General features: G+C 36.8%; 1 protein-coding gene across 1 annotated transcript; it reads right to left on the reverse strand.

The window, feature by feature from the left end:
- Positions 1–42,627: 42,627 nt before the first annotated feature.
- Positions 42,628–115,039, reverse strand: CENPC (centromere protein C). The gene is made up of 19 exons (XM_058547174.1): positions 114,855–115,039; positions 109,183–109,229; positions 106,263–106,333; positions 105,460–105,554; positions 99,671–99,776; positions 91,994–92,279; positions 90,806–91,015; positions 86,850–87,463; positions 81,761–81,952; positions 76,503–76,794; positions 64,813–64,959; positions 63,300–63,382; positions 57,658–57,717; positions 53,633–53,737; positions 52,719–52,847; positions 52,002–52,097; positions 50,145–50,299; positions 44,444–44,534; positions 42,628–42,826 (listed from the first exon to the last, which is right to left on the reverse strand). Exons 1-19 carry the CDS (start codon positions 114,870–114,872, stop codon positions 42,756–42,758), a joined length of 2,868 nt encoding a protein of 955 aa, XP_058403157.1. The 5' UTR covers positions 114,873–115,039; the 3' UTR covers positions 42,628–42,755.
- Between the last annotated feature and the right edge of the window lie 6,594 nt (positions 115,040–121,633).

A 121,633-nucleotide genomic window follows, 5' to 3' on the forward strand; every position in this document is an offset into this window, starting at 1 on the left:
CTATCTTCACAACTTTCCTGTAAATCAAAAACTGTTCTAAAATTTTAAGTTTATTGAAAAACAGTTAATAGAAGATATTTCAAATTCCATCAGGCTATAATACAAAGGGCTCTTATTCTTCTCATATGAAAGTTTAATTCCTTAAACAAAGAATTCTGAACTTCTGAGAGACTGAAGGCAAAGAGAATATAGAACAGCTAGTGGAGGAGGAAAGTCAAAAACTCAGTCATATCCTAATCTCCACTTGCAAAAGCAACAACAGTAGAAGATTTCTTCCTTAATGTATCATTCATGAATTTCATTTTAACTGACATCCCCTCTCTTTGCACTCTTTACCTTCACAGTACATATATTTGGTGCCCTATTGGTAGTTAACATTACCATTTAATCCTTGAATCGCAGAATACTGAGATACGGTCATTAGAGCACTGAAGGAAGAAAACTAGATTGTGTTCCTTTGGATAGTGTTATGAGAGGTTCGGGGATTCGATCGGAGACGTGAAAGACACTTTCCACTCCAAACAAATGGACTGAAGGTATATTTTATTATATAGAGGATAGTAAAGGCGATAGTCTGCAAACAGATCCAAATAGGTCAAATATTAAGAGGGAAAAAAACATCAGCCCGACTGGAAAGGGAAAACACCCACATCGGCTGAAGAGAAATGACACAAATCAACCAGAAAGAGAAACACCAGGTTGACCGAAAAGAGAACACATCAAATCAATTACTTCATATCAAATCAATTACTTCACATCAAATCAGTTACTCACAACATCCACGCCCCACTGCCGGGAGAGCCCTGTCAATCGACGCGGCTGGGCAAGGATCACACGTCCTGGGCAAGGTGTCCCTTCCACAGGTGGAACTCTCTCTGGGTCTCAGTTTCCAGCAGTTTTTATACCATCAGTAATTTTCAGAGTAAGCAATTACAGAGTTTGCAGAGCAAGCATTTAGTGTTCCCATGTACAAAATGGTTATCAGTGGCGTACGTGCACTGAGCCCCCTGGCTAACGTCCCAGCCCAGTAGTTGTGTACGTGCATTGTTCTCTTTGGTTATCGTCCCAGCCCGGCATAGATGGCCAGTCCATCCCGTGCTACGACGCTCCAAGAGCCTTGAAATGTTACAACCTGCAACTCCCTCCGTGAGAGAAGGGCCAGTTCCCACCACGCAGAAAGCAGCTTTTATATTTCTTTTTGTGCTGGTGGCTGTAGGTCAATGGAGCGGCCAAACATGGCTGCACTCATGTCAAGACATATTCGGCCGTGGCCGTCTCCATTAACCATAAGACACCATACGCACAGACAATGAACTTCGTACACAAGTACATAAGGCACATCCAATAATCCAAAATCCAATGACTACAATAATTATAAAACTATCTCGCAATAAAGGACCCAAACCCCAAGGTAACCAATCAAATAACCCCTTAGAATATGAAATGTTATTAACTTGATCTTGCAAATCATGTACAGCATCAAAGATAACATTAGATAAGGTAAGACTTAGGCCTAACAAACTAGCTGGTAGAAGTCCAGATCAGCCCCCATTACAGAGGGTAGCAGAAGGCAGGGTAATAAAGAAATTATCTGATATTGTGAAGTTTCGTGCTGTTTCTGAGACCAAATTTCTCGGCCATTCATAGTCCAGGTTATAGGTCCCACTGGTGTAGAGCAGTTGGTCTAACAGTGCAGGGTCAAAGGTTGTCCTACAGAGGCAACTAATGCCTCTGTGTGTAGGTCTGCAGCAGACATGGAGGTGCAGCACAGCATAGCGAATACAGCAGGAGTATCTATTCACGCAAAGAAACAGAATTTTTAGGAACATGATATAACTGTTTATTTCCTGGATACATAACTATGAGTGTTGCAGTGGGCCCTTGGGCCACTACTTCTGCGGCACGGGGAGCTGCATTGGATGGATGTGTCACCCACACTTTTGCTCCAGGTTTCCATCCATCTGTAGACCCAAATCCTTGCATTCCTCTTTTAGTTAATTTACTTGGAGGTTGTCCTTGTGACACATTTGGAGTCAAGAGGGGAAGCACCAATAATTGTCCCACTCGTTCTCCAGACTCTACAGTTAGTACTGTGTCACTACCATTATATAATATAAATTTTATTTTTCCTTGGTAATCTGGATCAATGACTCCTCCCAGTACATCAATACCTTTTGCTGCCAGTCCAGAGCGTCCTTTTAACAAACCAAAGGTATTTTTGGGAAATTGTACCCCTATCCCAGTAGGGACTATAGACTGCTTCCTAGGGGGAAATTGAATAGAATGAACAGTAGATAAATCCAATCCAGCCGCTTCGGCCGTGGCACGAAAAGGCGGTTTAGCAGACTGAGTCAGGGGCCAATAGGTTAAGGTCATAAGCTCATGGGTGGCAGCTGCCACTTCTGTAATCTTTGCTGGTAACAACCTTGACAGAGGAGTCTCATTAGGGCCTAGTGGCCTGTTATTTAACATATTTAGAGCAGTACTTAGATGGTTGTGCCACCCCTTTAATGAGCCATGACCAAGTTTCCTCAATTGTTGTTTAAGCAATCCATTCATTCGTTCTATGAGGCCTGCAGCTTGGGGTAATAAGGTATATGATAAATCCATTCTATATAATTTTCCTTGGTATAGGTTTGAATCAACTTACCTGTAAAGTGGGAACCGTTGTCACTCTGAATTTGCCTTGGTGTTCCATAATATAACTTAATTATATCTAATAATTTTATGGCACTCTGTTGGGTGGCCACTTTAGCTGGCATAGCCAATAAATAACCAGAATATGTATCAACAGCAGTGCAGGCATAAGTATATCCACAAGAATTTGGCAATGGTCCAATAAAATCTATTTGCCAGGTATGAGTGGGAAATAATCCCTTTTGGATATGACCTTGGTAGGGGTGTGGAACTCCCCGTTTATTTAACTGTTGGCATAACTGACATTGTTGTACTGCAGTGGCAATATCATCGTGAGTGACAAGGATTCCCCTTTGTTGTGCCCACCTGTATGAAGCTTGTTCTTCCAAGTGTCCACTCTTTTTGTGGACCCATTGTGCTAAGCCTGGGTTGTGCGTTGCACGAATCTGCACCAGCTGATTAGCATGAGAATTATGCTTTCATTCTGCAGAAATTAAAGAACTGTGAGCATCAACATGAAATACAGTAACAATTGTGTTTTGACACCATAACCATATGTCTTCCCATAATTTCCTTTCCCATATTTTTTTATCATTAATTTTCCAATCATGTTTTTTCCATTGTGGCATCCACGTTGCCAAACCTTGTGCCACTGCCAATGAATCAGTATATATATGACGTTGTTGCCCCTGTTCTTGTTGAAGTGCCTGATACACCGCATAAAGTTCAGCATATTGGCTACTCATCTCCAGTGGTGACAATTGTTTGTTGGGTGGATGGGTTATAGGCAACTGCTTTCCATTTCTGTGAGCCTGATATCATTTTGGCAGAATCATCCGTAAACCAGGTATGTTTTTGTTGTTCTTCAGTCAATTGGTCATATGAGATACCCCATTTAACAGGAGATTCTGTTATATCAGTAATCAAATCAGGGACGGCCGCTTGAATTGCCAGAGTCACTTTGTTTAGCTCTCTGTAATCTGCAGTCATTCTCCATGTCCCATCACCTTTTTTAACAGGCCAGATAGGATTATTCCAGGCTGTAGTTACTCTGCGAAGGACTTTTACAGCCAAATAATCTTCTATGGTCTCAGATATTTCTTGTTGTCCTCCAGGGATGCGATATTGTCTTTGATTGACCACTTGCGTGGCAGGTGGAATTTCTACTTCATGATGCAAACATCCCACAATTACGGCATTAATATGGAAAGACAATGCTCTAATAGCAAATTGGTATCGTCTATCAGCCAAATTTAATGTCAATCCTTTTAGAATATCAATCCCAATTATATATTCTGGTATTGGCACAATCATAACTAGATATGTGCGCCGGGGTAGTTGCCCAATTTGCATAGAAAGATTAGTGGTAACTGCCTGGATTTCTTTTCCTCCCAATCCAGTTATCAAAATTGATGTACCTTGAAACTTAGTTGGATTCCCATAGATAAGGGTGGCCTCCGCCCCTGTATCTACAAGTGCCTTCACACTAGTTGTAGATCCATTCTTCCAAAATATTTTAATTGGTACATGTGGTCTAATATCTTTTCTTATAGTGGCACTAATCGATACAGAGGTTTGGCCTTCCCCTCAATCACATAAGTCAGCAAGAAGAGGATCCAAGGGAGGAGGTGGTGCACTAGGTGCAGTAGGCACTGGGTTGGAAGCATCCTCTATACTGTCCCTTCTATTCACTTGTTTTACATTCAGCCCTTTTTCTTTATATAATTTCCATAATTCTCTAGTGTCAACTCCATCAATCTGGTCTTTAGGTACTCCTGCCTGGAGTAGAGCCAAAAACATATCACCTCGAGTCATTCTATCTTTTTTAAAGAATGTTTCTCTTTTTTCCCTTCTTGGAGAGTTTTCAGTTGTCTGCCAGTCTCCCAAGTCTGCTAGCTGCATAATCTTATCTGCAAGTGTTGATATAGGGCTTTCAGTTTCATTCATCAGAAGGGTTGTAATTATTTGTTTGTATGCTGGAGGTGCAGTTTTTATCAACTTGTTTCGCACCTGGACACTTAAAGTCATTTCATTTAAAGCTTCACCACACCCCAGAAACACAGCCCGTTTCATGGTTTCTTCTCTCATCTATTGGACACAATCTTTTAAAGTATACCATGGTCTATTAGTGTCTGGCCACATATCATCCGTGGGGTATTTATCTTGAGCTCCTTTTACTGCAAGAGCCAATAAAGTTGTACCATCAGTGTCTTGTCCACGATCATTTGGGGGGTGAGCATTCATGCTCCAGTCTCTGAAAGCTCCCCGTATTACTGGATCATTGGACAAAACTACAAATTTAAAAGCATCTCCTGCATCCAGATTAATTCCTGTAGCGCCCATATCATATAGGCGAACAAGCCAGGTTATAATGGCTTCTCCAGGCTTTTGTGTAGCCCGGGCTAAAATATCAGAAATTTCTTGTTGGTTAAAATCCTCAATCACATCTTTCCTTACAGGATGATTACCATCCATTTCCATCCGCCGTCGGCGAAGAGGATGTGCCTCTGTGCGTTTGGGCGGTTTTTCCTCTTCCTCATAATCAGTTTCAGAATCATCATCCCAGATATCACCATCCCATGTGTCCGGGTCCCACTTAGGACCGGCCGATGCTATGGCCATATGAACTTTTCGTTCGTTTACCTTTCCTCTTCTCTTTCTATATTTATATTTGGCAACTCTTACAGCAGCCTTTTCTGCTATAGTTTGGTAGTTACGAGCCTGATCTCCCAGTGCAAGATATTGACATTGAATCATAGCCAAGCGAGACTGCAAATCTAAATTTTCTTTTTCCGAGAGTGCCTTCTCTGTCTGTATCTTATCCCTATCTTCTATAGCCCGGCGATAAGCAGTCAACAAACACCAACCTCGCCGTGCCAAAAAAGAAACATCATCTTTCGCTTTCCTTTCCACCGTCTGCAAAGCTTTGGTCACATCCAACGGTTCAAATCGTCGCAGACGAGCATCCCAAGCTTCACATAACCCTGACCTGCGAGCCCACTCCCCAGCCAGAGTGCAAAAGGGAGGGTCCTCCCATCCTGGAATTTCTTCCACCTTGGCTTCAGGCAACTGTAAATCTGAATATTCTTTTTCCAAGAGTGCCTTCTCTATCTGTATCTTATCCCTATCTTCTATAGCCCGGCGATACTCCGTTTCCAAGAGTGCCTTCTCTGTCTGTATCTTATCCCTATCTTCTATAGCCCGGCGACATTCCGTTTCCAAGAGTGCCTTCTCTGTCTGTATCTTATCCCTATCTTCTATAGCCCGGCGACATTCCGTTTCCAAGAGTGCCTTTTCTGTCTGTATCATATCCCTATCTTTTTCCAAGAGTGCCTTCTCTGTCTGTATCTTATCCCTATCTTCTATAGCCCGGCGATAAGCAGTCAACAAACACCAACCTCGCCGTGCCAAAAAAGAAACATCATCTTTCTCTTTCCTTTCCACCGTCTGCAAAGCTTTGGTCACATCCAACGGTTCAAATCGTCGCAGACGAGCATCCCAAGCTTCACATAACCCTGACCTATGAGCCCACTCCCCAGCCAGAGTGCAAAAGGGAGGGTCCTCCCATCCTGGAATTTCTTCCACCTTGGCTTCAGTTACCTTTCGTTTGAATAGGAAAGGCATCTCCTTAATCGAATCCTGCTCACAGCGCCAATTATGTTATGAGAGGTTCGGGGATTCGATCGGAGACGTGAAAGACACTTTCCACTCCAAACAAATGGACTGAAGGTATATTTTATTATATAGAGGATAGTAAAGGCGATAGTCTGCAAACAGATCCAAATAGGTCAAATATTAAGAGGGAAAAAAACATCAGCCCGACTGGAAAGGGAAAACACCCACATCGGCTGAAGAGAAATGACACAAATCAACCAGAAAGAGAAACACCAGGTTGACCGAAAAGAGAACACATCAAATCAATTACTTCATATCAAATCAATTACTTCACATCAAATCAGTTACTCACAACATCCACGCCCCACTGCCGGGAGAGCCCTGTCAATCGACGCGGCTGGGCAAGGATCACACGTCCTGGGCAAGGTGTCCCTTCCACAGGTGGAACTCTCTCTGGGTCTCAGTTTCCAGCAGTTTTTATACCATCAGTAATTTTCAGAGTAAGCAATTACAGAGTTTGCAGAGCAAGCATTTAGTGTTCCCATGTACAAAATGGTTATCAGTGGCGAACGTGCACTGAGCCCCCTGGCTAACGTCCCAGCCCAGTAGTTGTGTACGTGCATTGTTCTCTTTGGTTATCGTCCCAGCCCGGCATAGATGGCCAGTCCATCCCGTGCTACGACGCTCCAAGAGCCTTGAAATGTTACAACCTGCAACTCCCTCCGTGAGAGAAGGGCCAGTTCCCACCACGCAGAAAGCAGCTTTTATATTTCTTTTTGTGCTGGTGGCTGTAGGTCAATGGAGCGGCCAAACATGGCTGCACTCATGTCAAGACAGATAGGAAGAGTGTATTTATAATATTATGAATAATTACATTAACTGGAATAATTTTGGAAGTTTACATCTGGGAAGATGGATGAATGTGCCTATCAGGCAGCCAAAATTTTGGTTGTAGTGCACATATATTTGAGTTTTAGCAGGCTGACTATTTCCTTGATTCCCAAAAGCCCAAATAATTGTGATCCCTCTGCCACTGGGTGTGGTCTTGGCAGTTTGGAGCATTCAATGCAAGGTTATGAGAGAGTGGAAGGCAAGATCAAGGGAGCAGCAGCCGTGGAGGCAGTGGTGATGGCAGTAGTAGAAGCTCAGCAGTGGCAGAGATTTTACTGTTTAGCTTCATATCTAGATCAGGTATTATCCTTTGCTGAGCCTAGTTCACCAACTCTCTATTATTTCAAGCACTATCTTCTATCCACTACTCTTCTAATCAATTCCTCTTCTGCTTTATGAGAGTTTCTGCTTAGCAAAAAAAATTTACTCTGTTGTAAAATAAATGAAGATAGATGATACAGATGTATATTACATGTATCATATATACATACATGGAATATATATAGATGGAAAACTAATGCATGCCATGCACAACAAACATCAAGGAAAGTTGTTTAGCTACAATATGAGTTTCACATGCGAGTATCTTGTATTTTTTTCTAAACTCTAAATATATGTGCTTGTCACATAGCACATCTCTTTTTCTCTTTATCCATCCAGTCTCACTTGTCTATATGGATTGTGTGCCAGTGCTCCACAGCCCATCCCTGCCAGAAAGACATTTGCAGAGATACAAGCTGTCAACTCTGGGTGCCCCTGAGTATGTGGCTTTACTTTAAAAATTCTATTTTCAGTTGACAGTATAGCACTTTCATCTTGTTTCCTTTTTAAATTAAAGGGAAAAAAGACCTAGATAATCTCAGTTTACATAACCTGTGCTGTTTGACAAATTAGCTCTCAGGAAAATTAATGATCCCTCCAGCCATAGGCAAGCTATATGATTCCCCTTCTTCTACAATGATAAAATAAATGAACAATGGATGTTTTCTAAGCAGTAGTTGACAAATTTGTGTTTGCAGAACACAGACTTTAAAACACTTACTCATGAGGTCCCATTTCCAATGTTAGTACCCATATCAATGTAGATTGATCCAGGTTCAAGTAAATTTTAATATTCATGGAGGAGACAGCTCATTCACATACACTCATGATAGCTGTTAACACCAAGGAATTAGTTACAATCTCTTACGTCTAAAACTAGCATCATATCCTCTCAAGTGAAGCACAGCACTGGTGGTAGTGTCTTTTACAGACCAATCCAATAAAAATAGAAAAAAACTGAAAGTGAAAATTAAGAATCAATATCTTTCTTTCTAATTTCTTTCCTTTCCTTTCTTCTTTATATTAGAGTTAAGGTATTATATTGTTTTTAAATTTATTCATATTATAGACTATATTATGAATTTTATTTCAGGGTACTAAAGGAACATAACAAAATATTTGTCATAAAAAGGGGGCCTTGGATATTCTATAGCTTTTTTCTGCTTTACTGAGATATAATTGACAAATAAAAATTGTATATAAAGTGTACAACTGGATGTTTTGTTATATGTAATACATTGTGAAATGATTACCACAATCAACTAATATATCCATCATCTCATACAGTTACTATTTTTTGTGTGTGTGAGAACATTTAAGATCTACTCTCTCAGCAAATTTCAAGTATACAATACAGTATTGTTAACTATAGTCACCATACTGTACATTAGATCTCCAGAAAGAAAAAAGAGGAAGAAGGGAAGGAGGGAGGAGGAAGGGGTGGAGAGAGGAAGGCAGAGAGAAGAAGCAATAGAGACTGTGTGTGTCCCACAAAGCCTAAAATATGTACCATCTGGCCCTTTACAGAAAAAGATTGCCTACCCTGTCCTTGTTACAAAGTTTTCTGATTTCCGTTAATAAAGCTGTTTCTAGACTACTTCTGCTTTCACTCCTACTTAGAAGCTTCAATTTACAATCTTGGAATTTCTTGAAGCTATTTATTTTAATTTATTCTAGTGCATACCATGAAAGTTATGAGTAAGAATTGGTAGAACATATTCTGTCATCAAAGAGATAAGATTCTTTTATTATTGTAAAATCTTAAAGAGAAGGAAAAGCTAAATGTTGAAAAAATAAATCACAGAACATATAATGTACATAAAAAATACAACACCATTAACAGTTGTTCAAAAAATGAAATACTTAGATGAAAATCTAACAAAACACGTACATGACTTATATACTGAAAATACACAATGCTGATGAAAGAAATCAAAGAATATCTAAATAGGTAGAGATACAGTATTCATGGACTGGAAGACTCAATATAGTAAAGATGTTAATTTTCCCCAAAATGATATAAATCTTAACACAATTCTCATCAAAATCCCAGATAGATTCTTTGTATATATAGACAAGATTATTCTAAATTTATACAAAAAGGCAAAGGAAGTAGAATAGCTAAAATAATTCTGAAAAAGAACAAAATGGGAAGAACCACTCTAGCTGATCTCAAGACTTATTATATAGATACATTAATCAAGACTGTATGGTATTAGCAGAGGAGTGGACACATGGATCAATGCAACAGAATAGATCCATACAAATATGCTAAACTGATTTTTGACAAAGGTGCAAAAGCAATTCAACAGAAGAAAGCCCTTTCAAAAATAACACGGGAGCAACTGGACGCCCACAATCAAAATATGAATTTTGACCTAAGCCTTAAATATAAAATGTAAAACTATAAAACTTTTAGAAGATAACATAGGAGAGAAATCTTTGGGACCTAGGGATTGGTCAAGAGTTTGCATGAGGAGCGATAAAAGCAAGATGGTGGAATAGGAGGTCCCTGCCCATAGTTCCCCTCAGCAACAATAATTTGGCAGCCATCCACAGGAAAAAGTGCCTTTGTGAGAGTTTTGTGGTCCAGGTAAGAGATTATGAAACCCCACTGGAACCCAAGACTAAGAAGGGCCATTTTGAGAAGGCAGACCCCTGTCCGGGTAGTAGACTCACCCGCCATGGTTCTGGCTACAGATCCAAACAGCCCTGTCCCCCTGTAGACCCAGCTATAGCTCTGTCTGGCCTTGGACCTGACACCATCACCATCTGCCAAGGGACCCAGCAGGAGTCATGCCCACCCATGCCCTGGGTATCAGGACCACTGATCTCGGTCCCGGTTGTGGACCCTTTAGTGAGTGGACACTAAAAAGGCCAGGGGCTGGGCTCCAGCCCCTCTTAGCCATGGTCTTGCCCAGGGACCAGGTGGGAGTCAAGCCTATCCGGGCCCCAAGGCAGGCCCTCCAACCTTGGTCCAACTGCAGATCCTGAAACAGTGCTGTAACCCAGCTCCAGCCCCTCTCAGCCACAGGATGAAAGAAATTGAGGAAGACACAAATAAATGGAAAAACATCTCCTGTTCATGGATTGAAAGAATTAATATTGTTACAATGTCCATACTACCCAAAGCAATCTAGAGTTTCAATGCAATCCCTATCAATGAAAAATTCCAATGGCAGTTTTCACAGAAAAAGAAAAAAAATCCTAAAATTCATATGGAATCACAAAAGACCCCAAATAGCCAAAACAATGTTGCAAAAGGAGAACAAAGCCAGAGGCATCACACTTTCTGATTTCAAACTGTCTTACAAAGCAATATTAATCAACAGTATCATATTGGCTTAAAAAGGAACAGAATAATCCAATGGAACAGAATACAGAGCCAAGAAACAAACACATGCGTATACACTCAACTAATCTTTAACAAGAGCACCAAGAATACACAATGGAGAAAAAGTAGTCTCTTCAATAAATGGTGTTAGGAAAATTGTATATCCATATGGAAAAGAATGAAATTGGAAGCTTATCTTACACCATACACAAAAATTAACTCAAAATGAATTAAAGCCTTAAATGTAAGACCTGAAACTCTATAGCTTTTAGAAGAAAACATAGAGAAAAAGCTCCTTGACATTGGTCTTGGCAATAATTTTTTGGGTTTGACACCAAAAGCACATGCAACAAAAGCAAAAATAAACAAATGGGACATCAACCTGACAAGCTTCTGTACAGCAGGGGAAAAATTGAACAAAATAAAAAGGCACTCTACAGAAAGGGAAAAAAATATTTGCAAACCATATATCTTAAAAGGGGTTAATATCCAAAATATATAAAGAACTCATACAACTCACTAGCAAAATAAATAAATCAAATTTAGATAAAAAAAATAACCCAATAGGCAAAGGATCTGAATAGACATTTTTCTAAAGACATACAAATGGCCAACAGGCATAGGAAAATGTTCTCAATATTACTCATCATCAGGGAAATGCAAATCAACACCACAATATCACTTCACATCTGTTAGGAAGGCTCTTATCAAAGAGACAGAAGATAAGTGTTGGTGAGGGTGTGGAGAAAAGGAAATCCTTGTACGCTGTTGGTGGGAATGTAAAGTAGTATAGCCTTTATGGAAACAGTATGGAGGCTCCTCAAGAAATTAAAAATAGGGGTCAGCCCGATGGCCAAGTGGTTAGAGGTTCAGTGTGCTCTGCTTCAGCAGCCTGAGTTCACAGGTTCAGATCCCAGGTGCGGACCTACACCACTCGTCAGCCATGCTGTGGCAGCATCCCACATACAAAGTAGAGGAAGATTGGCACAGATGTTAGCTCAGGGCTAATCTTCCCCAAGCAAAAAAAAAAAAAAAAAAAAGAGGAAGATTGGCAACAGATGTTAGCTCAGGGTGAATCTTCCTCAGCGAAAAAAAAAGGAAAAGAAAAGAAATTAAAAATAGAACTACTGTACAATTCAGTAATCCTTTTTCTGGGTATATATTCATAGGAAATGAAATCAGGATCTCAAAGTAACATCTGCACTCCCATGTTCCCTGAAGCATAATTCACAATAGCCAATATACTGAAACAACCGAAGTGTCCATTGATGGATGAATGGACAAAGAAACTGGTATATAGAGACAACAGAATATTATTCAGCCATAAAAAAAGAGATCTTGCCATCTGCCATGACATGAATGAACCTGAAGGACTTTATGCTAAGGGAAATAAACTAGACAGAAAGACAAATACTGTATGATCTCACTCATATGTGGAATCTAAAAAATTGAACTCATAGAACTAGAGAGTAGAATGGTGGTTGCCAGAGGTTGGGGAGTGGGGGAAACAGAGAGATGATGGTCAATGAGTAAAAATTGTGTTATAAGATGAATAAGTTCTGGGGATCCCATGTACAGCATGGTGATTATAGTTAATAACATCGTATTGTATACTTCAAATTTGCTACAAGAGTAGATTTTTAGTGTTCTAACCACACACACAAAAAAATGGTAACTATGTGAGGTAATGGATGTGTTAATTAACTTGATTGTGGTAATAATTTTACAATGTATACATATATTAAATTATCATATTGTATACCTTAAAAAATAAAAGTTTTCTTGACATCAAAATCATGATCTATAAAAGAAAAAATCCATAAATTAGACTTCATCAAAATTTAAAACTTTGCTCTCCAAAAGACCCTGTTAAGATGATGAAAAGGCATGCCACAGACTAGGAGAAAATATTTGCAAACCACATATCCAACATATGACTCATATCTAAAATACATTATTTTTTCCAGTTTTATTGAGACATAATTGACATATTGTATTAGTTTTAGGTGTGTATATTTTTCAAATGATCAAAATTCAACATTAAAAAAATCCAAATATGTTAGCTCAGGGCTGATCTTCCTCACAAAAATAAATAAATAAAAATAAAAAATCCAAATAAAAAATGGTCAAAAGACATGAAGAGATATTTCATTGAAGAGGATATATGAATGGCAAATAAGCATATGAAAAGATACCAACATCACTAGAGAAATGCAAATAAATATTATGATGAGATATCACTACTTACCTATTACAACAGCTAAAAAGAAAGTGACAATAGCAAATGCTGGTAAGTATGCAAAGAAACTGAGTATCTCATATATTGATTCCAGTCACTCTGGAAAACAGCAGTTTCTTAAAAAACTAAACACACACTTACCATATGTATTTCTGCAACTTTATCCCAAAGAAATGAAAACTTACACAAAAACCTGTATACAATGTTCATACCATCTTTCTTCGTGGTACATCCGTCCCAAGAAATACTACTCAGCAATAAAAAGTAATGAACTATTGATATATACAACAACTTGGATTGATTGCAAGGGCCAAGTGAAAAAAAGTCAAAGGTCATATACTATGATTCCATTGATATAACAATCTCTAAGTGACAATATTATAGAGATGGAGGATAAATTAATAGTTGCCAGAGGTTAAGATGGGGGGAAGTCAATGTGACTATTAAGAGGCAGCAGGAAGGAGAGCTTTGTAGTGACAGTTCTGTATCTTGATAGCATTGGTGGTTACACAAATTTACACACCATAAAATGACATGGAACCATACATGCACATTGTATCCATGCAAATTTCCCATTTGGGGCATTGTACTATAGTTACATAATATGTAACCATTGAGGGAAATTTGATGAAAGGTACATGCATTCAGCAAGTGAATGGCTAACAAAACTGTGGAATACTGCTAAACAATAAAAAAAAAATGATTCCGAGCATCATGAAACTTCATTGAGTGAGGGCCATGATGGATTAATGGATATTGAATTCGTTCTCTCTCAACTATAAACTAGTAAAATATAAAGAGTAACTATGTGTGGGCATTAGACAACAGTGCAGTGCTGCAATCCTTGAAAGGCACATGGTTAGCTCGCCAGTCACCTGATTTTACGCCTAGGGGTACTTTCCAAAACTGGGCACAGGGAGTGGAGTTCAAACAGGGCAGTGGTCTCACTGGGCAGAGAAAATAGATTATAATTTGGGGCTGTTGAGAGGGCTGAAATTGTCAAACAAGATATCACAAAATAGGAAACTACATTGAAAATAGAGCTCCAGCAACCTGCATGGGGTGCCCAAGAGCAGTGCTGTGCAATAGAACTTTCTGCAATAATGGAAATATTTATATCTGTCCTGTTCAACATGGTAACCACCAGCACCATGTGCCTATTGAGCACTTGAAATAGGGCAAGTGCAACTAGGGAACTAGATATTTTATTTTAAAGGGCTACAACATGTGGTTTGTGGCTATTGTATTAGCCATCACAGCCCTACAGTTCAGGTTGCAAACATACAGAGCAAAATTCCATGAGGCCTTTCTGAAATCTAGCTTATTTCACTTACCATAATATAGCCCAAGTTCATCCATATTTTCACAAATGGCAGAATCTCCTTCTCTTTAAGACTGAACAATATTCCATTGTATGTAAATGCCACAATTTCTTTATCCATTCATCTGTTGACACTTAGGTTGTTCCCAAATCTTGGCTATTGTGAATTATGCTGCAATGAACATGGGAGTGAAGACATCTCTTCCAGGTACTGATTTGATTTCCTTTGGATATGAACCCAAAGAGGGATTACTGAATTATACGGTAGTTCTATTTTTAGTTTTTGGAGGAACTTCCACACTGTTTTCCATAAAGGCTGTACCACTTTACATTCCCACCAACACTGTACAGATTTCCCTTTTCTCCACATCCTCACCAACACTTGTTATCGTTTATCTTTTTCTTTTTGGTGAGGAAGATCAGCCCCGAGTTAACATCCATGCTAATCCTCCTCTTTTTCTGAGGAAGACCGGCTCTGAGCTAACATCTATTGCCAATCCTCCTCCTTTTTTTTCCCCCCAAAGCCCCAGTAGATAGTTGTATGTCATAGTTGCACATCCTTCTAGCTGCTGTACGTGGGACACGGACTCAACGTGGCCGGAGAAGTGGGACGTCTTTTATCTTTTTGATAATAGCCATCCCAACAGATGTGAGGTGATAACTGACTGTGGTTTTCATTTGCATTTCCCCGATGATGAGTGACAAGTGTATACCTGTTGGCCATTTGTATGTCTTCTCTAGAAAAGGACCTCACTTACATGTGGAATCTTTAAAAAAATCAACTTCATAGAAGCAGAGGGTAGAACAGTGGTTACCAGGGGTGAGGAGGTGGAGGAAATGGGGAGATGTTTGTTCAAAGGGTACAAAGTTGCAGTTACGTAGGATGAAAAAGTTCTAGACATCTAATGTATAGCATGATAACTATACAGTATTAACTATATAATACTGTATTTATAACTTAGATTTAAGGTGCTCTCATCACACACACAAAATGGGAACTATGTGAAGAAATGGATATGCTAATTAGCTTGACTGTAGTAATCATTTCACTATGTATATTAAAACATCATGCCGTACACGTTAAATATATAGAATTTTTATTTAAAAACAAAAAACAATCCTGTGAGACGTGACAGAGAATTACGAGGAGCTGTGAGCTGACAGAGAATACAGAAGAGGCAAAATGTGGGAGGTGTAGATCTGACCAACCAGAGTAAAGAGCTCTTAGTGTAGAGCTTTTAGTGTAGACACAGAAAGGCCACACTTTAGAAATCAGGCTTCTCTAGCTCCAGAGCAGTTTCTCAACCTCAGCATTATTGACATTTTTTATCAGGTAACTATTTGTTGTGTGTGTGTGTGTATGGGGACATGGGGTTATGTACACTGCAGGATGTTTAGCAGCCTCCCTGGCCTCTACACACTGGGTACCAGTAGCACCAACACAGATACCTGTTGTAACAATCAAAAATGTCTCCTGACATTGCCAGGTGTCTATTCAGTATTAAAATCACCCCTGGTTGAGAATCACTGCTCTAGAGTGATTGATCTAAAACTATCCTAACAAAGGCTAAAACAAATTATCAACAAGATCAAGCTAATCACTAATAAACTAACCTTATAAAGAATGAAATTCTTTAAAAGAAGAAAAAAACCTCAATAAAACAAATGAAAGGTTTTTTCCAGTAATAGAAGTATGAAGAAGTCAGCAGTTCTCCTATTTCAAAAAAAAAATCATAAATCTAGACAAAATAGTCAAAAACTACTATTTTAAGGCACTGGAAATCAACTAAAGGCAAATAGTAAGCTGAGAACTATTTATTCTTGAAAAATTGCTAGAGCTTTAGAAAAGAATCATTGGATCCTGTCATATTCTTGAGTGAGGTTCCCACCTTTTCCTAAGTTAGTAAAGAACATGGCTCTATAAGGCTGTGGCTGACTGCAAAAAACAGCAACCGTGCCCTCGGAGGAGATGGATTTGAATCACAGTAGGTGTGTAAACCTACAGTTTTGTCAGTTAAAAGTGGAGGAAATCAGTTAGGAATGGAGAGGGAAAACCTGTAGTTGCTAGCCAAAAGCGACAGTCCCAGCAGCAGAGCAGCCAGAAATTTAACGAGATGATCCTGGAAAGAGGACAGCCATAGAAGGGCTAAGATGAGTTCTCCAAACACCCCTGTCTAATTCAGAAATGATGCATGCACAGGGGAGACCCAAGAGAGCATGGCAAAAAGTAAAAACCAAGGGAAACTTGAGAACTGGCTGTAAGGTTGAATGTATCCCCTATCCCACACAGGGAACAATTAGCAGAGGGTAGAAGGCTTACAGACTCAAAATGTTTGATGTTAACCTCTGTCCAAATCATTGGCTGATTACTAAGCTATGCAGAGACAGATGCTAACTCTAGGGAATGAGGATAAAAACTAAAAGAGTTTAAAAAACCAAGCAGAAGGGAGTGATGTCAGCAACATGGCAGAGTGAGCTGTTCCCTTTGTCTCTCCCCCTTCAAACTACAACTAAATGGACATTCATTGATCAGCAGAGGATACCCACATAACACATCAGGACACCTGAGAGACCCATGTAGTTATACATCTGAAGGTGGATGGACTACCCCCCAAGGAGGTGGTGGAGATAGGTGAGCACCATCTGGCCCTCAGGCTGCCCAGCACACACGTGTGACTACTTTCCCAGCTGGAGCACTCACAGCACTGCTGCAGCCCAGAGTGGGGGAGCATGCCTTGGCACAACTGTAGAAACAGGTGACGGCAAGCCTGAACCCCCATGTGATCACTTCCGTGTCTGGTGGGAGAGTCCTCAGGGCTGAGCAGCCCACAGAGAGCCACTCAGGCTCAGACTCAGTGGGGAAGCCCTGCCCACCAAGCAACAAAGCCTGGTGTGATCCAGCAGTAGAGGGCGGCTGAGGTGCAGCCCAGGCAAACAAGCTCTCAGCTGCTATGAACACCCATAATACTGTTGCCACCCTGAAGGGGGTAAATGAGACTCAGTGGGACTGTGGGAGCAGGCGGCAGCAGCCCTGAACCGCCATGTGATCACTCTCTTGTCCAGTGGGAGAACCCACAGTCCCACCTGGGTCCCAGGGAGTGGCTGTGGCTCATTCCCAGACGGGAGGTCCCACCCACCAAGCACAATGGCTGGTGCAACCTAGAAGCAGATGGTGACCTAGGAGCAGATGGCATCTGAGTTCCAAGTCCAGGCAAACCAAACAAGCTCTCGGCTGCTGTGAAGACCCATAAAACTGCTGTGGCCCCAAAGCGGGAAGCACAACTTGGTGGGACTGTGGGAGCAGGCAGCAGCAGCCCTGAGCCCCCATGTGATTGCTTTCCCCTTCAGTGGGAGACCCCACAGGGCCGCTGCGATCCCAAGAAGTGGCCCAAGCTCGAACAGGCACCGCTGAGAGGGATCACAGCGACAGGCTCAGATTACACAGCTCCTGCCCCACCCAGTGGCAGCAGTTGGAACCTGTGACCAGATTCTATCACTATGCTCCAGCACAAATCTGCTCCATCAAATGGTATAAAGAAATATATTAACACTCTAAACCAAAAGGAAAAAGACAAACATGCGGAAATCAATACTGAAGGAAGAGAAATCTACAATCTAAATGATGGAGAATTCAAAACAGCCATCATAAAAAAATTCAACAAGTTAGAAAAGAATTCTGAAAGACACTTCAATTAAATCAGGAACCAAATTAATGAACAGAGGGAATTCTTCACAAAAGAGATTGAAACTATAAAGAAAAACCAATCAGAATCATTGGAGATGAAAAACACAATGGATGAGATAAAGAAAAATCTGGAGTCCTTAAATAACAGAGCTGACAATATAGAGGATAGCAATACAGAAATGCTTCAGATGGAGGAGGAGAGAGAACTTAGACTAAAAAGAAATGAAGAAATTCTCTGAGAAATATCCAATTCAATTAGGAAACGCAACATAAGGATTATAGGTATTCCAGAGGGAGAAGAGGGAGAAAAAGGAGCAGAGAGCTTGTTCAAAGAAATAATAGCAGAGAACTTCCCAATCCTGGAGAAGGAACAGGAATTGCATGTAAAAGAAGCCAACAGAACTCCTGATTACATCAATATAAAAAGACCTTCTCCAAGGCATATATTAGTAAAGCTGGCAAAAGTCAATGACAATGAAAAACTGTTAAGGGTAGCAAGGCAGAAGAAAATAACTTACAAAGGAACTGCAATCGGGCTTTCAGCGGATTTCTCAGCCGAAACTTTACAGGCTAGGAGAGAGTGGAAGGATATATTCAAAATTCTGAAAGACAAAAACTTTCAGCCAAGAACACTGTATCCATTGAAAATGTCTTTCAGATATGATGGAGAAATAAAAACTTTCCCAGATAAACAAAAGCTGAGGGAGTTCATTGCCACAAGACACCCCCTACAAGATTTTATCAAGAAGGCCCTCATACCTGGAAAAAAAAAAAGAAGAAAAGGTTTACAAAGCAGTGAGCAAGGAGAAAAACAGGCAGACAAAATCAGAAAATTGCAACTCTCTATCAGAATAGATTAGCAAACACTTAATTATAACTCCAAAGATGAAGGGAAGGAAAACATCAAAAATAAACATAATCACTTCATTTAAACTACAAATTCACAACACATAACGGAATAAGTTGCGACAACAACTTAGAAGAGGAAGAGGAAAGGGATGAAACCTGCTTCGACTAAGGGAATAAGAGGCTATCAGGGAATGGACTATCTCATCTACGAGACCTTTTATATAAACCTCAAGATAACCACTAAACAAAAAATAAGAACACAGACACAAATGAGAAAACCATCATAGAGAGTTACCAAACGGAATTGGCAGTCCAAAGTACACAAAATGAGAAACAAGGGAAATACCTAAGAACTGAAAAACAAGCAATAAAATGGCAGCATTAAACCCTCATATAACAATAATCACTCTAAATGTAAATGGATTGAATTCTCCAATCAAAAGACACAAAGTGGCTGGATGGATTAAAAAACAAGATCCAACAATTTCCTGCCTCCAGGAAACACATCTCAGCTCTAAAGACAAACACAGGCTTAGAGTGAAGGGATGGAAGACGATACTCCAAGCTAATGGCAAACAAAAGAAAGCAGAAGTTGCCATACTTATATCAGACAAAGTAGACTTCAAGATTAAAAAAACAATGAGAGACAAAGAGGGGCAGTGTATAATGATAAAAGGGACACTCCAACAAGAGGACATAACACTTATAAATATATATGCACCTAACACAGGAGCATTAAAGTACATAAAACAAATATTAATTGACCTAAAATGAGAAATTAACAGCAACACAATAATTGTAGGGGATCTTAACACCCCACTGTCATCAATGGGTAGATCAACCAGACAGAAAGTCAACAAGGAAATAATGGAACTAAATGAAAAACTAGAGCAGATGGACTTAATAGATATATATAGAACACTCCATCCAAAGTCAGCAGAATACACACTCTTCTCAAGTGAACATGGAATATTGTCAACGATAGACCATATGTTGGGAAACAAGGCAAGCCTTAATAAATTTAAGAAAATCGAAATCATAACAAGCATATTTTCTGATCATAATGCTATGAAACTAGAAATCAACTACAAGAAAAAAGCTAGGAAAGTGACAAACATGTGGAGACTAAATAGCATGCTACTGAACAACCAGTGGATCATTGAAGAAATTAAAGGAGAAACCAAAATATATCTGGAGACAAATGAAAATGAAAATATACCATACCAACTCATAGGGGATGCAGCAAAGAGGTCCTAAGAGGGAAATTCATAGCAATACAAGCCCACCTTAACAAACAAGAAAAACCTCAAATAAGCAATCTTAAACTGCAACTAAAAGAACTAGAAAAAGAGGGACAAACCAAGCCCAAAGTCAGTAGAAGAAGGGAAATAACAAAAATTAGAGCAGAAATAAATGAAATTGAAACCAAAAAAACAGTAGAAAGAATCAATGAAACAAAGAGCTGGTTCTTTGAGAAGATAAACAAAAGTGACACCCATAGCCAGACTCACCAAGAAAAAAAGAGAGAAGCCTCAAATAAATAAAATTAGAAATGAAAGAGGAGAAATTACAACAGATACCACAGAAGAACAAAGGATTATAAGAGAATATTATGAAAAACTATATGCAAACAAATTGGACAATCTAGAAGAAATGGATAAATTCTTTGACTCATACAACCTTCCAAAACTGAACCAAGAAGAAATAGAGAATCTAAATAAACCAATCACAAGTAAAGAGATTGAAACAGTAATCAAAAATCTCCCAAGAAATAAAAGTCCAGGACCAGATGGCTTCTCTGGAGAATTCTACCAAACATTCAAAGATTTAGTACCTATCTTCCTCAAACTATTGCGAAAAATTGAAGAAGATAGAATACTTCCTAACATTTTGCATGAGGCCAACATCACCTTGATCCCAAAGCCAGACAAAGACAACACAAACAAGGAAAGCTATAAGCCAATATCGCTAATGAACATAGATGCAAAAATCCTCAACAAAATATTGGCAAACTGAACACAGAAATGCATTGAGAGAATCAGACACCATGATCAAGTGGGATTTATACCAGGGACACAGGAATGGTTCAACATCTGCAAATCAATCAATGTGATACACCACATTAACAAAATGGGAATAAAAACCACATGATCATCTCAATAGATGCTGAGAAAGCATTTGATAAGATCCAACATCCATTTATGATAAAAACTCTCAATAAAACAGGTATAGAAGGAAAGTACCTCAACATAATAAAGGCCACATATGAAAAATCCACAGCCAAGATCATACTCAGTGGGGAAAAACAAAGCCATCCCTCTGAGTTTAGGAACAAGACAAGGGTACCCATTCTCACCACTCTTATTCAATGTAGTACTGGAGGTTTTGGCCAGAGCAATTAGGTAAGAAAAAGAAATAAGAGGTATCAAAATAGGCAAGGAAGAAGTGAAACTCTTGCTGTTTGCAGACAATATAATTTTATATATAGAAAACCCTGAAAAATCCACTGGAAAACTATTAGAAATAATCAACAGCTACAGCAAAAGTTGCAGGGTAAAAAATAAACTTACAAAATCAGTTGCATATCTATACTTGAATAATGAACTCACAGAAAGAAAACTCAAGAATACAATCCCAGGGCCGGCCCCGTGGCTTAGTGGTTGGGTGCGCGCGCTCCGCTGCTGGCGGCCCAGGTTCGGATCCCGGGCGCGCGCCGACGCGCCACTTCTCCCACCGTGCTGGGGCCGGGTCCCACATGCAGCAGCTGGAGGGATGTGCAACTATGACATACGTCTGTCTACTGGGGCTTTGGGGGAATAAATAAATAAATAAATAAAATTATAAAAAAAAAAAAGAATACAATCCCATTTACAATCACAACAAAAAGCATAACATATCTAGGAATAAATTTAACCAAGGAGGTGAAAGACCTATACAATGAAAACTAGAAGACATTATTGAAAGAAATCAATGATGACATAAAGAAATGGAAAGATATTCCATGCACGTGGATTGGAAGAATAAACACAGTTAAAATGTCCATACTACCTAAAGCAATCTACAGATTCAACGCAATCCCAATCAGAATCCCAATGACATTCTTCATGGAAATAGAACAAAAAAATCCTAAAATACGTATGGGGCAACAAAAGACCCCAAATAGCTAAAGCAATCCTGAAAAAAAGAACAAAGCTGGAGGCATCACAGTCCCTGACCTCAAACTATACTACAAATCTATAGTAATCAAAACAGCATGGTACTGGTACAAAAACAGACACATAGATCAATGGAACAGAATTGAAAGCCTGGAAATAAAACTACACATATACAGACAGCTAATCTTTGACAAAAGAGCTAAGAACATACAAGGGAGAAAGGAAAGTCTCTTCAATAAATGGCGTTAGGAAAACTGGACAGCCGCATGCAACAGAATGAAGGTAGACCATTATCTTTCACCAAACACAAAAATTAACTCAAAATGGATGAAAGATTTGAAGGTAAGACATGAAACCATAAAACTCCTAGAAGAAAATATAGGCAGTACACTCATTGACATTGGTCTTAGAAGGATCTTTTTCAATGCCATATCTACTCGGGCAAGGAAAACAAAAGAAAAAATAAACAAGTGGGACTTCACCAGACTAAAGAGCTTCTGCAAGGCAAAAGAAACTATGAACAAAACGAAGGACAACCTACCAACTGGGAGAAAATATTTGCAAATCATATATCCAACAAGCAGTTAATCTCCAAAATATATAAAGAACCCATACAACTCAACAAGAAAAAAACAAACAACCCAATCAAAAAATGGGCAGAGGATATGAACAGTTTTCCAAAGAAGATATATGGATGGACAACAGCCACATGAAAAGATGTTCAACATCACTAATCATCAGGGAAATTCAAATCAAAACTACAATGAGATATCACCTTACACCTGTTAGAATGGCTACAATTACCAAGACAAAAAACAACAAATTTTGGAGAGGATGTGGAGAAAAGGAAACCCTCATCCACTGGTGGTGGGAATGCAAACTGGTGCAGCCACTATGGAAAAGAGTATGGAGATTTCTCAAAAAATTAAAAATCAAAATACCATATGACCCAGCTATTCCACTACTGGGAATCTATCCAAAGAACTTGAAATAATTCAAAGAGACTTATGCACTCCTATGTTCACTGCAGCGTTACTCACAATAGCCAAGACATGGAAGCAACCCAGTGCCCAACAACTGATGTATGGATAAAGAAGATGTGGTATATATATATATAATGGAATACTACTCAGTCATAAAAAAGACAAAATCGTCCCATTTGCAACAACATGGATGGAACTTGAGGGTATTATGTTAAGTGAGATAAGCCAGACAGAAAAAGACAAACACCGTATGACTTCACTCATATGTGGAAGATAAACAAATACACGGACAGAGAGAATAGATTAGTGGTTACCAGAGGGGAAGGGGTTTGGGGTTGGGCGTAAGGAGTAAAGGGGCACATATATATTGTGACTAACAAATAATAATGTTCAACTGAAATTTCACAATGTTATAAACTATTATGACACCAATAAAAAAAATACAAAAAAGCAAGCAGAGATAGCAATAGCTCCACACCACAGGGGCACCAGATTCCACAGTTTGAGTCCAGCCAAGATGATAAATTAAAAAAAAAAAAAAAAAAACCTTAGATATGCACATAATCTAGAGTTGCTACAATATATTACACATATGTTCAATTTTAAACCAAAAATTATTAGACATGCAAAGAAACAGGAAAGTGTGAAACATACAGTAGCCCCCGCCCCCCCCCCCTTATCTTCAGGAAATATGTTCCAAGACCCTCAGGGGATGTCTGAAACCATGGATAGTACCAAATCCTATAAATACTGTTTTTTCCCATACATACATACCTATTATAAAATTTAATTTATAAAATAGGTACAGTAAGAGATTAACAACCACTACTAATAACAAAATAGAACAATCATAACAATATACTCTAATAAAAATTACCAAAGATCTTAGCAACTTCAGTATAAAATTATTTTTCTCTCTTTGGTAAGTTGAGAACTTTCATCCTTTCACTTAAAGGAAGCAGTTTATGGCCTCTCTTTGGCATATCCTAATGGCCAGCATCACTACTCTTGTGATTTGGGACCATTATTAAGTAAAATAAGGGTTACTGATGCCTGAGATGGCTACTAAGTGACTAATAGGCGGGTAGTGTATACAATGTGGATACATTGCACTGGACAAAGCGATGACTCACACCCTGGGTAGGATGACATGAGATTTCATCACACTATCCAGAAGGGCGCATAATTTAAAATCTATGAATTGTTTATTTCTGGAATTTTCCATTTAATATTTCAGACCACAGTTGACCACAGGTAACTGAAACCACAGAAAGCAGAATTGCAGATAAAGGGGATCACTGTACTAAGGGAAAAAAGCAGCAGTTAATGGAAACTAAGTCTGTATAGGTTTAGATGTTAGATTAGCAAAGACTTCAATAACGTATTAATAAACATATTCAAAGAATTAAAGGTAAATATGTTAAAAATGAGTCAACACAAAAGGAATCTCTATAGAAAAATATAAATGACAAAGAAGACTAAATTTAAATTCTAGAGTTAACAGGCATAATAAGTGAAAATAAAAATAAAAATCATCAGACAGGCTCAATAGCAAAATTGAGATGGCAGAGAATCATTGATTTGAAGATATATCAATAGAAAGTACCCAAAGAATTGAAAGAAAAAAGATTGAAAAAAACTGAACAGAACCTCAAAGACCTGTGAGACAATGACAAGCATTCTAACATATGTGTAATGAGAGTCAGAGAAGAGGAAAGAAAGAAAAAGAAGAGGAGAAAAAAAATTTTAATAATAGCCCCAAATTTTCCAAATCTGATTAAAAACATTAACATTCAGACGCAAACAGGTGACCAAATCCCTAGATAAATACAAAGAGAATTACATCTAGAAACATCATTGTCAAAATGATAAAAGACAAAAAACTCTTCAAAGGAGCCAGAGAAAAATGACTCATCATATAGAGGGAACACCAAAATTATCAACAATAGATTTTTTATCAGGAATGATGGAGGAGATAAAGCAATGGAGTGACATAGTCAAAGTGCTGGAACAAAACAAATTGTAAAACTAGAACTATATATCAAGTGAAACTATCATTCAGAGATGAAGTCAAAATAAAAAGATTCCCAGATACTAAAAATTGAGAGAATTTTTTGCTAACAGATCTACCCATAAGAAATATTAAAGTTCTTTAGGCTGAAAGGGAAAATGCCACATGGTAAGTTAGATACAAGGGAAGGAATGAAGAGTACCAGAGATAGCAAATATAAAAGATTGTATATATATTTTCTCTTAATTAAAAAAAAAGATAATTCAAAGCAATGATTATAACAAATTGTGGAATGTATGAATACACATAATCAAATATGTGTATATTATAATGTAATGTATACAATGATAGCACAAATTAAAAGGGGAAGAACATGAAGCTACACAGATGCAAAGTTGCTGTATTTTACAAAAATTGGGTCAGTAGTAACCTGACAGAGACTGAGATAAACTTAAGATGAATATACAAATCTCTACAGAAACCTCTAAAATAATAACTCAAAAAGTATAAATTCAGAAGATTTAAAATGGCACACTAAAAAGATTGTCTAAACCAACTTAAAGCAGGAAGGAACAAAGGAATAATAACAACAACAAAACCCCATGAGACATATAGAAAACAAACAGGAAAATGGCAGACATGAATCCAGTCTTACTAATATTTACACTAAATGTGAATAGATTAAACATTTCAATAAAAAGGCAAAGATTGTTAGAGTTGATTTTAAAAATTCAAGATCCAATTATGTGCTTTCTATAAGAGACACATTTTAAATTCAAAGACATAATTGGTTGAATGTAAAAGGACAGAAAAAGATATATCAGACAAACAGTAAATACAAGGCAGCTGGAGTGGTTATATTAATATCAGACAAAATAGACATTAAGATGAAAAATATTACTGAGGGATATTTCATAATGATAAAGGGGTCAATACAGCAATAAGGTTAACAACAATAAATGAATATGAACCTAATAAGAATGTCTTAAAATATGTGAAGAAAAACTGAAGATCTGAAAAAGAAATAATCAACAGTTAGAACGAGAGGTATCAATACTCCCATATCAGTAATGAAAAATACTCAGAAAATCAGTCAGGATACAGAAAACTTAATGCTATCAACCAAGTTGTCCTAACAGACATAGAAAACTCCAAGAACCAACAGAACATACATTTGTTTTTAATAGACATAGAACATTCTCCAAGATAGACCACTTTGGGGATCATAAAACAATCTCAATAGATGTTAAAGGACTGAAAGTATACAAAGTATGTTTTCTGTCCACATCAGGGCCTGGCAAATCACACTCACAGGCTGAATCTAGCTCATTGCATTTTGTATACAAACTTTTATTGAAACATAACCACATCTACTCATTTACCTATTGTCTATGGATGGTTTCGTATTTCAACAGCAAAACTGAGTAGCTGCAATAGAAACCATATGGCTGGCAAAGGCTAAAATTGTGGGAAAACTTAGGAAATCTCTGAATTAGTAATTAACACAGAAAAACAAATCCGAGACACTCTCAAATATTTGAAATTTATGAGACACTTCGAAATAACCCATTGGTCAACGAGGACATCACAAGAAAAATTAGAAAATGTCCTGAATTAAATGAAAACGAAAATGACACATCAAAGTACAGCTTTAAATGGTTGATAAAAGGAAGAAACCCTAAAATAAATAATCTAAGCATCTACCTTAAGAAGCTAGAGGGAGCTGGCATGGTGGCATAGCAGATAAGTTCACGTGTTCTCCATCGGCGGCCTGGGGTTTGCTGGTTGGAATCCTGGGTGCAGACCTACTCACCACTCATCAAGCCACACTGAGGCAGTGTCCCACATAAAGCAACTAGAAGGATGTAAACCATGACATACAACTATCTACTGGGGCTTTAGGGAGAAAAAAGGAAAACAGGAGGAAGACTGGCAACAGATGTTAGCTCAGGGCCAATCTTCCTCAAAAAAAAAAATCTAAAAAAAAAAAAGGAGCTAGAAAAAGAAGAGCAAATCAAGCCCAAAGTAAATAGTATGCAAAAAATTATAAAGATTAGATCAAAAAATAAGAAATAGGGCAGGCCCGGTGGCTTAGCGGTTAAGTGCGTGCACTCCGCTACTGGCGGCCCAGGTTCGGATCCCGGGTGCGCACTGACGCACCGCTTCTCCAGCCACGCTGAGGCCGCATCCCACATACAGCAACTAGAAGGATGTGCAACTATGACATACAACTATCTACTGGGGCTTTGGGGAAGAACAAAAAGGAGGTGGATTGGCAATAGATGTTAGCTCAGAGCCAGTCTTCCTTAGCAAAAAGAGGAGGATTAGCACGGATGTCAGCTCAGGGCTGATCTCCCTCACAAAAAAAAAAAAAAAAAAATCAATGAAACAGAAACAAAAAGACAATAGAGAAAAATCAATGAAACCAAAAGTCGTTTTGAAAGAGCAACAAAACTTTAAAAAGCTCAGCAACAATGACCAAGAAAAAAAGAAAAAATAAACAATTATATAGCATAAGTTATGCTCCAGATACTGTATTAAGCATTTTTATATTAACTTAAGCATATTTTAAGACAATTTTATGCCAAATTTAAAGAAAGCTGTTGAAAGAGAAAATATTATGAACTTTATGCAAATAAAGATGAAAATTTAGATACAGGCAAATTCTTCAAAGAGCAAATTTACCAAAACTAAAGAGACAAGAAATCTGAATATTCTGATACTTATTAAAGAAGTTAAAGCCACAATTAAAAATCTTCTCATAAAGAAAACTCCAGGCCTGGATGGTTTTACTGGTAATTCTTTCTAAAATTTGATAAGGAAATATTGCCAATCCTCGATAAACTCTTCCAGAAATTACAAAAAGAAGAAACAGATTCTATCTAGTTTCATCAGGCCTGTAAACCTTGATACCAACACTTGATAATGTCATAACAGAAAAATTAAATCACAGATCAATATTACCTCAAGAACTTAGACACACACAAAAAATCCTTAATAATATATAAAGAAATTGAATACAGCAATATATAAATAGAATAGTACATCATAACCAAGTGGGCTTTATCCCAGAAATGCAAAAGGAGATCAAAATTCTTTAAAAAAGAAAAAACGTAATTCACCAAGTGGTGAATTACAAATGAGAAAACCATATGATCATTTCAATAGACACAGATAAATAGATTTTTGATTTAAAAAACAAAAACTTAGCAAACTAGAAATGCAAAGAATTTCTTCAACCTAGTACAGGAATCTATGAAAAGTTTACAGCCAGCATTGTACTTCAGGGTGAAACAGTGAATGCTGTTAAGATTGAGCACAAGGCAGGATGGCTGCTCTCACTGTTTCTATTCAACACATTGCTGGAGGTCCTAGCCGGTATAATAAGGAAAGAAAAAGAAACAAAAGGCACAAAGGTTGAAAAGAAAGAAGTCAAAAGGTCTTTATTCACAGATGTGATGGTATATACAATACATACATAGAAAATCCTAAGCAATCCTAAAAAAAAAAAAAGAAAACTAATGACTGAATTTTAGCAAGAATATAAGTTGAATGCATAAAAATCAATTGTACTTCCATATATTAGTAACAAAACTTGAAAAATGAAATTAGAGAAACAATATAATTTACTATATCATCAAAAAATATTCAATGCCTAGCAATAAGTTTAATAAAAAATAAGCAACATTTCTATTTTGAAACTATAAAATAAGATTGAGAGAAATTTAAGACCTAAATAAATGGAGAGATATATTACATTCATTGAAAAGTACATAAAATTGGTTCAGATGACCATTCTTTACAAATGGATCTAAACATTCATTGCAATCCCAACCAACATCCCAGAAGGCTTTATGGTAAATATTGAGACGCTAATTCTAAAATTTATATGCAAGTGCAAAGCATCTACAACAACCAAAACAATCTTGAAAATCTTGAACAAAATTGGAAGACTCACAGCACTTGAATGGAGAGTCTTTTCAACAAAGAAAACTGGATATCCATATAGGAAATAAAATTGGCCTTGACTTCGACCTGACACTATACAAAAGAAACTATTACAAGGGGCCAGCCGGGTGGTGTAGCAGTTAAGTGCGTGCGCTCCACTTCGGCAGCCTGGGGTTCGGATCCCAGGCGTGCACCAACATTCGGCTTGTCACACCACGCTGTGGAGGCGTCCCATATAAATTACAGGAAGGTGGGCATGGATGTCAGCCCAGGGCCAATCTTCCTCAGCAAAAAGAGGAGGATTGGCAGATGTTAGCTCAGGGCTGATCTTCCTCACAAAAAAAAAAAAAGAAAAAAAGAAACTAATACGAGATGGATCACAGTCTTAAACATAAAAGGTAAAGTCACAAAGCTTCTAGAATCAAACAAAGGAGAATATCTTTGTGACTTTGTGGTAGGAAATACTTCTTGAAGCAAACTAAAAAAATGTACTTCAACAAAAAAATTTTATCTTCATAAAGAGATATCATTTAAAACCCACTGGAGGGGCTGGCCGGTGGCGCAAGCAGTTAAGTGTGCGCGCTCCGCTGCAGCGGCCCAGGGATCGCTGGTTCGGATCCTGGGCGCACACTGACGCACTGCTTGGCAAGCCATGCTGTGGCAGCGTCCCATATAAAGTGGAGGAAGATGGGCATGGATGTTAGCCCAGGGCCAGTCTTTCTCAGCAAAAAGAGGAAGATTGGCAGATGTTAGCTCAGGGCCGATCTTCCTCACAAAATAAATAAATAAATAAATAAATAAAACCCACTGGAAGGGCTAAAACTAAAGACTGAAAACACCAAATGCAGGCAAAGAAGTGAAGCAACTGCAATTCGCATAATCTGCTGGTGGGAGTGTAAAATGATACATCACTTTGGAAAAGTGTTGGGCAGTTTCTCATAACACTAACCACACACATATACTTTAACCCAGTAATGCCATCATAGGTATCAACCCAAGAGAAACAAAAACGTGTGTCCATTAAAAAACCTGACTAGAATATTCACAGAAGCTTAATTCATAATAACTCAAAACAGGAAAGGACTCAAATGTCCATCAAGAGGAAAATAAAGTGGTATATTCATATGAAATAACAGTACTAAAACATGAATGACACCTGATATACACATCATAGTGGATGAATCTGAGACACTGTGCTGAAGGAAAGCATATTTTATGAGTCCATTTATATAAAGTTCTAGAATAAATAAAACTTATCTACAGTGATAAATAGAATAGTGGCCCAAGCGGGGAAAGTGGGGTTGGCAGGAATTAACTTGGACAGAATAGGAAGGAAATTCCTGGAGTGACAGAAATTTTGTGAGTTACTTAGGTATAAAATGTACTTGTCAAAAACTCACTGAACTGTACTTAAGATGTACGCACTTGACTTTATGTAAATTACATCAATAAAATAAATACTTCAGTTAAAAAAAATCAAGCCACTGAAGATGACTGAGCAAAATTCTGGCAGTCTAGGTAAAGATGGAAACACATCATATAACTCTTGACTTGGGAAAGCAAATGCACCAGTTTCCCTAGTGATAAAACATTTATTCATACACCAAACTCTGAAACTTCTTATGGAGACACTGAGAAATACAATAGACAATGCCCTAGCAAGACTCACATGAAAAGTAATACATTTACATTGACATTTTTTAATACAGCCACATGCCACACAATGACATTTCGTTCAACCATGGAACACATATATGACAGTCGTCTCAGATTAGTACCATATAGCCTAGGTGCATAGTAGGCTAAACCATCTAGGTTTGTGTAAGTCCACTCTATGATGTTCACACAACAATGAAATTTCCTAAAGATGCATTTCTCAGAACGTACCCCCTTCTTTAAGCAACACATGACGGTAGAAGTAATATGTAAAACTACCATTGAATTATAATTCTGACAAATGGAACTAAGGTTTTCAGGTTAATATGAGAAAACTTAAAACAGGAAAAAGAAGAACAAAGCCCAAAATTAGTAGAATGAAAGAAATAGTAAAAATCAGAGCAGAAATAAACAAAACAGAGACTAAAAGAAAATAGAAAAAAATCAAAAAACTAAGAGATGGCTCTTAGAAAGGATAAACAAAATTGACAAATCTTCAGCTAAATTTACCAAGAAAAGAAGAGAGAAGGCTCAAATAAATAAAATCAGAAATGAAAGAGCAGAAAAATACAACAAACACCACAGAAATACAAAGGATTATAAGAGAATACTATGGAAAGCTATACACCAACAAATTGGATAATCTAGAAGATATGTATACATTTTTAGAATCATACAACCTTCCAAAACTAAATCAAGAAGAAAAAGAAAATCGGAATAGACTGACCACTAGTAAGGAAATCAAAACAGTAATCAAAAAAACCTCCTAAAAAACAAAAGTCCAGGACTAGCTTCCCCAGTGAACTATACCAAATATTCAAACACTTAATACCTATACTTCTCAAACTCTTCCAAAAAAAATGGAGAGAGTGGGGCCGCCCTAGTGGCATAGTGCCTAAGTTCGTGAGCTCCATTTTGGCGGCCCGGGGTTCGTGGGCTCGGATCCCAGGCAAAGATCGATGCACCACTTATCAAGCCATGCTGTGGCGGCGTCCCATTTAAGGAGAGGAAGATGGGCATGGATGTTAGCTCAGAGCCAAACTTCCTCAGCAAAAAGAGGAGGATTGCCATCAGATGTTAGCTCAGGGCTAATCTTCCTCACACACAGACACACACAAAAAAAACTGGAGAGAGGGGAGGCTTCCTAACTCATTCTATGAGGCCAACATTACCCTGATACCAAAACCAGACAAGGACAACACAACAAAAAAGGAAATTACAGGCTAATACCACTGATGAACATTAAGGTAAAAATCCTCAATGAAATTCTAGCAAATCAAATATAACAACACATTAAAAAGATTATACAACATGATCAAGTGGGATTTATTCCAGGGATGCAGGGATGGTTCTGAAACCAAACATGAAGAAGTTAAAAATCTTTCCTAGAGTAAAAAACTTTGAGATATGCTTTGCTAACTGCAGTTGTGCATATTCAGCATAATTAATTGTTGTTTTAAACTAATCAGGTCTTTCCATCCCTCTTTAGTATATGAGTGAGCTGTCTTTCCCAGGAAGTCAAGGTCCAGACATCAAGATTCAGCCTCACAAGGCCAAACACAGGCTGAAGATGAAAACTAACCAGAAAAGTTCCGACAGTCAAAGGAAAAGAAATTCAATCTTCAAGGCCAAATGCAGGCTGGTGGGAAGGTGCCAACCAGCAAGGCCACAGGCTCTCCCTCCCTTACTGAAAACCCCTACCTTTTTCCCTTTGAGGAGGTGGACGTGAGTTCTAACTCCCATCGCCACGTCTGGCTGCCTTTTGATAGTAAACCTCTTTCCTTTCTACAAGCCTGGTGTTTCAAAGGCTTTTTATTTAGTATTGCCTCTACTTTTTTTTTTCGTTATTGCCCCTACTATGCAGCAGGTAAATGAATCTGTGTTTGGGTGTGGAACAATTTGGTGAGCCAGCCAGGAGGCTCTTTGCCCATGGCTCTGTGGCCCCGGGCCCAACTGACATTTCCTGGGAAGCAGTTCAGCAGCTGCCTAGGTGATGTGCCCTAGGGACTATCCCCAGTACTTTCCATCTGACCTGGCACCTCTGGCCCTAGGAGCACTTTTCTTATGGCAACGAAACAGGCTCTAGATTGTTTGTTTGTTTGTTTGTTTGTTTTGGCTCCTGGTTTGGAAGTCCAGAAGGACGTTGGACGTCCTTTTGGTGAGTTTCCTCATTAAAACTAACAGTCCTGTTTTTCCTTTCTTTGTTGGCCTCTGTTTCAGGGGTTTTGTTTCAGGTTGTTGGAGTTTGGTCCGGGGGGCTCTGACTTAGTTGAAAGGACTAGAGATCTCATTCAGAGGGGACTAACTCTGAGCTCCATTTGTTTTGATGTGTGTGTGTGAGAATACGTAGTTTGTTTGCCTCTGTTTTAGGTTTTGTTCTAGGTTACTGGAGTTTGGGGGAGCTCCAATTTCTTGAAAGGACTAACTCTCGGCTCCGTCTATTTTGATACTTGTGTGGATATGCGTGAGTGCGTATAATGTGTGTGTGTGAGCAGTGCCACAATGAGAAACTCAGATTCAATTCCCAGTGGCAGCCCTCTGGGTTACGTATTGCAAAACTGGAATATTTTCAGTTATAAACCTATGAAAAAGAAAAAGATGAAACAAACAAATTTGGGGTCTCAGTTTCTTTTCATGGTCTTACAGATGCTAATGAAAACAAGTTAACCAAAGAATAAGAAGTTCAGAAAAAAATAAAGGGACTCTTCTCAACAAGGTGGAAATGTTTTAAAGGATTTTTTAAAAATAATAAGATAAATAAGACAGTGGGGTAAATAAGACAAATATTAAAAGGGGGAAAAATAAAGAGGAATCAGAAAGGGAAAAGTCACAGAACTCAACCAAACAGGATGGAAATCTTTAGCTAGTTATTAAAAAAAAAAAAAAAAAAGGGATAAATGGAATGGACATGAATGAGGTTAAAACAAAGGTTTTTATAAAACACTGCCTAAGGTTGGGTGGGCGGAAATGACCCCCTAGTAGCCCCCCAATAATAAAGGACCTCAAACAAGCCTGTTCTATTAGACCCAGTTAGGGAAAAAATTTTAAAAGCCAGAAGGCAGAAGTCACAATGAGAAACCTGACCAACAATTGTTTGGTGCAACAGGCCACTAAGGTTGATAAGATTATAAAGATTAAAATGTATTGAGCTAATATTATATGAAGAGGTCACATCAACTTTGCCTGAATGTTTTTTTTGCAATGGATGTTATGTCTGGCTGGGAATGCTTCTCCAACACAATATTATAAGACCAAGAACTTATTGATGGAATCTTAATGAAAGCTATGATAAAATTAAGATAGTTTTGTAAAAAATTGATATATTTAAATGGACTTTATGTTAAATGATTGCATTTATTTTATATGATTATATTGTATATTATATTATGGGGATAAACACTGTCTCTCACTGGGGAACATTTCCCCTGCCTGATAATGTAAGAACATATAAATCTACCCTTCAGGCAATGTTAATTAAACATGCTGAAGGAGATTTCACTATAAAATGGTCAAAATGGTGCAATTTCAGGTTACCCAAACCGGCATATTTGTATATGCAATTGGAAAAAGCCAGCTACAAAGTTAAACAACCAAGAGAAGCCTATTTTAATCTTTTGAGTCTTCTAAATAAAATCAGGAATACTTTACTGCCTCTTTAATAGAAAATAATTAAATAATTAAACAAGCCAGCAGAAAAAGCAAATCTGCTGCTCCTCTCTTCTCTCTCATTGAGCTTACTTACTTCGACTCTCCCAAAATTCCTGACCTAAAATTAAGCAAGCGGAAACAAGTAAACTTCTGAGACAATTTAGAATTCCAATGGCCATTCTGTGGAACCTCTGTTTCAGATGAGTCCACCTTTATGGGTCACTCTTAAAAGAGAGGATTCAAAACCTCTCATAAGGGAATGCAACCTTTTATTAATACACAGAAGCTTCTAAAAGACAAAATGATTTCAAAAACAGCTCTAAAAAGGATCCATATAACAACAACAAAAATCTTTAGTAAATACCTTCGGATATCTGAGAAGGTCCATGTGCCAAAGAGCAATTTGGATCTAACTGTTTTTCTGAGTTTTGTACCCAAGATCTGGCTAAAATTTTAAAGATCTCTGTTTGTGTCTATCTGTATGTAAGTCTCTCTATATATATTTGTCTGACTCCATATGATATAATTTCTAGAGGATCTCTATTTAATTGCTTAAAGTAAGTGATTTTATGAGTCATTTCTAAATGTAATAGAAACACACAAATGTTTTTAAAGTTAACATGATATAAAATGATTTTTGGTAAATAAAAGCTTATTTAAGTTTGTTGGTTTGATTAAAATAAATGTTTTCAGAGTTATCAACATTGGATATGGTGCAAACATGTTATCTCTGTTACGAAATTTGTCATTAAAAAATAACAACTTAAAATAACGGCTGATTTAGTCTGATGTCTCATGAGGGTTTTATAGACAACCTAAATACAATTACTGGGAACAAGTAAACTAAATAGATGTAAAAAATATAAAAGTTTTTGGAGAAACTTTTTAACAATAATTATAATGTATGTACTTAAAACAACTTAAGATGATGGTTAACTTCTTTAACATCACATAGCTTTTATGATTAATCTAAACATAATTGTTGGGAACAAATGATTTAGATAAAAATTGGTAAGAGTTTTGGGGTATAATAATTATGTTTTATGATATATACACTTGAAAAACAGCTTCCAAAATCTTTTTGGTAACTTAAAAGTTTAGAGTTTTGGTAACTTAAATGATAAAATTTATTGAGTACCTAAGTCATGTCTGCCTAAGATAAAATATTAGAAATTGATTACTAAACATAGATTTGCCTACCTGTGGTTTCTTATCTCAGTGAAACTGAAGTGCTTGAGTTTATTAACAAACATGTTTTGTGCATGCTGAAAAATGTTCTATGAGAAAGCATATATTTCTAGAAAGTCTGTATACAAGGAAATATACATGTTTTCAGCAAAGAAGGTATAAATAATAGAGATATTTTTGTTTCTTTTGCTAGGAAAGATAAATTTGTCCTGAACTACTAGAAAAGAAAAAAGTAAAGCAGGCATGGGACAAATTCTGAATGTAAAAAGTAAGTGACAGAAGGTTTACGGAAGTAAAACTGCGAGGAGTTTTGTGCATAGTCAAGTTGGCTGAGATTGAAATAAATGAGTATCAATATCAAAAGTAAGCTGGTGCAAAATTAAAATTTGGCTTTCTATCCTAAAAAAAAAATTCTCTTGAACTTTTGGTCTGCTCTTTATAAAGAGGTTATAAAAGGTTTTTCTTTACCTTTGAGTAAGCCTACCTAAAAGACAGAAAACTTGTTTTGTTAAAATAATTTCCTATGTTCAACAGGACTGAAATCTCTCTTTTAAGGTTTTTTTGACTGTTTTAACTCTCTGTTTGCCTTTGACATCTTCTGTTGTCAACTTGATTGAATGGATAAATAAGCATTGTTTCCTATTTGACCAAGTGTTTTAGAACTTTTGGATATTTTTGATAAACTTCTCCCTAAATTAGTCTTTCTTTTCACTTAAAAAAAGGAACTTTAAGAACTTCCAGGGCCAGCCCAGTGGCGTAGCAGTTAAGTTCGCATGCTCTGCTTCAGTGACCCGGGGTTCGCAGGTACGGATCCCAGGTGCAGACGGATGCTCCACTTGTCAAGCCATGCTGTGGTGGCATCCCATATAAAGTAGAGGAAGATGGGCACGGATGGGGGCCAGCCTGGTGGTGTAGCAGTTAAGTGCGTGCGCTCTGCTGCGGCGGTCCGGGTTTCGGATCCCAGGAGCGCACTGACACACCACTTGTCAGTCCATGCTGTGGCAGCGTCCCATATAAAGTAGAGGAAGATGGGCACGGATGTTAGCCGAGTGCCAAACTTTCTCAGCAAAAAGAGGAGGATTGGCAATGGATGTCAGCTCAGGGCTGGCCTTCCTCACAAAAAAAAAAAAAAAAAAACCCTTTCCAAACAGCCCTGGGACTTTGAAAAGAATTTGTTGTCTCTTTCTATAAAGGGAAAGATATTAAACTAACTAGACTTATTTATTATGTTAAATTACATGGGACGCATATAAGCCTTCCTAGGTTATATTATGTGGGTAAACGCTATTAATCCAAGTGTTTTTTTAAAAAAAAAATTATAACATTCAAAATATTCTGATCTGTCCTGGTCATCAGTCATAATTCTGGTTATTACCTCAAAGTGTTGTATATTACAGAAATAGCCAAGTGTCTTTGCCAAGTGCCATTTTTGAATGTTTTCTCACTTGCAGACAGTTGTTGTTTTACTCTGGTGTTTTTGCAAATATGTTTCATCTTCAGAGAGATTCATAGCAAGGACTCGGACACGTGCACTGGAATTCAGGTTTCTGATAAACTTTCAGATTATGAAACTGAGCTGGTTAAGAAATTACAGAACTGTATAAAAGACACTGAGTCTCATGAAACTGCTAACAGAGGATCAAGAGTTGATACTATGGGACTGAATAAACTGATGAGAATGATCACAATTTTTATGACTTTTCATTTGAAATATTGCTGATTTCTTCAATGTTGTATTTTTCCAGGTTTAAGGAAAATTTTTTCCCTTTCCCTTTTCACTTAAAGAACTAAGACTTACAGCAACTTGTAAGCAAAATTATTTATCTTTTTCTCCCTGATTTCTCCAGAATTGAAAAACTCTTGATGAGTATTATTTTCATGGCAATATAGTTATTTACATAAGTTCAATAAGAATCTGCTCTCCTTATAGAAGAACACAATTACAAACACTGGTCATATTACCAAGCCTTTGACTAGAATGTCATACTTGAAAGAAACATACATAAACTCGGGTACAACTAGACAGCTTTGCGAAGATTGGACTATGAAATAAAGCCACTTAGAAATATTGGCCTGGTACCTTGCTTATAGGGTTCCCAGCAACCTTACAAGGTGAGTAAAGAAAGTCACTTCTCTAGCAGGTGCAGAGAACCCCAAGATATTTGGGTGAGCTAGAAATGAAAGGAATTCACCTAAACCTGAAAGTATTCCAGGTAGAGTCAGATGACAAGTCCTTGGGTTGGCCCAGCCTCAAGAGGCCTATAAAGTTCATTCTGAGATTCCTTATAAAAACTTTCAACAGGGGCTAGTCTGGTGGTGTAGTGGCTATGTTAGCGTGCTCCGCTTCAGTGGCCCAGGGTTCACCAGTTTGGATCCTGGGTGTGGACCTATTCAACACTCATCAAGCCACGCTGAGGCGGCATACAACATAGACCAACTAGAAGGACGTACAACTATGACATACATCTACTGGGGCTTTGGGGAGAAAAAAGGAGGAAGACTGGCAACAGATGTTAGCTCAGGGCCAATCTTCTTCAAAAAAAGGGGATTTTCTTCCAATAAAGAACAGTTTGGAAGTATCAATTAATAGTTTAAAAAAAAATTTCCAGCAAAGCAGATTTAAGAGCCTATAGGATCAATTGCTATTCTTGCTGTACTTATATAAGTAAGTGGGCCAAGTTTATTGAAACTAAACTTATTTTGCAAACCAATGAATCTTAACTTGGCTTTCTTTGGTAAAAATGAGGGTGATTTTAGAGAGAAAAATTCTTTCCATAGACTACAATACACATTTGTGGATGTTGGATTCTGGTTCTGTTGATTGTCTTTGAGGTTTTTGTTTTCTATCCGTAAATTGGACTGGATCCTGAATTCTAGTTTCCTCAAATATCTGGTATAGATCTCTAAATTAACGTTTTCAATTTTTTTCTGTCCTTTTCACTTGAAATCATTGAGAACTAAAATCACCCTTTTTCCTGAAGCCCCGCAAACTGAAGGTGGAAACAACATAAATCTAAGAGAGAACGCCAATACAGCCCATGCGTGGACCATCTTCATGCCTGTTGCTGTGTAAGCACACTCAAAAGCTTTATCTGAACGCTTGATGACATCATCAGAGACATTTTAAATGCAGGGGATGCTTCAACTCTGACATCTAGAGATCTTCCTGACTGACCATCCGCTAGGCTCAGAAATTGGTTTATAATTTGCTCCAACTATTACCTTTTCTTTTTGTTTCTCTAAAAGTGCTTCTTATTAAATACCTGGTTACTTGCTTACACAATATAGGCCTAACTTTGGGAGACACTTTCTATGTTCCAAAGATGATCCAAAAAGACCAGGAGGGAACTCAAACTAAGGAGTTAAATGTTGTCAGATGTTCCTCTGCAAGATCTTTGTTGTAGAGACTGGATCCTCTTAAAATCCTGGACTTCATACCTGCTGGAAGGGACCATATGAGAAACGCCACAGGGAATACGAACTATGCCATAAAAAACATCACAACTGGGTTCAACCAAACCTTGGAAGCCTTCAAACTCTAGACATTGACTTCTCTGAATGGTCAAATGAACCCATGACAGAGCGCAAGTTGCTCTTCAAAAGATAATCTCCTAAAGATAAGTAAGAAATGACTCCCAGGTTCTTACCTTATTTGTTGGACTATTAGACAGCAGCCTGCATCAGATTTCACCTGAGGTTCTAGGCACTATCGTTAACTGGTTTACAGGCCTCTTCTCCTACATTCCCCAAGGATTGAGGCCCATTATAGAGGGGATATTAAAATTTGGGTTCCTATTTTGCTAATCTGTGTGGTCATCTATATAATCATAAAATGTGAACTGAAGTGTTGTTCCAAAGCCATTGATAAGAGTACTAAAAAATTAGTCATTCAAAGCATATCTCGCTTTTCCCACCTGGTACCCAAAATATTTTAAAATAACGGTGAAACAGTTTCATTCCTCTGACCCTGATCTTTACTGGTTTACAGCAGGAAGTAGCTAGATCAGTCATCACCCTCATTCCCCAAGAATGAGGAACAATCATAAGACAGTGGGGATTGAAACCAAGCACCAAGAAGTTAAAAATCTTTCCTAGAGCAAAAAACTTTGAGATAAGCTTTGCTAACTGCAGTTGTGCATCTTTAGGATAATAAATTGTTGTTTTAAAATATCAGATCTTTCCATGCCTTAGTATATGAGTGAGCTGTGTTTCCCAAGAAGTCAAGGTCCAGACATCAAGATTCAGCCTCACAAGGCCAAACACAGGCTGAAGATGAAAACTAACCAGAAAAGTCCAGACAGTCAAGGAAAAAGAAATTCAGTTTTCCAGGCAAAACAAAGAGGAAAACCAACCAGAAAAGTCCAGACAGTCAGAGGAAAGAAATTCAGTCTTCCAGGTGAAATGTAGGCTGGTGGGAAGGTGCCTACCAGAAAGGCCACAGGCTCTCCCTCCCCTACTGAAAACCTCAGATAAAAACCCCTACCTGTTTCCCTTTGAGGATCTGAGTTTTAATTCCCATCTCCTCATCTGGCTGCCTTTTGATAGTAAAGCTCTTTCCTTGCCACAAGCTTGGTGCTTCAGTGTTTTGTTTTTTTTTTTACTGACCTTACTATGTGGCAGGTAAACGAACCTGTGTTTGGGTTCGGTAACAGTTCAACATCCACAAATCACTCAATGTGATATACCATATTAACAAAATGAATGAAAATCACATGATCATCCCAATACATGCAGAAAAGCATTTGACAAGATACAGCACCCATTTATGATAGAAACTCTGAATGGGTATAGAAGGAAAGGACCTCAACACGATAAAGGCCATATATCACAAACCCACAACTAACATCATTCTCAATGGAGAAAAACTGAAAGCTATCCCTCTAAGAACAGGAACCAGACAAAGATGCCCACTTTCATCACTCTTACTTCACATAGTAACGGAAGTCCTAGCCAGAGCAATCAGGCAAGAAAAAGAAATAAAAGGGACCCAAATCGGAAAGGAAAAAATGAAACTGTCGCTATTTGCATATGATATGATTTTATATATGGGAAACCCTAAAGAATCCCCTAAAAAGCTTTTAGAAATAATAAATGAATACAGTAAAATTGTAGGACACAAATTCAACATACAAAAATCAGTTGCATTTCTATATACTAATAAAGCAGCAGAAAGAGAAATTAAGAATACAATCCCATTTACAATTTCAACAAAAAGAATAAACTCCCTAGGAGTAAACTTCACCAAAGAGGTAAAAGATTTGTACACTGAAAATTATAAAACATTATTGAAAGAAATTGAAGACACAAAGAAATGGAAAGATATTCCATGCTCTGGGATTGGAAAAATTAACATATTTAAAAATGTCCATACTTCCTAGAGCAATCTACTGATTCAATGCCATCTCTATTGGTCTCAATGACATTTTTCATGGAAATTGAACAAAGAATCCTAAAATTTACATGGAATAACAAATGACTCTGAATAGCCAAAGGAATCCTGAGAAAAAAGAACAAAGCTGGAGTTATCACACTTCCTGATTTTAAAATATACAAAGCTATAGTAATCAAAACTGCATGTTAGTGATACAAAAACAGACACATAGATCAATGGAACAGAATCAAGAGCCCAGAAATAAACCCACACATCCATGAACAGCTAATTTTTGATAAGGGAGCCAAGAACATACAATGGAGAAATGATTAAAAGGATCTGAACATAGATTTTTCCAAAGAAAACATACAGATGGCCCACAAGAACATGAAAGAAGTCCAACATCACTAATTAGGGAAATGCAAATCAAAACTACAATCAGATATCACTTCATGCATGTCACAATGGCTATAATTAACAAGACAAGAAATAAGAAGTGTTAGAGAGGATGTGGAGAAAAGGGAACTCTCATATACTGCTGGTGGGAATGTAAACTCCTGCAGCCACTATGGAGACTTCTCAAAAAATTAATAGAACTACCATATGATCCAGCTATTCCACTTCTGGGTGTTTACCCAAAGAACACGAAAACATGAACGTGAAAAGATATTTGCACCTCTATGTTCACTGCAGCATTATTCACAATAGCCAAGACTTGGAAACAACTTAAGTGCCCATCGCCGATCAATGGATGAATGCATACAGAAGAAGTGGTATATATACACAATGGAATACACTCAGCCACAAACAAAGATCGAATCTTGCCACTTGCAACAACATGGATGGACTCTGAGGGTATTATGCTAAGCAAAATAAGTCAGACGGAGACAAATACCATACGATTTCAGTCATGAGTGGAAGATAAAAACAACAGCAACAACAGACACACACATAGATACAGAGATAGACTGGTGGTTACTAGAGGGGAACATGGGAGGGAGGAGGGTGAAAGGGGTAATAAGGCACATGTGTATGGTAACATGGTAATTAGTCTTTGGGTGGTGAAGAACATGAGTCTACATAGAAATCGAAATATAATGACATACACTTGAAATTTAAATTAAAAAATATTTGAACACAAAAGAAACATGAGAATACTTAAAATAACTTCAGGAATAGCTTCTAGCAATTTGTTTCTGATATTTAGCCATTTTCTCCCCTAAATCTCTTTAGTTCTCTACATATTTCAGTGCATCTAGTAACATTCAGACGAAAGCCTGAATTATTCAATAACGATCTTTCACACTGACTCTCCTTTCAATAGAAAGATGGCTTCTAAGTATAGAAACACTATTGTGAAGTGTACAGGTTTCAGAGAAAGCATGACCCTGATGACATTGATTTCAGACTTCTAGCCTCCAGAAATGTGAGACAATAAATTTCTGTTGTTTTAATCCACTCAGTTTGTACTATTTTGTTTCGACAGTCCTGGAAAAGTAATACAGATGTAACATTTAATACAGTTCTCTATTATCGGATTATTTAATGACTAGTGACTTAAAACTGAAATTTGGAAAAGATTTTTAAACAAATGGACATATTAATCAGATCCTAAGAAATGTCCTATAGTCAATGTGGGAGCAGTGATTTTGCTATTCTTTTCATGTTATTAAAATACTATAAATATGGGCATCACTGCAGGCCATGTGAATATTCATGGAAAAATTAGAAGATACGTATGGGAGTTTGAAGTGTTTATCGAATACAATTTACACTCAAAACTGAATAAAATTTTTATTTTAAAACATCACAAATAATTACAAAGATAAATGTCTCAACTGTACAAACTTGTGTGTATGTGTGTTCATATACACACACACGTATTTAAACTTTGCTTCATCTTTCATCTTTTTATCTGAGTAAAAAGAAGAACACTTTCCTCATTCAGGAGATTTTTGATGTTGTAATAATTACCTAAAAGTGATAAGAAAATAAAACAAAATTATTTCCATAGGAATCATTTCCTTTTGATTAAAAGTTTAGCAATCACTAAGGTAGTGATATATAGTGATATATAGTACCAAAAAAATAATCAATTCATCTAACCTAAAGTAACTTATTTAATTCCACAGGAACTGAAAAATCCAAGAGATAACCACCAACCATGACGCAGATAAGGCTTAAAAGAATGTAAATTTCAGGGGCCAGCCCAGAGTCACAGCAGTTAAGTACACGTGTGCTCCGCTTCGGTGGCCCAGGGTTGGCAGATTCGGATCCCTGGCGCGCATCAACACACAGCTCGTCAGGCCATGCTGTGGCAGCGTCCCATATAAAGTAGAGGAAGATGGGCACGGATGTTAGCCCAGGGCCAATCTTCCTCAGCAAAAAAGAGGAGGACTGGCATCAGATGTTAGCTCAGGGCTGATCTTCCCCCCCCACACACACAAAAAAAGAAAGAAATGTAAATTTCACATCATTCTGATAATAAATGCAAAGATGAATTAAACAAAGGTGCAGGGAGGGAAAATCTCTCTCTGAACCTAATCACTATTAGGTCTTTGGAACTGCTATGGATTCCTCTAAACCAGACACATGCATATGCAGGCAACTACAAAAGGTAAAATAGTAAGTAACATAAAATCTCAAAGTTACCACAGGCAAATGGTACTCTTAAATAAATTAGGTAATAAATAGCAAAAGTTCAACACAGATGGACAGCCACACATAAAGCAGGTTTATAGCACTGAGTACCATACTGTGACTTTTTATAAATTAGAAACTGATACATATTAACATTAGCTGAGTTAAAGCGTTCACAACAGTGTTGGTACATACAAAGGACTATATAAACATAGCTATTATCTCCTTTCATTAGAATGTAAGCTCCATGAGCACTGGGATTTTTGCCTGTCTTGTTCACTTATGTATCCCACACTCTTACAGCAATGCTTGGTAGACTGTCAATAACATCTGTTGAATGAATAAATGAATGAATGAACAAATTAAAATTCCTATTTCCAAAGACTTGTGCTCTTCAATAGCTGATGAAGCACATTATTCTGTATGTTTAAAGTAACCTATTAAAAATTGTTTGAGGGGCCGGCCCTGTGGGGTAGTGGTTAAGTTCAGCATGCTCCCATGGGTTCGGATCCCAGGCACAGACCTACACGACTCGTCAGCCATGCTGTGGTGACAATTCATAAACAAAATAGAAGAAGACCGGCACAGATGTTAGTTCAGGGCTAATCTTCCTCAGCAAAAAAAAAAAAAAAAAAAAAAAAAAAGTTTGCCTACATGATGTCTTTGAGATAATACAGGGTGAAATAATTTTCCTTCTACCCTGGATATAAGATATCTTCTAACTAAATATTTTTATATTTAGCAATAAACAACTCTTGTTCAATTTGCATGTATCAAAACATAAATATACTTACCTAATGATAAAATTAAAAGAAAATATATACCAGACTTCTTTGGCATCAGTCACATCATGCTTCATTTTGACCACTGTGATTTCCATTTTCATGGTGCTCATAAGCAACTATATAAATATTTAACTATGTGAAAGAAAATGTCTTTAATTATTCTTACCTGAAGGAACATAGAAGGAATCCCCAGTTGTTATCATATAAGGTGTTTCATGTAAGGTACACAAAAGCTCACCAAAGTTAACATAAAAAACCTGTAAAATTAAAAATTAAAATCTCATTTCATATTGAACCACCACAACTACTACACTCCAAAGAAACTTAAAGAAAATGTGGTAGGCAGAATAATGGCCCTCCAAAGATGTCCACACTCTAATCTCCAGAACCTGTCATAGCAAAAGAGACCTTGAGAGGGGGAGATTATCCTGTATTATCTAGGTGGGCCCAAAATAATCACACAAGCCCTCAAAAGTGGAGAATTTCTCCTAGAAGCAGAGGAGAGATCAAGCAGAGAAGAAGTCAAGAGAAATTCAAAGCATGAGAAGGACTTGTGCTATTGCTGGCACTGAAGGTAAGAGGGCCACGAGACAAGGAATGTAGGCTCTTTCTAGAAGCTGAGAGTAACACCGTGGCCAACAGCCAGCAAGAAAATGGGAAGTTCAGTCCTACAACCACATGGAACTGAATTTTGCCAACAACCAGAATGAATTTCAAAGCAGATTCACCCTAAGAACCTCCAGAGAGGAATGGAGATATCCCAACATCTTGATCCAGCCTTGTGATTACTTTAAAGTCAGCCTAGCCTGGGGCCGGCACTGTGGCGTAGCGGTTGAGTGCATGCGCTCTGCTGCTGGCAGCCCGGGTTCGGATCCCAAGCGCGCACTGACGCACCGCTTGTCAGGCCATGCTGTGGCGGCATCCCACATAAAGTGGAGGAAGATCGGAACACATGTTAGCTCAGGGCTGATCTTCCTCACAAAAGAAATTAAAAATAAAAAAATAAAGTCAGCCTAGCCTGCCAGACTTCTAACCTATTTAACCGTGAGACAGTAAAAGGGTACTGTTTGAAGTCACTAAATTTGTGGTAATTTCTTCAAGCAGCAACAGAAAACTAATACAGGAAGAAATTTCTTTCATTTTTCCTTATTATTTACTGGCTTATGAAAATTAAGAACCACTGTAAAGAATATCACTTAGCTATACTAGAAAAATAGCTAGGTTGTACATAATACCACTCTTTAAAGGTTATATGCTTGGGACATGTAACTCAATCTGACTGATGAATCAAAGAAAGAACAAATAGCAAAAACAAAATCACGTATTTAAACAAGCATCAACATTAAGAAAGTAAAAAAGGATAAATCTCTAAGTCATATAGGACTCCATATTAAAATATAGCAAATTTTACATTTTATAAATATGTAGCACTCTGGCAATGATCTGTTTTTTGGGCAACTAAATAAAAAATATAAGGCCTGTAAACTTTGAGATTCAGCCATCAAGAATTTTGCCTCAGAGAATCATTCCTCCTCCTCCTCCTCCTGCCTCTTTTTTTTCAGGAAGATTGGCCCTGCGCTAACATCTGTTGCCAATCTTCCTCCTTTTCTTTTCTTCTCCCTAAAGCCTCAGTACATAGTTGTATATCATAGTTGTATATATGGAATGCCACTCCAGCATGCCTTGATAAGCGGTGAGTAGGTCCGTGCCCAGGATCTGAACAGGCACACCCTGGGCCGCCGAAGCGGAACATGCGAACCCAACAGCCATGCCACTGGGTCAGCCCCTTCCTCTTTTTTTTTTTCCTTACCACATGGTAAAATGAACCCATAAAAAAACAGAAAAACAATAGCAGCTAGCATTTATACAGCACTTACTCCATGCTAGCCACTTTTCTGAACATTTTATTTTTATTCATTTTATGTATGTACCTACCAGTGAGACATATTATTTTAATAGCTTTTCACAGATGAAGAAAATGAAGCACAAAACGGTATAACTTTCCAAGGTCACACTGTAAATGGCAGAGCTAGAATTTGAACTCAGGCACTTTGATTCTAGAATTCGTGATATACTAACTCCCTAAATGGGAAAAATGATATACTAACTCCCTAAATGGGAAAAAAGCTCTTAAAGTGGTTCTAAAGGTACTTTTATAGTTTAATAAAACAAAAAATTTTTTATTACACCCCAAAAAAATTTGACTCAATTTAAAAGACAAAAGGTAACAAACACACTACCCAGAAAGTCAGGCATATATTTCTAGGTGTTTCTTCCTTACTTATTCAGTTTGGCTCTCCAAACACATCTCTCCCCACTTTTGCAAACATTTTAATAAGAAGGCTTTTGAAATACACAAAAATAGAATGATGAACTCCCATGAATATCTTACACCAACAACCTGCTCTATTCAGAGTCTCTCTACTTCTCGCATATTAGTTTGAAATAAAATACCCAGCATCATAAATCATCTGTAAATATTTCAGTGCATAGTGAAAAATCAAGGCACTTTTTAAAAACATGACCACAACACTGTTATCACATCTAAAACTAAATAAATATTTAATATGAAATACCCAATTTTCTAATTTCCAATTGTCTCCTAAATGTCTTATTTTTTAAGGTTTGTTTGAATCAAGATCCAAGTAAGAGCCACACATTATGACTGTCTGATCCAATCTATAGTGGTTCTCAATTTGGGGGTGATTTTGCACCTCAGGGGACAACTGGCAATGTCTGGGGACATCTTTGATTCTCACAACTAGCAGAATACTATTGGAATCTAGAGGGTAGAGGCCAGGGATGCTTCTAAACATCCGACAATGCACAGGACAGTCCCTCTCCAACAAAGAATTATCCAGTCCAAAATGTCAACAGTGTCACAGTTGAGCAACCTTGATCTACAGGTTTCACCTGGTTCTCTCATTTTATTGCTTCCAGTTTATTTGTTAAAGAAATCAAGCAGCAAAATTTGTTGCAAAAATCTTTGCACAGTTGGATTTTGCTGATTACAACCCCAGGATATCATTTGAAAGGTCTGCTATTCTTTATTTCCTTTAAATTGCTAGTTAGATCCAGAGGTTTGATCAAATTCAGGTGCTGTTGTTTGTTATTTATGTTTTTTTTTAAGGAGGTGGAGGAGGCAAGACCACCTTATAGATACTGTTGTATTCTTCCATCAGGAGGCACATAATGCCTGGCTGTGCTCTTTTTAGATGTTAGCAGACATTGATGCTCACTGCCTAGATCTAATAGTTTATAAGGGGTTGCAAAATGGTAATATTTCATTCTAACATTCCTATTAATTGGAATATTTGTAACAAGGACAAACTTTCCCTCAGCTATTATTTGGTTACTTAATAGTACAGTTTATATGAGAAAGGCAAAATAAATATTTCCCTTTACTTACCATATTTGTTGTCAAAATGAGTTGGCTTCCTAGAATTCTCCAAAGTGATAAATTAGTTTTTATTTTTGTAGTAGTCTTACAAATTCATGGATTTCAATATAAGTGATGTGTATCAACCCACTGAAATTCTTCTTATTGATACTCAAGTTTTCACATCTTTGTCCGATGAGAGCATCTTCAAGTTGGATCCTAAGACTTTATGACCCAATCTTAATGGTCTTTGACAATCTGCTTTCGAGTATGATAAAAATATTCCAAGCTCAGCCCCAGGCCTGGAATCAGACATTTCTCTAAGGAATTCTGGTTCCTTTAAGTGTGTTGTTGTCACTTTTTTGGTTTTTAGTTATGGAACAATATTTATTGTCTAATTTTTCAAATTATTTTCACCTTTTGCTCATATGGTTTTTTTCTCTCTTCTCCTGTTTTGTTTCTGTTCTCCACATCACTTAACTTTTATATTTTCCATTTCTTAATCTCTTCTTTTCTTCTGGGAGAACTCCACAATCAATTCCCATAGTTAATTTGTTAATTCTGTGGTTTGATTTTAACAAATCTACTACTGCTACTTTCTCTCTCACATTGATTCTCTAGCACTGAGTTTGCAGGAGAGAGCTAATAGCCTCTGCTGATTCTCCATCCTGTCCCTTTTGTTTGTTTCTCAAAAGCATATATTTAAAAGTGTGCATCATGTTCTAAAAATGTAAACATATTCCCTCTGTTATTAAAAGACTTTAAATCTGATTTTTATTATAAAAAGTTAAAGGCAATATTTAGAAGAAACAAAAACCAACTAGAATCACCTAGTAACGTTCTTTTCCTACAGTTCCTTCAAGTTTCTGTCTTTTTCATTTTTAAATGCTAGTCCAAAAAAATAGAGAATTTTCTATCTTGCACAATTTGCTTGAATGTTTATCCTAAAAGTCTTCTATTATATGGCCATTCTTCAAAATAGTATGCTCAAACTAATATAAATATGCCTAGTATGGTACCTGAAATGTGTGTTATATAATTGCTTATTATTATATGATGGTTTATCTCATTACTAAATCAAAACACAAATATAATCATTTTCTTCTTGCTGCACATTTCAATGGTTGCTAATTTTTGCAATTACTGTCAATGTTACAACAAATAACTACATATGTTCAGCTTCCCTAACTTTTATATTATTTTCGTAGGAAAAAGTTCTGAAATGAGATTCATAGATCAAAATATACAAATATTTTTTTCCAATAATTTCTAATAACTCAGTAATTATAAAATATCATTTGTTTTTAATGTGGATTCCTTTGAATATTAGCCAGGTTAAACACTTTCAAACACTTACTATTCAAATTTCCTTTTGTATAAGAAAAGCATTACAGTTTAATGGGTAACTGCTATTAGTTCAGTGAAAACATTTCATAATGTTTATCTTCATTATTAATTGTTCCTTAATGATTGAGATCATCTATTACTTTAGTTAGTGAAATGTGTTATTTTTACTCTTTTAGTAATACCTGGAGATCTATAACATTTTAAGATTTGATTAAAGAATATTTCAAAATATTTTAAATCCAGAATCTAGTTATACTGATGTAGTAATAAATTACTCTTTGACTCTCATGTGTACCTTTTCCTTTCCTTGCCTCAATTTGCCCTTCTTAGTTAATATAAACTCACAGATCCTGATGCTCTTTTTTTTGTCCTATTTGAGCTTACCTTAATTTTGTCAGTAAAAAGAACTGTTTTGAATGTGATACTCCAGCCACTCATTTCATAGGTTTCTAAAATGTTACTTACTGAAAAAGGTACCTTAGATGTAATATTTTTAAAATGCTGGTATGATATCAAACATTCTTAAAATTTGGGAATTTTCAAATTCAAAATGCAGAAACATAACATATATATATATCAGACCAATGTTGCAGAGGTGTGTGTCTCCAATGAGACCGAAAGAGAGACAGAGACAAAGACTGACTCACCTTGAATCTCATTATAACTTCAGCCAGTAATACTGCTATATACAGTAATACATTATTTAGTATTTATTAAAGCAACTAGCTCCTAGTCCTCAATCTGCTGCTAACTAGTTACATGATTTTGAAGAAGTCTTTAAACCTCTTTATTGCTAAATTGCACGGAAGGAGAACTAAGATTTAGACTTAATTTCTACAATCCTGTCCAGCTCTAAAACTCTAAAGACTTGTTTGCAAACCTATATTCTAAGATTCTTTTAAGCAATGATCATTCCTTAAACTTCTGAATCTCAAGATTACACTGCTACGCATGTAACAGGCACTTTTAAACAACTGTTGGTTGACTGACTTAAAAAGATTCAACAACAAAAAAAATTCTCTGTGCCCTATAGTAATAAGATATCACTTCAGAGGAAACAGCATTTTTACAGCTTCATCAAGTCCAATAAATCAAAGTTGTACCAACAGCAAAACATAAATATATGGAGAAATACACTCACCAAAATATCTGAACCAACATGCTGCTTTCCCTTTTCCTGATGTGGTCTTAATATCAATTTTCCAGTAGAAAAAAAAGGTGTATCCAATGTTTTATATACTTTCAACTCACCATGCTCAACAATAAATTGATAAGTATCTCGTGGCCTTATAAGATCTAGAGGAAAAATACCAATATAAATATAAAATAGCGATAATATAGCTCAATGATATAACATACACATATACATACAATAGTTATTTCTAGATATAAACCTGCCTTAGAAAAACAGAAGTTAAGATCATTGACTTATGAGACAGAATGCCACAGATCAAATCCTGTCTGTCTTACAAACTGTGTGACCTTAGGCAAGTTATTCATCCTCTCTGTGCCTCCATTTCCTTTTCTATAAAATGGGATAACAGTGCATCTATGTTAGAGTTGTGAATATCAAGTGAGTTAATGTGTGAAAAACACTGGCACAAAGTAAGCATTAGGTAAATCTTAGCTATTAATAATAATAATGGCAGTATTATTTCTATTATAGCTCAGACAGAAAATAAAATTAGCTAAGACAAGAAAGAATACCCTATCTTTAAAAAGTTTAACATAGCCCACAATACAAAGGTATCAGTATCAAGACAATAGATTCTTTTGTGCTTGCTTAACTGATTATTAAACAACAAGATTTTTATTTATCAAGTAAAGGCTCTAAGTAACAAGAGTGGCTCACAAATTACTATCTCACTTTTGAATTCCTCTTTTACTCACAAACCTTTCCAGATCTATAATTAATACATTCCTATATCATCAGCTTTTGACCATTTCCCTGGATATTTAAGAATGTTAGCAATCCCACACACTATAGGATACAAAAATATATATATACTCAAGAAGCAGAAAAAAAGTGATGAATTTCTGACATCAGTAACAACTTTTATAACTCGGTATAGTATAGCAATGTCTTTAAGTTAAGACACTACACTAAACAAAATTCTCTGTACTTCTACCTCTGTTGCCAAATAAACAATTTGAATATACAAATAACTTGGCTACTTATGATGTCAAATGGAACCTATTTCACAGCCAAAATTTTATTAAACTACCACTACTGCCTCTCTGGTTTGACCTATTTGTCCTCTGACTTAGGATGACTAGTCCTCGGTACTCTGTTGTACAGTCCTAACAGTTGTTAAAACACTTAAATATTTCCTGTATTTAAATCTTGCCTGGTTCGTAAATAGCTGAGTGTCCCCTACTTATCCCCACCACAATACAGCCCATCCCTTGGGACCTCTGATGGTCTCCCAGACACTAAATGTTTAATGCCTATTAAATACAGCAGGTGGCTTCCAGGAACCTGTGCTGGCCTTAAGATTAAGCCTGGCATGTTTGGCTGATTGATGCCCTTGCCAGTCATCCCCCCCAAAGGTTTCATGTCCCAGGTACCATTATCGGCATCCCAAGGTCTGGAAGGCTGTGTAAGTCCTGTCCACAATCCCTGCCTGGTCTCACAGTAAGTGTATCCTGGGGTCTGCTAGCTAACTTGCTACAATTCCCCATAAATAGCCCCTGTCTCCACGTGTCCTCCTGGTCAAAGAAGGCCTGGACCCTATTTGGGGAGGCACCACTAACAATGGCAGCACTTGTACCCCAGACAACAAATGCATGGTGCTATATGCCCCCTGGAGATATATGCCCCCCATCAATGCTCTCCTAGAGTAGTCCTCATTGGCTCTATTGGAATTAGACCCTTTATTGGGCTTTGGCTCTGAAAGAAGTGGGAAGAGAGAGCGAAAGGAGATAGGCTGGTCATCGAGACAGCAGTTTGTCCTCACTACTTGTTAAATTAAAAATTTGCAACATCATTCCATCTTACCCATGAGAATAATCTCTCTTGTTTCTGGGTCCTTTACCCTTGTTGGCTGCAAAGGATCTCCCAGAGGTATATTCAGTTTTACCAATAATTTATTCTCTGCAAAAGAAATAACATTGAAATACAAACTACTTAAAATTCTTATCAATTAAATACAAAAAGTCTAGTATGAAATACAGCTGTGGGAATGTTGTAAAGGAAAATTGCCAGCGGCATAACAATGTCTTCCTATTTATAAATGACCACTCTGATAAACAAAAATTCAAAAACCACAATGATTTAATACAGAAGCAAACATTCTAAACTTCTTTTTTTCTGTAAGCCTATTACAATATGACAACTCTTGCTTCATTAAGAAGTTAAATGATGTTTTGCATATTCTCTAAAAGAGATAGAAGTATACAATAGACTTTAGAAAGAATTCATTAAAATGTCCATTTTAACCACAGTTTGAGCAGGGAAAAGGTAAGCTTCATTTGACTGGGCAATTTACTCATGAGAAAATGTTTTATACTATGCTATTAATGATTTTTTTTAAACAATAAAATTGGTTTACTTTCAAAATTTGGGAAAAAAAGTGGAAATTAAAAAGTGAATTTACCCTATAGTATTACGTCTGAAGTTTTTAGAGGTAAAGTTCAAAATCTGCAAAGAGCTACTTCTCAAAGCACTGTTATTTAAAATAAAATCTAAAAGTTACTTTCAGGAATAAGTTCATACTTCTTTCATCGTTATCAAGACAGATCCTTTTCCTATTAACTATTTTGTGGACTTTTTCCATGTTTCCTTTTGCCTTCCTTTTAGATGATTCTATGTCTGGGGACAGTATGCCACCAATCACAAATCCTCCTGAAATTTAACAACAAAAAAGATAAAGTATCATATCTGGAAAAGTGAAAACCTTGAAATAAAGCTCTTTAAATTAATACAGCATATTTCCTTTCAAAGTATCAAAGCATACATTACTATTACTACATTATACAGCTAGTAATTCAAATAATACAAATACCAAACAATTTCACTTACGACTCTACTATCCTAAATACAGAAGCACCGATGAAAGATGACTGAATGATCTCTGTTGCTTGAAACCAACAGTCATCAGTGAAAGTTTAAAAAACAAAAAAACACAAAGGCCAGCAATGAACTCTTTATAGTAATCCATATGTGAATTTAGTCCTTTGACTGAGATATATCCATCAAAGAAAGAAAAACTATACTTTCTTGCCCACCCTCTACCATTTCTGTAGAAAAATATGATGAGAAAATGGGATGAGAATGATAATGAGGAATACTTAATCTTTGTCAGTTATAATTTTCTCATGTTCTGACCTAAAGCTTCATTTTATGCAATTAGAAATCTTGGTTGATACTACAGAAATAATAACACTCTATAAAGCTACACACTCACTTCAAATTGCTACCAAAGAGGAAAAAAATCAGCATCTCTATACTAATCAGACAAATCTGGATTTGAATCTATTCTTGTCACATTTTGGGGGGACAACGACTAAATGAGGTAACGTATGTAAGTATGTAGGTAACTGCTTGACACATAACATACATAAACAAACTGTAGCAATCCTCATTATTATTTTTTATTGTCAGATTATATAGCGTAAATGGGAATTTACCTGATGGCCTTCCTTGATAATCTATGCGCTCCCCTCGCCAGTATTCCAAACGTTTCAATCGCGTCCTCTTGGTCCTCCGAACGTTTGGTGTGTTGGAGGGCAATACTGTAAAAAGATATTAGACAAAGATGTACACGTATAATCCTTAGTTGGATGATATTTTGCAGAGGAAAGATTTATATTACCTTCTAAAACATTAATACTTCTAGACAAAATACTAGAAAAACAAAATTTTAATATACATTTGTGCTAATAAAGAAATGCCAATGAAAAAATAGGTTACTAGATTGGCAAAGATTTAAAAACTTGATAACATTCAGAGTTAATGATGCTAAAGGTACACAGGAACTCTCATATGATTGTAGGCAGAAATGTCAACTAATTGAAGATAATTTGAAAATACCTATTATAATACCCTCTGATTCAGAAATTTCATTTCTAGAAAATAAGGTTGCAAAAAAATTCACAAAAATGGACAAAGCTATAGGTATAAGAACGTTCATGGTAGTACTGTTTATAATAGAAACAGAAAACAAAAATCAAATTGAAAACCATCTGAACACTCCACAATAGGAAATTTGTAAATCAGGGGTAGTTATACGTTCATGTATTTGTGTGTATACACACATATCCACTCATTTTATCTGAACAGTGTAAAATTCTATATACTGAGTTTGCTGGCTATATACTCAAATTCCTATGTTATTATCTATTTTTTGTTTGCTAGAGCTGTCCAATTCTGAGAGTGGTTTATTAAGATCTCCCAATCTAACTGGATTGTTTAAATAAAAATCTGTTTGCTTTTTCCTAGTTTTTTCTTTACATATTTTAGTTGCTAGGTTATTTGGTGCATAAGAGTTTAAGATTTTTCTATCTTCTTCATAAATTGTTCATTGTCCTTCTTTATCCTGTTCAGCACTTTTATTTTAACCTTAAATCCTACTTTGCCTAATATTAAAATTACACTACTATTTTCTTTTTGTATACATTAGCCTACCTAATTCTTTGACAATCTTTTACTTTAAAACTTGTCTTAAGTGTTTCTTATAAACATATAGGTCAATTTGTATTGTTTAACCAAATCTGATAGTCTCTATCTTATTAGAGGAATTCAACCCATTCAGACCAACTTAGTGTAAACAAGTAACATGCTTCCTTTTATTTCTTCCATCTTACTTTATATATATTGCCAATTTTACATTAGTGATTCTTCTTTCTCCTCATTTTTTTGGTTTGATCAAATGACCATTTCTTTTCTTCCCCCTTCCCTTGGTCATTTCAAAGTTTTGCTGTGCTTTTTCACTCTAGTATTCCTTACCTACCCATTCCTGACACTTAAAACTCAAACTCTTATTTCTCCATGATTATATCAAAAACTATATCCCTTACCAAGATATGCTACCCTCTCCTTTTTCTCACTTGGTAAAACGAAACTTCTATACTACTTTTATCACCCCTCTTCTGCCCCTACTCTCCTCCCCATCATACCAAGTTTTGTTAAGATAGTCTGGACTTCAAGGTATTATTACAAAAATCCTTACTTAGCACTTATAAATCTCTAATCATATTAACATTAAGTAGTAGACACACCCTAAGGTAATCAGCAATGAGTCACACCCTTGTATAATCCCCTCGCTTAGGACTTTCTTCTCATCAACAGAATAAGGCAAAAGTGATGGGAAGTCACTCCTGTGATTACATCACGATTATATATATGATAACATATAATATTATACACATAAGACACTAGATAGCAGACACTGAGAAATCCTTCCTTGCTGACTTTGAAGAAGCAAGCTGTCATACAGTGAAGGGGCCTATGGAAATGGCAAGGGACTGTAGGTGGCCTCTAGAAGCTGAGAGTAGTGGCCTACGGCTGACAGTCAGCAAGAAAACAAGTACCTCAGTCCCACAATTTCAAGGAACTGAATTCTGCTAACAACCATATGAGCTTGGAAGAGGACCCCAAGCCTCAGATGAGACCATAGACCAGGCTGACACTTTTGGTTGCAGTCTGAGATCCTTGAACAGAGGACCCAGCTAATCTGTGCCTGGGCTCCTGACCCACAGAAACCATGGAATTATAGATCTGCGTAGTCTAGGCCACCAAATTTGTGGTAATCTGGTACATAGCAATAGAAAACAAACACACATTATTTAAATTATCCACATACGTTGCAAGAATCCTTCCTCACCACTGTTCCCTCTCTTTGGACTCAGTTCTGATTTATATGATACTTGGTTAGAACACCTCACATGGGTATTTTATATGGAAAATACTAAACTCAATCTTGCATTATCTGCAAAATAAATTCACTTATCAGAAAGAAAGATATCTTGGCTAGGTATAAGATTATTGGATTGTAATATATTTCTGAAAGTAGGCTGGCTATAGATATGATTTTATTCTTCCAGTGTTACACAGATGAGTAGTGCTAGTCATTTTTTCTCCTTTATATGTAAAACTTTATCTCTCTGGAAGCTTCTCTCTATTCTTCAAATTTAGAAATTTTATTAACTTACGTCTAGAGGTGTACCTTTTTCATTAATTCTAACCGGCAGCTGGTAAACTCATTCAACCTGCAGATTCAAGCCTATCTTTAATCCAGGGAAGTTTTCTTTAACTACTTTCTTTAACTGTTTTCTCTCCTCCACCTGTTTCTTTTTTCTGGAAATCCTATTATTTGCGTGTTTTATCTGCTGTCTCCACGTTTGCATTGCATATCCTTTTTCCTTGCAGTTTCCATCTTTTTGTATTTCTGCTCTGAGGAATTTCTCCCTCGTCAACACCAGCTATTAATTCAGCTCTCAACAGGGACTATCTCCACTTTCAGTTCATCTACTGACTTTTTTTGTTTTTGGTGAGGAAGATTGGCCCTGAGCTCACATCTGTTGCCAAACCTCCTCTTTTTGCTGAGGAAGATTAGCCCTGAGCTAACATCTCTGCCTATCTTTCTCTATTTTTTATGTGGGAAGCCGCTTGATGAGTGGTGCGTAGGTCCATGCCTGGGATCTGAACCTGTGAACCCCAGTCTGCTGAAGCGGAGTGCGTGAACTTAACGACTATACCATCGGGCTGGCCCCTCTACTAGGACTTTTTAAATGAAATATTATGATTTTTAGTACCAGAAAGTCTTCTATGCTATAAACGAATCTCTGAAAGTGCTCTTATTTCTTTTATTGTTAAAACTGTTATCCATCCACCACAAAATTTCTAGCTCACCAGAAGTTGCCAGTGTTCTTAGGCATAATGCTTGAGTTTCCTCTCTCTGGTTGCTGAAGCCCCTGCTCAGGGATATTTTTATTTTTCTTTGCCTACTCCTGACTCTAGTCATCATTCTACTCCAAGACAAGCATTAAGCATTGAGAGGTGCAGCAGTCTCTCTTCATATGGGTGTGGAAAATATAACTGACAAGATGTGAGTTTTTGGTTGAAGCAATTAGAGAAAGCTTCACTCCTATTGGTTCTCTTCAGGTACAAGCACAGAAGCACTCACAGCCTCAAGTACAGGGAGAAACATAAAAAGCCACTCCAATCCCAAAAAGGTGGGAGGTCTCATGAATCTTGCCTGGCAAATATCTCTTTGAGAACCATGGCATTTTAATACTCACATGGGTCTCTCCATAGGTTCCTCAGCTCCCAGCTTTGCCTACTTACCTATTCTAGCTACTGCTCTGTTTAGAAGTGAACTTGATAAAAATGGGAGGACAAGTTGTCAGGGATGCCCTCTATCTAGCAGTTATATTTTACAGAATTCTCCACCCTAGCTTCTTAGCCTAAGTGCAATCACGTTCCCTACTATAGGGCAAATAATGAGAGGGCTACAGGATTTATAAATGGACAATCAAGAAACTCAAAGGCCTGTGATGATTTACTGTGAAATTCATGAAAACTAAATATGTAGTTTTAATTTATTGGCCAATTAATCCAAATAATATTTCCCCCTTGCTTGAGAAAAATTAAGTTATATACAGAAACAAAGGTTTCATAACATGAAAATATAAAAGCAGAGAAATAATCTTACCTATTTTGTGATGTATTTTGTTCTCTGGTGTTACTTTAGATCTTTTTACTCTTGAATCATCTGTGAAAGGCAAAAGATAATATCATCAGCAATGGTTGCTAATTCCATGCTGAGGTAAAGTGTGTTCCCTGGTCAACTTCAGTATAAGTATTTGAGGTAAAATTTGACCTGATAATACATTTTATTTTTCCTTTGGCTTTTCACTGTTGAGGGATAAAGATTAATGAAAAACAGTGTAACATTTCTCTAGATTTTGCTACAATGACCATATTTAAAGAGCATAATAGTTAAAAATAACAAAAAACAGGTTTTCTATTACTGATGGACTTCAGGTAAAATAAAAAATAAAATGCATAAAAATGCAGGGTGTGATAAGGAACAATTAATATGCTAATAATGTAATCTATGATCCTTAAAGTTCTAAAACAATACAACTGTACTGAATTTAATAGTGTGCCAGTTAGGTCAGGGGTTCTCAACTTCAGTGTGGTAAATAACATCTAAACATAACTGCCATCAATTCTTTCCTTTCCCATGTGCAAATGTTGTTCTTTATCAAGAGGCAGAGTCTTATTCTCTTCTCCGTGAATCTCTGCTGGCCATAATGACTTGCTTGACTAACAGAATGCAGCACAAATGACATTCTGGGACTTTGAAGGTTAAGTATTAAAAAGATATGAAGGTTCGATCTGAGTCTGGTGGAACTCCACTCTGGGGAAAGACAGTCACCATATATGATGACTGACCACCCCAAGACTCATGCTGTGAGGAAACCCAACCTAACCATGTAGAAAGGCCATGCGAAGGAAAAGAGATGCTTGGCCAGCCCTCAACTGTTCCAATCATCCTGGTTGGCTGCCAAATATCTAAGTGAAGAAGTCACCTTGGACTCCCTTGGGCTTTCAAATGACTCCAGCCTTAGCAGCTTGTATCTAACCACAAATACATGAGAGAGGCCAAGTGAGAACTGCCTAGCTAAGTCAAGTCAACCCACAGAACCCTCAGAGATAAATCAAATCTTCTAGTAAGTTTTGGGGTGGTTAGTTATGCAGCAATATGTAACTGGAACAATTAGTGTCCAGGAACCAACTAAAATTTTTGATGCAATTTTGTATGTAATAAGCATTTTCTGAAAAGTAGGTCTAGGCTTTCATTATATTCTCAAATGAGTCCACAATAGCAAAAGATTGTTAAGAATGACTGAATAAGATACTTTATGAAACTGCTGGTTTGGAAGAAATTTTAGTGATCATAAAACCTAATTTCCATGTCCAGAATAGGGAAATCTACAGAGATCAAAAGTAGATTAGCGGATGCCTCAGCGTGGGGGATGTAAGAGGTGAGGAAATGGAAGATGCCTGCTAAAGAATACAGAGTTTCTTCCTTGGAGTGACGAAAACGTTCTAAAATTTATTGTGGTGATGGCTGCATACCACTGAATTATATATTACAACTGGGTTAACTGCGTGGTATGTGAAATATACCTCAATAAAGCTGTTACCAAAAAAAATTCCAATTTCCTATGCAATCCCACTAGAACAAGTAGAGAGGGCTATTCTCTGCCTGAAAATTTTCCCAATGAAGCAAATATGTAAATATACTGAGGATAAGGGAAGCCAGGTTTCTCACTATCTGAGAAGGGGTTACAGAAAAGGGAAAGTTAAAGGTGTTGGACTAGAACTGGAGATACTGATGTGAATTCAGGATTTCTAAATATAAATACAGAAATAGATATAGATGTTTGTTTATCTACGGTGTACATATATATATATATATTCCCTATCTCAGTCCACTGATAGAGCCTATATGCAATGACATCCCAGTAACAATGAGCACACCAAGTGCCCAGATCTGGGTTTCTAAATGCCATCCTCCACTAAAACAAACCAGGTTCCTTAAGAGAAATAATTGATTCCAGAGTTGAGGCAGCTCGCTCTCAAATAGTTCAGAAAACGCTAATTATAATAAACATGTATAAACATGTATGCAGGGGAAGTAGGGAGGGAGATGGAACAAATGTCGTAAAATGCTGACAACTATGGAATCTGTATGAAGGGGATAAGGAATTTCTGAGTAAGTTTGAAATTATTTCCAAAAATTATTTTATAAAAAAGCAACACAGTGACAACTCCTGAATTTCAAAGATTAAAGAATCCTAATAAGCATGGAGATGAAAGAAAACAGATTATCTACAAAGGAAAAATGAAATAAGGCTGGCTTCACATTTCTACTCATAAGCATTAGCTATCATGAGGCAAAAGAGCAATAGCCAGATAGTTTAAAGGAAAAAAGATGATGAGTCAAGATTATTTTTACTATTCAATTGGTTGTTCATTGTGTTAAAAAAAAAAAAATTCCTGAGTCCTTGTTAGCCTATGTGAGAATGTCTACCAACTTTACAAAGAAGTAACAAGCATATCTGTCACGACAATAAGTATAAATGTGCTAAACATTAAAGGAAAAAATACTGACAGAGCAAGTTAAAAATACAAATTCAATCATGTGCTGTTTCTAAGCCACTTTGTTTTACTTCTGTAAGAAAGGTTAAACAAAAGGATGAACAAAGATGTAAGAAACAACAACAAACCAAAAGAAAGCAGGAGTCACAATATTAATATTAGAAAAAACAGACTATGAAGTAAAAGCATTGTAACAGGATCAAGAAGATAATTTTTGTGTGTGTGTGTGAGGAAGACCAGCCCTGAGCTAACATCTGATGCCAATCCTCCTCTTTTTTTCTGCTGAGAAAGACTGGCCTTGCGCTAACATCCATGCCCTTCTTCCTCTACTTTATACGGGACGCCGCCACAGCACGGCTTAACAAGCGGTGCGTCGGTGTGTGCCCAGGATTCAAACCGGCGGACCCCGGGCCGCCGCAGCGGAGCACACACACTTAACCGCTTGCACCACTGGGCCAGCCCCTCAAGCAGATAAATTTGACCAAAGCAGGTACATTCCCTATGAAGGCTCACATGGTCAATAGTAGCTCTGAAATGTACATAGCAAACACTGCAGGAAACAGAAGGATAAACAGTCCATTGCAGCAGAAACACTTTAATTGTGGCAGTCCTTAACAGACTTCACAAATCAAAAGTAAGGATACAAAGGATCAGAATAATATCAAATGTAACATGTCCAAATCTAAGATCCTGTTCTTTTCCCCCAAATCTGCTGCTTCCCTAGCAGTCTCCAAATCAAGTAACGACAAGGTCATTCTTTCAGGTGCTCAGGCCAAAAACCCTCAAGTTATCCCTGACACCTACCTCTCTTTCTCTTACCCGCCACATCCCATCCATCAGGAAATTGTGTAGACTCTACCTTCAAAAATATCTAAAATCCTACTACTGCTCTCCACCTTCCACTGATACCACTCTAGTCCAAGCCACCATCTCTCACTGGGATTATTAATATCTCACTAACTGGTCTCCCTGCTTCCAACCTTACACCAGCCCCCTCAATCTCATCTGTCCATCCCTAACACAGCAGTCACAGTGATTCTGTTTACAGGTCTGTCATGTCTCTCTTCTGCTCAAAACTCTCCAACAGCTTCCCATCTCTCTTAATAAAAGACAAAAATCCTTACAATAGCCTTTAACATCCTATGTGATCTTTCATTCTTGTTACCTCATGACATCTTCTCCTCCTACTCTATCCCTCTCTTCCTCTGCTCTATCCCTCCTGGTCTCCTTGGTGTTTATGGATCAAAACAGACTCTTTATCACATCAGAAACTTTGCCCTTGATCTTTCCTCTGCCTGGGGCACTACTTCCCCCATAGAGCTACATGATTTGCTTTCTCATCTTTTTCATATCTTTGCTCAAATGATCACTTCCTCACTGAAGCCTTTTCTGCTCATCCACCTAAAAGTGTAACTCCCATTTCCCACCTGAAAAAATCTGCTTTATTTTTCCACTCTCAACATCCAGTAAATCATAAGTTTGGCTCTTCTTTTATTGTCTTCCACCCTGGACCCCCTTAGAAAGTAAGCTCCAGGAGGGTAGAAATTTTTGTCAGTTTTTTTCACTACCACATCCCTAGCTCCCAGAAGAAAATATAGTAAGTTTTCCACGATATTCCATAAATATTTAACAATTCCATAAATATCCAAACTACACTCAAAAATGTATATCCACTTCTATTATCAACAAAATTATGAGTGGATATATATTTTTACATCCTCATCTGTACACAAAAAAATTATATTCTCCCTTTTTCAAGACTTTTATAATTCTTCCATGAGTCTTAACATGTTCTAAGCATACTCTAGAACACAAAGAAAATTTCAATAAATTCAAGGAATAAATAACACAAGCCAAAGATCCCTAGAACAACGAAATGAAACTAGAAATTATTAACAAAGAACAAAACAAAACACAACTTCTTAGAATAACGGCCAACATTGCACATTTAACATATGCCAGGTATTAAACTAAGCAAGGAATGTATATTCATCCTTAGATCAATCTAGGGGATTGGAAATGATCTCACCATTTTATAGATAAGAAAGCTGAATCTAAGAACACTGAAATTTCTTACTCAAGATAACATAGCTAATAAGTGATAGAGCTGGATTCAATCCCAGGCTCCTGACTCTGGACACCAACGCTCTTGACTACTGCGTTCTTTCAAGTAACTCTTGGGTCAAAGAAAAATCACTGTAATTTAGAGAATACTAAAATAAATATATTACGTAAAGAAAACCCACAAAATTAAGCCAAAACTACACTCAGGAAAATTTACTGCTTTTTCTTTACCAAATAAAAAAGAGAAAAATAAATATAGAAAGCTTCAACTTAGAGGAGAAAAATAATAAAATAAATCTAACCCCAGGCAAAAAAAAGAATTTAAGAGGAAAAAGAATCAGTAAATTAAGAGGAAAAAAACAGTATAACATTACATTCCAAGTACACATTCTCTATGGGCATAAAAAATTATAAAACTCTCTATTAAAAGGCACTATAGGGGGCTGGCCCAGCAGCATAGTGGTTAAGTGTGCATGCTCTGCTTTGGCAGCCCAAAGGTTTGCAGGTTAGGATCCCGGGCACACCGACACACTGTTTGTCAAGCCATGCTGTGGCGACGTCCCATATAAAGTAGAGGAAGATGGGCACAGATGTTAGCCCAGGGCCAATCTTCATCAGGAAAAAGAGGAGGATTGGCATCGGATGTTAGCTCAGGACTGATCATCCCCACAAAAAAAAAAAGGCATTGTAAAGACTTTACTATGGAAAGTTTCAAATACATTCAACTAGAGATAATAGTACAATGAACCTGATATATCTATCATTCAGCTTCATTAATCATCAAAACATTGCTCATCTTGCTTCATTTATATCCTTGTCAGCTTAACATTTTTAAATACTAGGGTAGATATCTTGGGTGCCAATTATTTCATTATGTCCTACTTCACAGAAAGAAGCGTCACTCATATCTCTCACTGCTTTTCTGACTCTTGTTTCCCTCCCTCCCTCTCTCACCTAGGTATAGGTCTTACAGATCTCTAAACATATAGTAAGGCTCTTAAGAGTATGTACTCAATACACATTTGCCACTGATGATAATTTAAACAAAACAGAGCACACCTTACTCCACATGCATAATGCCATAAAAATCAAGATAGCAGAAAAGAAACCATAACTTACCTGAACTTTCCTCAACTTCCTCATCAACCACACCAGAATTATTCATTTCAGACATTAAATAATTCTTGGGCCTAGAAGGTCCACTTAAGAAAAAAAAGTAAACCATAAAATTTGTGCTTTTATAATACATATATCAAATGTAACTACCTTAATGGTATTTTTCTCCTAAAACTGCCAAAAGTTTTTTTCTTATAAAACCAACAGTGATGTTATAGGTCACCAAGAAATACTTACTTGCTGCATAAAACAAAGAATCTGTAATTTAATCCCATAATTGACTGTCAAACATGATATAGAATTTTATAACCTTTCAAACTAACTTATGGATCAGTTATGAATTTAAGTCAACTCCAATAACATTCTTTGATAAAAAATCAAATTATAAGAAATAAAATTAGAAATAAATCAGCTTATCTTAATTTTTTTTTTAAAACTATAGCCAAAAACAAATGGAATTTAAAATGTAGTCCAGAAATTGTTCAGAGATGATTCAGCTTATCCCAGTCCTAGATCCCTTTCCTCCTATTATGAACCCAGGACAGGCCTAGTAGTCATAACCCACCAAATAGTAAAAAAATCTTAGCCACCCCTTAAAAGTCTGAGAATCTGCTATAATTTACCATTTCTTCATTTTAAAAAAGGGTATATAGCTTCAGATATTATAAGAGTAGGTTAATTTGCTTTGCTCACTAACTGTGCTTGCTCTAAACATGTATCTACAAATTCTTAGATACTCTTCCTTTCAAGAGGTAGAGCCTAATCCCCCTCTCCTTGAATGTGGTCTGGACTTAGTGTCTTGTTTCTAACAAACAGAATAAAGTGGAAGAGACAGTGTGCAACTTCAGAGACTATGTCATTAAAAGGCACTATGACCGGGGGCTGGCCCGGTGGCCCAAGTGGTTAAGTGTGCGCGCTCCACTGCGGCGGCCCAGGGTTCGCCGGTTCGGATCCCGGGCGCGCACTGACGCACTGCTTGGAAAGCCATGCTGTGGCGGCGTCCCATATAAAGTGGAGGAAGATGGCCACTGATGTTAGCCCAGGGCCAATCTTCCTCAGCAAAAAAACAGGAGGATTGGCAGCTGTTAGCACAGGGCTGATCTTCCTCACAACAAAAAAAAAGGCACTATGACCTGAATGTAGTCACACTTTCTTTTGGATCACTTGCTTTCTGGGAAGCCAGTTGCCAGCCCTATGGAGAGTGCCACATGACAGAGAACTGGGGCCTTCAAATAAAAGCCATGTGAATGAGCCACCTTGTAAGTGGCTCCAGTGAAGTCAAGTCCAGTCAAGTCCTTCAGAGGACTGCAAACCAGACAAATATCTTGAATGCAACACCTCATGAGAATCCCAGAGCCAGAACTAGCCAGCTAAGCCTCTCCTAGATTTCTGACCCACAGAAACGATGAAACAATAAATGTTTACAAGCCACTATTAAGTTTGGAGTAATTTGTTACACAGCAATGAGTAACTAATATAGTGAGTAAATCCTATTATCCTTAGAACTCACATATACCTCTCTTCCAAAACTGAAGTCTTAGGCTCTCCAGAATCCAAGTTAAACTCGGCTGGTGTCTTGCATGTACATCCACTGGTCTGCGACTTCAGACGAACATTTTGTGCAGTCATAACATTATCTTGATCCTTTGGGCTTCCTGGATCTCTAGGAAAACGAAAAGTGTAAAATTGTTTACATCTCTTCATAAAATATTTCTACCAGAAATAATACACTGCTAGGTAGACAATATAATATTGGCTATAACAAATATCAGATAACTCCGTTCAGGTTGTAGGACTTACAACTAGCCCAGGAAGGAAATTAGATTCTAGGACCTACCCAGAGTTCTAATTTGAAAAATTCTGATAAGAGAAATGGTATAGACCTGGCCTAAGATGGAAGTAATGACAGGAGGACACTGGGAGACATTACCTATAGGCAGCTTATAATGTATACTACACAGCTAATCTATCACTTTTTTTGGAAAACCCACAAACAACAGAAATTTTTTTCTTTCACATCCCTAGTCAGCCAACTGAGGAATAGTAGGGTGCTCAGAGGGACTCACGCCCATCACTTTGGTAGCTACCAGTTAATTAATTTACCCGCAATATATGCAAACAAGATACACTATTTCCAGACTGTATAATTTTCTCTCCTCTTGCATCTCTCTCACAAATTCTGTGTTTTGTTTATTGACTCAGTCTACCAGGCTACTCTTATCAAATGTGAGAAAACAATTTGCATGCAACATAAATAAAAAGCATGCAAACTTCTGAGTATTCTTTGATAGTTTATTTCTGGAGGTTCTAATGCCCCTCTAAGTCCTACCATCAAAGTCAAAAGAAACAAAAGAGATTATAACAGTGAACAATTATATGCCAACGAGTTAGATAATTCTAGGACAAATTCCAAGAAATACACAAATTACCAAAACTGATTCAAGAAGAAATAAACTATCTCAAAAGACCCATAACAAGAGAATGTATCAGTCTCAAAAGACCTATAACAAGAGAATGTATCAGTAATCAAAAAACTACCCAGAAAGAAAAGCCCAGATCCAGAAGGTTTCACTGCTGAATTCTACCAAGCATTCAAATACAAATTCTTCACAAACTCTTTAAAAAAATAGATTTCTTTTCAACTCGCTTTATGAAGCCAGTATTATCCTGACACCAAAACCAAACAAAGACATCACAAGAAAACTACAGACCAAAAAACTCAACAAAATACTAGCAAACTAAATCTAGTAATATATAAATAGAATTATACATCATGTCCAAATGAGATTTATACCAGAGATGCAAGCTTGGTTTAACATCCAAAAATCAATTAACGTAATACATCATATTAATAAGCAAAAATCACATGATCACCTCAATAGCTGTAAAAAAACCAACTAACAAAATCCAACACCTTTTCATAACAAAAACACTCAACAAACTAGAAATAGAAGGGAACCTCTTCAACCTGATAAAGGGCATCTATGTCAAAACTACAGCTAACAACATACGGAATGGTGAAGACTAGATGCTTCCCCTTTAAGATTAGAAACAAGACAAGGAAGTCTGCTACTGTTGCTTTTACTGAACACTGTACTGAAGATTTTAGCCAGGGCAACTAGTGAGAAATAGAAATAAAAAGCATCCATATTGAAAAAGAAGAGGTAAAACTATCTCTATTCACAAATGACATGATCTTGTATTTAGAAAATCCTAAAAAATCCACTAAAAAGCTACCAGAACTAATAAATGAATTCAGCAAGGTTGCAGGATACAGTATCAATACACAAAAATCAATTGTATTTCTATACACTTGCAATGAACAATCCAAAAGTAAAATTTAAAAAATAATTCCATTCACAATAGCATCAAAAGGAATAAAATACTTAAGAATGAATTTAACAAAAGAAGTGTAAAACTTATGTTCTGAAAACATTGTTCAAAGAAATTAATGATGTAAATAAATGGAAAAACATCCCACGTTCACGATCAACAGACTTATTGTTAAGATGGCAATATTCTCCAAACTGATATACAGATTCAACGCAATCCCTCTTAGAATTGCAACTGATGCCTTTGCAGAAACTGACATACTGATTCTAAAATTTATATGGAATTGCAAGGGACTCAGAACAGCCAAAACAATCTTGAAAAGGAAGAATAAAGAGAACTCACACTTTCTGATTTCAAAACTTACTGCAAAACAATGGTAATCAAGACACTGTAGTACTGGAATAAGAACTGATACACAGATCAACAGAATAAAACTGAGAATCTAGAAATAAATCCATATGTCTATGGTCAACTGATTTTTAACAACAGTGCCAAGGCCATTCAAAGGCGAAAAAAATAGTCTTTGCAAGAAACAGTTATGGGACAACTGAAGAGTCACATGCAAAAGAATAAAATTGGGCTCTTCACAGCATATACAAAAATTAACTCAAAAAGGATCAAAGACCTAAATGTAAGAGTTAAAATTATAAAACTCTTAGAAGAAAAGACAGGGGTAAATCTTCATGAACTTGGATTGAGCAAAGGATTCTTAGATGTGATACCAAAACTACAAGCAACAAAAGATAAAATAGATAAAGTGGAATTTACCAAAATTAAAAACTTTTGTGCTTCAAAGGATACCATCGAGACAGCAAAAAGATAAGCCACAAAATAGGAGAAAATATCTGCAAATCATTTATTCGACAAGCGACTTATATCTAAAAAACATAAAGACCTCTTACAACTTAATAAAAAAAGACAACCCAATTAAAAATTAGACAAAGGATCTGAACAGATCTTTCTCTAAAGATATGCAAATGACCAATAAGCACATGAAAAGATGTTCAACATCATTAATCATCCAGGAAATGCAAATGAAAACCACAATGAGATACTATCACATACCAGTCACGATGGCTATAATCAGAAAGTCAGGTAATAACAAATGCTGGCAAGAATGTGGAGACATTAGAACTCTTACACACTACTGGTAGGAATGTAAAATGGTGCAGATGCTTTGGAGAACAGTCTTGCAGCTCCTCAAACAATTAGCGTTACCATATGATTCAGCAATTCCACTCCTAGGTATACATCCAAGAGAAACGAAAACGTATGCCCATATAAAAAACTTATACACAAATGTTTATACCAGCATTATTCATAATAGCCAAAGGTAGAAACAACCTAAATGTCCATCAATGAACGAATGGATTAACAAAACATGGTATAAAACAAAATATTATTTGGCCGTAAAAAGAAGTAGTAAGTACTGATACATGTTACAACATAAATGAAACTTGAAAATATTACATGAACTGAAAGAAGCCAGTACAAAAAAACTCATACTACATGATCTCATTCAAATAGAAGTCTAGAATGGAGAAATCTATAGAGACAGAAAGTAGATTAGTGGTTGCTAATCTACTGTGGGGGAGAGGGCTGTGGTGGAGAGGAACAGGGAGATGACAGCTAAAGGGTACTGGTTTCTTTGTGAGGTGATGAAAATGTTCTAAAATTGACTGTGTTGATGGTTTGCACCTATCTATGAATATACTAAAAACCACTGAATTGTACACATTTCATGAATGAACTGTATGGTATGTGAATTATCCCTCAATAAAGCTGCTAAAGAAAACTAATGTAGTGAGCTTGTTTCAACTGGCTTATAGAAATAATATAAAAATTAAGTGCTTTTATAAATTTAAAATGAGAGAAACTCAGGGGAAATTGCTTATGTTTAAAGTGCACTAGCACTTTAATTTTTTTTTTCTTGAAAGGTTTTAATAGGGAAAAAGGGTGTTAGCTCATAGTTTAATTAATGACCATGGTTATTAGGTTACAAGAAGCAAAAAATATCACTTGCAAACAAGTTATAAGTTTTAATATCTGTTACATACTTGTATAGAGGAAAAGTAGCTCATGTAATATTTCTAATCAGGAAGAATCCTTAGACAAATCAGATTAATTCATTAATTTCGGCTTAAAAACTATTATCTGTCTCCTCTCTGATTTTACCACCGTGTGTGCGTGTGCATGTGTGTATTCTCACAATAGTCTAGTACTGAAAAGGTTTAGATTTATTTTCTCCCAAAAAACCCAATAAATTTTAATTCTTAAAATTCTTCTACTAGTTTTAATGGTCAGAATAACATCACTTCTTTGAACATCATAAAACATAAAATTATGTGCCCAACTAAGTTAAATAATAATAATAGGCAATGTCTTTTTTTAATTTTTTTTTTGTGAGGAGATCAGCCCTGTGCTAACATCTGCCAATCCTCCTCTTTTTTTGCTGAGGAAGACCGGCCCTGGGCTAACATCCGTGCTCATCTTCCTCCACTTTGTATGGGACACCGCCACAGCATGGCTTGCCAAGCAGTGCGTGGGTGCGCGCCCGGGGATCCGAACCGGCGAACCCCGGGCCACCGCAATGGAGCGCGCGCACTTAACCGCTTGCACCACCGGGCCAGCCCCGGTAATGTCTTTTTTAACAAGGAATTAATTCTTACAGTGCTATAAATTTTAAGTACTCAATGTATCAGCTTAAATTGTGTTTTCAAAATCCTTATTTAACTTTAAGACTTTAAATTAGTATTAAATTATGCTAATTAATAATCTTTGGATATGATAAATGAAAAGCAATAGGATATATCAGAATATATGAGGAAGCCATTTGGTTTAAAACTAATTCGGCCTGACCTTGTTTTTCCAAAAGGGGCTGACGTGGCCTGCTGAGCACTCACTGTACATCTGCTTTAAGCATTTACTATGTCCCAAAGACAAGAATGATGCCCTTAAAAATAGGGAGGTAACTTCCCCTCATATCATCATTTCATTAAGGATAAGCATCTATTCCTGGAAACAAGGGTTAATTACCAACCTGCTGTGCTCACCTTGTGACCACTGACCTGCTGATCACCGACCCGCTGTGCAAGTTAACTATCTTGTGAAAGCAGTAAGAGAGATATTCCTGTCATACGTGATGTATGCTCTTTATTCCAAGATGGTATATAACTCTCTGTGTACAGAGAGTACTCCACTTCTTTGGTGCCGTTCCTTCCTTAGCAAAGGAAGGCCCTCGACTATAGTCCTCAGACCTGGCTCATAATAAACTCACCCCAATTTTGACTTATAGATTGACTATGGATTATTTGCGTTACCAGATAACTGGACAATTCCTAAGATAAAAGATACAAAACTGGTTTCTAAACATAGTTTTAATTTACCTCTGTCTCATACATTTTAAAATGGCCATCAATTAATAGGCTAAAGGATGTACCAATGCCCTTGGATGTTAATATAGAATTCATGTCAGCCACTTTGAAAACAAGGTTAAAAGGCTTAGGTAATGTTTACTTGGGGACAGCAATAGCTAGGCAGTTCTTGATTGCCTATTTTCAAATATCCCCAGTACCTGGAGGAACCAGAAGTCAGTTGCTTTGAGGTTCAAAATACTTGACACTAGGCTAAAGATAACAATTACAGAGAAATGCAAATATATACACAAAGTAATGAATGTTTTGTATATCAAATGAATTCTTATACATTATTAAGAAAGTAGAATCAAAACAAAATATAAACTACTTTATTTAATGATAAGGTTAATTGTGTTAAAGCTGATATCAAAAATTAAAATTTTTTATCTATTTATACATGTACATATGTTTAAACACATACAGATAAGCATATATTAAGATCAGTTTTTAAACAGCTTATCAACAAGAGAGAAAAAATCATTATAAAAGATGGATCTCTTAATATACCTTTTTGGCATCTCGGTCATGCTTTAAACCGTTTTTAACACAAGCTCGTCACTTCCAAAAAGGCTAACTCTTGTTACTGATGCACGTTTTAAATATTATCACTATAATCATTTGCCTGCCTTTAGGAACCCATGACATACTCATATTTTAACACAATAACCAGTTTTCTGTGACAAGCGTTTTTCTTGCCTTTCCTGAATACTGAACAATAGAACTGTTAACATGCCTCTTATAAATGATCTTTGAGGTTTCCATAAGAACCACTTGGTAACCACAAAGACTTACCCTTCCCCTTTATGACAGGTAGAATATCAAAATTATTAACATGTTTGCTCTTCCATGCATATTCAGTAGCTTACTGACTACACAGGCTGACTAAACAAATGTCTCAAAAATCTCTCTATGAATCCAGATACCCAATAGGCTGTCTTAAACAAACATCATAGCAACTATCAACTCTGGATATTTCTAATTGGACTAACTCCTCACTGTGCACAAAAGACAATATTTATTTTAGGAATACTAGCTTAGAATTTAGAATCTCAATGTAAGTCAATCTTACCTTAACATTTCTATCAACCCATAGCTAAGGCTTATCTGTCTTGTTTAATAAAACATTGATTTATTTTTATTAATACATTCAAGTAAAAACAATTGAACTACTAGTCAGAAGGCTTAGGTATCCAATGACACACTATTTAATCTATGAGGACCTTCCTCATATGTAAAAATGGAGCTAATAACTAACTATCCTATCCACCTCTCAAAAGTCTTATGCAAACAAGTTGATATAAATATAGGCACACTTCATTTTATTGTGCTTTGCAGGAATTACGTTTTTTACAAATTGAAGGTTTGTGGCAACCCTGTGTCAAGCAGCACCATTTTTCCAACAGCACTTGATTACTTCATGTCTCTAAGTCATATTTTGGTAATTCTTGCACTATTTCAAACTTTTCATTATTATTATATTTGTTATGGTGATCTGTGATCAGTCATCTTTGATGTTACTATTTTAATTGATTTGAGGTGTCACAAACCATGTCCATATAAGATGGCAAACTTAATTGATAAATGGTATGTATTGCAACTGCTCCGCCCACCAGCTATTCTTCCCACCCCTCTTCAGGCCTCCCTGTAACTTGAGACACAAGAATATTGAAATCAGACCAATTAATAACTCTACAATGGCCTCAAAGTGTTCAAGTGAAAGGAAGAGTTGCACATCTCTCACTTGAAATCAAAAGCTAGAAATGATTAAGCTTAGTGAGGAAGGCATGTCGAAAGCCTAGACAGGCCAGTTAGGCCTCTTGCATCAAACCATTAGCCAAGTTGTGAATGCAAAGGAAAAGTTCTTGAAGGAAATTAAAAGTGCTACTCCAGTGAACACACAAATCATAAGAAAGCGAAACAGCCTTATTGCTGATATGGAAAAAGTTTTAGTGGTCTAGACAGAAGATCAAACCAGCCACAAAATTCCCTTAAACCAAAGCTTAACTCGAGCAAGGCCCTAACTTTCTTCAATTCTATGAAAGCTGAGAGTGGTGAGGAAGCTGTAGAAGAAAAGTCTGAAGCCAGCAGAGGTTGGTTCATGAGGTTTAAGAAAAGACGCTGTCTCCGTAACATAAAAGTGTAAGGTGAAGCTACAAGTGCTGATGTTGAAGCTGCAGCAAGTTATCCAGAAGATCTAAGATAATTAATGAAGGTGGCTACACGAAACAACAGATTTTCAATGCAGACATAACAGCCTTATACTGGAAGAAGATGCCATCTAGGACTTTCATAGTTCGAGAGGAGAAGTCAATGTCGGGCTTCAAAGCTTCAAAGGCCAGGCTGACTCTCTTGTCAGGGTCACTAATGCAGCTGGTGACTTTTAAGTTGAAACCAATGCTCATTTACCATTCTGAAAATCCTAGGGCCCTTAAGAATTATGCTAAATCTACCTTGCCTGTGCTCTATAAATGGAACAACAAAGCTTAGATGACAGCACATCTGTTTACAACATGGTTTACTGAATATTTTAAGCCCACTGTTGAGACATACTACTCAGAGAAAAGTATTTCTTTCAAAATATTATTGCTCATTGACAATGCACCTGGTCACCCAAGAGTTCTGATGGAGATGTACAATGAGATTAATGTTGTTTTTATGCCTGCTAACACAATATCCACTCTGCAACCCATGGATCAAAGAGTAATTTCAACTTTCAAGTCTTACTACTTAAGAAATACATTTCATGAGGCTACTGCTGCCATAAATAGTGATTCCCCTGACGGATCTGAGCAACGTAAATTGAAAACCTCTGGAAAGGATTCATCATTCTAGATGCCATTAAAAACATTCATGACTCCTGGGAAGACATTCAAAATATCAACATTAACAGGAGTTTGGAAGAAGCTGATTCCAACTCTCACAGATGACTTTGAGGGGTTTAAGACTCCAGTGAAGGAAGCAACTGCACATGTGGTAGAAATGGCAAGAGAACTAGAATTAGAAGTGGAGCCTGAAGATGGGACTGAATTGCTGCAATCTCAAGATAAAACTTTAATGGATGAGGAGTTGCTTCTTATGGATGAGCAAAGAAAGTGGTTTCCTGAGATGGAATCTACTCCTGGTGAAGATGTTGTGAAGATTACTGAAATGGCAACAAAGGATTTAGAATATTACATAAACTTAGTTGATAAAGCAGTGGCAGGGTTTGAGAGGACTGACTCCAATTTTGAAAGAAGTTCTACTGTGGGTAAAATACTACCAAACAGCACCATGTGCTACAGAGAAATTGCTCATGAAAGAAAGAATGAATCCATGTGGCAAACTTCCTTGTTTTATTTTAAGAAATTGCCACAGCCACCCAACCTTCAGCAACCACCACCCTGATCAGTCAGCAGCCATCAATATTGAGGCAAGACCCTCCACCAGCAAAAAGATTATGACTTACTGAAGGCTCAGATGATGGTTAGCATTTTTTAGCAATAAACTATTTTTTAATTAAGGTATGTCCATTGTTTTTCTGGACATAATGCTATCACATACAATAGACTACAGTATAGTGTAAACGTAACTTTTATATGCACTAGGAAACCAAAAAATTTGTGTGATTCCCTTTATTGCGATATTCGCTTTATTGTGGTGGTCTGGAACCAAATCTGCAATACCTCTGAGGTAAGGCCTTTATGGAAATCTCATATAAGACAGAGAGGGCACTACAAGTCAGTGGGGGGGGAAATGCACTATTCAATAAACTGATTAGACAACTGATTATCTACATGGGGGAAAAAAATTTAGACCTCCTACTCCACATCAAAAATAAATTACAGATAGTTTAAAGAAGTAAATATAAAAAAAGCAAGTTAAAGTTTTTAGAATATAGAAAAATAGGTCTTTATGACTTTAGAGTCAATAAAACAGCAAATGCTCAAAACACTGAAGGCTGATAAATTCAACTACATTAAAATTATATCTTCCATAAGAAAGACACCATAGACAACCTTAAAAAGTGAAAAGACAAGCCACGAACTCAGAGTGCTATCTGTAATACATGTGACTCATTAAGGATTAGAAGCCAAAGTATAGGAGCCAGTCCCGTGGCTTAGTGGTTAAGTGTGTGCGCTCTGCAACTGGAGGCCCAGATTCGGATGCCGGGTGCGCACTGACCCACCACTTGTCGGGCCATGCTGAGGTGGCATCCCACGTACAGCAACTAGCAGGATGTGCAACTATAACATATAACTATCTACTGGAGCTTTGGGGAGAAAAAGGGAAAAAAAAAAAGGAGGAGGATTGGCAATAGATGTCAGCTCAGGGCCAGTCTTCCTCAGCTAAAAGAGGAGGATTGGCACGGATGTTAGCTCAGGGCTAATCTTCCTCACTTTAAAAAAAAAAAAAAAAAAAAGCCAAAGTATATAGAGTTCCTAAAAATCAATTCTAAGAACTATAGAAAAATGAGCAAAAGGTATTAACAAGCAATTTACAAGGAGTCAATCTATTTAAAAATGGGCAAGAAACAAACGAAAACATGTTTAACTGTTTAACGTCACTAATATATGGAAATGCAAATTAAATCCAAAGATACATCCCATTAGATCGACATATAATAACAAGTCTAATACCAACACATTTTGGTAAGAACATGAAGCCATGAGAATTCTTCCACCATTCCTGCGGTGTTGTAAATTGGATCCAATTTGGAGAGCAATCTGGCAGTATTTAGGCAAGTTAAACATGTACATATCCTAAAATCCTGCAATTCTACTTCTTGGTATATATTATAGACAATCTCTTATACACGTGCACAGGAAGCATGTATAAAATGTCCAGTGAAAAATTGTTTTTAATAGTGAAAACTTAGAAAACCTTATCAAGAAACTAGATAAATACATTTTCACATACCCATACAAGGTGATACTATAATTCAACCAGCCACTTGTTTTCTTAAGTCCTGAGAGCTATGAAAGGATTTTACATTTTTCAAAGGTTACATTTTAAAGGGTTAATTATCTACACAATAGCCTCGACTATGCCTCTTGGCCAGCAAAGCCTAAAATATTTACTTTCTGGCCCTTTAAGAAAAGTTTGCCGGGGCCAGCCCGGTGGCTGCGCAAGCAGTTAAGTGCGCACGCTCCGCTGCAGCTGCCCAGGGCTCGCCGGTTCGGATCCCGGGCGCGCACCGATGCACCGCTTGTCAGGCCATGCTGTGGCAGTATCCCATATAAAGTGGAGGAAGATGGGCATGGATGTTAGCCCAGAGCCAGTCTTCCTCAGGAAAAAAAAAAAAAAAAAAAGAGGAGGATTGGCAGATGTTAGCTCAGGACGGATCTTCCTCACAAAAAAAAGAAAAAAAAGAAGTTTGCCAACCTTCACTATAAAGGAATGAAAATAAAACATTTATCAACACAAATAATCTCAAAAGTATACAATAAACAATGGAAAAAGCAAGTCACAGAAGGACAGGTATAGTATGAAACCATTTTTTAAAAGTTTTAAAACAAAACCACATACCATTTATATATAAAAGCACATGTAGGAAATGTATAAAAACATCCAAGAGAATGATAACTACCAAATTCAGTGTAGTGGCTACCTCTAAAAAGGGAAAGAGAGTAATGGGCTCAGCAAAGGTACACACGGGATTTCAATGGTCACTATGTTTTATTTCTTAAGCAAGGTCATGGGGAGTCAGGTGTTTTCATTTTTTTTTTGGTATACTTGAAATAGTTCATAAAAAGAAACAATGAGAAAAGAGATATGAGAATGGTGTGAAAAAATTAGAATGTGTATGGGGTTTATTTTTGCACCATAATGACATACATTAATATATTCTAAGGCACTCTATCATTTATTTTGATACATCCCCAATATGCTGCAGTTTCTCACACATAATATGTATTATTTGTTGAATAAATGAAAGAATAAATGCTATATCAATAAGCAAAGATGCATAAGAATAATACTTAATTCACTAGGTTGTTAGGACTGACGAGAATTCATTGAAAGCACCTAGCAAATACTTGAATAAGCACTCGAAACATAACTATTATCATCTTAGGGGGAAAAGTATTAAGATGTATCCCTATTTACTGAAATCACATCAACCTCACTTAAAAGGAAGCAACACGAACTGTACACTTAAAAATGATTAAGATGGTAAATTTTATATTGTATGTTTTTACCACAACAACAAAAAAAAGGAAGCAATTCCTAGGCAACGATAATACTTACCTTATTAAATTTATCACTCATATCCCATGTGCTATATATTATTCCCCATTTTAATATGAGGAAACAAATTCAGAGTACTACTTTGCCCGGGCAGAGCCTGGATTTACTACCAGGTCGGTAAGATTGCAGAGCCCTTTATGCTAATACTGCCCCTAAATGATTAAACAACACAGACAGACTATTAAATGCTGAACAACAAAAATAACTATATTGTACACATAACAGACATTACCCAGAATGATCAAGATTTTTCTTCTTGGCCAGGTCTGCTTCGTCACTTTCCACTGACTCTTTCTGGGAACAACTGGGAATTTCATCATGGTCAGTAATTCCTCCAGAATCTTTAGCATTTAAAAACTTCTGTGCTCTTGAGCTGCCTTGAGTAGCTCTCTTCTGCTCTTTAAGTGGAATAGTTTTTTTCCCAACACTCTTAGACGACTGATTTGATTTTTTAACAGGTTTTTGTCTACTGTTGTGATACTCTGACAACTGATTTCTTATTGAAGAACTGCTATAAACAGGACCTGAAGAATTCAATGAAAACTTAAGGTTAGCATGTTATCCAGATTATCTGGCTCACTGGAATACTAACATCATTTCTATTTACATATAAACACACACACACAACAATCTCAGAAGCCACATTTTCAAATTAAATTTATAAACTATGTAGCTCTTCAATTTTTAGATACATGCACCAAATCCTTTAAATTTATCACACCCTTCCAAAACCACCCTCTGGTTCTGCCCACTACTCTTCTAGCCATCCTTAAGATCCTGGTATTCCTCAAGACTCCAGCTTCAGCTTTTCTCACTCTATGTACTTTCTTTGAGGGAATTATCTATCCATAACTTTAATTACTATCCACACGCTGATATCTATAACATTCACCTAACCCTCTTCTCCAAGAGCTGCCCCTCTGGTTTTGTTACTACCATAATGAAAAGTACAACTATCTACCCAGCCACCTAAATCAGAAATCTGAGTTATCCAAGACTCCTGTCCCTACCCACAACCAATCCTTAAATCCTGTCAGTTCTACTTTCCTAATGCCTCTCAAATCTACTTCTTTCAAGCTCTCCTGCTTGTCATTAGCAGGGACCCTCATGATTTCTTATCTGGATTATTAAAACAGCCTCTTAACTAATCTCCCTTTCTCTAGCTTTGCTGTTCTTCAACACATTCTTCACACTGCTTCAAGAATCATCGTTGGTAAACACAAGTTAGATCATTACAACCCTGCTTAAAATCTTTGTGATTATTTATAGCTTCAAGATTAAGTACAAATATTTTCAATATTAATTTATTTCTACATCTAGAATGCTTATTTCATTAACCACAACTCTCCACACTCCCCTCCAAACAAACAAACCAAAAAAAGCCAATAATGAACTATGTGCATTTCTCTAAAGCACTGGTTCCTAAAAAGTGGTCCTAAAACCTGCATGCTCAGCATCACCTGGGAATCTGTTTGAATTGCAAATTCTCAGGTCTCACCTCAGACCTACTAAATCAGAAACTCTTGTAGTAGGGTCCAGTAATTTGTGTTTTAACAAGCCCTCCAGATAATTCTGATAAAGCAATTTTAAAAAGGCTAAGCTCTCAGCTCCAGATCTCTGCACATGCTATTTCTGCTTAAAATATTCCATCCTTTGTCCTCACTCACTCAATCACTTAGCTGACTCCTAATTCATCCTTCAGGAAGCTTTCTCCAATTCCCTAGGCTAAATTAGGTAGTTTTCTCTCAACTCTTCAATAATGTTTATCATACATCTAACTGTTTACTTATCTCTCTCCCCCAGCAGACTGACAATTCCAGGAGACCAAGATTGGTGTTTTACTTATCTTTATATTCCCAACCCTAACACTAGGGGCAGGACTGTGGTGGAGCATGAGTAGACTAGGGTGGAAAAAAAATTTTTTTTCCAGTTTCATTGACATATAATTGACATATAACATTGTATAAGTTCAAGGTGCACAACATAATAATTGTGATATATGTATATATTGAGAAATGATTACCAGAGAGTAGATCTTAAAAGTTCTCATCATAAGGGAAAAAAAATTGTTAAGTAGGATGGAAAATTTAAGAAGGTACTTACTCTCAGAATCATGCAAGTACTGAACCTGAACTCACAGAACCCTGAGACCAAGTGCCTCCTTCAATTTCCCATTCTAGATTCCTCACTTGCCTCACTCTAGTCCTGGCCTTTGCCTAACACCATTCCTGCCTCACAGAGGGGACTCAATAAATGTTTCTTGATATACATGAAAAAGCAGCAGGGCTACATGAGCACTACAGGTAGCTTGGTTTCTTGATTAGTGAAATAAACAATAGACCAAAAGTCAGGAAATCTGGGTTCTACTGTTTTCCATGACCTTAGGGGCAAGTCCTGTTGCTTCTCTGGGCTTCAGACTTAGTTTCTTCTTCCACCAGCTGAAGAAGTTTGAACTATATGAGCTTTAAGCATTCCTCTACTTTTGTGACTCCCTGCTTGACCAGAAACCCAAAATCTGTTTCCAACTGCTACATAACTCTTTTTTGGTAAGTTTCAAAGTTCTAGTATGCTTATCCAAGCTCGATAAGATTTTTATTTACCCACATATTTATACACCCATCTACCATAGTTTCAGGCAACCTGGAGCAGAAAGGTGAGTCCTCCCAACTACTGTTACTATAGTAGTTAACCTTTTAACAGCAGTAGTTAACATTTTAATACTTAATCCTTATAACAACTTAATGAGGTAGAAGTATTGATAACTTTACAATACGTTACAAAGTGAGAAACTGAACAAAGTAATCTAACCAAACTGGAGGAATCATAATTTAAACTCAGACCTAACTTCAAAATCCAAGGAGGGCTGCGGCAGAATAAATATTTCTTGCTGCTATCACTCAAAGATCCCAGTGATTCAATAATTCACAGCAACAAGGCCTCAAAGATGTAGTGCCATACTTGTACTAGTCTCTCATTTGTTGATCTAAATGCCCCACAGCCAACAGTACCTGCATATGTAAATGTTACCTTATCGTCTACCAATCTTTTCATGATCATTGCCTTTAAAATACTGAAAATTTTTCCAAAATAATAAATGTTTCGTATTGTACAGAAAGAGTTGGCAAAGCAGGCCTAAGAATACTATCCCTAGAAAGGCCTGCTTGCAAAGTTAGCCCTTGGCTAGCATGTGGGAACCTGAATTTCAGAAGGGTTCCCATCATTTCCTAAATAATAAATGTGGTTTAGTGTGCCTAAACTGCCTGTGCAAAAAATATGGTTTATGCCAAATATTTGCTTTCCTTCAGGGGGTATGGAACTTTAGTTCCCAGGCAGAGGGTGCCTAGGTGACCACCCCCAATAAAAATCTTGAGCACTAACTCTCTAATGAGTTTCCCTGGTAGATGACATTTCACACACTTATCACAAGTCACTGCTGGAGGAATTAAGTGCCTCCTGTACAAATCCACTGGGAGAGGACTGCTGGAAGCTTGCGCCCAATTTCCTTCGGACTTTGCCCATGTACTTTTTCTCTGCTGATTTTGCTCTGTATCCTTTCGCTGTAAGGAAACTTCAAACTTCATTATCGCCTCTCTCACTTCACTTTTACTGATGAACCTGCTTACTATTTCAGTGAGAAAACAAAACTGGTCAGACGAGTACATCTTCATCTTCCCACCATCAACGCTACCAACCTACTTCCATCTGTCCCCATATACCCTGCCTTTCCTCTTTTACATGATATACCGTCCTTGCTCCTGTCTAAGGCTAACCCTTATAACTGTGTGCTAGATCACACCCACTCCTTGCTTACTCAAGACAGTGATCCTTTATTTATCCTCTACCTTTCTAAAAGGTCATTTTAATGAGCAGATAAGCTGATGTAATATCTTGTACATTAAAAAAAAGACCTTCTCTTGACCCTACATCTGCTATGCCCTCTTATCTTATTATCTCTCCTTCCTCATTTCCTACTCCCTCTTGAACCCACTCCAATCAGGCTTTTGATCTCATCATTCCACAGAAACCACTTTTATCAAGATGACCAACAATCTCCATGTTTCCACAACCATACTGTCAATTCTTAGCTCCCACCTAATTCAGGCCACCAGCAGTATTTAAAACAGTTCATAATTTTATCCTTAAAATGCTTTCATTACTTTACTTCCATAACCCTAAGTTCTCCTCATTTTCCTTTAATTTCACTAACTGCTCCTTTCCGTCTCGTTTGATGGATCTTCCTTCCCCTTCCTGACTCCTAACACCAGAGTCTCCCAGGACTCAAACCTTGGCTTTCTTTCTTCTCCAGGTACAGTCTATTACTAGGTAATCTCAAGCAGTCTCAAAGTTTTAAATATCATGTATATATTGATAACTCCCTAATTATATGTTCTCCCAGATCTTTACCCCTAAGCTTAGACTCATTTATCAGGCGATCCCCTCAATATATCCACTCTGATATCTAATTAACACACTACAACCTGAAATCTTGATATCCTTCCCAAATCTGCTTCTCTAATATCTTTCCTCATCTGAGTAAACAGTAGCTCCCTTCTTGTTCTGGCAAAAAATACTGAGTCATCCTAGACTCCTGCTTCTCTCTCACTCCAATCCATCAGTACTTCCTGTGAGTTACCTTCAAAAAATATCTTGAATCCAATCACTTCTCATCTCTTCCCTCCAATAATCTCCTAACTAGTCTTCAGGCTTCCACTTTTGCCCAGCCCTAATTTCCTCCCCACATAGCAGTAAGAATAATCCTTTTAAAAGATGAGTCAATCAGATCACTTTATTGCTTAAAATTTTCCAGGAAATTAGGAAATTAGGCTTCCTATATACTTCATCTAAACTCTTTATCACAGTTTGTCTCTCTGACTTCACCTCCCCTGGCTTACTCTTCTTCAGCCATATAGGCCACCTTGGCATCCCTCAAACATGCCAAGCACGCCCCATTAGCACCTTTACAAATACTATTCCCTTGGTCTGGAATGCTCCATACCAAATTATCTGTATGGTTCCCTTCTTCACTTTAGTCATATCTGTACTGTGAAAGACCATAATGGACTCTCATTGCTGTCTTTTATAAAAACAGTATTCTGTTCTATCCTCCTATGCACCCCCGCCCCTGCCATCTACTTCTCATCTCTATCCTTTATCTGCTTTATTTTTCATTACCTATCACTGCATGAATTATATCTATACTGTTGGTCTTCCCCCAGTAGAATATAAGTGCCACGAGAGCAGGGGTTTCTTGCTTTTGGTTTTTCCACAGCTGTATCCTTGTATCCAGAATACTGTATATGGTAGAGCCTCATTGAGTATCTTCACAATTAATTAATTTAATATTTCTATTGATGACCCAATTTAACTTTGCCTCATGATGTCCTCATGAGAGTTTCTCCAGAGAATAGCAGTATAAATTAAACATAAAGCCTCTTAAAGAATGATTTTTGGGGAGCTCCCGATGAACTTAATTTAAATAAAAATACTTACTCTGCTCTGATTGCACCACCCACCAATTAGATGGACGCCTGGAAATTCTTCGACTTCTCGTGACAGTTGAAGTCACTTCTTCAGGTACAAGTTTGTTTTTCTTCGACTCATTTGAAAAATGTTTCTTTTTACCTTTCTTATCTTTTTTCTGATTCTCTGAATGAGGAACACTGGTGCTACTTTTCTTGCTTCCTAAAGTAAAGAAAACCATAAAAACAACTCACAATCTACAGAACCAGAGTTTTCAGAAAACCACAACAGATTAAAAAAAAAAAAAAAAACTTTCAACTATAGGAACTTCTTAAATTTATCCTGTGGGCTTCTTTTTATCTCTATTTTTTAAGTCACATGTTCTCAATAAGATCTCTAACTTTCTGTCAGTTAAATGCAAACTTTTCACATCACTTGATAACTAACATAGACTCCTAAACCAAAAAAATAGGTATACACTGAAAAGGAAAAATGAAATATATCGCTCCTCCCACCTACTTACCAATGTCCCAAATAAAAAAAGGTAACTACTGCTTTTCTGTTTTGAAATAATTCATGATTTTTGTCAATCTTATTTTTGGAAGAGGAGATTTAAGGTGAGTTTTCTATAAAGAGATCTTTTCTATATGAAGGAAAAAGGTTGTTTCTGTGAATAGAATTTAAAAAGAGAAAACAGAATGAAAAGAAACAATGGATATGGCAAGCAATAAATAGTTAATGAAAAGGTCTGGCATCAATAGTAATTTCATTTTACTACAAAGGCAAATAAATGGGTAAGAAAAGAATCTAAGAGAAAGGACAGATAAATTCTAATTTTGTTTTTGTGACTGACAACTAGGAAGAGGAGGAAATCAGAGAAATAAAGGCTATTTTAATACAAATATTGCAGCTGAGAAGGGCACAACCACCAAAATGGGTTTGATAATGGAGAATTTCTTTTTTTAAGAAACAGATTTAAAACATTAGACGCTATCAGAAAAAAAATGGAAAATTTTCTTGACCATTAAATACATCAAGAAACCAGCATTTATTAAGCACCTGAGGTAAGATTTCTATGGAGTCCAAAGAAGAGATTAAAATCCAAGTAGGAAACATTCATAGAGTAAATAAATTGCATAAAGGTATCTAAGACTAACAGAGCAGGCATTATATATAATCACATAATTAAGCATTAAACTCTACAGAATAAAAAGAAAAGAAGAAAGAATATAATAGGGGCTGAAAGCTGGAAATAGGGAAAATACAAAACTAGAGCTTTCACTAAAAAGGTAAATTTGGGGAAATAACTCAGAGATGATATCTAATGCAAAGGAATAATTTTCTCAAGGTGTGAATATAAAGGAAGAGCAAAGGGCAAACTATTAAACTTGGAGAATATGGAGAGAGTCACCAAAATTTATAGGTGAAATGAGGAAAAGTAATCAATAAAGAAGATATAGAAGGAAATCAAAGAAATAGGGAGGAGAACCAGAATGTTACAGTATGAGAAATTAACTAGTGCTTAGTTAGGCTGGAATGAAAACTGCATCTTAGTCATCTTTACTATTTATATAATATAACATTGTGTTTGGCACATAGGCTCTCAATAAATAGGCGTTGAAATAATGAATTCAGGTTGAAGTCAGTATTGCACTAGGCAACGAAATTGGCAAAAGTGCTACCCAACATGAGCTATTTTAGGTACTATCTAGATTTTTGATACTCAAAGTATGACTCACAGACCAGCTATATCAGCATCACCTGAGGGAGATTGTTTAGAAATACAGATCTTGGGCCCCACCCCAGACCTACCTAAATCAGTTTACTAATCAGTATTTTAACAAGATCCTCAGGGAATTCAAACGCACATGCAAGTTTGAAAAGCACTGTTCCAGGTGATTTGGTCATTCTCTCAGTTAAATTTGATTGGGGGAACAGAAGGATAGAGGAGGAAATGAGCTAAATTATGTCAAAACCCCTTACAGCAGTATATCACTCTCTAATTCTATTCTGAGAATAAGTTACAGGATTCGGCAATACTTTGAATTTAAGATAAAGAAAACTGATTCATGCTTATAAAAGAAGTATAAGAAAAATATTAGCTTTAATGATACTGAACCAGGCCCAAAAATTTGATGAAAAAGGAAAGTATGTACTTTACCAATATTGTGCTTAATAAGAGTAACAACCAATATTTGAAGTGATGAGAATGGGAGATATTAGAAGAGCCACAACTGACAAAGTAAAACGAGACAGAAAAGATCTTTTAGGGAGTAGATATAGAAAATAATAAAGAGTCAATTTACAAAACACTAAAGCAAGTATAGAGAACTTTCAACATGGTTGCCTTGCCACTGATTAGTAGTTTAAGGAATCATCTGTACAACTGCAAGAATCCTCACCAATGAGCATCATTTTCCTGCTCCTATATCTCCACCCTCATCTCTCTTCTCCAACTCCTTTTCCTCCATTTCTCCTCTTTTTTCTCTTCCCTTATGTTTGTCAAAAATATCCTCAGGAACTGCTCCAACAAATGAAAGGTGTTCATGATGACAGAGATTACTGTCCATAATCATAAATCAACTTCTAAAAAATCAACATGAACAATGATTTAAGGGAAAAGATTCTGAAGGGAAAAATGCCATCACCAAAGACTTATTTGGACGATGATACAGAGAAGCAATACCATACAAAGTCAAAAACAAACCAATTAATAAAATCATCTCAGAAATCAGTTCCAGATCAGGAAAGGTTAGAAACTGAATGACAAAGAATTTAGCAAACTAATAAACAAGAACACAATACAGAAGATACAATTGATATAGGAACAGTTGGTAATGTGAAGAGAGTTGACTTAGAACTGAGGGGAAATATGTCATAAGTAGAGCAACAGCTAGAAAAAGAGGTGACTTTTAAGTGATAAATTTCTACAACTGTAGAAAATTTTGCATATTTACATGCAAAAGAGTAGGATTCTGAAAGTGCGATATATTTTAATGAACACGGCAAAATTACTCATCCAAAACAGAGTAATACTTCTGTCACTGGTAATAATGTATCCCAATGACCCAGAGAGATGATAAGTGCTAAGGCTAAGATCTGGGGACTATTTTAGGAATAGAACAGATATAGTCCCTGTTCTTGTGGAGCTTTCAGTCTAGATTCTAGAGTGAAAGACAGAAATTCTCCAAGTAACTATAAGTTTGATAAAATGGAAAGGGTACTATTGGAGCATATGTAGGAACATATCGGGGTGGGGGATAATAATCAAGGAAAGTGATATTTAAACTGAGCACAAAGCTTGGTAGTGGACCCAGGGTACATTTAGGAAAAATTTTCTAAGCAAAAGGAACAGCATATTAAAAGACCCACAGGTGAGAAAGTGGTCTCTTGGAACTGGAAGAAATTCATTATAAGGCAACCCCAGGAGATGAATCTGGAGAGGTAGAGAGAAGCCAGAGGGTATGTGCATAAACTGCTACAATAATCTAAGAAATAAATGACCCTAGCTTGGCTAAGAGGAGTAGCAGGAGGAATGGACAGAAGTAACAGATTTGAAAGCTACTTAGGAAGAAGTCAAAAGACTTACTGATTTCATATGGGTTGCTAGATAAAGGAAATAGGAGTTAAAGATGACTTGGGTTTCTTTCTTGAGCTACTAGGTTTATTATGGCTCCATTTATGAAGATACTGAAAACTAAAAGAGGATTAGTTTTCAATATGTTCAGTTTGAGAAGCCTGTGAGACATCAAAAGTAGAAAAGTCAATTGGCTCAACACAAGTCATCAGTTTAGACATTACGAATTTGTCAAGTGCCTTTTGAATTAAAGGAAAATTATCTTCAGAGTAAAAATATCTTTGGAATTAAACTGTCTTCATATTATTAATCTTTGAAACTGATATGGCTGGCAGAATAATGGCCTCCCAAAGATGTACTCACCCTAATCACAACATCTGTGAAAACGTTAACTTACATGCACAGCAAGAAATTTTGCAGATGTGATTAATGTTATAAACTTTGAGATGGGATATTATCCTGGATGATCCAGGCTGGCCCAATCTAACTACAGGTGTCCTTAAAAAAAGCTGTGGTTAGAGAGAGATGAGACAATGAACGAAGAGGCAAGAGAAATTCAAAATGTGAAAAGGCTGGCATTTTTGGTTTTGAAGATGCAAGAGGGGAGCCATGATTCAAGGAAAATAGGTGACTTCAAGAGGCTGGAAAAGGCAAAGAAACAGATTCTCTCCTAGAACCACCAAAACGGAATGCAACTTTGCCAACACCTTGATTTTAGCCGAGGGAGATTCGTTTTAGACTTGTGACCCACAGAAGTATAACATAATAAATGTATGTTGTTTTAAGCCACTAAGTATGTAGTAATTTGTTATGACAGGAATAGAAAATTAACAAAATTTGTATGAAAATTAATCAGAATGCTATATTCACTAACCAATCTAGATGAAGAATTTAATATCTGTGAAAATTAGTGTCCAAATACTCAACAAATGTTTAACATTTATAATTAAAGAGAGTATCCTTCAAGTACACTTTCTTGATATAATATTTTTTCCTAACAAACTATGGATAAATTCTGTACCTTCAAATTTTGTGAATTCATATTTTACTTAAGGGACTAGTACGAAAAAAACTTTCTTGTAATTTAACTATCACCCTCAGTTTAGTCAGATTCTTTGTGTTGTGCTTTCTTAAAATGACCAAGGAAGCAAAAAAGTAAAGAACAATTCCAATGAAAAGAATATAGGACATGTCCGACATTTACAAAAGAGGTCCACAAAATGGAAAAGGTTGCTTTTTTCCTTTTATTTTAAGCAGTATTTTTCAAATATACAAAGGCACACATAGACAGAATTGAAATCTGACAACTATTATTTCAGGTGATATAAAGTCTCTGTTACAGACTACAAGAAGCTACAGAAAAATCAAGCGAGTTGGAATTGAGTTATATGTAAAATAAAGAGATTCTTCAAAAAAGCCTGTAGGCTTTTGAGGCTTTGTAGATTTACGTTTGCTTTGCCTACTTCCCAAAGCTAAGTAGGGATATCATAAACATAAAGTGGTAGAATAACGTTCATAGTTATATTTAATACAAACACTTACCCACAGGTGGAATCTGTTTTTTGGAAATACGAACATTTCTCATCTCTTCGTACTCTTCCGTATTTCTGTCTGAATTTCTTTGTAACTTGTCTTGGGCAACATGTGGCATATTTACATTTTTATCTTTGGAATGTTCCATATCAACCTGTTCTTCAACTACATTGGCCTTAAATTTTCTTCTCTGATTTTCTTTTCTGGTCCTTTTGTTTCCAGATGATTTTTCTGCATTCTCAGAATACATTTCATGTTTTGTACATCTACCATTATTTTCCATTTCATCTTTCAAAGCACAGCTCCTACACAGTATTCTTTGTTCCGAGGGCTGAGATTTCTCTACTTGGTGAGCTTTACCAGAATGTCTGTCACTTCTCAAAGTCATAGGTGATAAATTGTGATGTTTTTCTGTTGACTTCTTACTTTGAAGGAGTGCAGTGCTCTCAGCAAGCGATACTGTGCATTGTTTCAGAGGCCCAGCCTTTCTTGGTATGGTAATCCAAGATCGACTGGCAAAACTTCTATCTGATTCATCAATTATAAATTCATCCTCTAACAACTTCATATCATTTGCAGGAGATGAATGAGGTGGAGTAGTTGCTATATGCCTAACAATAGGACTAAAACAAGATGTTACAATAAATAATAGCTCAAAAACATAAAGCTTTTACCTTTGCTTAGTGAAGAAAATAATCTATACAGAAAATAAAATCTATATAACTTTTAAAAAGTAGTTCAAGTCTCAATTTTCCCTTACCCTTAAAAATCTGCCCTCCTTTTACATTTTTAAAATAGCTGATCACACTCATTTATAACACTAAGAGGATCATAGAAATTTAGAGCTGGAAGCAAGCCTAGACATCAACTAATTTGATGGCCCCCCAACCATCATATATATTAAAATGCTGAAACCCAGAGATGTATAAATATAGCCCAGATACACTGACTGACACTCCAAAAATGCATGCCATTATTATATATAATGTTATATTAAATTATATGTTTGTATAGATGTTTCATGGGGCCTGAATTTCTTCACATCCAAAACAAGGGTGGAAAAGTTTATTTCTGAGACACCTTCAAATCTAATATTCTAAGAAAACACTACTAAATTATACACTGAATTACATTATGTCAAAATTCATTCCAAGTTTGAATAATTCACACACATTTTCCTATGTTTTAATATTGTAATCACGGTATAGAAATAAATGGAGTGTATCTAGACAGGTAAGAGCATTGGGATTAAACAGCCCCTCTTCCAAGTAGTTGGGAAAGCTTTCTAGAGAAGGAAGGAATTATTCAAAGGACAGTAATCTGATGAACTCATTTTGCATCTCCTTCCTTTTTATGTCAACAGCCTTGAGCAAACCACATACTGAAATGAGATATGCAAAAGTAAACACTTAGGGTAAACATCTAAACTCCAGAGCTAGCCATATGCACTCCTTTTTCTGCCTTTTTCGGTTGGATAAGGATGCTTAACTATTTTTAGACATAGTAGAAGCAAAGCTAGAATGGAAGAATTGGATTATCAGTCTGGCTTTTTTTTCTTTTTATTAAGATATACAAAAAGATTATGAAAATGCCTTCTCTACTCTTCTCATTTCAAACCCCTAATAAATCTTACAATGTAAAATAGTATATAAATTGCTAAGAAATATACTGTCTTAAATAGGCCGAGTTTTACAAGTTTATATAATTAGAAAACTCTAGAAAATCTAATAAAAAACAAACCCAGTATAAACAGAAGACCACAATAAACGAATGATTGAGCAGAAATATTATTTTTCAACATTTAAAAAAATAACCAATCTGTTATAAATAGGTTTAACTTGCCTTGTTGTATATTATTTGTAATATCTATTAGTTTTCTATTAGTATATGAAGAAGTAATGCTAAGAACTTAAAAATGAAGCCTTCCCAAACCAGCCAAGAACTCTCCAAATCTGCTCCTCTATTCTACTTCGAGGGACTTCCATAACTTCAAGACTATTCAAACCAAAGATGTCCTTAGGAAACAACCTTCATACTTGCTATAGACTGAATGTTTGCGTTCCTCCCAAATTTATAAATTGAAAGCTAATCCCCAGTGTGATAGTATTTGAGGGTGTGGCCTTTAGGAGGTGATTAGCTCATGAGCGGAGAGTGTTCACGAATGAAATTAGTACCCTTACGAAAGAGGCACCAGAGAGCCCCCTCACCACCTTCTAGCATGTGAGGTTATAGCAAGAAGATAGCCATCTATGAACCAGGAAGTAGACCTCAACAGACAATGAATGTGCTCAACGCTTGATCTCAGACTTCACAGCCTGTAGAACTGTGGGAAATAAATTTCTATTGTTTATAAGCCACCCAGTCTATGGTAGTCTGTTATGGCAGCCCATATGGGACTAAGACAATACTATTAAAGTTTAGAATAGAGAAAGATGACTTCTGGCTAGGTGGAAAAATCAAGAAAGACTTTGTGACATTTGAGCTGGATCTTGAAGGATGGATAAGATTTGGTCATGAGGAAATGCAAGAAAGACAATCCAGAAGGAAGAGCATAAGCAAAAGCAATGAAGCAAGGAAGCACCAGGAATAGCAAGTAGTTACATCTGGCTGTAGCAATTAAACATAAAATTAACTTTACTCACTACTGTATCAAAAAGAACATTAAACAAAATTCTTTATTACTTTTTTGGACATAGATATAATTAGCCCATAAGTGTAACATATTTGCATCAGATGGTGGGGACAACATCCATACATGAGGTAAAAGAAGCCATATATATATATAAATATACATAAATTGAGAAATCAGCTATGGGAATAGAGACCAAACAAAAGAGGAATTTCATTCATTCAATGTTTTTATAAAACCTTCCTAATACATTCACCAGTATGCTGATAGACATCACAGAAAATACAAAAGAAACTCTAACCTCCTGGAAAGGAGGATCTATGTCTTAATCTACTAAGAAAGACATACACAAAATAGCTAAACTATAATACAAGGCAAGAAATTATTTAAGAAACAGTAGAGTGGAACTTGGAAAAAACTAGAAGCCTAGCATGGACCTTAAAAGATAATGGAGATTGGCATATGACAAAGAAAAAAGGTGTGCTAAAGCAGGGACAACTGCAAATGTGTATAAACAAGTTGGTAGAAACAGCTAACTAAGCAGAGGGAAGGCCTTAAATACCAACTGACAAATCTGAAGTTTATTCTGTAGACCAGTGGTTCTCAACTCTAGCTGCCATTAATCCTAATTAATTCTAATATGCAGCCACGGTTAAGAATGACTGTATGGACATTGCAGAACCACTGAAGGTTTTTGTAAGCAGGCAAAAACAGATTCAAACTTTTACGACTATCCTTTTATTGACACAATCAGAAGAAATAGGACAAAGATTTAAAACCCTTAATAGTGAAATATATAGGCATCTTGACATAACTATATTTCTAAATATAGAATATAGAATATAGAATGAATGCCTTCATTCTTTGATATCATACAAATTAGAAAGTGATGAGCTGAATAAACAAATTTTCTTTCACGTCTAATTTAATATCCATTAAATGATGGCTTTGAGAGTGATTTACTGGTAAGAAACTACACTCTCCTTATAGTTAGGCATAATTTCAATTAAAATTTGTGTCAATTAAGATTAACTTCTAAGTTAAACAGCATTAAGAATTCTTAGGTCTTGTTCATAGAATGTGAAAGAAAAAATGTCTCAAAGGACGGTTTCTATTTTCTTTTTTTTGGTGAGGAGTATTGGCCCTGAGCTAACACCTGTGCCAATCTTCCTCTATTTTTCTGTATGTGGCTTGCCACCACAGCATGGCTTGAAGAGTGGTGTAGGTCCACCCCCAAGATCCAAACCCGCAATCCAGGGCCACCAACGTGGAGCGCACCAAACTTACCCACTACGCCACCAGGCCAGCCCCAGAGGACAGTTTCTTAATCACTCACCTGGAGTCACCTTTTCTTTTTACAGTTTCTAAAAATAATGTTGAAAAACTCTTTTTAGCTTGTGGTTGAATTTCACATTCTGAATCTTGTATTCTTTTCTGAGATGTTCCTGACGGTTTCTTCTCTTGTGGTCCTTCTGATACTTTATCCTCTATTTCTGATACTTTACTCTCTATTTCTACTTTCTTCAAAACATCTTCAAAGTTTAACCTAAAAGGTTAAAAGGAAGGCAGACTGATGAATGTTCCCACGGTTTGCTGAGTTATGAGTTTTCCTAAACTCCCTTATAGTAACAATACAGACCACTTACAAAATTTTCCACTGGGCCTTTATTTAAAATTTATAAATGCTGATTTGTAACCTCTTACACAAAATATACAAGGCAAATTGCTCAGAAAAATTAAATTTTACATTTGTCAAGAAAAAAAAAGAAAAGAATGGTTAAATCATACACCGAAGAAATGTGTAGCTTAGAGCAGTAATTATTAAACATTTAACATGAATCAGAATCATCTGGAGAATCTTATTAAAATGTAGATTCCGATTCAGTAGGTCTAGGGTAGGGTTTGAGATTCTGTACTTCTAAAAAACGTCCAGATAATGCCATTGCTCTTGATCCCAAGCCACAGACCACACTTTGAATAGCAAAATCTTAAAATGTACTTAATTCCTTGGCTTCAAGAATCACATAAGATGCTAAACAGAAATTACATTCATTGCAAAGGTGCCCAACAACAAAGGACCTTGATTGGTCTTCTTTGCTTCCTGAAGGCTAAAAGGAAAGCCCCAAGAGGGACATGGCTTTATCACAACTCATCCTCAATAATACTTACCCTTTGCTACCCTAGAACTGACCTGATAACATACCTACTCTTGTAATTACAAATAAGCTAGAGAAAATACCAATTGTTTCTCTTACGAAGTTATACAAAACTTATTATCAGGAAAAAAATACGTTTTTCCATAGACTATAGAAAAGCTTTACCCCCAAACTTGACTGAAATACACTTTAAGGCCTTCCTTATTAAATATAAACTGAAAATATACTGAATTAATGTTATGTTCTTCCCATAACATGTTAATATTCCTCAATATTTACCATAAAATACATAAAAGACTAAACTACTTTTTAATACAAAAAGTAAAATTTTTATAAGATTAGTTTTATTTAAATAAGTAAAAATTCACCTTTTTTTGGTTTTATGAGAAATCTCTGTACTTGAAGATAGTATATTTACTGAATTTTTAAAACTGTAGGTCTCTCTCTTTTGGACAACAGACGGAAGAGCATTTTGCGATACAGATCTTTTTGCATCCAAAGTAACAGAAGGTGAACCAACAGATATGTAAAATTCCTGGTTGACTTCATTGTGATGACTTTTTAGTTTTTTACTTGACATTTTTCTCGAGTCAGGTGTATTTTGAGAATCAACATCAGTTGCCAAAATTTCCTGATGAACTTCATGGCCCTGAACTAGAAGAAAATTTATGAAGATATTAAAAAAGTTTTACGTAATAATATTAGAACCAAATGTGCTTCTTAAAATTCAGCAATAATTGAATTAGAAATAGTTTTCACAAGACTGACACGTCATTAAGTTTATAATCAAAGATCTAGGATTAAAATTAAAAACTTTAAAAGTTCTAATTTATGAAATTAATGAACTGCATCATGTATTTGGTCCATATACACATATATATATATATATGTATATATATATAAAGAGAATATATATATTCTCTTAACCCTCAACCTGCAAATATCAAAGAAAAAGTAGAATGGCTGGGTGGTATTCATACTAATATATTCTTAAAAAGTAAAGATTAAAAATTTAAAATACAACCAAAAAAGGGCTTTTGTTTCTGGACCAAGATGGCACAGATACACTTTTTCCTGCTTTTCTCTCTAAATACAACTAAATTCCCTGTAAATTACCCATCAAACAACAATAAAAGACTGAAAGCTGGAAGGAAGAAGGTGGATTTGCTAGGAACCTCAAGCCTTAAGCAATAACAGACATTTTGGTGAATCCCCTGGGTTTTCTTTTTATCTCCCATATACCCCAGACTAGGCTCTAAAGAGGCCTGCAATCTGGAACCGCCGAAAGGCATGGGGGAGGAAAAAAGCCCGCATTCTCTGGCCAAAAGACTTGGAAAAAGGAAACACAACATAGACCTAGTGGGGAATCTCAACTCCTACTCCACAACCTGGGCTGCAGGGCACTCCATTCCACTGGCTGTGGCAGAGCAGCAAAGCCTTAGGCCATGCCAGGCCCCACTCCATAAGTACTACGGGACAGGAGCAGCAGAGGAGCAAAAAGCCCTGGACCAATCCCATCCCCGGACCAACCCCGTCCCTGCTTCAACAATCAGAGATGGCAGCCGTATGATCCACAGGCAACTGCAGAGTTGCAAAGCCTCTGACCTTCCCAGCCCCTGTTTCACAGACCAAGGTGACATTTTGATCCACTGGTAGTACTGACACTCCAGGCCATCCCAGCTCCTGCTTCCCAACGGAAGCACCAATGGACAGTCTAATCTGAGGCAAGAAGAGCATAAGAGAGCTCTGCATCCCCTATCCTGTCCCCATTCAGTCATATAAGGAAATCCAGTCCCAGCAGCTTCTAACCTCAACCTCAGTAGGGGTGAATAAGGACATCAGGATGCTCAGAAAAACACCGTCCATCTACACACACAGCACTAGCAAGAACTCAGGTGGAATCCCAGTAGCATCAGAAAATGAAGCAGATCAAAATACCACTGTTAGGACTCTGAACACAACTGTCCTTAGAAATAAAATCCACAAAGTAGGCAAGAATCTATACATTAAACCAAAATAGGCTAACTTTTTGCTCTAAGAAAAGATTTAAATACAATCAAGTGTCTCCTGACGTAATAACCAAAATGTCAAGGATATAATCAAAATGACCCATCATACCAAAAACCAGAAAAAACACAACCTGAACAAGAAAATATGATCAACAGACACATATGAACAAGATCAATCAGATGTTGGAATCATTTAACAAGAGTTTTAAAGCAGCCATCATAAAAGTGTTTTAACAATCAATTTTAAATTCTCTTAAAACAAATGAAAAGACAGAAACTCAAAGAAATAGGAGTTACAAAAGAGAACCAATTTTTTGGATTTTAGCCATTCTTAGAGATGTGTGGTGGTATCTAATTGTTGTTTTAATTCAAAATTCCCAATAACAGCAATGAACAAATCAAAACCACAAGACACTACTTCACACACATTAGGACGGCTATTATCAAAAAACAAAACAAAACAAAACAGCAAGTAACAAGTGTTGGTGAAGACGTAGAGAAACTGGAACCCTTGTGCACTGCTGGTGGGAAGGTAAAATGATGCAACTGCTACAAAAAACAATTTGGTGGTTCCTCAAAAAATTAAAAATACAACTAGCATATGATCCAATAATTCCCTTTTTGGGTATATATCTAAGAGAATTGAAACCAGGACTGCAAGAGATATTTGTACAACTGTGTTCATAGAAGCATTATTCACAAAAGACAAAAGGTGGAAACAACCCAAATAAAAATGTTCATCAATGGATAAATGGATAAAACAAAGTGTGGAATATACATACAATGGATTATTATTTAGATTTAAAAAGGAAGGAAATTCTGACACGTGCTACAACGTGGACGAACTCTGAAGACGTTATGCTAAGTGAAATAAACTAGTTGCAAAAGGACAAAGATTGCACGACTCCACTCATACAAGGTATTTAGAGTAGTCAAATTCAGAGACAGAAACTGGAATGGTGGCTCCCAGAGGTGGTGGGAAGAGGATTGTTTAATGGGTATAAAGGTTCAGTTTTGCAAGATGAAAAAGTTCTGTGGATGGATGGTGGTGATGGGTGCACAACAATGCAAATATACTTAATGCTAATGAACTATACACTTAAAAATGGTTAAAATGGTAAATTTTATGTTACACTTTTTACCATAATTTTTTAAATTATTTTTAAAACACAAAGAGCAAACAACGTAATGTGTGTGTAAATATAAACAAACATTGACTGTTTAAAACAAAAAAACAACAGAATTAAAATACATGATAACAGGAATAAGATATATGACAATAGAATGTCATATGGGAATTAGATAGTTGTTCTAGTTACTATGTCTTCATAATAAATAACTCCATAACTTGGTTGTATAAAACAATCATTTATTACATTCGTTGATTCCATGTTGCAGGAATTTGGCAGGGCACAACAGGGATAGTTCGTCTCTGTCCTGGGGTCTGGAATCATCTGAAAGACTGCTTATTCACATGTCTGACATCTGAGGCTAGGGGCATTTCTGTCTATGTATCTCTGCAAGTGGGCTAGTTTGAGCTTCCTCACAGCATAGTGTCTGGGTTTCAAGGGGGAGTATCCTAAGAGGGAAATAAGGAGGGAGGGAAGGAGCCAAGCAGAAGCCATATAGCCTTTTATGACCTAACCTTGGAAATCACGCAGTATTACTACATATGCCACATTCTACGGGGGTAGGGAAAAAAGATGCTGACCTAAGCAAGATTAAAAATAGGTAGAGTCTGTAAAATTAAAAGCTAAAGAAATTAGAGATAAGCACTGTACTCTAGTTGATACATTGTTTTCCAGAGGGCATGAGTCAACAATTCTAATATTGCTATACACGTATATAGGACTTAACATGCTAAGTGAATGGATGATGGATGGTGGGTGCCAAGTTTCTAACTCATGGAGTGGGAATTTACACATAAGTATGGGAAGGATGCTAGAATAATCCACATGGTAATGAATTAGAGTTGGAGACATCAGTATGAAGTCACGTTTAGCTCAATAGAGATACAGACAGTTACAAAGAAAAATATTTATAGATATGTGCATATACAGCGGTTAGTATACACACATATTACCCTGATCTGTCACTTGAGATGATCCTGAAGCAACAACATTCCAGGAGCAACAGCAAATCTAGCACCCAGATCTTGGTTCCTAATACCATTCTCCAGTAAAAGGAACCATTTGGCTCCTTGGAGGAATGGCTAACTCTAGGATAGGAGCAGGAAATATATAAGATGAACCTGGAGCATCTTGTAGTTCCAGAAGGCAAGGAAGTGCTCAAAAACAACAATAAAAATGGGGTATGTCAAAGGGGCATAGGAGCCAATGAAAGAGCGTCTAACGGCCAAAGCTGGCACAATCTGAGTAACGAAACTAATAAAATAGTATTGGATTATAAACCAAAGTGCAAAATAGAGTTCCTATGTCAAAAACTAAAAAAAGAAGAGCAAAATAAACCCAAATCAAGAAGAATGGAAAAAAGAGCAGAAATCAATGAAATTGAAAACAGGAAAACAATAAGGAAAATTACTGACACAAGTAGTTCACTGAAAAAAGTGAATAAAAATGATACACCTCTAACAAAATTGACAAAGATAAAAAAACAAGACATGAATTACCAATATCCAGAATAAAACAGTATATATCACAACAGATCCTGCAGCCATTAAAAGGATAATAAGGTGGGGCCAGCCCGGTGGCGCAAGCGGTTAAGTGCGCGCGCTCCGCTGCGGCGGCCCGGGGTTCGCTGGTTCGGATCCCGGGCGCGCACCGACGCACTGCTTGGTAGGCCATGCTGTGGCGGCGTCCCATATAAGGTGGAGGAGGATGGGCACTGATGTTAGCCCAGGGCCGTCTTCCTCAGCAAAAAAAAAAAGAGGAAGATTGGCGGATGTTAGCTCAGGGCTGATCTCCTCACAAAAAAAAAAAAAAAAAAAAAAAAAGGATAATAAGGTAATACTATGAACAACTTTATGCCCATAAACTCAACAACTTAGAAAAAATGGACCAATTCCTCAAAAACCACAAACTATTAAAATTCTGCCAAGATGAAATAAATAACCCAAATAGTCTTTGTAACTACTAAGAATTGAACTTGTAATTTAAAAGCTCCTGAAAAAGAAATCTCCCAGACCAGATGATATCACTAAAGTTTGTTATAACAAACATTCAAAGAATTAAAACCAATTTATACAATCTTTTCCAGAAATTAGAAGAGGGAATAATTTCCAACTCAGTTTTTTATAAAGTGAGCATTACCTTGAAACCAAAACCATACAAATATAACATAAAAAAAGAAAACTACAGATCAATATCTCTCATTAACTTAGATGCAAAAATTTCTCAACAAAATTTCAGCATACATTTTTTCAAGTGCCCATGAAACATTCATAAAGATAGACAATATTCTGGGTCATGAAATAAATCTTAGCAAATGCAAAAGAACTGAAATCACACACTGTATCCTATGCCATAAAGATTAGAAATCAATACAGGAAAGACAACAGGAAAATCCCTAAACACTTGGATTAACACACTCCTAAATAACCAACAAGTCAAAAAGGAAGCCTCAAAGGATATTAAAAAATACATAGAAATAAATAAAATTAACAGAAGACACAACACATCAAAACCTGTGGGATGCAGCCAAAGCAGCATTGAGAGAAAAATTTATATCATTAAATGAATACACTTAAAAGTGTATTCACGGGCCGGCCCTGTGGCTTAGCGGTTAAGTGCGCGCGCTCTGCTGCTGGCGGCCCGGGGTTCAGATCCCAGGCGCGCACGATACACCGCTTCTCTGGCCATGCTGAGGTCACGTCCCACGTACAGCAACTAGAAGGATGTGCAACTACGACATACAACTATCTACTGGGGCTTTGGGGAAAAAGAAATAAATAAATTAAAAAATTTAAAAAAAAAAAGTGTTTTCACTTAGCATGTTTCCAAGGCTCTTCCATGTTGTAGCATGTAGCAGAACTTCATTCCTTTTTATGGCTGAATTCCACTGTACATATATACTATATGTTGTTTATCCACTCATTTGTTGATGGATATTTGAGTTGTTTTTGCCTTTTGAGTATTGTGAATAATGCTGCTATGAACACTGGGGTACAAGTACCTGTTTGAGTCCCTGTTTTCACTTCTTTTGAGTACAAACCTAAGAGTAGAATTACTGGGTCACAGCAATTCTGTATTCAATTTTTTGAGAAACCACTGAACTGTTTTCCACAGCGGCTGCACCATTTTACATTCCCACCAGCAATGCATGAGGGTTCTAATTTACCCACATCTTCATCAATATTTGTTATTTTCCTTTTTTTTTTTTAAATAACAGCTATCCTACAATGTACAAAGTGGTATTTCACTGGGGTTTTGATTTGCATTTCTTTAATGACTAATAATGTTGAGGATCTTTTCATGCATTCTTGGCTAACTGGAGAAATGTCTATTCAAGTCCTTTGCCCATTTTTCAATTGGGCTGTTTATTTTTTTTTTTGTTGAATTGTAGGAATTCTTTATATATTCTGGATATAAATCCCTTACTAGATATACTATTTGCAAATATTTTCTCCCATTCAGTGGGTTGTCCTTTCACACTATTAACAGTGTCCTTCAGACTAACACTTTTTGAAGGACATAAATATATAACACATTGTTCTTATGTAGAAAAACCAAATACATAAAAATGTGAATTCTCACAAAATTAGTATACAAATTAAATGCAATTCTAGTTACAATTCTAACAAAATTTTATTGGGAATTGGAGAAAAGAAAGTTCATAGAAAGAAAAAAGGTCTGAGAATAGCAAGGGAACAGTGAATATAGAGGTAAATACCTTTGTTATCAGCACATATTATAAAACTACTATTAGTAAACCGGTATTGTGTTGACATTAACAATAAACAAATAGACCAAAATTCAAAAGTATATTTAATGATATGTAAGATTTAATACATGATAAAAGTAGTACATTTAGAAGAGAATGGATTATTTAATTAATAAATGGACCTGGCACAACTGACCATATGGAAGAAAATAAAATCATAACATTATGTCACACTGTATACCAAAACACATTCCAGATGGATTAAAAATTTTAACTAAGAAAAAAGATGTTAAAACGAAAATCTAAGATATTATGTATACTATTAGGATAAGATAGACCTTTTAATCAAAACAGGAAACTCCAATGCAATAAAAAAAAAAGCCACACATTTAACAATTAAACTAATAAATTTTACCCATCGTATGGTTAAAGACACTATAAACAAATTCTGTAATAGTCAAGGGATCATTTGAAAAAAGAACTGCCACACAAATTACAGATAAATGGTTACAGATACTCAATTCAAAGATCTCTCACAAACAAGAAAAAGCAAATGGGCAAAAGATATGAACAGACAAACTCAGGTAAAAGCAAATTCAAATAGTCTATAAACTTATAAAAAGATGTTCAAACTCATAATGATAATCATGGAAACAGACACTAATGTAACAATGAGATCACTAATATTGATCAAACTGGCAAAAAATAGAATAGAAAATAATCTATCAGGTAAAAGGTACTTTCTAATATTGCTGGTACAAAGAAAACTGTAAAAGCCTCTTCTGAAATCACGCATGCACGCACACGTTTATATGTTTTCATTTGGGAGTACCAATGAAGCTATGGAAGGATTCAAAGCTTATCTCAGCAGGATGATGGGAGTAATGATTACTAACTTTTTCTTTTAAATCTTTGACTCTTACCTCAAATGAAGGACTTTTCTAATTTGAAAAATACAAATAAAGAAAACTTTAAACAGTAGCAGCATGTACAACTGACTAATGGAAATGGAGCAAAAGAAGAGAGAAAAACACTGACTACAGACTTGAGAAGGAATCAAAAACAAGTCCGTTTCACAATTCTGTCTAGGCTGACTGTGACCTTGTGACTCAAGGCCACACATGCGCCACCTTCATTCAGCATTTCTAACTTCTTAAATATATCCAGGCAAATAACACCCATGCAGATGCCACCAACCTGATTTGTTGGCAGCTTCACTTGGTTCTACCGTGAACTGCAGAGAAGCTTCTTTCTTCCTTGAAGAAACTGGAACTGACTTTAGATGTGATTTCTGGCACTGAGCCTAAAAGAGATACAACATGAGATCCACTCTATTAAATTACCAATTCTGATTGAACACATTTGTTTTTAAAATGTTAAAAAAAACAAGTATTTAAGCACAATAAACCAGCTGGTAGAGCTGTATACTCTGGTAACTACTTTAGAAAACAATTTGGCATTATCTAGTAAAGTTGAAATTTCATATAACCTATCACAGAAACAATGCTGCTCTGAACAGCAAAAATCTATTCTGACAGAAGACTGGATAAAGAAATTATGATATAGTCATATAATACAATATCATATATACAACAGTGAAATGAATAAACTATAGCAACATAAATAAATGACTATGTTAACCAAAAAAAAGCAAGTTGCAGAAGTATATAAAGGTCAAATAGACGCAAAAACATGTAAAACAATATATATAAGTATTTAGAGATTCTCTCTACGACAGAAAGAGTTAACATAGCAGGCCTGATCATTTAAAGGGCCTGCTTACAGGGCTAGCCCTTGTTGGCACCTGGGGACTTGGCTTTCAGAATGTTTCCTCCATTACCAACTGATAAGGTTGTGCCTGCTATGCCAGCCTGCCTAGACTGCTTGTATAAACAGTGTGATTTATGGTGAATGCCTGCTTTTTTTTCCTTCAGGGAGTACAGAATTTTGGTGGGCAGAGGGTGCCTACGTAACCAGCCCCCAATAAAAACTTAAAGCTAAGTCTCAAAAGGCTTCCCTGGGCAGAAAGACTATACACGTTTTACTGCATTTCACTGCTGAAGGCAATGAGTGCACTCTGTGCGGCCCCTTTGGGGAGGAGAGGAAGCCTGATATGGATTCCTTCAGACTGTGCCTGACGTGTCTTTTTCCCTTACTGATCTGGCTGTGTCTCCTGACTGTGTGACTATAATAAATGTCACGAATACAACTATATGCTGAGTCTCATGAGTCCTAGTGAAGCACTCAACATGTGGAGGGTAGCAGGACCTCTGTCACAAGCAGTAGAAGAAGTTGAGACAAATGTCAGCACACACCCATATGTGGTAAAACTATAAAATAAAAGATAGGAATAATGAACATGAAATTCAAGATAGTGGTTACCTCTGTGCAGGGAGGTGAGGCAGAAGAACAGGATCAGAAAAGGGCAAATATATGCTTCAAAGGTATTGGTATTTCTTACACTGAGGGATAGGCACATGGGTGTTTGTTTATATTATTTTTAATACATTATGTGCATTACATATTTTCTTTTGTAAATCTGAAATATATCAAGTCATAAATTTTAAAAGTCTAGAAAAGAAAAATCTCATTCACATACATTGCAAGTAGGAAAGAAAACTGGTAAACCACTTTGTAGAAAAAATAGACAATATTTAACAATTTCACTTCAAATGTGCATATCCTAGAGAAATTCAATTTATAACATGTGCACAAGGAGGCATGAAAAAAGATGTTCACTACATCACTGTGATAATGAACAGATGGAAACAACCTAAAAATCTACCAACAGAGGAATATATAAATAATAGAGCATTGTACTGTTGTTCAGTGGCTACATTATGGAACTCAATTACATAAAGAAACAAACACAAATTTTCATTAAATCCTGCTCCCTCTCGAAACTTCATGAAGGAGTTTTAAAAATGTATAAACCCAGAAGGATGAAAAAAAAGAGAAGGCAGCAGATGAGAGATGTCAACAGACTTTTTTAAATTGGAAAGCAGATCAGTAGCAACTAATCAGCCCAGAGAGCAGAAACATACTAGCGATGGAGAAAGGCCAGAAGCAGAGACTTATGTTTATAGAGAAACTCTTTTACCTCTATCTCTATGGAGATCAATAATTAGATGTAAAAGCATCTCTAAAAGAGGAGGTCCAGATGGTCCAATACTTCTGCAAACAGAGGAGTTGTGTTTTGTTTTGTTTTTTTTTGTGAGGAAGATCAGCCCTGAGCTAACATCCATGCCAATCCTCCTCTTTTTGCTGAGGAAAACTGGCCCTGAGCTAACATCCGTGCCCATCTTCCTCTACTTTATATGGGACGCCACCTCAGCATGGCCTGACAAGCGGTGCATCATTGCGCGCCCGGGATCCGAACCCGGGCCACCAGCAGCGGAGCGTGCGCGCTTAACCGCTACGCCATGGGGCCAGACCCAGAAGAGTTGTTAAATGTATATATAGGAAGTAGTGACAGTCACAGAGGCCCACCTCCCCCAACCCTCGCGGAAAATGTTTACTCTCTGGAGTCTCAGAATCCGAGACTGTGAACTCAGTGGCATGAGATACAGCTGAAGGTAAGAGTAATACATTAAAAACTAAATATTAAGTAGAAGTATTTAAATTGCACCTTCCCCTTTACCCCACCTGGCTGAGAACACTCGCGGTTAGAATCAGACCTCCAAGCAGGAGAGAAGATTTGTCAGAAAAACCTACCAAGCCAAGAGAAAAAAACCTGCAGATATTAACACCTGGACATCCACAAGGACATGGCCCAGAGAGATCACACCACAGTGAAATCTACCAATGTACAAATTTTACTATGCAAATAGAGCTTCCTTTAGTTTTCCACTCTTAAATATGAGGAGACAGCTGAGGATCACTAGACATACGACAAAAGGCTCTAGTGTAAAAGGCACTGAGCAAAGTAAGCCAAAGAAGTACCTGTAGGAAACAGAAACTATAAGAAGAAATCTTAATAAAAAACGTTAGAGGAACCTAACATCAAGGAATATCATGAAATTTCAGCTCACTAAAGACAGATGACAAGATCCTGAAAGCTTGCAAAGACAAAAAAAAATAGTGACTCTCAAAGGATCAAGGAATCAGAATGGTATTCTCAATGATAACACAAGAAGCTAAAAGAAAATAGCGCACGTCTTTAAAAATCTGAGGAAAAATAATTTCCAACCCAGAATTCTATATCCACACAAATTACCCATCATGAGGGTTAAATCATGATTTTCAAACATTTAAGGTCTTAAACTCTCAGGAAGCTACTAAAGAATGAGCCCCGCCATAAAAGGAGAGAGCAAGAAAAAGGAAAATTTGGGAACCAAGAAATATGAGCTGCAATACACGAGAAAAGGGAAGGGACTTCCCTGGATGATAAAGGGAAATCACATGGCAACACCTTTGTGACAGTCCAAAAAATAAATAGTAGCAAAACACGAAGGGTAGAGAGATCTAGGAGGGATAACCCCAGAAAAAAACTGAAAATAATAAATTACTTGATGTGTCTACATACACTGAGAAGATATTTATAATTTTGTCAAAGAAACTGGTGATAAATTAGTCACAGCGCACAGAAAATCAACAAATGGAAAAACCACAACAATTAAATCAAAAGAACACTAAGATACAAGCAAATGGTTAAACAAACTGTGGTACATCCATACCATGAAATACCACTCAGCAATAAAAAGAAATGAATTACTGATACACACAAAAACGTAGATGAATCTTCAAAGAACTATGCTGAGTGAAAAAGTCAATTCCAAAAAGTTATACAGTATATGACTCCATTTAAACAACATTCCTGAAATGACAAAATTGTAGAAATGGAGAATAAATTAGAAGTTTCAAAGGTTAAGGAGGGGGTGAGGGCAATAGAGAAGGGAGTGTTACTATAAAAGGACAATAAGAGGGATCCTGTGGTAATGGAATTGTTCTGTATCTTATCAATGTTAATGTCCTGGTTGTGATACTGTACGAAGGTTTGCAAGATGTTAAATTTAGAGCAAACTAGGTAAAGGGTACATGAGTTTGCACCCTATTATTTCTTACAGCTGCTTGTTAATTTACAATTATCTCAAAATAAAAAGCTTGATTTAAAAAAAAGTAGAGGCTCCCCATAATATCTTTCTCTAGAGTATCTTCTCTTTTTCTCCTATTAGGCACATTGGATTGAAATGATCAGCTCCTTGCTCTCTCTTAGGACTGAGCTGGGTCAGTTTGAGATAAAATTTTAGTAAGACTCAGTCCACTTGTAGTCTGCCTTATTCTTCAGAATGAGCTCTCCTGGGTAATTGAGAACCTGGTGAGTCTCTCACACCTGAAAGACTGTGAGAGATTCGGTTCAGCCCTTTAGAGGTTTTGGCTTAACTTTTTAGCCTCCTGCCCCAGACTGCTTCAAAATCCGTCAAATGCCTACTTGTTGTGGGCCCCTTTGTGCAGTAGGACTTTGTCTTCTTAGCACAGCAAGACTACATATTTCACTCCACCTTTCTGGCCCAGGGTTCTGCACCACCCCAGAGCTAACAAATGTTCTTTAAGGAAAAGTGGCTATCCATTTGGGCACCTCTGGATTCCAATTTGTCATGCCATCCCCGCACACGTGAAAAAAGCTCTGCTTTCCCACAGCAGACTCCCTCTGTCTGGGCCAACCTAAATCTCTCAGCTGTTGCCCAAAATTAGCAAATATTCTCAGGGAAGAAAACAACTAACAATCATCAACTCATCTTCCAAGAATTCTTCTCTCTTTGGAATTTTAGTTCATCTAGTCCTCATTACTTCCACAGCTTCCCACGTCTCTAGAAATATGATTTGTTTGCGTTTTATTCTTTAAACTAGCTGTTGCAGCAGGAGTGGTGGCCTACTACAATCTGTTACATCCTACCTAGAAGAGGAACTTCTAACACAACCTTGACATTAAAGCCCTACAAGAACATTTTAAGAAAAGACAATATTATTCATGACCATAGATGCAAACATCTTAAATATTAGCAAACCAAATCAAAAATGGTAATACTTTATGATCAAGTCAAGTTTATCCCAGGAAACTTAAAGTTGATTTAACTTTCAAAAATCAGTATAATTTACCACATTAAAGGTCTCTCAATCCTGAAAGAAATGCATCTGTCTTCATTCCTTGGAACCAAAAGGCTGTATATGTTTAATTATTTGTTTACATAAGTTTCTAGTTGATGTTATTTCTAGCACTATAATATTTTTCTCTCCAATTAGTATTGTGCTTTTGATTAATTTGTCTTCGATCATCAGCTTCAAAAATTCTATTTGAAAGTCTGCTATTTTGTAGAGTTCTCCTCCTAAGATATATAATCAATAAAAGATTGATTTCCCTGTAGAGCAATAGATTGCCTTCAGTTTTCAAAAAATAACCAAACTCACTAACCTGGATTAGAAACTTCAATAGCTGCCCACTTTCCTAAAAACCTAATTTAAGTATTATTTTAGGAGAAATAAAAAACGATTAGTTAGGGCCAGCCCCATGGCTTAGCGGTTAAGTGCGCGCGCTCCGCTGCTGGCGGCCCGGGTTCGGATCCCGGGTGCGTACTGACAAACCGCTTCTCTGGCCATGCTGAGGCCGCGTCCCACATACAGCAACTAGAAGGATGTGCACCTATGACATACAACTATCTACTGGGGCTTTGGGGGAAAAAAGAATAAATAAATAAAAATAAAAAATAAAAATAAATAAATAAAACTACATCTGCTTTAAAAAACAAAAAATGATTAGTTATAATTTGGTAATTCTAATTCCCAGACCTCCAATTCCAAACACAGGAAATGTCAAATCAAAATTTTCACAAAATACTTCTAAATTTCAGAGAAAGTCAATGGGAATATAGGATTCCCTTTTAAGAATAAGATTTACAAACAACTTTACTAACACGTACCTAACTATATTGTGCATTGCTTCACTCATTAAAATATTAAACTTGTACCAGCTCTCCTTTTTGACTTACCTCTTTGCTTGGTGACTGAATACAAACATCTTTTATTTTAGGTGTTGAATAAAGCACTGATTTTGTAGAATTTTTGCTAAAATCATTGGAAGGACCTAAAAAAAAATTAAGAAATTTTAAAAAGCAAAATATCGTATAAAATCTTTTGGATACAATTAAAAGAAGCCCTACATGACGTGTGAACAAGTCTGTTGACTCTTTAAACACAAATAGCTGACTGTAATGGACATCAATTCAATATTCAAATGCTCCTAGAAGACCCAAGGAACTGAAAAAAACAACAAGATTCCTAAGAAATTATGTGCCAGTCTTCTTTCAGAGCCCGTAAAGAAGAGATACTTTCCACTATCTGTGTTTATTTCTTTGGTTGGCCTATTATTCCAAAACCTTCTGATGCTAACCAGCACTTAGAAAAGTTTTTTGCCGCAATTCAACATCTCTTTAGAAATTTCTTTGGTAAATCACCAAAAATTATCTCAAGCTCCTCAGCAATCCCAAGAATTCTGCATATTTATTTCCATTACATGAAATATTTTCTCTTGTGCATAATTATCTATGGACTTCCAGACTACAGCAATCTAGTGTGAACTAAAAAGAATGACAAATTATTCTCATCTTTGCCAGTATTATCCTCAGCATACCAGAACGTACATGAAGGACTGCACATGTACTCAAAATTCCTAGGAATATATTTTACATATATTTAAATGCTAGAACACATTTGCTGCATTTGATATTAATACGACAAATTTGTATTTTCATCTATCCCAACCCTCAAAGTCCATCTAGAAACAAAGCCTTACTTTCTTCTTCAAAACAGTCTTGTAAGATTTCCAGTATGTTCTGGCCTACCTCCACATTAATGTCAGGTGCCCTAATAAGAAGGAAAGAAGGGAACACATTAACATATCATTTCCAGAAGATATTTCTTATTTATGTCACCATCTACTTTGAAAATTCCTTATCTCCTTATTATAAAATGTTAATTTACTTAACGGGAAAAATATCACCTTTACTATCTGAGGATAAAACAAGCACTCAAGAGTCCAAGGGTTCCCAGAAAGTATGTGAAGTAGTATGTCATTACCTATACTAACAATTATATTCCTTGATCAAACAGCCACATCTAAAGCTGTTTTAGATTACTGCTGTATCTAAACAGGAACATAAAACATTTTTCAACAAATCCAACCAGTCCTGAAATGCTTCTTTAATAAAGACTCCACAGTCACAAGTCCTAACAGTTCCAAGTAACAGTCTTCCCTACAAGTTCTCAAATGCACTTTGATTCAATACCATTAAGCTGCTAATGTTTTAAATTAAAATTGTATGGAGATAATTGTAGATTCACATGCAGTTTTAAGAAATAATACAGAGGAGATCCCTTGTTCACTTCACCCAGTTTCCCCTAATGGTAACATTTTGCAAAACTATAGTATATTATCACAACTATGATATTGATAACTGATATACTGATATTGATATTGATAACAATATTAATACTGATAGTGATAACAATCCACCAATCTTATTCAGATCTCTCTAGTTCTACCAGTACTCATTTGTTTGTCTATCTTTGTGTGTGTGTATTTAGTACTATACAATTCATCACATCTGTAGATTCTAATAACACCACTACATTCAAGATACTGAACAGTTCCATCACCACAAAGATCCTTCTATTTCCTTTTTATAACCACATCCACCTTTTCTTTTGGCCTCACTGAGTAAGCTGCACCTTTCTAATATTTCCATTTAATCCATTCGACAGAGTGCTTTCCCCATGACTATCATTTAGTCAGAACTGAGACTGCCTCTTCTCAATCTACCATTTATTAGGTCAATTTCTTTTCACACTGCCACTAAGATACTGCACTGCTTGCATTATAATATTTCTCTATTAATATAAAATAACTAAAGTGATTATACTTAATCAGTGGGCAGAGATATCATTATTTTAGTCAGAGGTAATAATTTTTCCTTTCTTCATTTAAAAATTCCACTTCCTGAAATCGATGATGACATAAAGAAATGGAAAGACATCCCATGCACACGGATCAGAAGAATAAACATAGTTAAAATGTCCATACTACCTAAAACAATCTACAGATTCAATGCAATCCCAATCAGAATCCCAATGAAATTCTTCACGGAAACAGAACAATGTATACTAAAATTCATATGGGGCAACAAAAGACCCCAAATAGCCATAGCAATCCAGAGAAAAAAGAACAAAGCTGGAGGCATCACAATCCCTGACTTCAAAATATACTACAAAGCTATAATAATTAAAATAGCATGGTACTGGTACAAAAACAGACAAACAGATCAATGGAACAGAATTGAAAGCCCAAAAGTAAAACCACACATCTACAGACAGCTAATCTTCGACAAAGGAGCTAAGAACATACAGTGGAGAAAGGAAAGTCTCTTCAATAAATGGTGTTAGGCAAACTGGACAGCCACATGCAAAAGAATGAAAGGAGACCATCTTCTTTTGCCATACACAAAAATTAACTCAAAATGGATCAAAGACTTGAAGGTAAGAACTGAAACTATAAAACTCCTGGGAAAAAACATAGGCAGTACACTCTCTGACATTGGTCATAGAGGGATCTTTTCAAATTCTATGTCTACTTGGACAAGGGAAACAAAAGAAAAATAAACAAGTGGGACTTCATCAGACTAAAGAGCTTCTGTAAGGCAAATGAAACCAGGATCAAAATGAAAAGATAACCCACCAGCTGGGAGAAAGTATTTGCAAAGCATAAATCCGACAAGGGGTTCATCTCCATAATATATAAAGAACTCACAGAACTGACGAACAAAAAAACAAACAAACCAACCAAAAAATGGGCAGAGGCTATGAAGAGACATTTTTCCAATGAAGATATACAGATGGCCAATAGGCACATGGAAAGATGTTCAACATCACTAATCATCAGGGAAAAGCAAATTAAAACACAAAGATATCACCTTACACCCATTAGAACGGCTATAATCACCAAGACAAAACATAACAAATGTTGGAGAGGCTGTGAAGAAAAGGGAACCCTCATTTACTGCTGGTGGGAATGCAAACTGGTGCAGCCTCTATGGAAAACAGTATGGAGATTTCTCAAAACATTAAAAATAGAAATACCTTACGATCCAGCTATCCCACTACTGGGTATCTATCCAAAGAACCTGAAATCAACAATCCAAAGAGGCTTATGCACCCCTATGTTCATTGCAGCATTATTCACTACAGCCAAGAAGTGGAAGCAACCCAAGTGTCCCTCGACTGATGATTGGATAAAGAAGATATGGTGTATATATGTATATGTATATATATATACATATATACATATACATATATACACCATGGAATACTACTCAGCCACAAAAAGACAAATTCATTCTATTTGCGACAACATGGATGGACCTGGAGGGTATTATGTTAAGCAAAATAAGCCAGACAGAGAAAGACAAACACCACATGATTTCACTCATATGTGAAAGATAAACTAACACACAGAGAGAATAGTCTGGTGGTTACCAGGGGGAAAAGGGTTGGGGGCGGGCACAAGGGGTGAAGGGATGCATTTATATGGTGACTGACAAACAATAATGTACAACTAAAAGTTCACAATGTTATGAACTATTATGATATCAATAAAAAAGAATTTCACTTTCTGAAGATGGGAATAAAAATCACCTTAAAAGCTTAAGTATATAAATTACCTGTAAGGTCGGCAAAATCTCCTTCTGTAGTCATTTTTGAGATGATCCTGAAAAAAAAATAAATCATCAGTTTAGTCTTCCTGTTTAAAATATATACAAATACAACCTGTCTTCAAAGTAATTTCACCCCAACAGGAACAGGCCAGAAAATTTAAGTTCTTTGTTTACTCAGCAAGTAAGTATTTGTTAACTGCCTATTATAATACTATGAAGAAGAATTCTTCTAGATCAAGTGAAAGAGAACTTCCTTCATATCTACTGTTTCTCAACCTATGCTTGTACTATTTCCTCACCCTGGGATTTACTCCATCTTCTTCCTCCTCTTCCCCCAACTCCTCCTATTCCTTTTCCATCACCAACAGCCTATCTGAGATTCCAATAATTCAAGTTGGTTGACTAACAATATCTACCTACCTCCTTTTTCTGCAGGGAGATCCCTCTAAAATAATAGTAAAGGACTAAAATGGCATAAAATAACAATGAAAAAGAGAATGGAAGAGAGGACCATCTGCGGACAAATTTTAAAAATTTTTGGAAGATGGAAAATAAATGAAGCGTGATAATTGATGAAACAGAATAAAGGCAGTAGCAGCCTAAAGTAAGCTCAGAGGATACCGTCCTTGGTGAGGAGTGAAGCTGATATGTCTGGGAGAAAACCATAACTATGCAGAACTAGGAAATTCAAGATGTGAAGGAAGAAAACAGTGAGAAAAGTAAGAAAAACAGAGCAATCAAAAGGAAACCTATATATAGAATGGCAGACTGCTACCTTCCCCTATCCTCATAAACACAGAGTTCAAAAACAGTATTCGACTCTCTCAGTCTTAAATATCACCAGCATCTACAGATCACCAGACACTTTAAAGTCTCTAAAACAAAAGAGAAAAATCAAGATATAAATTTTAAAAACAAAAAAGAAATAGGCCCAAGAAGAAACTAATATCAAGTATGAGAAAAAAGAAAACTTCAAAAACAAACAAAAAAAGGAAATTCTAATTAGTACCTTCAACAGAGATTTGAGATAATATTGGACTCAGAAAACAAAAGCGGTCTACTATAAACACTAAACAGAGAGCAAGAAAAAAACTCTTAATAATTAAAAACATGATTGCCTAAAATAAAAAAAAAGCAGTGATTAAGAAAAAGCTGAGGATATTACTAGAGGGAAAAAGAACAAAAGACGAAGAGGAGATGGAAAATGGGAGAAAAAAATAAAACAAAGATCCAAAAATCGGGAGGTCTAACTTCTGACCAATAGTTATTCCAGACAGAACAAAGAAAAAGGAAAGAGATATACTCTAAGAAGATATACAATCAGGAGCCGGCCCCGTGGCTTAGCGGTTAAGTGCGCGCGCTCCGCTGCTGGCAGCCTGGGTTTGGATCCCGGGGACGCACTGTTTCTCCGGCCACGCTGGGGCTGCGTCCCACATACAGCAACTGGAAGGCTGTGCAACTATGACATACAACTATCTACTGGGGCTTTGGGGGGCAGGGGGGAGAAGAAGATATACAGTCAAATTTCCCAAAGCTGTAGGACGTGAATAGCCAGCATAATGAATTTAAGAAGATCCATATCTAGGAACATAACAATAAAATTTCAGAAACAGTGAGGATAAAAAGACCCTAGAATGCTTCCAGAAAGAGAAAATAGGTAATCCCAACAAAGAAGCAGCACCAATCAATGGGAACAGCAAAAATAAAACACACAGACATGCTGATATTGGAGGTAGAGAGCATATCTGAGATACTTTGGTTCCTATCTTTTCACTGTAAAATCCATCAAGTTAAATTTTCTAGTTGAAAATTGGGTAGCGTTAGGATGAACAGCATGCTTTAAAAATGAAAATATTATCAATACCAAACGTTTATTAAACCTTTTACTTGGCCCAATGGGATATAAATGACCCCACCCCACGTGGACACTCTCTTTATCCCACTCATGCTCTGACATGCAGAGCTGGGCCCCACTCCTGACTCCACTCAGGCTCCTATACACTGCTCTAACACTGTAGCTTTGCACCCACAGGGATCCCTGCCTTGTCTGGCCCAATCTAATGGCTTTTGGATTGAATTACTCAGGAAGATGAAGACCTCTATTAGATTTTAAGAAACTTGAGAGCAGAAGACTTTGCCTTAAGCTAGTTTATATTCTTCCCAGAGCCTTGTCTAGTGCATTGTACACCACACAAACACCATTTTTTGCTATCTTTTTGACATCCCAAATAAATAAGACCAAAAACTTATGAAATAAAAATGTACTTCTTTCTTTAAAGAAGGTAAAAGTGTTTCACATAGCCTGTTATCCTCAGGAAGTACCTAAGAAGCAAAAGATGAAATTTATTTTTTAGGTAGCAGACTTAAGGAACAAAGACATCTAAAAAGTATCCATTTTATCACAAGTCATTTGATGGAAACTTAAGTCAAGCACTTAGGTCTCTGACCAGTACTCAGCAGTTTGAAACACTTAAGTAAACCCCTGAGAATGTTAGTTAACTACCTTCCAAGGCCTAATTTAAGGCTACTCTTTTAATTTCACACAATAAATTGAAACGATTCATCAAATTTGCACACTGAATGTTTCTGAACGTTAAATAACATCTGTAAAGTACCCTCTGTCGCTCTTTGAAACAGAAAAATTTTAAGGCTAAGATAGTTCATTCATTTGACAAATATTAATTGAGCACCTACTACAGGGCCAGGTGCCATTTAGGAACACTAGAAAATAAGTGGTGAACAAGACAAAGTCTCCTAATTCTAAATTAAAAGTTAGAATGTAAAAATATTTAATTTTCAAAATAAATACACACTCAAAAACTGCCAATTTCAACTCATTTTTCAGTCAATTTCAATTTCTTCCATTCACTGTGAGATTGTTTCTTAAAGAAAATAATACACAACACAGCAGGGTTTCTCAACCTTGGCACTACTGACATTTTGGGCTAGATGACTCTGTTGTGAGGGCCTGTCCTGTGCACTGTAGGAAGCTTAGCAGCATCCTTGGCCTCCACCCATTAGGTGCTCTTAGCACACCCCTCCTCCAGCCCCTTTCAGGACAACCAGCACTCTTTCCAGAAATCACCAAATGTCTCCTATGTGTCAAAATCACCACCAGTTTGGGCCGGCCCCGTGGCTTAGCGGTTAGGTGCGCACGCTCTACTGCTGGTGGCCTGGGTTCGGATCCCGGGCGCACACTGAAGCACCGCTTCTCCGGCCATGCTGAGGCCGCGTCCCACATACAGCAACTAGAAGGATGTGCAGCTGTGACATACGGCTATCTACTGGGGCTTTGGGGGAAAAAATAAATAAATAAAATTATAAAAAAAAAAAAAAAAGAACCACTAAAGTACAGGATTGACTGAAAATAATCTCTCGAACTCCTCTCTCCCTTGTCTTTTAAATGACTTGATGTATCTGAAAAATGAACTGTGGTCAAGAGAATGAGAAGACAAGCCACAGACCGGAAGAAAATATTTGCAAAGGACACATCTGATAAGGACTGTTATCCAAAATATACAAAGAACTCTTAAAATTCAACAAATAGAAAAAAAAAACCTCAATTAAAAAATAAATGGGCCAAAAATCTTAACACACACCACACCTAAGAAGACATAGCAAAAAAGCATATGAAAAGACACTCCACATCATTTCTGTCATCATGGAAATGCAAATTAAAACAACAATGACATACTACTACAAATCTATTAGAATGGCCAAACCCTGGAACAATGACAACTCCAAATGCTGGTGAGGATGTGGAGCAACAGGAACTCTCACTCATTTTGGAATGGTACAGCCACTTTGGAAGACAGTTTGGTGGTTTCTTACAAAACTAAAAATACTCTTACCATACGATCCAGCAATCATGCTCCTTGGTATTTACCCAAAGAGTTGACAACTTATGTCCACACAACAATCTGCACACACATGTTTATTGCAACTTTATTCATAACTGCCAAAACTTGGAAGCAACCAAGTTCTGTCTTTCACTAGGTGAATGGATGAACTGTGGTACAACTAGACAATGCAGGATTACTCAGCGCTAAAAAGAAATGAGCTATCGGGCCCACCCCGTGGCTTAGTGGTTAAGTGCGCGCGCTCCGCTACTGGCGGGCCGGGGTTCAGATCACGGGCGCGCACCGAAGCACCGCTTCTTTGGCCATGCTGAGGCCGAGTCCCACATACAGCAACTAGAAGGATGTGCAACTATGACATACAACTATCTACTGGGGCTTGCGGGGGGGGGGGGAGGATTGGCAATAGATGTTAGCTCAGAGCCGGTCTTCCTCAGCAAAAAGAGGAGGATTAGCATGGATGTTAGCTCAGGGATGATCTTCCTCACAAAAAAAACAAACAAAAAAGAAATGAGCTATCAATCCATGAAAAGACATGGAGGAACCTTAACTGTATAATACTAAGTGAAAAAGGCCAACCTGAAAAGGCTACATACTGTATGATTCCGACTATATGATATTCTGGAAAAGGTAAAACTACAGAGACAGTAAAAAAAATCAGCAGTTTCCAGGGCTGAGGGGGGAGGAAGGGATGAACAGGTGGAGGACAGAGGATTTCAAGGGCAGTGAAAATACTCTGTAAGATATCAGTTCACTATGGATGGATACACATCATTGACGGAGACATGTCATCAGACATTTGTACAACGCCAAGAGTGAACTCTAATGTAAACTGTGGACTTTAGGTGATACTGATGTATCATTGTAGGTGCATGAACTATAACAGATACATCACTCTGGTGGGGATGTTGACAACGGGGGTGGCTATGCAGGTGTGGGGGCAAGAGGTCCACGGAAAATCTCAGTACCTTCTGCTCAATTTTGCTGTGAATCTAAAACTGTTCTAAAAAAATAGAAGTCTTTTTAAAAAAATGAACTGTGGGCATTACGATAAATTTTATTCCCCTCCACTTCTCCCAATGAGAATGGCTTTATTCCTCTTTTTATTACTATTATTATATATGATGTAAACAATGTATGTGCTCATAGTAAAAAGTACACTCTATACCACCCTGGCACACATCTCTTTAGGCATACAAGCAAACATATATAACTTTATATAAATGGGAGTTCATCAATGCTGAAGATTTTAAAAGGGGAGCTAAAGCAGAAAACACAAGTTTACAATAGGGACTAATAATGGGCTGTACAATATATAGTAACCATAAGCGAAGTTTGAAATATGGAATAGTGAATATCGAGGGAGTCCAGAAACATGTAAACAAAAAATGAGTTCCCGCCCGGACCGTACTCACAGCTTGCAGCTTTTAACAGCTGTCTTTCACAAAACTTTATCAATAACAGATGTTCCATAGATAATCTGCTTCTCCAGACCGGCAAGTCTCAAGCAAACGCATACTTTTAAGGCGTTCCAATACTTCCATGGACAGAAAATTATTTGGAACACTAGGAACTGGAGGTAGGACAAAAAGTAGAAATCACAAGATTCTCTGAAGAGAAAAATGCCGTCACAACCGAAATTACAAGAAACCTTGAAGAAAAATACAAATAACTCTGGCTATCGGCACACGATCACTCCCGATCTCAAAAAATTCGCGCGTTTTTCCCACTGAAACGCAAAAGAGGCCACAGCACCGGCCCAACGTCTCGTTCTCCCCCGCCTAGGGCGCGAGGGCCAGGGCGGCCGCGGCCCGCACTTACCAGACCGGAGGCAGCCATGTTCCGGCCCGGCTCCGCCCGCGCACTGGGTCGGGGGCGGAAGCCAACACAGGCCGCGGCACGAGGAAGACTTGCGCCGACAGAGCCGCGGGAGAAGATAAGCGGCGACCCGGGAGCGCCCGTGAAGCGGTGGCAGCCGACTCAAGCGAGCGTCGAGGCGGCAGGCGCGCACCGCGAGACCTCGCCACCCATTAGGCTCCGCCCTCCACAAACACTGGCGCCCAGCCCTCTGCGCAGTTTGAAATAGGCTGCACATGCGCAGAACGGGCCTTGCAACCCAATAGGAAGAAAGCCGTTATGGGCCCGCCCCCTCACTGCAGCCGCCCACTGTCCCACCCCTCCCAGCCTCGTCCTCCCTCCCCCCCGTAGCCCTGCCCCTCCTCTCTTTCTCCAATGGCTCGGTCGTTCTTCCCTCTCTGTGTCTCCGCACGACGCGGAGGCTGGGCAGAAAGCTGGGCCTTTACTTGGCAGGCACGATGTGGGGAACCGCCTTTGCCCCTTGAGCCCCGTGTAAAACTTCTCAGCGGTTCTATTATAGAGTAAAAAGTAATGCTTGGAAGAATAAGAGGTAGAAATTGCAGAAGTCGTTTGCACAGAAAGATTTCCCTGTGCAGGCTCGGCAGCCACACGCAGCCCGTCTATGCATCATCTCTGAAAGTAATAATATAATAATGATGATGATGATGATAATGACAATAGCTTGTATTCTTGTTTCAAATATGTAGGTAATATTTTCATGAAGCATTGCCAGCAACATGACCTATATAAATATATTGAAGTATGATGTCCTGATAGGAGTGCTAGATCAGGAGTCATGAAACATGCTCAGCCCTTGATTAGCTATGTCATCTAGGACAAATTGTGGCACCGTTCTGGGTGTTTCCTTAATTGTGTAATGGGAAAGCTAAATTAGATGCTCCGAAGACTTCTTCCTACCTGATTCTATGAAACTATGTCCTATTTTCATGATTTCAAAAAAATTGCAAGGGAATTTTAATCAGAAAATACATTACTTATTGAATAAATTCATTAATCAATAGTTGAGCTAGTAAATTTTTTAAAACTTGTAATGCTTTAACAAATGTTATCAGCTGCTAAGGCCATTTTTTCTTTTTTCTTTCTTTCTTTTTTTTTTTTTGGTAGGGAAGAGGGATTACAAATTGACTCTGAAATCAGACAAGCCTAGGTTTGACTCTACTCCACTAATTCTCCCATAATGGGCAAGTTAATTAAATTATCTGTTTCTTGATTCCCTTATCTGTAAAATGGGAATAATATTAAAGTTGCTGAGAAATTGGATTAATGCCTTTTAAGATCTAGGTGAAATGCCTGGAACATAGTAAGAATTCAATAAATAATGCTGTTGGTATTATTATGGAGATTGTTTTACTCGGTCTAGCAGAAGTTTTACCAGTCAGACAACATTATATAATTTGATGTCACATTTAGAATAGAGAATAAAAACTAATATTTATTGAGTGCATACTATATGCCAAGTTCTATTCTAAATGCTCTCCATGCAGTGACTTATTTAATAGAACATTTCTGTGAGAGAAGACAACTAATATCCCTATTTTATAGACAACAAAACTGGGACAGAGTTTAAGTAACTTGCCCAAGATCACGCTATCATAAAACAACAGAACTGGGTATGAACCCCAGTATTTTGATTCCAGAACTGAGCACTTAATCACTGTAGTCTTTTTACCTCTCAGTGAGAAATTTTAGCAAACACAATCATAAAGTTCCACATGTAAAATTATATCCTCCTGCTTCCACTGCAAAGAGGCACTCTCAGAGGTATTTTGAGAAACTTGAAATGCAGTGGCATGCTGGTGTAGAATGCAGGGCATAAAGGGTGTTGGCGATGAACTGGTCTGTTCTAGAGAGAAAATGGAGCAGCACCTTTATGAAAACAGAAAGATATGGAGACTCTGCAGTTCCCAAACTTTTCAGTTCCCTCTGCATCTGACCTAATATTTAATAGCCCCACCATGGTTTTAGCATTCTAAAATAAAGTTGCTAGTTGATGGAGTAATGTTTATAAAACCCAGCTTTGTCTTTATAGACCCCTCTGCCGCAAAAAATACCTCAAGATCACTCCTCATGTACTGCTATGACAACTGACTAAATCTTGAAGTTTTCCTCAGAACTACTTACCTAGATAGTAATGGGTGTGTGTGTGTGTTTATGTATCTGTCCATGGAAGTATGTGTATTAGAGTGTATATGGGAAATAAAGTATCCAGAAATTTAACTTTTAAGGGAAGTAGAAACTTTTAGTTCTTATGATTTTACATAGATAATTTAAAATTTGTAATTGTTAAAATTACTTTAAAGAATATTTTAGACCTTAAAAATTACACTCCAAAAATCAATTTGCTCTAGAAATTATAACATAGTTGCAATTATACCTTAAAATTTGCTAAAATGAAATAAACTTATTTGTATAATTTTGAGATTTATTTTTTAATAGAAAATTTCAATTATCTCTTTTTACTCTTTACTACCCAAATGTTGGTCCATCTGTTGAGTACATTCACTTTAGCCCTTTGTGAGAAAATTATCCTCAGATAGAAAGACTTTACTATAAAGACTGTAATTGCTAAGTTAATCAAGTGTGCTTGCAATATACAGATAGGTGGCAGCAATGTTCACAAAAAAACAATTTTACTATGCAATGGGTCTTAAAGGTCTGCACTGAGTCATTAATTTTAAAGTGTTGTATAAATTGACTGACTTTAATGTTCTTAAGTTATCTCTGCCAACATTTAATTATGTTCTGTTATGTATACATCGTTTCTCTTAACAAAAACACCACAAATACACTGTTCTCTGAGTCTCCATTCTGTATCCTATAGTTTACTTCTAGTCAACATAATTCTTACCTCATAAAAAGGAGTTTTTGTCATTTAAAACACATTTATATTTTCAAGAGCTTACTAATATAGTTCTGCATTATAATTTTAACCTTGCAAAGACTTAAAGTACTTTGATGGTACTAGTCAAAAATTAAATAATGTACATTTATATTTATTGACATGGAAATGTGCTCTAAATACATTATATGAAAAAGGAAGTTTATGAAACAGCATGTATAGTATTAACTCAGTTATGTAAATATATACAAATAGAGAAAAAGTTCCAAAAAAATGATGGTAGTCATCCAAACAGTGCTAATGGTGGATGCTGGAATAGCATGTGATTTTCATTTTCTTCTTTATGCTTTTCTGTTTTGTCTAGAGATTATATAAGTTTTCCATTTATAATAAGAAAAACCAAGAAATTATTTTAATTTAAGTATGTATAGGATATGATTTTTAAGATGTTTGTAAATTCAAGTGCCTACAGAAATTCATAAACAATAAAATGCCAAAAGTGTAGCTTGCAGGCAATACCTAATAGTAAGAGATTTACGAGGTAAAGGAAATAAGAAAATAAACTGCAAGCAAAGACATGCGGCAGAAATGATGTGCTGTTGACAAGAGAAAATTTGTCAGATATTGTAAAGTGTTCACCTTTGCAAAATGGAACTAGATTATGGAGCACCTTCAATGTTAGGATAACTTTTGACTTGTTCCTATAGACAGTGGAGAACTGTACTGATCGGGGCTAGTTACAGAATTCATGATAGCTAATTTAGGTAAAAAGGGATCTACTAATAGGCATTTATCAGCTTATAGAATTGTTGGGCGTGATGGAGAAATAATGTAGTTTGGGCTTTCAGGAATGATTTCCAAGGACATATTGCAGAACTGAGCCCCTGAGAGCCAGTTGCTGCATGTACAGTCAGGAAGCAAATTGAAAAACTGGGAAGCTGATGCTAATGCTGGAGTCTCCAGAACCACAGCGACACTGCCCAATCAGGAAGTCATCACAATTACAAAACTGCCGTGTCAAGGAAGCCACCACAAATAAGAAGCCTCCATGAGCAGGAAGCTTCCTTACTGCTTCTGGCTCCAGAATCACACCATACCTGTCGTGATAGGCGTCAGAAAACTGATGTTCCATGACTTGACTATCCATGAAACTAGTGATCAGATACTGGCACTTCTGATAACATTGCCGCAGAAAAATCAGATGTCTACAGACCATGCTTGCTTCTAGAAAAACCAAAGGCAGCATAAGAATGAATTCTGTCTCCTTTCTGCCTTGCCAATGTTGAATGTATCCCAACTCCAGCTGCAAAGAAGTCTAAGAAATGTAGTTTCCAGCTTTTCAGCATCTGCAGTGAAGAATGGCACACCAGAAGGGGCTGGATTGGATGCGAAGCACCAATCTACCTTATACCCTAAAGAAGTACTAATGGATCTTAAATGAAGTGAAGGGGAAGAAAAATGCATCCCTAACTCTTGTACATACTGGGTTTGAAGTGGTTTAAACTGAATTCATTACGGTTCTACCCTCCAAACTATCTCCCTATCTGGAATTTCCAGTTTATATTAAAGCTACTGTTATTCTATGATTTATCTCATTTAGAAACCTGTATGTGTCCTGTATCTTGGATATGGGATACAAGAAATATTTCTCAGTAATATAAATGTTTACCTACGCTACAAAAATAGTGAACATATAATTAGAAAAATTCTTTATCATCCAAGAAGCAACTCTTTGTGCTGAAAATTATAGAGTGAGTAAATTAAACCACTCTGACAGAGTTACTAATATCACTTCTATAGCAGTGATTCTTTGCCTTTTTTTTCCTGTCCCAAAAGACCTAGTGGGAGTAACCAAAGTTACTAGGGGAGAGAGTATTTTTTAAGGACTTTAAATTTAAAAGGGCCCTATTATGAAGGACATTGTGTGCCACGCTTGAACACATTGATGGTGCTCAATAAATATTTAGCGTTAAATGAAAGAATGAATCTCAAAAGCAATGAAAATCCATTAAAGTATATTAAGCAGGGGAATGACTTAATTAGATTGATTTTAAATGAATCAAAGAAAAAAAGTGGGAAGTAGGAGACTGCTTAGAAGCCCATTGTAACTCTTCAGACTAGAAGTCATTTAGTCCATCCCTTCATTTCATAGGTGAGGAAGCTGTGATCCCAGAGAAGATAAGTGGTTTGTTCAAGGTCTTAGAGCTGGTTCGTGGCAAAATTGGTTTCTTTGCCTATGCCCCAACACTTTTTCTACTACGTTTCCTTACGTACAAATTCATTATTCAACACCTAAAACTTGAGATATCTATAAGAGGATTTCCATTGTAATGGAGCAGTGGTACAATGCTGTTGGAAATTGCAGACAAGTCTAATTGGCTAATAATATTTCAGCAGGATTTTTGCATTTTGTAGTTTTTTCTTTTTAGGGAGACATAATTCGAACATTGGTATATTAAGGATTAATTTGACTTGCAAATCAGCAAACTAAAGCAACTTACGAGAATGATGAACTGATTTTTCTTTAATTTGGTTTATTTTTTAAAAAGGTAAGAAAGAAATAATTAATTAGATGATTATTTCTCAAAAATATTCCAATCTTTGTATTTTTCTAGAGGCATTCTTTTCTCCTATGAAACTCTTTGGCCATAAAGCCAGTGACTACTTTTTTCATCTTCCAACCACTGATGATTCCCAGCATCCTGTCTCCCTCCTTGCTTCTTCTTTTCAGTTCTCAGTTCTCATCCCTCCTTTCACTTCCTCCCTGTGTTACACCCACTACCAGCTGCCAAGAAGGTGGATTAGGTCATTTATCAAGTCAGAAGGTTTTCCTTTGTCATTCTACTCACTTTCTTAGAACACTGAAACCAAAAATAGTTATGGTTTTGTCTCAAAAAAATTAAATGGGACTTTTATCATTTGAAGTTTTGGGTAGCAAGAAGCAGGTCTGGACTTACTATAAAGGCAAGGCAGTAATTTTGAATCTTCAACTCCCAAATTCTGTTTCAAATTGTTTTTATTTTGAAATTGTACCTGAAGACTTTTTTCTAGTTTACTGATAATCAGTCTGTATTATTGTAGCTCACTTTGTTGGCAATTTGGCTCCCCACAGCTATGGCTGCACATCCAATGGAACCCACACTGGTGGAGAAAACTACATGGTCTCTCCATTAGGAAAGGAAGACCAGACTGGAGATTCCTGGCTTGTTTTTCTGTTTGCTTGTTTGTTTTTTTGTGAGGAAGATCAGCCCTGAGCTAACATCCAGGCTAATCCTCCTCTTTTTGCTGAGGAAGACCGGCTCTGAGCTAACATCTATTGCCAATCCTCCTCCTTTTTTTCCCCCCCGAAAGCCCCAGTAGATAGTTGCATGTCATAGTTGCACGTCCTTCTAGTTGCTGTACGTGGGACGCGGCCTCAGCATGGCCGGAGAAGCGGTGCGTCTGTGCGCGCCCGGGATCCGAACCCCCGCCGCCAGTAGCGGAGTGTGCGCACTTAACCGCTAAGCCACGGGCCGGCCCTCCTGGCTTGTTTTGATTTCTGAAAATAGGCTGGCCTAACTGGGGAGAATGCCCAGGCCCGGGCTAAACTAAATCCATAGTAATTCTGAAATATTGAGGGTGAAATAGGAAACGGTGGAACTTCTCAGGACTCCTGCAAAACAAACCAGAATTCTTTCCAATGTTCCCTTTCCCCATCATTCCTTGCACAGTGTTGGGCCAAATCCAGTCTCTCAAGGACCATTTCCCACATACAACTATTAAATGCATATTGGCCCCAGTGTAGCTGTATAAATCTAGACAACTGTAGGGATCCCATCTATGGAGAATAGCGTCAGTAATCCACAACTCAGAAAGCATAAAAGAACAAAATGAAAGCTTGAAA

Source organism: Diceros bicornis, chromosome 8 (genome assembly GCF_020826845.1).
Source record: "Diceros bicornis minor isolate mBicDic1 chromosome 8, mDicBic1.mat.cur, whole genome shotgun sequence".
NCBI classification, from domain to species: domain Eukaryota; kingdom Metazoa; phylum Chordata; class Mammalia; order Perissodactyla; family Rhinocerotidae; genus Diceros; species Diceros bicornis.

Bases quoted from the DNA above. Each gene is read 5' to 3' on its own strand.
- CENPC (XM_058547174.1), bottom strand. The intron at 81,953-86,849 runs GTAAGTGTTTGT...TCTTTACTTTAG, and splicing joins AAAACAGATTCCACCTGTGG to GAAGCAAGAAAAGTAGCACC. The intron at 53,738-57,657 runs GTAAGATTATTT...ATCTTTTTACAG, and splicing joins CAAAATACATCACAAAATAG to TATTGCCCTCCAACACACCA.